General features: G+C 39.6%; 6 protein-coding genes across 10 annotated transcripts in view; 4 read left to right on the forward strand and 2 right to left on the reverse strand.

Moving 5' to 3' along the window:
* Positions 1-23056, forward strand: part of ano5b (anoctamin 5b) — a 30123-nt gene extending 7067 nt beyond the window's left edge. For both annotated transcript variants that reach the window (XM_086288715.1, XM_086288724.1), the window contains 19 exons: positions 3407-3465; positions 7200-7307; positions 10692-10760; positions 10937-11221; positions 11413-11532; positions 11608-11714; positions 11795-11929; positions 15391-15496; positions 15769-15829; positions 16148-16299; positions 16625-16699; positions 16785-17031; positions 17130-17308; positions 17434-17531; positions 18943-19073; positions 19179-19384; positions 19505-19683; positions 20437-20542; positions 20660-23056. In XM_086288715.1, the coding sequence (XP_086144841.1) occupies positions 3407-3465; positions 7200-7307; positions 10692-10760; positions 10937-11221; positions 11413-11532; positions 11608-11714; positions 11795-11929; positions 15391-15496; positions 15769-15829; positions 16148-16299; positions 16625-16699; positions 16785-17031; positions 17130-17308; positions 17434-17531; positions 18943-19073; positions 19179-19384; positions 19505-19683; positions 20437-20542; positions 20660-20887 (2651 nt within the window). In that variant the 3' untranslated portion in view covers positions 20888-23056. The remainder of the gene's footprint in view (positions 1-3406; positions 3466-7199; positions 7308-10691; positions 10761-10936; positions 11222-11412; positions 11533-11607; positions 11715-11794; positions 11930-15390; positions 15497-15768; positions 15830-16147; positions 16300-16624; positions 16700-16784; positions 17032-17129; positions 17309-17433; positions 17532-18942; positions 19074-19178; positions 19385-19504; positions 19684-20436; positions 20543-20659) is intronic.
* Positions 23057-24807: 1751 nt separating this feature from the next.
* On the forward strand, positions 24808-42142 carry slc17a6b (solute carrier family 17 member 6b). The gene is made up of 12 exons (XM_086288738.1): positions 24808-25747; positions 27774-28029; positions 28881-28999; positions 30675-30789; positions 31965-32052; positions 32166-32252; positions 32661-32803; positions 33000-33149; positions 34333-34465; positions 34820-34930; positions 37424-37551; positions 38290-42142. Exons 1-12 carry the CDS (start codon positions 25674-25676, stop codon positions 38629-38631), a joined length of 1746 nt encoding a protein of 581 aa, XP_086144864.1. The 5' UTR covers positions 24808-25673; the 3' UTR covers positions 38632-42142.
* A 23950-nt stretch (positions 42143-66092) lies between these two features.
* Positions 66093-77762, forward strand: gas2b (growth arrest-specific 2b). Its single transcript, XM_086288751.1, has 7 exons — positions 66093-66446; positions 67967-68076; positions 68625-68766; positions 70674-70737; positions 71150-71714; positions 71809-71916; positions 76827-77762. The coding sequence occupies exons 1-7, from the start codon at positions 66224-66226 to the stop codon at positions 77046-77048; spliced, it is 1434 nt and encodes a 477-aa protein (XP_086144877.1). The 5' UTR covers positions 66093-66223; the 3' UTR covers positions 77049-77762.
* Positions 77763-78572: 810 nt separating this feature from the next.
* Positions 78573-90775, reverse strand: tmem276b (transmembrane protein 276b). The gene is made up of 4 exons (XM_086288762.1): positions 90075-90775; positions 87144-87257; positions 82079-82216; positions 78573-81834 (listed from the first exon to the last, which is right to left on the reverse strand). Exons 1-4 carry the CDS (start codon positions 90469-90471, stop codon positions 81584-81586), a joined length of 900 nt encoding a protein of 299 aa, XP_086144888.1. The 5' UTR covers positions 90472-90775; the 3' UTR covers positions 78573-81583.
* A 2523-nt stretch (positions 90776-93298) lies between these two features.
* On the reverse strand, positions 93299-114470 carry slc39a13 (solute carrier family 39 member 13). Of its 2 annotated transcripts, none has more exons than XM_086288771.1 (10): positions 114201-114470; positions 109032-109413; positions 106620-106727; positions 106276-106418; positions 102252-102368; positions 97853-97942; positions 95755-95805; positions 95485-95617; positions 95280-95379; positions 93299-94222 (listed from the first exon to the last, which is right to left on the reverse strand). In XM_086288771.1, exons 1-10 carry the CDS (start codon positions 114240-114242, stop codon positions 94144-94146), a joined length of 1245 nt encoding a protein of 414 aa, XP_086144897.1. In that variant the 5' UTR covers positions 114243-114470; the 3' UTR covers positions 93299-94143. The 2 variants fall into 2 exon arrangements, with proteins under 2 accessions (XP_086144897.1, XP_086144905.1); XM_086288779.1 differs by having other exon boundaries at positions 109032-109397; positions 114201-114467.
* Positions 114471-127401: 12931 nt separating this feature from the next.
* spi1b (Spi-1 proto-oncogene b) lies at positions 127402-136638 on the forward strand. 3 transcript variants are annotated; one of them, XM_086288807.1, is made up of 5 exons: positions 127402-127843; positions 128356-128449; positions 129755-129909; positions 132558-132708; positions 135198-136638. In XM_086288807.1, the coding sequence occupies exons 1-5, from the start codon at positions 127802-127804 to the stop codon at positions 135509-135511; spliced, it is 756 nt and encodes a 251-aa protein (XP_086144933.1). In that variant the 5' UTR covers positions 127402-127801; the 3' UTR covers positions 135512-136638. The 3 variants fall into 3 exon arrangements, with proteins under 3 accessions (XP_086144933.1, XP_086144925.1, XP_086144916.1); XM_086288799.1 differs by having other exon boundaries at positions 127403-127843; positions 128359-128449; positions 129713-129909; XM_086288790.1 differs by having other exon boundaries at positions 127405-127843; positions 129713-129909.
* The last annotated feature ends 2156 nt before the right edge of the window (positions 136639-138794 follow it).

Consider the following 138794-nt stretch of genomic DNA (forward strand, 5'->3'; position numbering starts at 1 on the left):
CATATATCTTCATGAACACATATCCTTTGAGCAGGCTGCCTGCCTGCAAAGAGTGGAGCGAGCACAGAATCAAGTTTTGTCAGTTTACTGTAAATAGAAAGGCAGCACGGGCTTGTCTGTATTTTCATATCATTAGATTGTCTGGATAAAGATAGATTATTGTTAGACGATAGCAGTGACAGAAGTGTTATAGCCCCTGCTTTCTTTTCTTTCTATTCTGCAAGATCAGTGCTGTCTTTAGGGAACCGGTATCCTGGCACAAGGTCTCCTCTTCTCTTCCACTCATGTAATGTGAATTGATTTCTGATTTCTTTAATTATTTAGAGTAATGGAGATTTTCCAACTCTGATGCTGGTCACTCCTCACTGTTCTTAATCTTGCTGACGGAATAAGTTTGATGTGAAGCAGTAATTGAGGGGAGATATTTGTCTGGAACGCAGCGCCAAACCAGGACGGCGCCTCCACTGTGTTTTACAGATACAGATGTTGTATCAAACCAAAGGTCTGAAAATTGGATTCATTTAGTCCATTCCTTGTGTAATTTGGCATACCTCAGCCTCCTTTCCTGGTTCCTGTTCGTTAGAAATGGCTTATTGATATTTCTGATGTGGCTTCAGCAAACATTAGATGGATCAGTGGGTGCATCTCCCAGGTCCTGTGTCAGGTTCATCTCTTGAGTTGGTGATTTTTTTTTTTATTGTTGAACGATGATTAGGTCAGTTTTAAGTGGCTTATACAATAAAACAAATGTTCCTCTGAAAGTGGGGATTTGTAAAGAGTAGACTGAAAATAAGTGAAAAAACAGCTAATGACAAAAGAAAACTTTGAGAGACCTTTGGAAGGTCTGAAGAACTATTGCTGAAGCCCACTATTACAAGAATGAGGGGTGGCTCAAGACTTTCGCACAACACAGATAGACTTTATCTTAAAGATCTTAATGATTGTTATTTCCTAACACGATTCAAATTCCAATGATGCAGAAAGTAAAGATGCGAAAATAGTTTTTCGATTGTTCTTATGATAAAGCTCTGAAAGCTCAGTGCATACATCTGCTACAACCTTGTTCTGTTTACAGCTCATAACACCAGCAGATGCCTCTGCTTCGGCTACATGTGAATCTCTCGCCTTCCTCTGCTCCGTCTGAACATCAGTACAGCATCATGTCTCTGGATAGAATCAACTCATTTAGGAAAAGAGATTAGTTGATTCTGTTCTTGGCTGCATCGCACATGTATAAAGTCACTACCTCCTGGATGAGTTTGCACTGATCTACTTCCAGTTTTGGCCTTGTGGTGTGTCTTACAGGGCAGGACCTATGGGCATGAGGTATGCACAACTTTTTATGAACTGGAATCACTAAAAGCACATCTCTCAACTGCATCTCAGTCATGCAACAGGTTTTGAAATGCTGTTTGGCTATATCAGGGTCAATACTCAGAAATGGTGCTCTCATTTGTTTTGGAGATGGTTCAAAATGCCACTGTTCATTTCCCACGAAGTTAGTAACATGTTTTTTGACAATCATGCTGACGAGAGAGTATCTCAGCTCCTGTAAATAGATAGCAGGAGACGTGTAATTGGGTTAAATGGGTGGAAAGTGGGTAGTTAAAAGAGCGCATGGCACTTCTCACTTATTCAGTTTTGCCCAAATTAATAGCTGTCTCATTTTAATACGTGGTAGTAATTTCCAGTGAAGACTCATTTATGGCCATCTGTTCTAGTAAGTGTGTCTGTTGCCCTGTTTCACAGAGGGAACGCTACTTTGTGTTTTCCTTCAGTCTGTCTCTCTGTGGAAGTTGCTGGCCTTTTGCCTTTGTTTGCTCTAAGCCAGGTTGTGATAACTGTGGACGGCTTGGCACAGTTGGAGTTAGACCAAAACAAGTGGGATAAAAATGATAGGAGAGGAAAAAAGCAGCTCACACAGGGTTAATTGGAAAGACGGTGTAATATGCTACTTATATTTCCTGTGGATTCTTATAGTCTAACTGATATGCCATATTCTTACTCCAAGTGCCTCTTTAGGCCTCTCAGTGAAGTACTGCTGCTATTGGCTGTCACTGCTGTCTGTCAGACCCTCCTGCTTAACGAAAGGTCTCTGCCAGTGCAAGCTGAGGGAGACTGAAGCGCTTTGTGTTCTTTGTGTGCTGCGTGTGTGCTTCTTTTAGGAGGAGGCTGGACCCTTTGATACAACAGCAACCTCAACGGCCAGCTCCTCCCTCTCACTGATGTTTTTGTCATGCAGCCTCCCCCACAGGAAGTGCAGCTTTCCCACCATCCAGGAATAATAGGGAAGCAGGCGGCTAGCAGAGCAGTGCAACATGAGCACATTTCCTCTGCCAGAGTCTGCCACGCAGGGCCGGAGAGGCTCTGCTGGAATGTGGCGAGCCATTGCATAAGTGTGTATGTGCAATGTGGCCTTTGTGTTTTCATCTCTCTCAACTCAGTACTTACAAACATGGTGATAGTCAGTATCTCCTGATATTGCCTCCTGTAGTCTTTTTTTCATTGGCTCTTGTTATATTGATGCTGTCTACTATGCATTTGTAGCCATAACAGTAATTTGGCAGCTGATTCTTCTTAAAGGGATGTTTTTGTTATGAGTGAGCTTTAATTTATCCTGCGGTCCAAATTATTTGAACTAGTTTAACAGTTACTTACTGTCAATTTAGATGATATATATGCAACTATTGCTTTTGAGAAGTTAGAAAAATCAATCATGTTTAATTCATTAATCATGTTTTTTGCTTAAAGTCTGCAAATTTGTAAGTATGTGCATTTTAAGCTTAATTCACTTCAACCAGGTACCCGTCTCTGGGTTACCTGTTTAAGATTGGCTATGTTTGAGTTTATGTGCTGCTAATCCTTCAGCAACACAAACTAACATGAAAAAGACCACTAAGTCCTACGTGAGACAACCATTTACTGACATGAACAAATATATCATTTAATGATTCGACTTATTCGACTGGGCAGCAAAGTGGTGGAGTAGTTAGCATCTTGTTGCACCTCAGAGCAAGAAAGTCTGGAGTTCATGGGACCGTTCTGTGTGGAGTTTGCATGTTCTCCATGTGCCTGTGTGGTTTCTCTGCAGATATTCCTCACACTGAGTTGTGTGTCAAGTTAACTCCTGTCTAAGGTGTATGCCACTTTTAACCCTATGGCAGCTGGAGGAGGCTCCACCACCTCCGTGACCCTGAATTGGATTGGAAGCAAATGGATGGATGAATGGATGGAGTGTATTTAGACCAGTTCAATTACAATACAATAATACGATAATAACTAGATAATTACTATGCTATTACATACCAAAGACTGAATTCTAAAACATGAACAGCATTGTTACTGCACTCTTCTGTACAGCTGTATAATTCTCTTGATGTTATTCTTTTCTTCATTTATTTTGCAGATGAAAGCAGCGGAAATGGTTCTTTATCTGAAAGGGCACCACTGCCAGGAAATACAGAAGTGAGTGCTGGTGTATCTGTGAGCATTTCAACACATTCCCTTTCTATCTAGCTAGCTAAAAAAAATTAAGACATTTTGGGAATGACAGTTAAAGGTTTATCACTTTTTTGCTAGTTGTATGAGAGGAGCTGGTCAGCTCAGAGCAACTATTTTTCAAAAGTAAACCGATGTGCACACAAAGCACTGGTTAATGTGCTATGCCTCCTTTATTTAATACAATACATACTGGATGCATTGAAACGCTGCTAGTTGCTAACTTCATGATGATTCCTATCTCCCTACTAAATGTAAACAAGCATATATAAAAATATCTATTTCCATTAAGATTTCCATTAACAGTTAATTGAGCAGCCTTTTGTCTGTGTGTTATTTCCTTTGTAGTCAACTAAATTGTTTATGTCAGTGTTCACTGTATGTATGAGTAATTTTAAAATCTTAGATGACCCTTTGGTGACTCACCCCTCTGATTGATGACTCTGATGAGTCACAAGATAGCCATGTTATCACAGAGTGCCGCTCATTTCAGCAAGACTGAAATAAACTGTCTCTTTGGTTTTTCAGTGACATAATGAGGTCATTCCGCAGATGCACTATGTATCTTAATAATACAAATGATGGTATATTTCTGATATGTGTGCATGAGGTTTCAGTGCATAACCATTGAACACTGAATCGCTATATTTTTAAAATTTTCTCATTAGGTCAAAAGATGTTTTATTAACCGTCCAAACAGGGTGTAGTTGACCAAGCTGTATTCCTCTGCCTCTGGTCTATATGTCCCTGCTTCTGCCAAATTATTTTTACCGCCCCATCTGATTTTTAGCACTGCATCTGAAATGATCCACAGTGCAAACAACACTTAAATCAGATGCTGTCTTTCACTTTCAGCACTGTGATCCTGTGACAGGTATGACACAAAGTAGGGGAGGGGAATGATCTGGAGTGCTTCTATTCTATTTTTTTTTTATTAAACCACTAAGCACTGTTGTTTCAGAGTTAGCTAAATTACCTGGAGAAATCAACAGGAAACTCACAAGAAAATCCTAGAAATATTTCTACTTCGTGTGGAAAAAAATACTTGAAAAATACTGATTATCCCCGATTGTTAACATCTGAATTTCCTACAACTATGAGTTCTGCAATGCTGTATTTAAAATCGTTGAATTGCACTCAACAGGCCGCTGTCTATGAAGAAATGAAGTGCACTGCTTGCTGGCTTTGAAAGTAATGGTGCCGCTACTGTGATGGGCCGATAAAGAATAGCAGCCACACTCCTGAGTGAAAAGATCGAGCCTAACCTGAGAGTCATTCACATATGGTTCAGGATGCTGTAAAACACATAACTTGCATATATGTTAACTCTAAAAATCAGAAAACAGACTTTTTCTGCAGGATTGCAGAAAAAGTCTGTTTTCTAAGCCTAATATTGCTGCATTATTTTTAAACTGGCAGCATTTTGTGCAGTTGAAATTTAAGATTTTTTCATTTAAAACTGAGGTTAAATAGCAATAAGTGGAAATGTGATTTAATCTGGGATGTTAAACAGTTTGTCTCGACTGGGTCACCTGTGTTTAAAGCCATAATAAGACAGATAATGTCACAGAAAAATGTTGTAATATTATTTTAAAGGCTGTGGTTGTGTGATCTTGTTTAGCTGAAGTTATAATTAGTTTAGTTGTTATAAATGGGAAACTGACAGCAGTAATAAACACTAACAGGATTCAGACAATAAACCCTCTGTGGTTTTCTCCCCACAAATTGCACCCTGAATATAAGAAGCTGAGTCACACTCCTTTAGAGGAAAGTCTGTTAGTCAATGACAGCGTCTGATAAGAAAGAAAAAAAAAAAACCCTGGGTGGAGTGCAGCAAACTGCTCAGGCAACATGGCACTTCAAGTCCTAGTCAAGTCACTGTAATAGTATATAGTTCTTAAAGTATGTTTTGTTTTTTTTAAACATTTCAATTCAAATGTATGTTACCTTTTTTATTTTGTTATTCTTTCATTGCAAGACGGGTCATGCAATCAATGACAGACAAAAATGATTAAAATAAACAAAAATGGAAAAGCAGCAAAGATTTAATATCATAATAAGAAATGAAGCCATATAAATGTGAAACATACTAATAGAACAACAAAGCTAATCCACAAAATGACATCATTTAAACTCAAGTTTTCCATGTAGTGTGTTTTGGGCATTAAATTAATTAACATTATTTTTAGACTTTATCTATAAACATTAAAAATATATATACAGGCAGTTCACACTAACTAGCTCAAAGTGGAGTTAAGACATGCTATTTCTCACTATTTTTATTGAATATCAGCTCAAATATCTCGTTTTGCTACCTACCATGCAGCACCAATTATTTCGAGATCCCAAGCTAAATTATTTAATGTATAGTACAAACTCAGATTGCCTTTATATGCAGAGAAAACTAACATACATTCAATTTCTTTTTTTGTTTAATGATCGTGCGTGCATGGATGCATGATAGATGAAATTAGAGTAGCTGAAAATAATGGTTATTGTTTATTTAAGCGTAAAGGTTTCTTATATACGGAAACAGTAAAGATGAATTTCTACATTAATGGAAAAGTATTTAATGTTAGAATTCTAAATGCATTCAGGTAATCAAATACTGAAATTTAAGTAACGATACAGACACGACACATTTTTCCTCTACCGTCCGCTATTTTTGTGTAATGTTAGGCTTTGATTGTGTAGCGTTCAGGCTTTGCAGTTAAATCTGGTTTCTTTACAGTCATCATTGTTGCCCTCTAAATGTTTCTAGTCAGAGAAAGTGTTTTTTTAAAAATGCTTTTTGGCTGAAGAGCCAGAACGGGTTGATGTCTCTGTAATCAGTGGTCTAAACTGCATATATCATCCTCAGACCCAGCAATTAATTTTTTTCCTATGTTGGGGACATGAGTTTACGATCACTTTGTCAAGCAGCATTTATGGAATCTGCATGACTTCTCTGACTTCATTTCAAAATGATGGAAATTTCAGCTTCCATATTTTATGGCCACAAGAGAGGTTAAGTAACACTGTTTGTTTTGGGGACTTTTTGCAGATATTATAACTCATGGAGTGGGTGTGAGCTATTGTCAAGCACTGTCTTTATCTTGGACAACATCCACCTCTCCGACACCACCTTTAAAGAGTTCATTTCCACCCCTACAACATTACAGGCTTTACGGATGAGTTTATTGGGTCTGTTGGCATCCAGAATCCTCAACCTGCTGCCCCAGCATGCAACAGCATAGAGTATGGCACTGACCACAACAGATTCATAGAAAATCCTGAGTATTGTTTGGATAAAGAAAAAAAGAATAGAATAAAGCCCTCTGGAAAGTGAGAACTCTCTTAAACAAAGTGGAACAAGGCTGCCATGGAAAGATTATTTCCTTCAAACATCTATCATATACAATACTTCTTATCCATAATGGACTTTTGAAGTTGTCATTTTAGCCCCTTCTCCAAATTTTGACACAAGGTGTTATGTCATCTGTATGATCTTTAAGTATGATTTCAGCTTAATGTCAAAATATTTTTTTCTTTGTGACTCAGGAGGGTATATTTCCTCTGTGCTTTTTATGTATCCAGTTGTATGAGTGCAAGCCTGAGTCAGTTTAATTTGTTTCTGTCTGTATCTGTCAAGGGTGGACGTATGTTTGGCTTCCCAATGTTTCAAAGCTAAAAGCTCTACTTTGTGGTTGTTTCTCCTGCAGACAGACAAACTAGACCCAAGCAGAGACACTGTGTTCTTTAGGGACGGAGTACGAAGAATAGACTTTGTGTTGTCCTACGTAGATGACAAGGACGGAGAAAAGAAACAGGTAAGCGTAACAGAAAAGGGCCAAATTGTCATTACTTGCCTACTCAGCGTTTTAAAATGCTAGCAGACAATATTATTATGCAATTTCTAACTGGAACAGGAATCCATGCTGTAAAGAGGAAGTGAGAGTCAACCCCTTTTCTGTGAACATATGACATTTGTAAATGGAAACCCAGACTGTTAATCATGTGAGACATCCTATGAGCCAAGATACGAAGCAAGGCCAAGATGTGAAACCTCTATAAGACACTGTGCCTCCTCCTCATCATGTAACTTATTGAGATCATCTCAAGCAATGTGAGAATGGGGCTTTAAACATCCTAATAGCAGTGGGTCAACAACCCTCCAAAGAGAAGATCCTCTCAAGGGGTTAAATATCTTGAGTTCTCCCTCAGTTATTTAAGAAGTGAAGGTACACGAAATATCTTCGTGAGCCTTCATGAGTTGCCTTCCTTTCAAGCAGTGAAGAGGGAATAGTGTCATACAATTGCAAGCTATGACACATCCTTGATTTAGTGCTGACTGTGCATCAGCACTAAATCAAGATTTCAGACACTTAACTGGTCATCATCAACTTTGCATTATTCATCACAGTCATCGCTGCGGTTCCATTATGGGAAGAAACTATGTTTGCATAGTTTATGTTTGCAGAAACTAATATACAGGCCTTGGAAAACTACTATATGTTGCATTGTGGATTTGGTGGGTATTGTAGAAGAAACAGATTAAACAGAGAAAGATAACATTGTGGATTGTTATATCGTGCCCTCGAAAGGGGCTCTTTTGGACACAGAAGCTGGATGGTGAACATAGCGGATCCAAACAGCCAGATACATCCTTCAGGAGACTTTAAAGGCCCAAAAACAAACCTTTAAAGAAGTGAATACCTGCAATATTTCGCTGTGTGCTTCTTTTGTACTCAGAAATTTGTTTTTACTGTCCCCAAGTGGTCAAAAAATTGCTTGGGGAAAAAAGTAGACGTGCAAACATCACATAGATACAAAGCTATTAAAGAAACAACAAGGGAGTGGTCACCTGAGGAGTGGAACAAGTTTAACATTGCCAGGCTTTGCTGGCTAATGCCATCTAGCTCTGTTTATGTACAAAATTGGGTTTTTACTCCAGTCAGAGACAATATCAGAGGAACTGATGAGAGTAATTCTGTGGAAATTATCACAAGTGCACAGAGTGGTAAAATAGGCCTAAATATATTAATATATTTCTACTACATTGGCACTACTGCTTATTTCTAATGTGAAAACTGCACTTTAGAGCTCTGAAACTTAAAACTGCATGCACTTAAAGATTACAGGTTGCTCAGTGTGTTTAGCTTTTACACTTTTCCTTAGCCTCCTAAAGGAGAATTGCTTAAGTTTGTCGCCAGATCAAAGTGGAATTAATTTTGTTAATTGAATATCTTCAGTGGTTAATATGGTGCAAATATAAATGGACAGTTTTCTCATTTGTGTTCTAGAAGCTTCAAAACAAAGCAATGTTTAAAAAAAAGGCCAAATCTAAAAATGTACACGACCTTCTGAATATAAATGAAAGGAAATTACTGTGACAGTGTGACACAAGGCTAGGCTTTACTCAGTAGCGTTTAGTCAGCTCTACTGATTATATTCTGAGTAGTCTTTAGCTCAAGAGGTAGAACAGGTCATCTGAGTGGAAGGTTGGTGGTTCAATCCCTGGCTGCTTCAGTCTGCATGCCAGATACTGAACCCCAATGTGCATTTACCAGGATGTGAATGTTACATTAGCACTCAGGTGTAGAAAAAAGTGCACGTTGTATGAAATGCTTTGAGTGCTCCAGTAGAGTCAATTTACCGTTTATGGAGCATATTCAAAGTATCTATATTACACTTACAGGATACGGTGTCAGAGAAAATGCAGCTTACTGAAACCTACAGTAATCTGGTCTGGAGCAGGTTATCTAATAGTTACTATGCTGATTTTCTTTTATAGTACACCCCTCTGAACACTTATTATGTCATGCTTAAGTTTACCACATAAGAGATCTGATTCACTATTTAATGGCAAATTCCAGTATTTTCTTTTAACAACCTCCAAACTCGAGACAAATGGCAGTAGACTGAGTCTTATCCCTTTTAAAAATACTTTCCTTAATCCTCCAGGAGGGACTTATCAGTGGGGTGCATACTCTCAGAGTATCACATACACCCACTGGATAACAAGGAAAACCACAAAGAGACACATGCTCCCACAACAAGTGGCATCTGTCTCATCTAATGTCCACGTGGCCTAGCCATATATAAAAAAGACACAGAGCTCTAAGATCCAGGATAGCAGAGCACAGGAGCTGCGTCTGGATACAGGGCCAGTGCTGCTCAGTTGCATTTCAGGGAGAAAAATCACTGATGCAGTGACATAGAGCACACTAGATCCCCAAGGAAGTTTTATAAATACCCTTGCACTCCGAGGAGAAGATGTTTACATTTTCACTCTCACAGCCCTCACGGATAAGATTGTACGAGATCAAACATTCATATGTAGGTATGATCTTGGTAATACAGTTTTTTGTTAACTTTGCTGAAATGTATTCACTCAATCAAATGCAAATGTTTTGTCATTTGCTAGGGTACCCTCATGTTAACCACACCTGGCACCACAGGGCGTATAGGGGTGCGTGATGTATAAATATGGGCGTGTTCACCTCTGTTCTAAAAGTTTGATCTGACCAAGATGATGCTGGATGTTGAATAGCAAAACGACAACGTTCAAGCTCACGTGGGTTTTAGCAGACGTTAGAAAACCAGACATGGTACACTTTCATGATGGCATCTGAAATGTTCTGCATGAGTTTCCAAACATCCAACACAAACATGACACTTTTTGTCATTTGCTTTAAGAGGCTTGCCAAGATTTCAACTTTAACCACATTTTTGTATCTGTCATTTGAATACACTGAATATATACATAAGCTATTTTTTATAGCTCACTGTTGTCATGTTTTATTTTGATTCATTCAAAGTGTATCAAATAAAGGTACATTTTTATATTTTTAAATGTTTTGTTATGTGGCCATCCCTCCCTACATTAAGGAGTGAAGGTCACTTTTGTGCTTCTGTAGCAGACATGTGGGCAGTTGTGCTGTCAGTTACTGACATGCTCAGTGCCTGTTGTTGATTAAGATGTCAACTTTTCCCTGAATAAGTTGCTGGTGCTTTACCAGTTTTAATCCGAAACCCGTGCCTGTAGGCCTTCATACCTTCATTTGGGAAAACTGTAAAGGTTTGAGTCGTAAATACTCATAAATAAATAGGAAAAGGCTTTGGCTGAATGTCCCTGTCATGGATCCGTAAAAAGGAAAACAGGCATGAGTCTGTTGAGCGCCAATGTTTTTGGTTTGTGTGTTTATCCACAGGAGAGAAGGAGGGCGTTTGAAGCCAACCTGGAGAAAAGAGGACTGGAACTGGAGACAGAAGACAAATCGGTAAGAAATTCAACTGTGTAGTTCAAGCGCCACCTAGTGGACAGTGTGCTAAGGCACACCTGAGTCCAGATATAATTGTCTTAAAGGGATGGCTCAGTGTTTGACAATGCCATGATTATTGCCTCAAAAATCCTAACAAAGATGCTTCCTTTAAGTGTTCCTTATTTTTCCACCAGGACTCCAAGGACCAAAAGACCTATTTCCTAAAGATCCACGCTCCAAGGGATGTACTGGCCACCTACGCTGATGTCTTGAAGATTAAAGTTCCCTTCAAGAAGAGTGACATTCCTCAAAGTCAGGATGTCGCTCTGGAGTGGCTCACGCAGCCTTTTCGACTGCCGGGCAACATCATGCACCCAGAACCGGACTATTTCACCTACCACTTCGACAAGACCAAGACTGACTTCTTCCTCATCGGGGACAAAGACACTTTCTTCCCACCATCCACAAGAAATAGAATTGTTAGTATTTCAAAGATATATTTTAAATCTCTTAATGATTTTGTTTTTTATTAATTAAGATCCTTTTATGGGTTTTACCCCAATGACCACAAAAGTGTTTTGTATCAGTCAGGCAAAACGTAAAATGCATTTGGCTGAAAGGGTAAATCCAAATCCTTTAATCTTCTGTTAAACCTCCTTCTCGTTGGTAGGTGTTCTACATCCTGTCTCGTTGTGCGTACTACAAAGAGGGGCAGAAAGAAAGAGAAAAGACGGGAATCAAGCGATTACTCAGCAATGGGACCTACACGGCGGCCTTCCCCCTTCATGATGTAAGACACGTTGCCAACTTCAAAGTGTGTTTTGTTCAGCGGGTCCTGTTTTGACATTGTGTCTTTCGCTTTCAGTGTCGGTACTGGAAAAAGGGCAGAAATGCAGAGGAGCGTTACAACCTGTACAAGCACTGGGCCAGGTTTCTCTGCTTTTATAAAGAGCAGCCCCTCAACCTCATCAAGTAAACAAACACACGTCCCATATCATCTTACGTCTAAAATTTCCATTTGTCTTGATGTTAAACTCTTCATTTGCTTGCAGGAAGTACTACGGAGAAAAGATCGGGATCTACTTTGCCTGGTTGGGTTTCTACACAGAGATGCTCTTTTTGGCAGCTGTTGTGGGCCTTATATGTTTCATCTATGGAGTGCTCAGTTATGATGACAACATAACAAGGTTAGTGCCACCAGGGGGCATCGCAGCTGTTTGGACAAACCTAAGTAAACAATTTACTTCATCTACTTTATACAGGAAGAAGTCTTTTTATTACTGTAAGTACACCTGGCTAAAAATAAGCTTATCTGATGTTGCAGTAAATCCTGCTTCCTGTGAAGGTTATAGTTTTTTTTTCTTTTGTTTTGCTTAAATTATTTTAGAAAGAGACTAATTACACTTTGCAGTCAATTAAAGCAAAGTTATATTTTGTCTGTTATATGTAGTCTATATTGAGCAGAGTAGGCTAGTTAACATACACAGCGCTCTCTATAATGTAGAAGGTCATCAGCACCACAAACTGCAACCTTCCAAATAATAATAGCTCTCAGACTGTTTACTGTAAATCATAACAATAAAACTTTTCATGATCTGACATTTTAGCTGACTGCAATAGTTCAGGCTAGGGGAGACCATTAAACTGCCATTTAAGTGTATGTAATTGTTGACCACAGGCAGAGAGGTGGTACAGTGAAAAGGTCCTGGCTTCAAATCCATCCTTTCTCTGCGGGTATTCTGGCTTCCTCCCACAGTGCAAGGACATGCATTTAGTGGGGTTAGGTTAACTGGTGATTCTAAAATGCCAATAGGTATGATTGTGTGTGTGTTAACCCTGCGGAGCTGGTGAACTTTCCAAGGTGTACCCCGGCTCTCACCCTGTACTAGCTGGGATGGGCTCCAGCTGCCCTGCAACCCTGAACTGGATAAGAGGAGGAGAATAGATGGATAATTGCTGACCAGTGAAAACTAAAACCAGCAGGCATATTGTATAATAAGAACCTGTGCTCTTTAAGGAAGGCACACTGATATTTTTTCTCACATTGACCAACAAGGGGGCTGGTGGAGTCAGTGATGGACTACTTGTTTCACCTGTTTAACAGTCATAAAGTGTGTGCTGGGATTAATGTCAGGGCTCTGTGCAGGACTTTCAAACTGGTTAATTTCTATATAAACTATGTGGACAAAAGTATTGGGCCACACCGCTTCACCTGTGAATTCAAGCGTTTACAGTCCCATTACTATAAATATATACAGTGGGGCAAAAAAGTATTTAGTCAGCCACCGATTGTGCAAGTTCCCCCACCTAAAATGATGACAGAGGTCAGTAATTTGCACCAGAGGTACACTTTAACTGTGAGAGACAGAATGTGAAAAAAAAAATCCATGAATCCACATGGTAGGATTTGTAAAGAATTTATTCGTAAATCAGGGTGGAAAATAAGTATTTGGTCAATAACAAAAATACAACTCAATACTTTGTAACATAACCTTTGTTGGCAATAACAGAGGTCAAACGTTTACTATAGGTCTTTACCAGGTTTGCACACACAGTAGCTGGTATTTTGACCCATTCCTCCATGCAGATCTTCTCGAGAGCAGTGATGTTTTGGGGCTGTCGCCGAGCAACACGGACTTTCAACTCCGCCACAGATTTTCTATGGGGTTGAGGTCTGGAGACTGGCTAGGCCACTCCAGGACTTTCAAATGCTTCTTACGGAGCCACTCCTTTGTTGCCCGGGCGGTGTGTTTTGGATCATTGTCATGTTGGAAGACCCAGCCTCGTTTCATCTTCAAAGTTCCCACTGATGGAAGGAGGTTTTGGCTCAAAATCTCACGATACATGGCCCCATTCATTCTGTCCTTAACACGGATCAGTCGTCCTGTCCCCTTGGCAGAAAAACAGCCCCATAGCATGATGTTTCCACCCCCATGCTTCACAGTAGGTATGGTGTTCTTGGGATGCAACTCAGTATTCTTCTTCCTCCAAACACGACGAGTTGAGTTTATACCAAAAAGTTCTACTTTGGTTTCATCTGACCACATGACATTCTCCCAATCCTCTGCTGTATCATCCATGTGCTCTCTGGCAAACTTCAGACGGGCCTGGACATGCACTGGCTTCAGCAGCGGAACACGTCTGGCACTGCGGGATTTGATTCCCTGCCGTTGTAGTGTGTTACTGATGGTGACCTTTGTTACTTTGGTCCCAGCTCTCTGCAGGTCATTCACCAGGTCCCCCCGTGTGGTTCTGGGATCTTTGCTCACCGTTCTCATGATCATTTTGACCCCACGGGATGAGATCTTGCGTGGAGCCCCAGATCGAGGGAGATTATCAGTGGTCTTGTATGTCTTCCATTTTCTGATGATTGCTCCCACAGTTGATTTTTTCACACCAAGCTGCTTGCCTATTGTAGATTCACTCTTCCCAGTCTGGTGCAGGTCTACAATACTTTTCCTGGTGTCCTTCGAAAGCTCTTTGGTCTTGGCCATGGCGGAGTTTGGAGTCTGACTGTTTGAGGCTGTGGACAGGTGTCTTTTATACAGATGATGAGTTCAAACAGGTGCCATTCATACAGGTAACGAGTGGGGGACAGAAAAGCTTCTTACAGAAGACGTTACAGGTCTGTGAGAGCCAGAGATTTTCCTTGTTTGAGGTGACCAAATACTTATTTTCCACCCTGATTTACGAATAAATTCTTTACAAATCCTACCATGTGGATTCATGGATTTTTTTTTTCACATTCTGTCTCTCACAGTTGAAGTGTACCTCTGGTGCAAATTACTGACCTCTGTCATCATTTTAAGTGGGAGAACTTGCACAATTGGTGGCTGACTAAATACTTTTTTGCCCCACTGTATAATATATATAAATATAAAACCAAGCACCAAGCTATGCAGACTGTAGCTGTTGTGTTTGTGCTCTTTTCTTTGTCACCAGTGTTTACATCCTATCACACTCTTGTCACAGATAGAAAGACACTTTTTCAATCCATTTAAAAACCAAATAAAATATACAGGTTCTAGACTTCCTGCTCAGCCCTCTGCCTCACACCTCCTCCAGTGCACTTTGGGTCAGATTCAGGGTCTTCAGCTGGTAACCTGTCACTAATGTTTCACCCTGTACCCTGTACATCTCCAGGTGAGGCGGCAATTGGCTACATCAGGATATCCCTCTGCCACCCCCTGCATCTGACCCTCCTCTGTAGCCACAAACAGTAGCTCATTTCCTCCACTTCTTCGGCTAGTTCCTTGACAGACCTCTGCAGGCTTGCGCCTCTTGTCCCTGTAGTTGGTGGAGCTGGATCACCGAACTGTTCACAAAAAAACCCTGCACACCCAATTTTAAGTGGATAAATGGAGGCTGCCCAGCCTGCAGTTCACTGCCAGATCCGAGCACTTGAGCCACTTTAGGTCATGTGCCGCTACTATGCCCTCTAGGTCTAGAATGGACGAACAACACACGAGGCCAGAGGAAACCGTGAATGTGCTTTAGAGCGATGAAATGTCCCTTTAATGCTTATACTATGGCAAAATACCCTTTTTAGACAATATTATATACAGACACTTTGAATATTATTGAATTGCCTTCTACTGTGTGTACTGTATGTTCATCTGTGGGTTTCTTTATTTTGTTTTATTTTTAGCAAAGAAATATGTGACCCTAAAATAGGAGGCAGTATCATGATGTGTCCTCTTTGCGATAAAAACTGCACTTTCTGGAGGCTCGACTCAACGTGTCTCTCATCCTGGGTAATTATTCCATTTCATATATTAGCTGGTCGCGTTATTATAATTTCATTTACACATATGTTACATTGTATCAATTTATTTAAATCAATGCGGTTTATGTAATCAGTGAAAAAAGGTCAACTATTATTGCATAGACTAAAATGTTTTAGATTGACCACATTTAATCATACAGCTACATACTGAGTAACCAGCATGTTACCCTGTTTGTTCCCAGCATGTGATCTCTTGTGCTTGTCCGAGGAACCTATACTTTTCCATATTCTCTCTTCCAGCAATCCCATCTGTTTGATAATGAGGCAACCGTGTTCTTTGCCATGTTTATGGGGATCTGGGGTAAGTGTCAGTCTGTGCCGCTCTTGCTGTTTTTGACTTCTGTAGGAGATCCAACGAAACCCCCTCCTGTTGGCCAGATTTTCCCAGTTAAAGCCCTTTCACACGAAAAGAGCGTCCAACTTTGCCTAAACTGCTTCAGTCCGGGAAGATTTGCTGGCACAATTATGCTGTTATGCCAAAGCAGCGGGGCTGTTTGTAGGTAGCATAGCATAAAATGCAGCATAAAGCCAAATGGATGTGAGAGTTATGAGAGTTTTGATCGATCTTGACCAGTTATGGTTTTTAAAAAATGCCGTGTCTTTTTCTTGACTTTGACAGTAACTCTGTTTTTGGAGTTCTGGAAGCGGCGCCAGGCCCGGCTGGAGTACGAGTGGGACTTGGTGGACTTTGAAGAGGAACAGCAAGAGCTTCAAACTCGGCCTGAGTTTGAGATCAAATGCACTAACAGGAGACTCAACAAGATCACACAGGTGCTTTTCAAACTATTAAAGTTATAATAGGCAAAAAGCTTGGACCTAAAGGAAAAAATGGGAATTACACTGAGTACAAAGAGTGCTCCTCTCTCTGTTTTAAGGCTCCCCTTCCCAGGATTTAAACCTCATTCTCACAGGTTAAAGCCCTCATTGCATTTTGCACCCATTTCCCTCTTCCTGCTCCTTTACACTGCCAAACCTCCTGCCTCCCACTCGGCTTTCTAAAGCTGGAAAAACAGATATTGCAGTTAAATTTGCTGAAAAGGTTATTTGGTATTTTTCTTTCTGTCTGAGCTTTAAATAACAACAATTTATCTTTCAGGAAATGGAGCCATATCTCCCCCTCCACACCAGGTGTGCTCGCTACTGCCTCTCTGGAGCCACTGTTACATTCTGGGTAAGCGATTATTCAGCTGAAGTGCATGTGTGTGTGATTTTATAACTAGTCACAGCTTTATAAATCATGTGTGTTCTCTCCACAGATTTCTTTGATTCTGGCCTGTATTACTGGGGTCATAGCATATAGGTTGGCTGTCTATGCATCCTTCGCAAGTATCATTGGCAACCATAAAGGAGAGTCCGGCAACTATAAAAACAAGACCCTGCTAGTCGGCGGATTGATCACCCCACAGCTGGCGACTTCTGTCACCGCTTCCTGCATCAATTTTGTCATCATCATGATCCTTAACTTCTTTTATGAGAAGGTGGCCATCTGGATCACTGATATGGGTACTGGGATTTAATTGGGCAAACAGGATTTAGAAAATACAATAAAACTGATGATTTACTATCTGATCTGCTAACTGATGATGCTTTGCTTCCTGCAGAAATACCAAAAACTCACCTGGAATATGAGAACAGGTTGATTACGAAGATGTTCATGTTCCAGTTTGTCAACTACTACTCCTCCTGCTTCTATGTGGCCTTCTTCAAAGGCAAATTTGTGGGTTACCCGGGTAACTACACATACATGTTTGGCAAATGGAAGAAATTTAGGAATGAGGAGGTGAGTTTTAAAAGACAGCATTTAAGCATTGTTTCTTTTTTTCTAAACTGAGACGTATTTCTTTAAGCAGACATCCTCATAAATACAAGAAATGTGACAGAAAAGCCTGTCTCTTGCTGTCCTAGTGTGACCCCGGAGGCTGCCTGATAGAGCTGACCACACAGCTGTTGATCGTCATGGCGGGGAAACAGTTATGGGGGAACATTCAAGAAGCTCTGCTGCCGTGAGTACCGTCAAATGTTTGTCTTATTTGGCCGAACAATAAGCCACAATCTGTGAAACCATCATCAGCTCCAAAGTCTGGAAAAAAGTCAGAGATTTACATGAAACCACAAAGATAATACATTAACTATCTATGGCGTAAAGTTTAGTTAAAAATATTTTACCCTACCCTTAGAAAGAAATGTCCAAGAGTAAAAAATGTAACTTCAATTTCAGCAAATATGAAGTTAATTTTCATATAAACATTTAATCCAACAACCAAATAACTGTGTGTTAAAGTCCTCTCCAACCTCCTGACGCACACACACACACGTAGACACAGCATCATTTACATATACACACTATTGCTTACCCACACACATCACAGTTAAGTGTATGACACTTAACATGCCACATTCACACAAGCACTGACTCTAAACTGAGTGCTGTCTGAATGCTCTCTTCACACACATTCATACTCCGATGGATGCATCAGAGAGCAACTTGGGGTTAGTGTCTTGCCCAAGGATACTTGGCATGCAGACTAGAGGAGCCAGCGATTGAACCACCAACCTTCCGATCAGTAGGTGACCTGCTCTACCTCCTGAGCTACAGTCACCCCACTCCTAAGGACCCGAGTCCCTGCTTTAACACACCTAATTAAAGTGATTCGCGTATTAAACGCCTGATAACAAGATGATCACTTGAATTAAGTGTGCTGTAGCAGGAAAGCACCTAAAAACCTAAACAAGTATCCACAAGGATCGGCATCTAGAAGCACTAGCAAAAATTGTCAAACCAGGGCCTAACATTGGGGGTGGAGCCTATCCCAGCTGTCATAGGGCCAGGTACACCCAAACCCCTCCATTTAACGCACGGAGCCACCACATCCAGTTCCCATTGTGAATTTGACTGTATTGCTCTTTGTATTGCCTCACCTTACCTGATTAGGTAGAAAAATGCCTTGCTTGTTGACAGTCTTCCATCATACAGTAAATTTTCTAAAGCCTGAAAACAAAGCCCAGAGGCAGTTGGGAGAGTTTCCTCTCTTGAATTACATTAAACTGAAAAGCTGTCGTGCATTTTTTGTCCAGCCATGCTAAAAGAATTTCTGCCTATTGCAGCTTAAAAGTGTAAGTGAAGATCATTAGCTGGATTTTAAGTCCCTGGCGCATAAATGAAAGCGACTTAACAGAAAACAGTATTTATAAAAAACTAAAAAATATCACACTTTTTACATGAACCCATGACAAAATGAAACCTTCTTGAACCTTTGAAATTGCTACAAAACAAGCAGGGACTTTAGAGGTGCTGAGGTGGTGTCTTAAACTCCCAGAGGAGAACTGCATCTTAAAATCTGCAGCTTGACGTCACCATCTGAAAATCTCGTTGTGGAAAGCTCCACCATATTTTTTCCATATTTTTTTTGCTAGGTTGATGCGTAACTGGTGGAGCAGCAGAAAGGGACGTCACAACCCCGAGAACCATTACAGTCGATGGGAGCAGGATCATGTTCTGCAGAACTTCAGCCAGCTGGGCCTGTTCTACGAGTACCTAGAGATGGGTGAGATGCTTCACTAGTCTCTCTGATAAATTCAAATATCAATTAAAAAGTCACATTAAACAGGAAATGTTTAACTTGTCCTGACTGCTTTCCCTGTAATTCCAGTGATCCAGTTTGGCTTCATCACTCTCTTTGTGGCCTCTTTCCCCTTGGCCCCCCTTTTGGCCCTGTTCAACAACATCCTGGAAATCAGGGTGGACGCCTGGAAGTTCACCACCCAGTTTAGGCGACCAGTGGCATCCAAGGCTCGAAACATCGGAGCATGGCAGGAGATCCTAAATTCAGTGGCCATCTTGTCTGTTGTTACCAATGTGAGTTTTTTTTCCCCTTTCATCGCATTTAAAATGAGGTTAAACTTCATGAGATAGTGCTTACGTATCAGCCTGGAAATAAGCTTCAGAAACAACTTTTTGTGGTCCCTTTTCTTCCAGGCTTTCATCATGGCCTTCACCTCAGACATGATCCCCCGTATGGTGTACCTGTATGCCTACAGCAACAGTACCAGCATGAAGGGCTACATCAACAGCAGCCTGTCAGAATACAGAATACCGATACGACCACAAAATATGACTGAGGATAACTGGTTTCGTCACTTCAATACGACCTGCAGGTATTAGAGCTGAAAGAAGCTCTTTAGATATTTTCAGCATATTTAAAGCATTAATAAATATCCTTTACAAAATATTGGTAGAATGAGTTAACCAATGAAAGTCATTGCAAGACTCTGCAGTTCGTGCCTGTCAATGGAGTGTTTTAGGATCTTTCATCTGAGATTCAGGCTCACTAATCTTACAGTGTTGTTTCCAGCTGCTACATGCAGCAATTGGTGGTGAAAAGGCTTTCGTGAGGCAAAAATCAGAGTAAATATTTGGCATTCTCACTGACTGTAGATGAGTACTAATGTTGTGTTTACATGTTAGCAAACATAACTTTTATGAAAGGCATTTCATCAAACTTGTCAGTTAGGTTCAAATTACTGTTTGCATAGATCTACGTACTTTTCAGTTTATTCATGTTTCTGTCTGTTATGGGAGCCTTATTGTACACTCACTGGTAACTTCATTAGGCACACACTGCTAGCAGCATATTGAACCCTCTTTCGACTTAAGAATTGCCTTATTTCTTCATGGTTGGCTGGAAAAGTTCCTCAGAGATGTTGGTTCACATTGACATGACAGCTTCTGTAGCCCATTCACTTCAATTTATAAGGTTCTTCTGCAAGCATTGGTGGTGTATCGAGTGGTTATTTGAGTTAGTTTCCCCCAGAGATGTCAAACACTGGATATTTTCTCATTTTCAGACCATTCTCTGCAAACCCTTGAAATTTTTGCATGTGACGCCGCTCTCTTGTTGGTCTGTACAGATACCGTGACTACCGGCACCCTCCAGGCCACAAGAACGAGTACACTCACACCATGCAGTTCTGGCACATCCTGGCAGCCAAAATGGCCTTCATTATTATCATGGAAGTAAGACAAAATACACTTTTCCCTCACACGTTCCTCACTCGTAAAAATAAATAAATAAATAATAACCTGAATTAATGTTGCAAAGTGACGATATCTTTACCAACGCTCTCTTTGCAGCATGTGGTCTTTGTGGTGAAGTTCTTTATTGCGTGGATGATCCCAGACGTCCCGTCAGATGTGAAGGCGCGCATCAAGCGAGAACGATACCTGATTCAAGAACACCTGCATAACTACGAGGTGGAAAGGCTCAAACTGCAGCTGAGTGCCAGCTTCATCACAGAGCCGCAAACTTCGGAAACGTCGTTGACGCCAGACAAACACGAAGTGCTTTCTGAGTGCCTGTAGCACCTGCGTCGCACCTCCAGCTAACCAAGCCGAGGGCGGACATGTCTGTGTATTCTCTTCTCCCTGAGAACAGCCATATGCAAGGGCTTCTGTCTTTGAATTCAAAACGCTATTTGTTTCATTTTGGATGGACAATAAAGCCTTCCACATTATACTCCTATGTTAGGAAACGCATAGATACAGCATTTAAAATCCAGTGCAGTATAACATTTTATTTTCCTTAAAATCAGCTTCTTTTGCAGACGAAGCGTTCATTTTCCATAAAAACTGTATTTACATTCATCTTTCTTTGTCATAAAAGCATAATCTCTGTGTTTTCTGATACAGTTAAGGTTTGTTTTCTTGAATGTGTGACAGTGGGTTTGATTCCTCTTTAAAGAGCTGACTGTGACGTCAATTTAGTATTCTGCATGCTAGTCTTTGATGAGAATGAAGGACTGAATATTTAGTCAGTTGTGAATGTAGAAAACACTCATGCTTACAAATATTTAAAAACATATGCGAGATGAAACACAAGTCAACTGGCGGTGCTTCCTCGGACAGCTTCACCATGATTAGTTTTTTATTTTTATTTTAATAGGTAGCTACATAACAATATGTCTACTGATCTACAGCCGAGCTAGTAGACTATGAGTTTCATTGTTTGAGTGTTTATTATATGTAGAAAAAAGCTCTTTAAAACTGTGCATTTGAAAACCAAGTACCTCCATCACACTGCAGTAACACTGTAACAATCAGATGTGTGGTGTTTTTCCACTCACTCTGACCTGAGTTAGCGACAGAAATAATGCGTTAAGACAGCAGCTGCAGGCTCGTGTCTGATCTTCTGCTTGTATTACCAAGTTGCTGCGGGACCAATTGTAAAGTTTCTCTAAAAACAAACAAACAAACAAAATAGACTACATGAAGAACACGTTGTCAGGGCACTGGACAGATCATGTGTTGGTTTTACTTTTCCCCGTTTATACAATAAATGGCCAACTTTTAATTTTCAACTTTCACATTAGTTATGTCACCACATATTATTAATCGTCCAACCGCAAGCTGAGAACTATACAGGAAGCAGATCTTCTTGTAGCCTGGTGGGGATATGTATGAGTAACATGAAATGGTTTTAGTAACCAGCTCATTAACTATAGCTGACGTCTAAGTGCTGCTGTAGATATAAAGATGCTGTTTTTTTAAGGGGCTATAGTGCAATTAATTTATTGATCCATTTCTGCCCTGTGGCCTGAAGCATTTGTGTTTAGAGTTACTATTTTTATGCTTTTACATTTGCCTATAAAAGACCTTGCAGCATTTGGGTTCTTTCTTTTAGATCAGGGGTCCCCAATCTCAGTCCACGAGGGCCAGTGTCCCTGCAGGTTTTAGATGTCTTCTTGATCCATCACAGATTTAAATGGATAAATGACCTCCTCAACATGTCCTGAAGTTCTCCAGAGGCCTGGTAATGAACTAATCATGTGATTCAGGTGTGTTGACCCAGGGTGAGATCTAAAACCTGGAGGGACACCGGCCCTCGTGGACTGGGATTGGGGACCCCTGTTTTAGATTGTCCTCTTCATCACCTCGTAACTGGCCAAGAAGCAGTGTTAGCTCAGACAGCTCTTCCACCACACTAATGAAAAATAAGACTCCTGCTTTACATTTTACATTGTAGCAAGCGTCTGATTGATTATTTTTTTAATAAGTTGATCATTTGTCATATAGAGTGCGTATAAATCTGTTATGCTTTTTTAGGTTTCCGTGTTTGTGCTTTAACTTCTTACAGTAAAGCGGCTGATGCAATCAGCAGGATATATCTGACAGTCGACACTCACTCCAGTCTCAGGATTTAAAATCTTTCAGTGTCTGTTGAGCATGACTGTTTACTGAGGCGTGCAAAATCCCGCAACATCCATGATGGACTTCCCAACAAACGAATGCCTTAAACATCTGTCTTAATTTGTTTTTGTATGTTTTTTTTTAAAGAAAAAAAATTCCTATCTGTTTCTCAACATCTGTTGCATAGTATTTGTTACTGCTGCAAACTATGTGCAGTGTACCAGTTTTGTGCATGAACTGTGATCATGTAAATATTTTGTCAGTATCAATATGTAAGTTTTCTGTCGACTGTTGAACAGGAACTTATTAAAATTGTTAAAATTCCCAATAAATAAAGAAAAGTCATTTTTTGTTGGAGCTTTATTTTCAATTACAATAAGACACCCAGCGCATCTATGTTTTGCATCTTTCTCCAACATAAAGATCTCATCCAACTTTATTTTAAGATCACGTTTTTCTCCACAGAAAAACATCTGTACAATTTAAACAAGCTTAACAGTTAATATTTGGCACAACCACCTTTATTCTTCAACACAGCCTGAACTCTCTTAAGCTGCTTTTTAGTCATTTCTTTAAGTAGTCTTCAGGAATAGTTCTCCTGTTTTCTTGAAGGACATTCAAAGCTCTGCCTTTTTCTGTATTTTGTGTCAAGATAATCCAACACTGCTTCGGTAATGTTGATGTCCAGGCTCTGCAGAGGCTGATCTATGACTGACAGTGCTCCATTTTGTGTTTTTATATATTTGCTGAAAATACTTTGTCCTTAATGAGGCTCTACTGTGTTTTACAGACTGACCTGTAAATATTCAAGACAATTTGAACTAAAATTGTCAAATCTGGATTCATTGGTCCATCAGACCTCTCGCTGCTGATTTTCAGTCCAGTCCTTGTGTAATGTGGAATACCTCAGCCTTTCCTCTCTGTTTCCCTCTCTTATGGTTTTTACAGCCACCTTTCCATTAAAACCATGTCTGGTGAGGCTTCTGTGAACTGTGGATGAATCAACTGAAGGGCCGAATGCATCTCTCACGTCTGCTGATTTTTTTCCCTATATCTTAAAGACATAACTTTCAGATGCTGTTCATCAGTGGTTTTTAGTCCATTTCTCTTGTCCTCCCCTTGTCCAGTTTCTTGATTTTTTTTAAGGAAACTTTTTTCTAAGGTTTTTATAGCTCTTTGGGGAATCACCTTGTTGATAAATAAGTACAGTTTTATCCCTGTCAAACTGTGTTATTGTCAGCATTTTTCATATATTCAACTGAAGAAAGGGGAACAAATTCTGTGTTTTTGTGTCAGGCTACTTGTAACAAAGTGTCTCAAGATAGAATATATCTCTGGTTCTTTGCTGAGTTGTCTGTTATATGTAGACAACTCACTGGTTCATCACTTGGTTTAGGCGGCTTTTATGCTTGAATGTTAACAACAAAGAAACACTCGAACGAAAGTCTTGCTCCTTTGAAACGTGTGTGCACTTTCATCAGGTCAGTGTAAGAACTATGCACACTGTTGCTCCGGCACATCAGTGAAGACAAACCCAGTTTTTGAATAATGACTTCAGGAGAAGCCAAATATAAACTATTATACAAATGCAATATAAATACAAAAATCTAACAACAGACACACAAAATATGCACGAATAACCTCAAAGATTGTCACACAAAAGTTTCAGACTGCTATTTTCAACCACCAGGTGTCGCCCCATACCAACAAATAAAAAGAGCCTGGTCGCTTCCCCCAGGTTATTTGACTGTGAATAAAATAAGATCTTCGTATTAAAGCATATTATTATTATTATTATTATTATTATTATTATTATTATTATTATTATTATTATTATTATTCGACGTATGCTTTTGAGAAAGATTTCTTTTTAATTATTCTAAGATTTTCTTCATGCTTCTGTGGGAAGATGTGGTTGTCAAGGAGAGGAAAACCGGGGAGACGGCTAAATTATTGATGGATTCCTGCGTTGAGGAGCTTTTTGGAGGGCAGCACTGGGATGGGTGGGGGAGATCCACTCCTGTTCCATTGGTTTCCATAGCACCGCCCTCAGGAGATCTGCAGCTCTCATATGTACTGTTGCTGTTAATATTCGTTTTTTCTTCAAAGTGTTAAAAAAACACAAGTTGATATAAAATAGCTTCATTTAGTTTCACATTTCAGCTGATAAATAAAGAGACCGATTGAGCTATAAAGCAGTTCCTTTTCTTCCCCTCACTTTTTTTTTTTATTTGCTATTAGACACAGGCTCGTTTAGCCTTTATAGCGTCTATATATAAATATATAGACATGGCGTTTGTGGGCATGTTGTGTTTTGCGTGTGGCCTTTATTTGGGCTGAGCAGCTGGCCAGATGTTTGGACGCGGAGCGTTGCTGTCGCTGACCTCGGTGCTGAACGCGACGTCAGATGAACCTGCGCTCACCACAGGAGACACGATACAGCCTCACTCGCTCTTTGATTTATTGAAGCCACTCCAAACGCCCACTCCCGCTTTCTGAACTTTAACTTTTGTTTTGTTGGATTTTTTTTTTTATTATTTCATATCCATCATTCATTAGCTCTGTTTCTCCCCCCTCTCTCTTTCCTTTTTGGGTGCGAAGAGAGATCCATATCGCTCCACGACGCCGGCTATCAATTTTTTCGCTCGCTTTCGTCGTGATGGCACTTGGCTTGGCTACTGTACGCCAGGCAGGAGATGAGTTGGTGGTGGATGAAGGCGAACTGCTCGCTTGATCCCCCCTTTTTACACCAGGCTCTTTTCGCCTCTGCGCTTTCAGCCTAGCGCTGAGAATTATTCCCGGCTGTTGGATCGTCGCCTTCCTTGTGGGCTCATTTTTTTTCTCGTAATTTCGTTTGTTGTTTTCCTTGCAGCCGCTGCAGTCCAGCCATCCTGCGCTGTAACATGACGCCTGAACAGTAAAACAAATATTGAGAAAACAGGCCTGCATTCAGAAACTGGATATGGAGTCAGTAAAGACGAAAGCAACGGCGGGGGTGAAGGAATTTGCGGGGAAGACCCTGGGTCATATGTACAGGTAAGGACGGGCTCTTCTTTTTGTGGGTAAATCTGGACAACAGCGCGTTTGAAACCGTCTGAGCCCAAAATGCGATTATTTGTATGCTGGATTTTAACAAGGCACGACGTGTGGGTCCAGAGGGCACCCAGCACTGTCTCACAACTTACAGGGATGCTTAGTCACGCCTCTAGAAGAAAATAAGAAAATTCTCTCTCTCTCTCTCTCTCTCTCTCTCTCTCTGTGTGTGTGTGTGTGTGTGTGTGTGTGTGTGTGTGTGTGTGTGTGTGTGTGTGTGTGTGTGTGTGTGTGTGTGTGTGTGTGTGTGTGTGTGTGTTGCTGGCAAGGGTATGGATGCCACTAGATCCTGATGCAGGGGCCTGCACATGAATCTGATTGGCAGATTAGGTTAAAGAGGACGCGCAGGCCGCGCGAGAAATTTGTGGGACTCCACTCGTGATTTTTAAAGCATTTCACGATGTCGTTATAACCAAATAAAAGGAAATTCTATTCATTTGAATCATTTTAATCTACAGCTATCACTTTGATTAATTCAGCACCTCGATATGTGTGTGTGTCTTTTCTTTAATGTTGATGTTTGGTGATTTAAAAAACCCGTTTTATTTATTTTGTATTTATTTTTGAGTGTTCAGCAGAATAAATGCGTTTTTAGACTTCCCGCTATATTCACATCGGGCCTATTCCCTTGCGAATTCATCTTCTCCGCCTTACATACCCTTGCACCGAGTGCTTGCTCAAATCTGCAGGAGAAATGGAATTAAACCGACTTTCGTTAAACATCAGTGGCTCTCTGTATCCTCTCTGGCTTTACCCCCTGAACCAGGTCTTACGTTTCACCCCAAATACACGCATTTAATTCTAATATTCTGCTGTCCCTTTTATTTAACTTGGAATGTCTTCATTCGTTTGCAGAGACGGAGATTTACATGTTTTGATAACATTTTAGATTTAGACAATTAACTGATTGCGACAAACGCGATTTTCCTGGACAGAAAAAATTAATACATAAAAAAGAAAAGCACGAGGAGTTTGAGGAAAGCCCACAGACGGGTTGTCTGCAGGCTGGAGCTGTTGCTCGGTCCCTGAATGCTAATGAGTGTGAAAGCGAGCTGGGTGCTGCAATGCGGTACAGTCAGGGGCATATTCGACTTAATTCTGCTCTACAAGGGGAACCTTCATTCTCGTTTCCCATTAGAAGCTTTCCCCTCCTATTGGAGCAAATAAAAGCATCAAATTTATTTTTTTAATTCGTTGCAGGAGTCGTCTGACTAAAGCCTCACAGACATGCTGTCCTCAGTGTGAATAAATAAATGCTCTCCATAATGTAAATACATCACAGAGGCCTAAACCTCCCACTACCTCTCTCTCATTATGGTGATTCTACAGGAAATGCTTCCAGGATTTACTTGACTGTTTGACAAGACGTCTCAAACAGTATCCTGGTCACACACACACACACACACACACACACACACACACACACACACACACACACACACACACACACACACACACACACACACATACTCCCAAGCACCCAGCCCAGCCCCTACTAAAATATTCATGCTAAATGGAAATATTAATGGGCCTCCATGAAAGAAAGAAAAAAATCTGTTGTTTTTATAAATTTGAGAATCTTAATTTCATGTGGTGTTAGTTGGATCCGCAGACAGTGTTATTCTTAAGCGGTAGAAATCAAGATAACTGGACTTTTGTGGTTAGTGAAGAAGTTTCACCTCCCATCCAAGAGAGTCCCAGGTATTTACCCTGTGGACAAAGGGTGGGTTAGATCCTCCTCCAAAGGGACAACCCCATTAGACAATAAATACCTGGGACTCTCCATCAGTTTTCAGAACGAAAAAAACCCCCAAAACTCTTGGATGTGGATGAGGTATGAAATCTCTCCATGAACCTTAAGAAAGAAAGAAAGAATCCCAGTTGGCTTTATTTCAATCGCCTAAGACTGCCATGACCTGGATGAGTGAGGATCCACACAGACAGAGTTATCACCCCCTGGTTGTTGCAGGGTTATAGAAAGGAGGCAGAAAACCGGGGAAGTGATCGAGCTCACGGAGGATGGAAGGCCACGGGAGGCCGCTGAGAAGAAACCCCCGCTGTGCGACTGCAAGTGCTTCGGCCTGCCCCGCCGCTACATTATCGCCATCATGAGCGGCCTGGGCTTCTGCATCTCCTTCGGCATCCGATGCAACCTGGGCGTGGCCATAGTGGGCATGGTCAACAACAGCACGGTTCACCAGAACGGCAAGATCATCATCAAAGAGGTGTGGCAAAGCGAGCGAGCGAGTACATCGTGTACAGACGAGGCACATCATGGCACATGGTTATTAAAACGAGTTTCTCTGCACATGATAAATGAGAAACACATAAAGGCCTTCTATTGCTGGCACACTAGGCCGTGAAATAGCCCCCCTCTAAGTTTAAATGAACCACGGTAGTCATTTCTACAGAGCTTTAGTATACATACATCTGTGTGCAGGGAAAGTAAAAATGCGCCAGAGATGCTCCTGATTTAAATGGCACCAGGCCCCCACAGCTTACACAGGATATTCTTAGGATTAAATAGCATACATTGATGGTTCAATAAGATTTAAGATCAGTAGCGTCACTGTTTCCTGTGTATGGTGTAATAAATTACGTAGAACAGTGTCAGTGTCATGATGTAAAAGCCAGTCTTTTTCTTAAAGGGATATTACATACAAAAGGTGCATTAAAAATGTCTGAATATTTCGAACAATTTCTATAAAACATGTATTTAGTATTCATCCTGACCCCTATATTATACAACTGCATTATCTCAAATTTCGTCCAATATTCGTCTTTGCCAAGAAAGCCAAACTGTTACACATAACTAGCTTGCTTTATATTATTTTTTTACGGGAAAATTAGGTGCTTTAGTAATCGGATCAATGAAAATCCAGTCGAAATAAACACATGCAGGCCTTTATTAAAAAGGCCCCCGTTTAGATTTATTCTTCGATAGAGTAAATTCGTTCATTTCTTGGTTAATTAGCCACAATAGAGCTCACATGCAACACATGTACGTTTTCCCAAAGCGCATAGGCCACTTGTTCATTTTAACTCCACTGTTTTTGTTTTCCATATTATCTGCCAGAAAGCCAAGTTCAACTGGGATCCAGAGACGGTGGGAATGATTCACGGATCTTTTTTCTGGGGCTATATCGTGACACAAATCCCGGGAGGATATATATCCTCCAGGCTGGCAGCGAACAGGTAGGCGGCACCTCCCCTGAATTACCATAAATACGTCACAGCTATATTCAGTCGGCAGATTTTCGTGATTTGGTGTTGGGTATTAAAAGAATTGTTTGAACAATTGGCGTGACTTTCGTTTCCTCTTACTCCCTTTGTCTATTCATTTCTATATTTGCAATTTTTATCAACAGTGGGAAAACAAAAAACCCGTTCAGGCGGGGAGTGGAATAAAATCACCTCCGATTAAAAAGAATAGTAAAACCAAATACAGCCAAAAGCAGGCATAAAAATATCCGTGTCTGAACTGTGAAACGGATGAGCAGGTCACGGTTATATGCAGAGCATCTCTGCACAAAGGGAGCAGACAGTCTGCAGATCTGAAGTGATGCAGAGCTGCAGGGAGGGCACTGGGCTGGCAGGCCTGCAGCTCCTGGTGTCAGGGCTTTCTGCCACCTGTTAATGAGCTCCCTTGGGGGAGCCGGGTCTAATCTGTCGCTCTCTCAGGGCATGGATACCAGACCCGGTCCTGTCGCCAAAGGCTTTAATTCACATGAGCACTGCCAAATGCGTCAGTCATTATAATTACGTTAAACTGCAGAGACTGTATGCTGTCATATCAACAACACGGCACACATTTTAGTGGATGGACGTTGATATGGTACCAAACATTTCTCATCCAATCATTTTGCTCAAATAAAACGGAAAATTGTTTTTTTTAAATGATATTTTTGTGATATTTTTATTTAGGGCCCGCGACTTTTACAATCGTATCTCCCTGCAGTCCGTTTGTGTGATTGACACGAGGATGTAAGCGAATCAATCGGTCTCGTGCTCAACACTAGTCTCCACCGGATTAGGGCTTGTCCCCCCACGTGCGGAGGAGAGGGGCGGGGGAGTGTGGGACGTGACAAAAATGAGAAATAGCTGTGTGTTCGGCCTTGCTCTGCTTGCTCACCTGCTCCCTCCTAAAAATAAAGATGGAAAAATATGGCCTATCTATAAAATAAAAATAAAATAAAATAGCGATAATAAAAGCATTCCTGTTTCTACAACCTTCCATGTAAGCTTTCAGAATAAGCAGTGCTAGGGCTAAATTTAACAGCCTGATGAATAATTAGCCTGCATGAATCTTTTCTCCCCCGAGTTATAATGCAGAGCAGTCATCGGTTAATTGTCCTCTTCGCTCTCGGTCAGCGTCAAAACTAAAATTAAACGCCATTCTTCAGGAGAAACACGTCTCGAGCTGTACGAAAGCGAAAACGGTTGCTAAGCGACACGTGACGTGGTCATTTACGGGGTGTTGCTACTTCAAATATTCATTTACATGACGTCAAAGAGCGCGTGTAAGGCAGAGCCAATCAAATCCGAGGACCGGCGAACAGCCCTGCATCCTCCTCAGGTGCAGTGATGGTTTAAAGCTGAAATGGAAGGTTTCGGCTTTTTCCAGCAAAACAAAGTAAAAACAAAGAGATTTAAAATTACCATTGGAAGTAACACATACTATTTTTTGTTTGTTTTATGGATTTGCTTATGAGTGTCTGGAAAAAACCGGGCAATGTTCACCCAAAAAGCACGCTGTCGACTGTTGTGATACTTGATTAATAAAATGTGTTGCCATACGTTCAGCACAGTTAATAATGAGGCGATTTGCTATGATTGAAATTTAAAACGCTGGTCATTGTGATATTTTCAGGGTATTTGGTGCAGCCATCGTCCTCACCTCCACTCTCAACATGTTCATTCCCTCGGCTGCCCGAGTCCACTATGGGTGTGTCATATTTGTCAGGATATTACAAGGACTGGTGGAGGTAAGACACTGTCAGAGGTGCGTCACAGCAGTCTATGTTTTATTTTATGTTATTTTATTTTATTTTTATTGTGTGCATGAATAAAAAAATCAGCAATGAATTTATTCTCTCACTTTATTCGCTCACTGTATAATTTTAGTTCCCGAGAGAATAAAGAGTATGGCGTGCAGTTCAATAAAATGCGAGATGCACTGTATTGATCCAGTCCACTCCAACTGGTTCCATGGCTTTGTCCAGCTCATTTTTCTTTCCTTTATTGTGCCTTTTTGTGCCTGAATACAAACAACAGTAAAGTGATCCTGCAGAGATGGATAATGGGGAAAATGTTGATTTGCAGAGGGATATCAATCCTCCTGGCTTTGTAGTGAAATTAGACACTCATGTTGATGAAATATACCTATTGGAGTAAAAAACATGGAGGGCTTATAATGCAGTTCTCACATGGGCTATAAAGTCTGTTGCGATAGATATAAACATACAAAGATACAGCTTTTCCTGGACATATAAACACGTGGTAATGTACACAGTTAATTTCCTTAAAGACCAGCAGGCCCTACTGTAAGGAAGCCTGCAGACTGGATTTAAAATCAGTGAAGTTTGTTCAAATTAGAGGCTGATTAGCATTTAATGTCTGCAGGCCTGTTTTGCTTCTTGAACAGCTCATCAGGTCATCACGGTGCTGAGCTGTTTGTTCATGGTAATTACAAGGGCGAAAATGTTAATTTTGATTACTTATGACATGTCTATTGGTTCAGATTCAAGTCTAACTGGGTATTCCAGATGGACGTTTAACACATCCTAAACCTGAAAATATCTGTATTCATATACATATAATAATACATCTGTATAATAATTTAATTATGCTTTGGTCTAGAAATCCTGAAAGCCTTTCCTGTTATAATAGTATTCATACAGTAGCCTACAAAACAAGTGCAAGCTAATGAAAGTACATGCTCTGCAATTGTGCCATTGTTCAAATTTTGCAATATTTTTCACACAGACCATATAGATTGGCTACATTTATATAATCCCTCTGGCCTCTGGGAGACAAGAGTACATGCATCTCTATAACAACAATAGCTTAGAAGAACAGGCCAAAGTGCAGAGAGTTTCACTGATGATTATTGTTTTACTGTAACAAATGAAAACAGACTGTTCCTTGTGGTTGGCTTTAGGGAGTGACCTACCCAGCCTGTCATGGGATCTGGAGTAAATGGGCGCCGCCATTAGAAAGGAGTCGTCTGGCCACCCTCTCATTCTGTGGTAAATACTTTTGTTTCTGTTTCTCCTTCTAGATTCAGATATGATTTGTTAAACTTTACTTTACCTTGATGATGTCTGTCCTTGCAAGCACTGAATCGCTTTCTCCTTGCCAGGCTCCTATGCTGGTGCTGTGATTGCGATGCCTCTGGCTGGGGTCTTGGTTCAGTATACAGGATGGTCCTCAGTGTTCTATGTCTACGGTAAGACTGTAAGACTCAGTGAGGGACTGCATGGGATAGGCATGCATATTGATACAAAAAGAACTGGAGATAAATTTTTATATATGAAAAATACATGTAGGTTATAAATGTAACTGTTTTTAAGCTTGGCGAAAAACTAAGAGACTTCAGTGAAAGTCAAATGGATTTAGCCAGGCAGACTATGTATTGATTTTTCCCCCCCTGATGTTTTGGTGTGTCAATAAATAACCCCCATGTCTTTCTCTGTGGACTGGATACAGTTAGCTTTCCTGTCTGGCTTTTATTCTCTCAGGCATTTTAGAAAGATCAGGCTGCCAGAGTCTCTGCATGTGCTTACTGCTGAGGTCAAAATTAGTTGCAATGCTTCTTCTGTACACCTTCTGACTTGTAATTTGTCCATACAAACAGGATGCTTTGGCATCTTCTGGTATATGTTCTGGATCTTGGTGTCTTATGAGAGCCCTGCTGAACATCCAACCATCACTGATGAGGAACGCTGCTACATTGAGGAGAGCATTGGAGAGAGTGCCAAGCTAACGGGACCTGCAGAGGTGAGGGGACACCAAAAACGTCAAAAACCTGGGCTTAAGTAACCTCACAAAATACCCCGTTTTTAGCCCATTTTTATTTATTTATTTTTTGTAAGAAGCATTACAAAAATATGAACACAGTTCCAGAAACTGTCAGTCAGGCAAAGCTCTTTACCTTCATGTGAACACAACCATCATTTTTCTTAATCTTTTCCAGAAATTCAAGACACCCTGGAGGAAGTTCTTCACCTCTATGCCTGTCTATGCAATTATTGTGGCCAACTTCTGCAGGAGCTGGACATTTTACCTGCTGCTGATTAGCCAGCCTGCATATTTTGAAGAAGTGTTTGGTTTTGAGATAAGCAAGGTGAGCTTACAAAAAATGTCACAAGACAACCAAAAAAAGAAAAAAAAAAGAATAGAGACATGAAAGATTAAAGTCGTAAAGAAAACCCCTCACCACTCAGATTCAGTCTGTTTAAAGCTGAGAGTGACGCTTTGCTCTTGGACAGATTCATTGATTTATTATGAGAATCAGTGTGAGTGCAGCTGGTGGCCAATAGTTCTCTCTCATGAACTGATACACATCATAACAAAGTGATGCAATATACATTTCCACTATATATCCATGCTTATCTTTTAAGGCCTGTGTGAACTTTTTCAGATGATGGAATAAAAAAACACATCAAAGCAACTGTAACTTCAACAGGTTTAAATTTAAAAAACAAAATGCACTGTAGTTATTTTATATATTGCACAGAATCTCTTAGAGCAAGGATGTCAAGGTCATTTTACATTAAGGGCCACAAACAATCCACTTTAATCTTAAATGGGCCTGGTGAGTGAAACGTTTAATTATGTGGGGATTAAATTACATATTTAATCCCTGCGATATATTAATATGAGATAAAGAAGTGCAATTTCAACAGGATGTGTCAGTTTTTCTACATGATATTGTAGGTCAGTGCCGGGAATGTCCTGTAGTTTTAAAACATTGTTTTTTTGTCAATTGATGAAAATTTTACTTGTTTTTAACTGAAATTTCTATATTAGACAGTAAACAACTAGAACTTTTCAGTAATTTAATTGTTTATCTTTTAATTAACTACTTTGGTGTAGCATGAATGGCTGTGGGGAGGTCTTTATCAACAGAAAAAGGTGTAAAATGTAGAAATATACAGTAAAAATTCCAAAGATTTATGCCATTCATCTTATTTTAGTGACTTTCAAATCAGAAATTTGTTATTTGCTCTATAAGACCAATATATGCTCAAAGTGTGTTTGAGTTTGATCCTTATTAGCTGCTCATTCCCTCAAACATTCATTTGACAAAGTATGAAAATGCATTAAAAACAGGGATATTTTCTATTTTCTGCTCAGCTACTTTGAATAAGTGAGAAAATACGAATAATGAAAAATATAGAATGTCCTAAATTGTAGAGCCTTTTAAAAATTAATGGAGAAACATCTTCAAAAGTATAAATCTTCATCTATTATACTGGCATTCAGCTGTGCATCTAATTTTATTGATTTTCTGTATGGGACTTTAGGTCGGTGCACTTTCTGCCCTCCCCCACTTGGTGATGACCATCATTGTGCCCATTGGTGGCCAGCTGGCCGACTACCTGCGCAGCAAGAACATCCTGACAACTACCACTGTCAGGAAAATCATGAACTGCGGAGGTGAGAAGTCTGAACCGAGGATGAAATCAAAAATTTCCACACCTCTCTTTGCACGGCTGCAGGGTGTTATTTTGATGGTGTCAGATCCATAGTGTTGTTTTTAAGGTGCTCTTAACGGCCAGCTGGGCTGCAGAGATGGTTTTGTTTATATTTTTTGGTAAAAATCTATCTGCTCAATACTTCAGTACACGGGTTGACTCAATGATTGTGACTGTGCATTGATTTCATATCTGACACTTGTGTAATTGAGTGCAGATCATGTATCACGCTTAATTCAATTGGCACCACAATGACCAACTGCCCGTGGGCTTTGTCTGTGCTTGTGTGTGTGACACTACTGTCTCTCCCTGCCAGGATTTGGCATGGAGGCCACATTGCTACTGGTGGTAGGATATTCCCACAGCAAAGGGGTGGCGATCTCCTTCCTCGTGCTTGCAGTGGGCTTCAGTGGATTTGCTATATCAGGTTAGTAGGCGTAAAAAGATCAGAATATATGTGGTATGAAACAAGATGTAAATTAAAAGTGATTAAATAATGTCATCACTGTTTAGATTTAGCTTTATTTCATTTAATGTTTAATGATTTGGGGCTTCAGTGAAAAGGATAACAAGCTAGACAAAGAATAAATATACTTGTAAGCAACACTTGGTGCTACTGCACTGCTTTTTGAGACAATTTATAAAATGACCCAGAGCTTACAAAGAAAGTGTGCACTTTTTTAACATTAATACAGCAGCAATCAGCTGCCCTTTATGGACAAAGTATTGGGCCAAGCCTCTTAATCCTTCAATTCAGGTATTTTTATTTGTTTATCCTTTATGTAATCAGAAAGTCCTTTCAGATTAGCATCTCTTTTTTTTTAGGGGAGTCCTGCCCAAGAAGGCCCACCATTACAATGTTACACTGTTTCAAATTAATAATAAAACATAACATCAACATACATAAAACAAGTCATAGTCAAAATAATACAAGGACAAGCTGGAGAATGCTCTGAACTCACATAGGGCGACAAAATCATTCCACTTCAATGTGCTCTGACGGTCATTCTATGACCAAGGTGCAAAACAAGAGAGCGCTGTTCTACCCAGTTCAGACAAATGCAACCCAGTTACCACAGGAGTGGTCCTCTTCAGTCCTCTTTACAAGTGAACGACTGGGTCATTCTGAAGTGCTCAGTGCACAGTACTGTAATATAACGTTACCACAGCAAAAAGGCAGTTTATGAAATTTCTTCCCTCCTAGTTCTTCTATGAACAACTGTTAAGTGGGATTATTGCAAAGTGGAAGTATTTAGGAACCACAGCAACTGAGCCACAAAGTGTCAGACCACGTAAAGTTACAGAGTGGTGTTGACACTCTAGTAGGCGCTCTTTTGAGGCACATCATCAAGCCCAACCGATGTTCAAGGGGGTGTTAATTATATTAATAATAAAAGCCAATATTACGTATTTGCCACCTTGCCACCATATTGTATCAACATTTTTAACGGCAAATAAAAATAAAATCCTAAAGAAGAGATGAGAGAAAAACCCTTTGATCACTCAGCAAGGACACAACAAACACCTAACTCAAGCTTAATCGGGCAGAATGCAAAAGAGTGATTAATGACTTGCTTTGATAACAGACGGCATATATTTTAAAACTACATTGTTGGGTTATCTTAGTGAGGACTCATAAATAACTACACATAACAGTTGTTAGGAAACTCCTGTAACAAAAATAAATAGCAGCCGAACAAATATATATATGCCTAATATCAGTCTAGATACTGCTATGTATGATGTTAAAGGCAGCTCGGTACTTTTTGTCTATATAATATATGTACAGTAAGGATTTGATGGAGCCATTGCATGCTCAGCAGAGATCATAGTGACACTCCCTCTGTGCGTGTTGTATTACAATTTATGTGCCTTTGTTTCCATTCAGGTCAGTTTCAGAGTCTGCTCTTTGTTTCACCTCAATCTCAAATTTGAATTTTGTCCGAAATAATTGTCATTCACTTTGTTTTTAAGACTACCATAGGCTGGCAGTTGTGGCTTTGAGTTTTTCAGAATCAGAATCAGAATCCTCTATTGATCCCTAGGGGAAATAATTTTTGTTACAGTGCCTTTTGGACTTTATTTACAACTTCTTGGTTGAATGAGGCATAAAATAAGACGACGTGTGACAGATGTGCTGATTTGTTTTGGTATTAAATGCTGTTGCTCTGTGTTCTATATTTGATGCTAGAGCTAGAAGACTAGCATACCACAATGAGTAGAACCAGGAGAAACAGCGAGTGTGGCTTTCTCCAGCGTTTTAAAAATAAAACAAGCATTTATGAAGCTAATTAACACATCATATCGTGTCTATTTAATTCATAATAAATAAAAGTGTTTATTTATTATTTCTTAGCTAAGTACAGACTTCAAGTTGGATATTTGGACAAAAAGACTATAAAAATGACCTTTTTCCATGGAAATTATCCATAATTAGAAAGCTGTGGAGAGTAAAAGTAGAAATTTAATTTCATTAATGATCCTAAACCTTTAGGCCAGCTATTCATTCAACAGCTGTTGTCATGTTTATGCTCAGTTATAGAAGCTGCAGATATCTGTGACTACGTGCAAAATCAGTTTCTTGCTGGTGTTCTCCAGCTTTCTCCAAGAGTGTTTAATAATTCAGTGCTAGCTGTCTCGGGAGACTTGCCAGGCAGGCGGCGTGCAGCAGCTCACGAGGACACTTACTCATTCAGCTAGTCAGAGTGGGGGAGGAGGTCGTGTGGCGAGTTGGTGCCTATTTCTGCAACAAGATGGTCACCATTTGTGCTACTTTTATCTGTAACTGTGTCATGCATCAGTTGCCTTTTATACTTTACTCATAGCATTTGCCCTTTCTGTATCAAACTGGCCTTTAAATTATGTTAACCAGGCTTGTAGCTCACAAAGATAAAATCTTTTGTTGTTGTTTTGCTGTCAGGCTTCAATGTCAATCACCTGGATATTGCTCCGCGTTATGCCAGTATCCTAATGGGCATCTCTAATGGTGTGGGCACCTTATCTGGCATGGTGTGCCCGCTGATTGTTGGTGCTATGACAAAGCACAAGGTAAGGGCTTTTCCTCCAAATGTGACAGAATCATGAAAATCATACATTTCAAATGTGTGCAAAAATTAACAAATAACTCTGAAGTTTACTTTAATTTTCCCTGCTTGACATTAAAAAGCATACAGCATACCTTTCATTAATGGTTTCTGGCAACATTTGCATAAACAGTTAAAGAAATAACAGCATGTTATACATTTGCTGTAAAAGTACAGAGAAATTATACTTCACCCAGACATTTACAAATTCAATTCAATTCAGTTTTATTTATACATGAACAAAATCGCACTACAGTTACCTCGAGGCGTTTTGTCTTCTAAGGTAAAGACAATAACAATAAGAGAGAAATGGCCTAAATCTGCATGCAGTGACCTTGTAGTTTTTTTCACGTAGCTATATGAGTATACTATATATGTATTACTATATATGAGTAAACTCTAGAAATGTCTTGATTATCTATTATTTATTTAAATAAATAAGACTAAGACCATCCCTCTGGGAGCTAGCCCACAAAAGTATAACTTGCTTTTACTTGTACTTCTCGGTAGCAAGTATTGTTTTCTACATGGACTGATGTCATTTCTACACATAATTTGATGTGTGCAGCCACAGATTTACAAAGTAGACACCTTTTAAATATTTCTCCAATACTCTGCTCCAAGGTCACAAATAATAAACAGGCAAATTGTTGGTATGATCAGCGTATTTATGAAAACACTATTTTTTTTCTTCCCTCTTCAGACCAGAGAGGAGTGGCAGTATGTATTCCTCATAGCCTCCTTGGTGCATTATGGAGGCGTGATCTTCTACGGCCTTTTTGCATCAGGAGAAAAACAGCCGTGGGCTGACCCGGAACTGACCAGTGAGGAGAAGTGTGGCTTCATTGATGAGGACGAGCTGGCAGAAGAAACAGGTGACATCACTCAGAGCTACGGTGCTTTCGGAGGGCCAGCCAAGACATATGGTGCAACCACACAGGTGAATGGAGGCTGGGCTGCCAGCTGGGAGAAGACAGAGGAGTATGTCCAGGAAGAAGCACAGGGAGGAGGCTATGGATACAGGCAGGATGAGGGATACTCCTAAACCAAACACGCACTCACTGATATATGAGTAGGTTTATTTTCCTGAGTGTCAGATATAGTCTTAAAATGATCTACAAATGATAAACAAGAAAACCTACAATCCGTTGTCGTATTGATTGCACAAATTCTAAAGAAAACAAATAAAAAATGTAAAAAAAAAAAAAAAGATCAACTCAATGTTAAAATGAGATCATATAAATAACTAAAGCTATTTGATTAATAGAGGTGTAACACATATCAAATTGGCAGTCTGTTAACGTATTATTATGCATATTAATGATAGATATATTTATTTGGAGTCCAACTGTGTATAAACATGAACATTTTCATCCCATCAGCTAAGGTTTCCTGACCACACTGAAGCCTGTAGAAGTACATAGAAGCTGACCCTTATTAATCAAATGAACAAGTACAGTACAATGTCCTCCAAGCCAGCCATCTCAGTGTGTGAATATGTCACTGCACAATATTGTAAACAGAAACTAGACACTCTCTTGGTATAGATCGTACTCTCTCTCTCCTGAATGCACTCGCAGTCGTGTGTCCTTTTTAATGCACATTACTTTTGATTTCTCATCACCAGCCTCTGTGTGTCTTGAACATGGAAGCGACCTGGTGTGGAGGCTTGTAAAGCGGCATTGTAACTTGTGATGCTCATTTAGTTACACATGCAAACGATAAAAAAAGAAGTGTCCTATCTGTAATTCCTTTTGTGACCCTGTACTGCTGCAGTTGAGCGTTTTTTTGTGTGTGTTTGCAGCCCAACACATCTTAGCAGTGTAGTGAAGGAATTAAGCCGCTCCCATTGTAATACTCAGCATCACCGTCATGCCACTTAGAATGTAACTGTACCAATGCATTGTTTTAAAGATTTATCTAAAATAAAACATATATGAAAGAAATATTGTATGAATTCAGATATAGCTGGATCACAATAGTTATTGTCATATAAGACCTTATCAAGGGTTTGTGCAATGGAAAGTCTTTGGGGACCAACCAAAACAAGTATGAGAGCCTTACTATTATAGAACTGCAAAATTAATATTATTTAAAAAGAGAAGAATAAATAATAATAAGAGATATTTAGAAATTTTAACAAACGGATGCATGAGGACATTTGAATGCATCATATTAAAAACTCCTGAAAGATTCATGTTTCCTCACAGCATCTATTAAGATTTTAACACAGAGGTTTAATCAGATTTGACTGACAGTAACTAAGCAATCCTTCACTACATAAATGTTGTAATGTTGCCCTTTTGTTCCCCAGCTGAACCCCGCACACATAAATCCGTCATCTTACAAGAGTGAGAAAAATGCAGGTGTTCAAAGCAAGAGGTAAAAATTGTTTACAAACATTCCCCCCAAAAAGTATTTGTATGTTAACATACAGTATATTTTCACCTTTCATGAGATTCAGCAAAACGGGAGATTTCTATTTATATGGATGGAAAACCAAAAGCAGCACTACAGAAAGGAGGCAGTTTATGCACTGATAAACAGTGTGGACGTCTGACTTATCGAAAGTGTTTTAGAGTCAGAATTAGACAGAAATGCAAGACAACCCAGAACCATCTGTTTGTCCTCAGTCTGCACTCACACTGACGAGATCTGAAGGGGGTACATTTTCTTTATTTTGTCTCAAGTTGGCACTTCACAGTGTAGATGTGTGTGGCTGTGTATTTATGCATGGAACAAAGTGAAATGTGTAGTGTGTCCTTTTTTAACGTTTCTTTTTTCTTCCAAAGTTTTTCGTCTTCGTCTCTGAAACTGTTACTGTTGCTTCAATTTCTTTGCACAATTTACCAAAGGTGAAAAGCTGAGCTGGGTTTTAGCTGGAAGTCAAACATTTTTAAGGTAGTACAGACCATCAGCAGTGAGGTTCCAGCATATTGGACCTTCAGTGTGCAGGTGGCACCAAACATTACTCAGTGTACAAAGCAATAAATCCATAGTAACAGTTCTGGTCAGACATCATGAACACTCATTGTGTAACTGTTTTTTTTTTAAAAAAAAAGGCATTTGTTAAACATGTCGTGTTTTTTGTGATAACAAATGTAGAAAACAAACACTTGTAAAGAAAAATATGTAAAAAAAAATTACATTTATAAAATATTGTACTAGAGTCCAACGCAAACGTCTTTGACAACACGAAAAGTCTAAGGAGTTTGTGAAGGGGCTGCTCACCAGATGAGAATGATAAACTGAGCTCTGCCTGAGTGGCAAATGCTCTTCCTCTTCTTCTTCTTCATGTTTCTGATTTTGTTTTGCCGTGGTCCACACTGACTTTGTGCTGTCGTTGTTCTTTCACTCTCTTTCTCTCTTTCTTTTCTCAGCACTATGTTGGGTTAATGTGTTTCATTCAGTGGCCGGACCCCCGATGTCTTATTACCCTCCTCTCCTCTCCTGTACAACCACTAATTCAGTGTCACAATATTCATTGACATAAAGGTTGAAACGTAAACATGCGATTTTGAAAAATAGCAAATGTTGCAACCTGAAGTAGTAAGAAGTTTCCTGTTTTTGTGCCTCTGAAGTTAAAGTGTGAGTCTATGGCTTCTGTTGCTGTGTAAATTGAGAGGTTTGTTGATGTCAAAATGAAATACTCCATATCCTTTTTGATATAAAAAATGATGATAAACAAATCTGTTTGTGTCTCGAGTATTTGTACTGGCAACAAAGACGAATAAATAATGCAAAATAAAATTCAGGCAACACTGAATAACTTGTTACTTTTACCTCATGCTGATCTAGTGAAGTAGTTTGCAAAGAGTTTCTCTTTTACACATCCTGCAGGCAATGAAGCAACATCGCCTTTAACTGTAGTCATGTTTCCGGCCATCTGCGGCCAGTGTTTCACTTCTATGGAGTCATATAATACCACTGAATCGATTACTGTCAGTGATTAAAAAAAGCTACGGTCACATCAGAAGCAACAATTTGTAAAATGTAGATTACTTCTAGGGAAAAAAAATCTTGGATGATTGAATTTATTGCCAAACAAAAATTAAGCTTTTGACATAGCAACTCTAATAAATCCTACATTCTTTGTGAATTGTTGCTTTTTTTGTCTCCAATTATGAGTTTATATAGTTGATAAAGATTGGACGATAACAAATGTATATACACGTGTCTGTACTCAGTGTCCTGGTGGATAGCTTTGCATTTAAGCGCCTTGAGGCAACTGTTGTCATGGATTGGTGCTATATAAATAAAACTGAATTGAATTGAAAAATGTCATCCAGAGGTAAATGTGGAAGATTAGAGCTTCACTTCCTGTGCTGTGTGGTGTGATGATTAAGTTTAAACCTTGATGCTCTGTCAAACGAGCACTACGTCAGTCGTGCAATCAAACAGGGTTGAACTCTCAAATGCATATTTGTGAATGTATGTTTTGTTTTGCACTGATAAAAAAAAGGTTTGCAGTGAAGCAGGTCTGAGGACAGAAAACATTATGTGTTTCCCCCCTCGGTGATATTTTTTAACAGCAGAATATAAATAAAAGAAACATGTCACTGAGTTGGCTGTTTTGGATCTTTTGTTCTTTTTATTTAATCAACCAATTTAACATAATTGGATTCTTTCTCATCACAGCTTCCTGTATTAGAGTTCAGACAAACAAGGCCTCTGCATTTGTCATAGTGATGCAGCAGTATCATTCATGAGACCTGCCAAGTTGTATCTTATTGCTTTATTTCAAGTTTATATTCATAACATATGTCAGGTTTTTTGTGGACTTTGGTCCAAAAAACACAAAAGAAAAACAGGAATAATTAAAAGAATTTGCTTTATCCAGGCAATCGTAACTGTAAGGCTGAGATTTACTGTTCCACCAAGGCCACAGGAAGTACACAGTTAATGGCTGTCCTCCTTCCCCCTTCGGTGAAATCAATAGGGTCAGTCTCCAGTGTTCTGCGAGACCTATTGACTGTTCTAACCTCTTAATGGAGATGAGAGGGAGGAGGAGCACTTATTGAGCTATTTGGAAGTGTTACTTCGATTTAAGTGCTGACTCCTTCCTCCATTCTCAAATCTACAGCACATGGTTCTCACAGATGGTCGCACATATTCAACAAACTGAAACAGTGTGTCCCAGCCTGATAAAGGTCCCACTCAGAAAACTTAAACAATTATGAGCTCTTACCAAAAAATATTAGAAATGACCAGGAGGAAAGAAAGCTTTCTGAAAATGTCTACAGTTTACCCCTTAAATTTATTTGGCTTAAAATACTTGAATTAAGCACGAAATCATTCAGCCTTGATGGTTGTACATTGTCCTTCTGCTACTATTTGCTCTTTAAGGATGCTCTTTGACAATAAATACAAAAAAGCTTAAGTGAATTGTTATCACCCAACTGTGGTCAGTGATCTAAAAAAAATTAATACCGACACTCTGTTATAACAGAAGGCAGTTATTCCAGTTGTGAATGACTTTAATAAGTAAGGAATCTTTATATTTTGCTCATATCAGGGCTGCTGAATACACATATACAGGGAGTGCAGAATTATTAGGCAAGTTGTATTTTTGAGGAATAATGTTATTATTGAACAACAACCATGTTCTCAATGAACCCAAAAAACTCATTAATATCAAAGCTGAATGTTTTTGGAAGTAGTTTTTAGTTTGTTTTTAGTTTTAGCTATTTTAGGGGGATATCTGTGTGTGCAGGTGACTATTACTGTGCATAATTATTAGGCAACTTAACAAAAAACAAATATATACCCATTTCAATCATTTATTTTTACCAGTGAAACCAATATAACATCTCCACATTCACAAATATACATTTCTGACATTCAAAAACAAAACAAAAACAAATCAGCGACCAATATAGCCACCTTTCTTTGCAAGGACACTCAAAAGCCTGCCATCCATGGATTCTGTCAGTGTTTTGATCTGTTCACCATCAACATTGCGTGCAGCAGCAACCACAGCCTCCCAGACACTGTTCAGAGAGGTGTACTGTTTTCCCTCCTTGTAAATCTCACATTTGATGATGGACCACAGGTTCTCAATGGGGTTCAGATCAGGTGAACAAGGTGGCCATGTCATTAGTTTTTCTTCTTTTATACCCTTTCTTGCCAGCCACGCTGTGGAGTACTTGGACGCGTGTGATGGAGCATTGTCCTGCATTAAAATCATGTTTTTCTTGAAGGAGGCAGACTTCTTCCTGTACCACTGCTTGAAGAAGGTGTCTTCCAGAAACTGGCAGTAGGACTGGGAGTTGAGCTTGGCTCCATCCTCAACCCGAAAAGGCCCCACAAGCTCATCTTTAATGATACCAGCCCAAACCAGTACTCCACCTCCACCTTGCTGGCGTCTGAGTCGGACTGGAGCTCTCTGCCCTTTACCAATCCAGCCACGGGCCCATCCATCTGGCCCATCAAGACTCACTCTCATTTCATCAGTCCATAAAACCTTAGAAAAACCAGTCTTGAGATATTTCTTGGCCCAGTCTTGACGTTTCAGCTTGTGTGTCTTGTTCAGTGGTGGTCGTCTTTCAGCCTTTCTTACCTTGGCCATGTGTCTGAGTATTGCACACCTTGTGCTTTTGGGCACTCCAGTGATGTTGCAGCTCTGAAATATGGCCAAACTGGTGGCAAGTGGCATCTTGGCAGCTGCACGCTTGACTTTTCTCAGTTCATGGGCAGTTATTTTGCGCCTTGGTTTTTCCACACGCTTCTTGCGACCCTGTTGACTATTTTGAATGAAACGCTTGATTGTTCGATGATCACGCTTCAGAAGCTTTGCAATTTTGAGACTGCTGCATCCCTCTGCAAGATATCTCACTATTTTTGACTTTTCTGAGCCCGTCAAGTCCTTCTTTTGACCCATTTTGCCAAAGGAAAGGAAGTTGCCTAATAATTATGCAGGGTGTTGATGTCATTAGACCACACCCCTTCTCATTACAGAGTTGCACATCACCTAATATGCTTAATTGGTAGTAGGCTTTCGAGCCTATACAGCTTGGAGTAAGACAACATGCATGAAGAGGATGATGTGGACAAAATACTCATTTGCCTAATAATTCGGCACTCCCTGTATGCTGGAAATGTGGATCCTTTTTTGGGGTACTGCTGCTTCGCTCTGAGTGTTTGACCTTGACTGTAAAGAATGACGCACTTTGTGAAAAGTTTGGCTCCTGTTTTACATTCTCCTTCTGAAGATGGAAAGTTACACTGTGTTCACCCAAGTTTGCCTACTTACCTCAGAGTGTAGCACCACAAACTGGGCTGAAAGCCAATCGTCAAGCAACACGTAGTTTATAAAAGTGTGTGTAGAAACATGAGTCACACAAATAGTCATGGACCCAGAATTTATTAAATAAAGGAGTAGGTGTAGATTTGCTTAAGAAAATATGACCAATGTCTAAAGAGGACTTTTTTGCAGCAGATAATCACAGTCCGAGGACTCAAGGTCATGCTCAAGTTTCACCTTAATGTTGCATATATATCCACGCATCCATTTTCAATGTGTACTTTTTCTTCTTTTTTCTATGGATCCCCATCTGCAGAGCGGGATGGGTAAAATTCAGACCACACACTCTCCCAACAGCTCTGACGTCAAACAACTCTGCAGGCCTTCTGAAAAGCCCAAGGTGACACAGAGATCAGTGTTTGATTGATGCATTTCTGGATCAGGCGGATTCCCAAAACATGTCTCTGTCTCTATCCCCCCCCGTCTCTATCTGCGTGTGTGTTATTCTTGTCTTGGAGTCTTGTCTTGGCTCAGCTCATTGCTCCTGTTAATTTGACAGGCTCAATAAACGTGTCACCATTCACCCATAAATAGCATTTTCTCACAGTCAACCAGCCTGAACCGCCATCCTGCCCCCAGTACAAGCAAGGGAGCTGACCCGTAACCCTTTGTCATCGTCACACCAATCACAGGAAAAAAAGCCACAGCTACACCCTGCTGAAAAGGTAAAAAAAAGAAAGAAAAATCATCACGGGAAAAACCAAGCCAGCATACTCTGTCAGCATACTGATGCAAGTTCTGTGCAGAAACGCGTCATCCAGCAGCCCTTTTGAGATTTAACTTTTTCATTTGCATTGTGTGTTTAAATACAGCATGTGGGCACATGTGTCTGACAGCATGGATGCCAAACTGAGAGAATGAGTGTGCATATGTTCAGCATCTTAAGTTGCTGCTCAGACGTTGATGGGGGGCAGGTGCTGCTACAGCCTCAGGGGAGCTCGGGGGTGGGGGGGGGTGGGGGTTAGTGTCGGGGGATGAGAGGAGGATGCCAAAATCACTTTTTAATTACTCAGGGGCTGTGCTTGTGTCATGCTCGGGCCCCTGAGATCCTGTGTGGCTCATAAATAAGCTCTGGATTTGCACAATGTGCCTCCAGCACCTGTGAGCATCACACAGAATGATGAAAGACTATCATTTTTTTATATAATTCATGCAATTTTTGCATGAATGAATGAAGGTAGTTTTAAGCTGCAATAAGGAAGGGCTCATTAGTACTTCAAGAACTATAATTCCAAACAAAAATATCTTTGTTCAGTGTCACTTCTGCTATCTGCAGTCACATAGACCCACATGTGAGCCGTCCATGGTGCTCACTAAAGGATTGCTGCATAACACAATCATGTTTGTGTTCATCGAGGTGCACACATATGCACACAGCAGGCAAAACACAGCATAGAATCCTATCATGTTGTTTGATAAGTTGAAGTTCTACACAACAGACCAGGATCAGCAGCAATTGGTTTGGAAAGACACAGCGGGATCCTCCTCCTGCACGAGTCAGGAAGCACGATTGGTCCCACATGACAGCCCACAGCTGGTATATATTTAGCAGGCCACCCCATCCTCACGCACACCAACAACCCCTATTTCCTAACCACACCTACGTCTCCTCCCTTTTTATACCTCCTGCCACCTTGTCAGGAAGTGCGTCATCAGCTCGTCAAGGGGGAGCCTCTGGGGCGCGGCACTTTGATATTGTTCCTCCTGCATCATGAGTTCTTCAAGATCACACACACATATGGACGCACGTGCGCAGGCACACACTGAATACATGACGGTGAGATGCTGGGATATGTGCATGAGGCAGAGGGATGTGCAGGCACGTGCGTGGAGCGCACATAAGAACGCAGTCATTTTAAAGCAGTTCTACTGCGTAGCAAATTCTACCATTGTCCAGAATAAAATGTGGATTTAATGTCTCTTCTCAAAAAAGAATGAAAGAAAGAGATTGGAATTTGTTGTTGCTTCTCTCTTACTGACCATATTCTTATTGAATTTGCTGATAAGGGTTGATATTTGGACCCTTCCCAAGGAGGAACACTGGGAATTATGGAGTGAAAAGAGAAAGGAGGGGGTATTTTTTTTTCTGGACTAATGCAACTAAGGCACCTGGATTAGAGTGTGCATTTGTGTCTGTGCAGAGACATGCATGCACTTGTGTGCCAGTAGCTCCTTATTCAGACTGGCCTCTTAGTGCTCTATCACCAGATGGGAGCCAGCAGTAGAGATGTGTGTGTGTGTGTGTGTGTGTGTGTGTGTGTGTGTGTGTGTGTGTGTGTGTGTGTGTGTGGCAAGGGGTGGTGGTGGTGGGGGGCTTCTTTTGTCCTCCTGCCTGTCACCGATGGCTTCACAGTGGGGTGATGAACACACTCCAAATCTCATTAAAAGGTGAGAGAAGGGGGGAGAGGGCTTTTATGTCTGATGGGTTTGCAGGAAACACTGAACAGCAAGTCCAACTTAGTGCGCGCTTCGTTTAGCTTCAAATGGGTTTTTAAATCAGAATCATGTTTCATAGCTGCGAGATACGTTGCTCATGAAACACAATCAGATTATAAAGATAAATCACAAACACACATCCCTTGAAGCGTTATTGATTTCGTGCTGTCGCCACTTTTTGTTCATCTGATTTGATTGGGTACAGTGACGTGACACGTCCTGATAGAGAGGTCTCAAAGCAAAGTGATAAAACAAGCACAACACTATCACCATCTGCCCCTTTGTTCTGCATTTAGAGCCCGGGCAGAGTACACGCTCCTCACTACTAGAGCTGACTGTGGTGAATTCATTTTCTATTACAGTCATTTGTTAGATGATAACAACCCCCAAAATACATGGTAAGCAATCCTAATCTTCAAAACAGGCCTTTCATTATCAAAGTTAAACCACTCGCTGTAACTGCCAGTGCAAATGGCACAACACCAAGCCCCCTTTGTAAAACCTGCAATTTACCCATTAGGGCTAGAAATTGGTTTGAAATTGCAGGCGATTACTTCTCATCTACAGCAGAAATCTCACGCAGTTGATCCTCGACTGAAAAAACGCCCTCAATGCTCCTCACACTCTCTGCTCTCCGCTGTCGACTTCCTGCAGCCATTTTTAATGAGAGCCTACCGACACACATTTGCATTCATCTAATGGATTTTGTGCGTGTGTGTATGTGTGTGTCATTGCAGTGATAAAATATTGATGCCCGGCACCTTTAAGAGGCGAACCCGTGTGAGCAGACACCTTGGGACGAGTGTGTGGGAGGAAAGGGACAGACAATAAACAAATAGGATAAAACACACAGGAGACCCCGCCTCTGATGTTTGCTTCTGAAAGATCGCAGTAAAAATTGTGCAGCTCATACAAAGTAGGGAGCTAATACTACATCTCCCTTGGGTTTCATATAACAGCCCATAAACTCAGGCCAATTGTACTGCTAGATTGTGTGAGTGTGTGTGTGAGTGTGTGCTCTTTATTAAGTGATTGATTTATCAGTGATGACTGTCAATCACATAAATTCATAAAGAGGGCTCCTCATCAGTAAAGAAAAACAAACTAGTTCTTGATGTTCATGTAAGATATATAAATCAGTTCTCTGATTCTAAAATGACATCTTCCTTTGTCATTAACACCATCTCTTACAGAAATGTACAGCATCATTTTGGACAGATGCTGAGAGCCTTGTTAAAACATCCATTAAAAGCAACACCTGTGAGTTCTGCATTAACACAATATCAGTCAGACCACGAGACTAGACCTGTCAGACCAAAGTGGGCTAAGTGAAGGCTGCAGAAAAGAATCAGATGAAAAGGATAAGATAATGTCATGATCTTTCTTTCATCATATCAGCTTCCTTTGTTATCTGGTCTGCTTCTTTTGGCTCTCTCTCCCTCCCCTGTTCTCTTCCTCGCTCTGTCACTGCTGCATGGTGACTCAGACACTGCAGAGATGCTACATCTGAATGATATACCAGATGAGTCACACACTGATCGGCCGCTGTCCGACTTTCAATGTTTTATTTTATTCATTTATTTTTTCACGCATACAAGCACCCACCGGTGGGTTATAACCTCTGGACCACTGCACAGGTTCAAAGTGCAAAGACAGGGAGCTGTCATGATGGACGTACCTGAGAATGCTTGTTTTCAGGCTCTGCTCTGCACCTACGCTCCACACTAAACAAACAATCTGATTTTAATGGTGTTTCCTTCACACCGCCCTGACCGCTGCTGCAGGAGCAGCATGCGCATAGTTGGTAAATCTGTCAATCCTCTGCTCCACAGAGGGGCAAGATTTCTGTTCATCCCTCGCTCTCTCTGTCCATCTGTCAGTCTTTCTCCCGTCTGCTCAAACAGTGAGTCGGCAGACTTGGCATTTAGGGTTTTAAACCACATACAGACTTTATTCTGTGCTCTGACACATTAAAAATAAGAAAGAAGTTTTTCGCTTCAGCCAGTCAGTGAAGTTCAAAAAACTCCCAGGAATCTGTCATGCAAAGTAGGGACACTTACCTACTGCACTTCTACTGGTCTCTTTAAGGGTCACCACAGTAGGTCGTCTGCCTCCATCTCACCCCATCTCTAACATCCTCCTCTGTCACGCCAAACCTCTACATATCCTCCTTCACTACATCCATAAATGTCGTCTGTTGTCTCCTTTGTCCAATATATCCACCGTCCTTCATTCAAGCTCATCCAAGCCATGTCAGAATTTTTTTCTTTGTATTATTGTAGGGTGTTGCCTTACAAAACAAAGCACCTTTAGGCACCTGTTGTTGTGATTTGATGGTATATAAATCAAAGTGAATTAAACTAACTTTGTCTCCAAACTGCTCAATCTGTGCTGTCCCTCTGATGTACTCGTCGGTTAAGCACTAAAGCTTCCAGCTCAGCTTCCCGTCATTTTGTCAGTGCCACCATCTCCAAACCATCCTCCATCATAGCAGGTCTCACTAGAATCTTGTAAATCTTCCCTTTCACTGTTGCTGTTATCCTTCTGTTACTGCTACTGTGTTCAAATTGAAGGTGTTTAACTTGAGTTTTTCCACTGAATCGCCTTGTGACCACTTTTGATAGTAAGGTAGTTGCACAGGTCACCTGGTGGAATACATCCTGCCTCCAAAAAATCGGGGTCAAACTTAGACTGACTGGATTCACTCTCAGACAGACTGGCAACACGTTGCAATCAGTCGGACTCAGTGTGCACCGAACTTCAGTCACAATAATTTTGTTTGTTTTGCAGTCTCCAGAGATAATAATAATGGATTGGATTTATATAGCGCTTTTCAAGGCACCCAAAGCGCTTTACAATACCACTATTCATTCACACACTGGTGGAGGGAAGCTACGGTTGTAGCCACAGCTGCTCTGGGGCAGACTGACAGAAGCGAGGATGCCATATCACGCCATCGGCCCCTCTGGCCAACAGCCAACAGTAGGGTAAAGTGTCTTGCCCAAGGACACAACGACCAGGACAGAGAGCCCGGGGATCGAACCAGCGACCTTCCGGTTACAGATACGCTTCCTAACCCCCTGAGCCATGGTCGGGGATGTAGCATTGACCAAACAGTAAGTGAAATTCAAACTTAACAGCGCAGAAATAATACAAAAGTAGTTCCACTTGGGACTTTAACCCACGTCTCCTGGATCAAAATCCCTCACACCACAAATCGGAATGCAGGATTTAAATCATTGAGTAAACTTGTTAGATCACTGCTTGCACATAACCTCTGTTTGGGGCTAGCATCCACATCTACAAAAAAAGATCATATATTGTATCTGCTTCAGTGTAGCAAGTAATAAAGTAATATAGCAAGTAGTTCCTACTGCTGATAGAGACTGAAAGAGTTAAGTTGAAGAGTGATCACACTCTTCTGCAAGGGTGAACCTGGATGAATTCACAGAATTTAAGAGAAAGGCATGTTGAACTACTGAAATGGCTCATGGTCTTTTTTACAACAATAGAAGAAAATTCATTTTTTCAAGGCTAAGCTCCATAAGCCTCAAAGGCTGGAGTGATGTCCTACAGTGGGGCAAAAAAGTATTTAGTCAGCCACCGATTGTGCAAGTTCCCCCACTTAAAATGATGACAGAGGTCAGTAATTTGCACCAGAGGTACACTTCAACGGTGAGAGACAATGTGAAAAAAAAATCTATGAATTCACATGGTAGGATTTGTAAAGAATTTATTCGTAAATTAGGGTGGAAAATAAGTATTTGGTCACCTCAAACAAGGAAAATCTCTGGCTCTCACAGACCTGTAACGTCTTCTGTAAGAAGCTTTTCTGTCCCCCACTCGTTACCTGTATGAATGGCACCTGTTTGAACTCATCATCTGTATAAAAGACACCTGTCCACAGCCTCAAACAGTCAGACTCCAAACTCCGCCATGGCCAAGACCAAAGAGCTTTCGAAGGACACCAGGAAAAGTATTGTAGACCTGCACCAGACTGGGAAGAGTGAATCTACAATAGGCAAGCAGCTTTGTGTGAAAAAATCAACTGTGGGAGCAATCATCAGAAAATGGAAGACATACAAGACCACTGATAATCTCCCTCGATCTGGGGCTCCACGCAAGATCTCATCCCGTGGGGTCAAAATGATCATGAGAACGGTGAGCAAAGATCCCAGAACCACACGGGGGGACCTGGTGAATGACCTGCAGAGAGCTGGGACCAAAGTAACAAAGGTCACCATCAGTAACACACTACAACGGCAGGGAATCAAATCCCGCAGTGACAGACGTGTTCCGCTGCTGAAGCCAGTGCATGTCCAGGCCCGTCTGAAGTTTGCCAGAGAGCACATGGATGATACAGCAGAGGATTGGGAGAATGTCATGTGGTCAGATGAAACCAAAGTAGAACTTTTTGGTATAAACTCAACTCGTCGTGTTTGGAGGAAGAAGAATACTGAGTTGCATCCCAAGAACACCATACCTACTGTGAAGCATGGGGGTGGAAACATCATGCTATGGGGCTGTTTTTCTGCCAAGGGGACAGGACGACTGATCCGTGTTAAGGACAGAATGAATGGGGCCATGTATCGTGAGATTTTGAGCCAAAACCTCCTTCCATCAGTGAGAACTTTGAAGATGAAACGAGGCTGGGTCTTCCAACATGACAATGATCCAAAACACACCGCCCGGGCAACAAAGGAGTGGCTCCGTAAGAAGCATTTGAAAGTCCTGGAGTGGCCTAGCCAGTCTCCAGACCTCAACCCCATAGAAAATCTGTGGCGGGAGTTGAAAGTCCGTGTTGCTCGGCGACAGCCCCAAAACATCACTGCTCTCGAGAAGATCTGCATGGAGGAATGGGCCAAAATACCAGCTACTGTGTGTGCAAACCTGGTAAAGACCTATAGTAAACGTTTGACCTCTGTTATTGCCAACAAAGGTTATGTTACAAAGTATTGAGTTGTATTTTTGTTATTGACCAAATACTTATTTTCCACCCTGATTTACGAATAAATTCTTTACAAATCCTACCATGTGAATTCATGGATTTTTTTTTTCACATTCTGTCTCTCACAGTTGAAGTGTACCTCTGGTGCAAATTACTGACCTCTGTCATCATTTTAGGTGGGGGAACTTGCACAATCGGTGGCTCACTAAATACTTTTTTGCCCCACTGTATGTCAGTGACATACACGCCTCACTGATGCTGATATTAAATACGCTGGTGACAAAAGCATTGAATTATAATTTAAAGAAAAAACCCTGACACTGTGAAACTTTTTTTTTCTTATATCACAAAGAAACCATTTGTTAGAGCGGCTTTATGTTGGCTTTTGCAAAACCTGAATCATGTGGTGAAAAGCATCCTTGCATTTCTGTTCCTAGGTTGTATTGATTAGCGCGTCGCTACATGTATTATACCTGTATGTCCTTGCCTATTTTGATTTTTTTCCTTTCTGTTTCTTTTGTCCATGTTTCTAAAACTGAGATGAGTTGCTATGGAGACCAGGATACATGTGTAAAAGGGAAGAGGCAAAAAAGCGAAATGTAGTGTTCGGGAGACACTTGAAGGACCATTCAAACTGAAGCCGAAAGAGCAAGCGTACACTGTACGTCACTCACATTTCTTTTTCTTCTTTTTGACTCATTATGCTTCAAAAACACAAAGGCACAATTTCGTAAAGGTGCAAATGATAATGAACAAATCAGCATCTCTCCTCACGCACCTCTGAGTGTGAGTGACGGTCTGATCTTTCATGTGCTGACAGAGGTTAAGCGACTCGCCAGTGATAATACAGCCATTTCAGGCACTCCATCACTTGATAATTACATTACACCGGTACTCCATTGCTTCCACTCGCTTCCGGTAATCTTGTTAAGATCCCAGTGATTGGAATCGTGGTGACAGAGACAAATGACAGCGGGTTGGCCGCCAGTGGAGCCAAGCCCTCTCCATGTCTGACTGAAGGTTTTGAAGTGCATTAAGCCTTTGTCATGTAACTATGGAGCTGTAGAGGCACACAAGCACTGAAAAGCAAAGGCAGACTCTTTAAGTTCTCTATTAAAATAAGTCCATTTGCTAATTTGCACTTTTAGGAAGAACCATGTATCCGCATTTCTTAAATGCGGATACATGGGTTTCCTACACAATGGCTACAGACCATGTCATTAAAAGTAAACATGGCTTCCCCTTTTTTTCCTTTTCCCCCTACTAACAAGGGCTTGTGATTGAGTTGCTATGCTGCCCTCTGGTGTCCATTTGTTAACACTCCACTCAAACCACTGGTGTTTTAGGATCCTGTATGCTGGTTTGCTTCATATGGAGTACAGACCTGTAAAAATGTACAGCTCTTTTTTTTTTTTTAGGTTTCATTATTCCCCGCTGTAGACTCAGAGACAAAGTACAGTAATTTACCAGCCCTGCTTATAGACCTGCTTCACATTTAGATGCTCAGTGTGACAGGTAGCTTAATTAAAGTAAAGGTCTGCCCTGCAGCTATTGACCGCCTGGCCTGCCAGCCTGTGCTGAGTTAACCAGCATTCATCTGTCATCTGCAGCACTGGCTGACATATTTTTTATTAGTCCTTTAAATGAACGCCTCACAGCCTGATATCCACAGACAGGCTGTGACACTGAGACAGTATGAGGGTGATTGACATGATTTAAATCAGAGCAAATACCTGTGAGAGAGAAAAACAAGTGACAGACTTCAACATAAAACGTAACATTATGATGACACTAGATAAAAGGTGCATGGTCATTTAAAGGAGCTACATTTTCTTCTTAAAACATTTTATGACTTGACAGAGAGCAAATGAGGGGTTTAAAAATTAAACAAAGAAAAAAAAACAATAAGACAACAATAAAATTGATTTAAAGGCTACTTTAGTTTCAGGAGATTTTTAGGATTTATTTTTTTCAGGGGAATGTTAAGACCTCAAAACACAGCTATCCTTTAAATTATTCAAGGATGCAAATAACCACTATAAGGTGAATCCAACCATAGAAGACATCACAGAAATGCTTTCATTAGTTGAGAGTTTTACCACAACAAGTGTACTGACTCTCCTTTCTTTCAATTTAAATGGGCTATAAAAATATAAACAGGCAATGATTTGAATGGGAGGAAAACGGTGCATATGAAGTGAATAAAAAGCCAGTGTATTCTTCTCAAATCAGAACAGAAAAACACACACACACAGATGCATTGAGTTATATGAAGGAACCTCATTCCACCTTAAAATGAAATCTGCTTTAATCTGACAGAATGATAAAACACTTGTGAGTCTCTAATAAGTGTGGCCCCATCTGATGGACCCCAGGTCCTTTTGACCCAGGGGACCAATTTGAGTGGTACACAGCACATGGTGCCGGGCTGAATTGTCGACCCCCACCTCCACCACTAGCTCCACTAGCACCAAAATGGAGCAGGATTAGGGTTCAGTTGTCTTGGCAACCTAAGATGCCATCTGTCATGTGTGTGCTGATCCACGTCGTGTAGCTGAGACATTGTTTTAATTCAATCATTTTTTCATTGCCAGGCAGACTTGTGTCTGTGTGTATTTAACTAGGGCGGAGTTAAAAGACAGGGTCTGTGTGGAAATCTCAAATGTGAAGCTTTAAGAAAAGCAATCCAGCAAACGGCCAAGAAAACAAAGAAAGATGTAGAAGAACACGAGGCCAGTTTCGGTTAGGGGGTCTTAAGAGAGGAAACAAAAACATGCTGTGAGTAGCTATGTTGTCTGGCTTTGTTTAACAGTCCGGGCTGTGCTCCAGATGCTGATCAGGGGACTATTTATTAACTCTGTGGGTGCATCTGAGTCATTGTTAAATTGGCTTAACAGGTCTTTAAAATATCTCTACTATACAAGCCTCTGCAATTCACAGATTCACACAGCCTCTCTGAAAACAACTGTTGGCTGTTGTAAGAACTACAAAATGGTTTTATATCTAATCTCATATGGGTGTAGCATGAAGTGAGACTAATGCACACCGTACACACATTAAAATTCAATACAGCAAAGGTCAGCGAATGCTAACCAGTGCAAATGAGCAGGAGGGCAGCAGGGAGGTATACTTATCGAGGGAAGGGGGAGTGTCTGATAGACGTAGGAACATGAGGGGGTTGTCCCCCTTGGGGCAGACTGCAAATGAACCAGCAGCCACACCTGAGACACACACACACACACGCACGCACACACACACACACACGGACAGACACCAAACACACAAAGTGGTGTTAGCTTGTAGCTACCTCCGCCACCTACCTGACTGATTGACGCCCCGGAGCTACAACTATTAAAACAAAACATCATCATCTGAGGAAGTGTAATTAACATCCATGCTGTCTCGGCAGCGTTAATTAACATATTATAATGAGAAAAAAATGTGTTACCACTACAGAGTCCTTAGCAGAAACACTGCTGATGTTCATCTTCTTAACCCTGAAGGGGCACAGGTACAGAGCGGGAGGGAAAGAGAGAGAAAGAGAGCCAGGGACAACAACAAGAGACAACATCGTCACATTACAAAGGTATAGTAATCATCCACAACTATTTTCAGTTGCGGATGATACAAGTTTATTCATCCCGTGAATCCTATGTATGCAATTCAAAAGCAGGAAAACACTCTCCCAAAAAATCACCCCAGGCGTATATGACAGAGAATGTGCATCTGCTTTTTTGAAATGTAATTAGTTGCTTTTTGTATTTTATAATTTATTTATTACATTTTATGTGGAGTGAATAAATAAAAGTATATTTACGGTGGCCCCTAGAGACAAAGCACGTCCAAACTCTGAACATGTACAAACTCCAAAGCATGTACAGCATGGAGTTTGTACATGCTTCGGAGTTTGTACATGTTTTGTTAGTCCAAGGATCACTGGACTAAATGACTACAGACCTGTGGCTCTGACATCTGTGGTCATGAAGTAATTTGAACACCTGGTCCTCTCCTACCTCAAGACCCTCACGGCCCCCCTCCGAGACCCCCTGCAGTTTGCATACAGAGCCAACAGGTCTGTAGACGATGCTATCAACATGGCTCTACACTTCATCCTGCAGCATCTGGACTCCCCAGGAACCTACGCCAGGATCCTGTTTGTGGACTTCAGCACTGCCTTCAACACCATCCTTCCAGACCATCTCCAAGGCAAGCTTTCCCAGATGAATGTGCCTGATCCCATATGCCGGTGGATCACTGACTTCCTGACAGACAGGAAGCAGCACGTGGGGCTGGGAAAGACTCCCGGACCATCAGCACCGGGTCCCCCCAGGGCTGTGTTCTTTCTCCTCTGCTCTTCTTCCTGTACACTAACTGCTGCATCTCAGCTAATCAAGTTTGCAGATGACACCACCGTTATTGGACTCATCGTGGACGGGGATGAGTCTGCATACAGGAGGGAGGTTGAACGTCTGGTGTCCTGGTGCAGCCACAACAACCTGGTGCTGAATGCCCAGAAGACAGCGGAGATTATTGTGGACTTCAGGAAGCACACAGCCCCACTCCCCCCCATCATCCTGACTGACACCCATATCACCACTTCAGACTCATTCCACTTCCTGCGTACCGCCATCACCCAGGACCTCAAGTGGGAGCCCACCATCACCTCCGTCATAAAGAAGGCCCAGCAGAGGATGTACTTCCTGAGGCAGCTGAATTCAACCTGCCAACACGAACGATGATGCAGTTCTACACTGCAATCATCGAGTCCATCCTCACCTCCTCCATCACCGTGTGGTATGCTGGAGCTACTATCAGGGACAAACAGAGACTGCAGCGTGTTGTGCGCTTTGCTGAGAAGGTGGCTGGCTGCAGACTCCCATCTGTGCAGGACCTGTACAGGAGGCTCCGGTCCATTCGGACCAAAACCTCTCGCCATAAGAACAGTTTCTTCCCCTCTGCTGTTGGACTCATGAACAATAACCATATGACTATACTGTGTTCTCTGCATCTGTTCCATTTTTGCACCGATCATCAACTGCATTCATGTATATATCGATCTGCTTAGCACTTTTAATTTTAATTTTTATGTTTATTTAACTGTTGTATTACAGTGTGTTTTGCACTAAGTACCGCAGCAATTTCCCAATGTTGTAAACCTGCTCAACATTTGGCAATAGAACCCTTTCTGATTTCTGAATCTCCAAAACACATTTAAATTCCAAAACACATGAAACCTCCAAAACAAATACAAACTCCAAAACACAACGAAAGTGAAACAAGGTAATTGCAGTTTGTGTTTTGAAGTTTGTACGTGCCCAGCATTATGGACCATTCTGGGCATCCTCTGCATCCTCTGCACACGTCCATAAACAACCAGAGGAGCCTGTTCAGTGAGAGATTGCTTCTCCCAAAGTCAAGGACCACCAGACTTAAAAAGTCCTTTGTCCCACACGCCATTAAACTGTTTAACTCCTGGCTGGAGGGGAGAGGGAGGGGAAACGGGGACAAAGGAGGGGGGAACAAGTAAGCTGTAGTGCCTTTTCACTGTGGAATAGTTTTTGTTAATATCCAACGGTGTAATAGACTCACAATACTAGAAATGTGCGGTTCCCTTGTATTCTTATTCCTATTTATCCCTTTTGTATACTCTGTATTTATATATGTGTATATATGGTACACTTCTGTCGGTGCTGTGCTACTGGAAACCCACCCGAGGGATAAATAAAGTTTCATCTAATCTAATGTAATCTATAGGGCAGTACAGGGCTTTGTATCTACCACTCCACTGTGATATAACGAGCGGTCACAGTCACGTGGCTTTCCGTTGCCCTGGAGGTCCACCCATTTGTAGTTAGGGCAACAGAAGATGCCTGGGACAGTTCACCCATAACTTTAAACTTTTCCTGCTCATACATGCTTGGAACGATCTTGTCACACTGAAGTGGACACGCAACGAGATATCATAGCGTGGCTCATGCACGTTTATCACAGTTTAAACCCCTTGTTTTGCACAACGGAGTACGGCCTCCCGTCTGCAGCTAAACACCCCAGTAGCTTTTGTAATAGCTTTAGCCCGGTCGGATTGGGCAGCAAAGGGCTGCTTAAATGCCGCAAACTCCTCTGCTCCGCCACTTGGATCGCAAGCGCTGACCATAACTATCGCTTGACAGACCCACCACGCGCACCACACACATACTTTTTTTTTCTCTTTCAAATCTTCGGATCACGTGCGTGCCGAACCGTGGAGTGGGATCGGTTCGGATTTCGGATCAACCGTGATCCGTTGCACCACTAGTGACCACAGTGCACACGTCTAATGTTGCTCACAGTGGTTCAAGGGACCGCTCAGGGAGTTTGTGTGTTTGCTCAGACACATGAAAAATTAGAGGGAACATTGACCGTATGTATTTATATATAAACATATATAAATAAAACCACCGTTTTTTTACATTAGTAATTCCTTTTGTGCATAATTTTATATTGTTGTTGATAATAAATTAATTAAAGCAAGAAAACAACCTGAAGAGCCGGTTGAGGGCCGGTTAGGAGCTGAAAGAGCCGGCTCTTTTTAGTGAGCCGAGCCGAAAGAGCCGGTTCTCTAAAAAGAGCCCGAATTCCCATCACTACTCACCATGCTGATGGTATTTTATGGCTGTCAAATGGTATTGTATGGTTTTTGGTAAATTCAGCTAAAGAAATGGAAGGAAAGTATTTGTTTTTGCAACTGGCTTCTAGTAACAAAGTAAAATTGCTTCTTTGGTAATATTCTTGTTATGTGCACATATCACGAGAAAGTCTGGCTCCTTGGAAGAAAAATATAAAAAAAATGAAAGGTGGCTCAGACTTGTGCTGTACACATCTTTATTCATCTATTTCTGGGTTTTAATTTTTAAAAAAAACCTAAGTCCTGTTGATATACAAACCATTCAAAAGTACAAAAGGTGGACATTGTGATACCATGATATCTGAATGAAAGCGTGAATTTATCAGCTAATGTTAGCTAACTTAGTTAGCAAGCTGCTTTCCTAACTAGGTGTAAGATGCAATGCAAAAACACACATATAAGCTAAGTAGTGCTATTTAATGACTAATAAAACACTACAATTTCACTTACCAAATCCAAAGCGTAAAGTTCTTGAATTGTGAAATTTTCTTAGTGCAAAAGAAGATGCAAATATGTCTACAGTGTTGGGAAGGTTACTTTTAAAGTGTATTCCACTACAGATTACAGAATACAAAATGGCCCAAAATGTAGTTTGTAACGTATTCCATCACGTTACTCAATGTGACTAACGTATTCTGATTACTTTGGATTACTTGATATATTGTCATGCTTTTTACAACTACATGAATGTACTATTGCTGTGTGATTTATTACTATTAATGAAGGCTAGTCGCTACCAATCTAACATTGTTAGCTGGCGTTAGTTGAGGTTAGTTCATAGACTGCAGACTGTTAGACTTGATAGATAGCATTAACAACCTGCTAGCTGCAAATAATCATGTGCAGTTCTGAAAGCAATACCAACTAGATTTTTAAATCTTAATATAAAATGAGTAAGATTAGGGTGGACATTAGATAAGGCTGCACTTTTTGCAGCAATCTCTTATATAAAACTATTTCTGTATCAGTAATGTTTTTTTTCTGTCTGCTTTCAGAAACTGCACATGATTATTTGTAGCTAGTAGGTTGTAATGTAGCCTTCATTAATAGTAATAAAACAAACAGTAATAGTTCATCGAAGATACTGTAGTGGCACACAACCCAGATAGCTACCACAACTAAAACAAGGTAGTTGCAGTAGGCGAACTTTAGTTTTTAAAAAAGAACTTACTTCCAGATGTTTCTTTAGGTTGGAGGTGGAGTCTTTTGATGCTGAGAGCAGCTTGGTTGCTGGCAAACAGAGTTTACATTGCACATCAGATTTCACCCATCCCATTCTTCTTTAAATGTGAAGTGGTGTCAGAATTTCCAAGTAAGAAATGCATTCCTGCCCGTGCACTGCTGGCTCTGTTGTGCTGGCTCCGGGTCCATTGTGTAACTGACACCACCAATATTAACAGGATGCTTACATTAGCGCTTCTTATTCCGTGTTTTGTTTGGGTTTCCGGCAATGTGTGGAATTACCAAAATAGAGAAGGGATAGCCTAACATATGAAACAGGAAGAGACCACCCTGGAATCCATTTATGTCAACAAAGTAACTGTATTCTAATTATCACCTACTTAAGCGGTTACAATTACTCATATTTTGTATTTTAAATACGTAATGCCGTTACTCCCCAACACTGTATGTCTTTAACATACAGTTTTGTTTTGTTTTTTTTGTTTTTTTTTTCTGCTCATTCTGTTGGTTTTTGTCTTTTGCCCTTCTCCCCCGTCCATCTTCTCAGCTGTTTCTCTTTCCCTCTTTCTTTCTCCCCTTCTTTCCCCCAGTCAAGTCTGTCCCGTATTCAGTAAGTGAAAATAAAATAAACAACAAAAGGTGAATCAAATGGACCATTACGGCAAGGCTGGGATGGTCAATTTGGTAAAGTAAATCCGTTGGGCATCTTTCTTTGCCTTTAGACAACAATTCTGATGGCAAAAGAGCCAAACGGGACAGGCAAAGAAAAAACAACAAAAAAAACCAAACAAACAAAAAAAAAAAACAAAAAAACAAAGTAACTGTATTCTAATTATCACCTACTTAAGTGGTTACAGTTACTCATATTTTGTATTTTAAATACGTAATGCCGGTACATGTATTCCATTACTCCCCAACACTGTATGTCTTTAACAACAAACAGTTGATTGCTTGCAGAGTGATTGCATAGGCAAAAACTTTACCCTCATATGCCAGTCAGAGGTATTCTTTACGCCCCTTGGTATCACCTCCATGAAACTACTAAGATATTTTTATCTTATTAGTATCTAAGTATCATTGAGATTTTATGTTCCCTGGTTGCTCAATTGCTGCTAGTTGTGTTTGGATGCCTAATAAGAATAAATAATTTAATTAATTAATCTTTAATTAGTTAGCCAATGAACATACATGATCCTTTTCTGAAACACAGCATGACCAAAATTTACAAAATTACACATTTTTGTTGTGAATATGACCAAAAATGAGTGACTGAGTCCATAAAGTCAACAGGAAAGTATTTTCTGAGATGAGAAGACTTATCCATGGACTTATGGAAGCCTTTTTGCAAACACAGGGGACATTAAAAACACTACAGATTCAAGTCACTTCCTCACATGGCTCCACATTTAACATACCTGGAAGATACATCCATATTTTATACTGTAGGGGTGCCTAAAACTAGGACAGCTAACCATTTAGCTAACTTGCATCAGACCAGTCATAAGCAAACGTAAGACTGTCCTCAAACTACAGAGCAGTCTGTAATCTCCACTCAAGACATTTTTTAAAATTCCTTAATTTCACTGATTGTTTTAAGCATCCATATCTGCAAGCACACATAATTAAAACTAATAGAGAAAACAAAACTCCAAACTCTGAGGCATTGAAAGAACCATCTAAATGTAGATGGCAACTTCATGATTCCTTACCCATAGTGTCATTTTTTAAAAAGTTTTTGTTATATTAAAACACTGCAAACAGTCATGCAAACTAGATTTTTTTTAAAGGATCTTTGTTTTAAACATTTTTAATATTCAGTAGCTATTCGACTGTAATTGTAAATGTGTTGCTATGGGAACCAAGTTTACTTTCTATTAACAGCAGGAGAAGGAGAAAAATGTAATTTAATTAAGATATCCTGTTTAAATATATTTATTTAAATATGGAGGGGGGAAAAAATCCCCGACAAAAACGAGGGAACAACAGATATGTATTTCCTTCTTTTCTCCCACGGTCTAACCTGTCTTCAGCGGTTGTAAGCTGACACCACAAACTTGCAGGCATTTAAAAGTGACGGCCCCCTTTACATACTTTAGTGTACTCACATGTGGTGGACCTGAGGGCGCTGAACATCTGGTCGTGAGTGATGTGTGTACCAGACGAAAAACACGTAAGAAGAAGACTGTGAATAAGAGACATCTGTGGAAGAATCCTACAGTTACTGTGAGCGTTTTGTAAGTATATTTTATATTTATGTGGAATTATTATTATTATTATTATTATTGTTATTATTATTATTATCATTATTATTATTATCATAGCTGTGGTCATAACAATTTATTTCAAGAAATAGAAAATGTATCAAAATTTACTATTTCAGAGTTGCTTGTGTATTTTACAACAACTACCACTACATGTAGTTAACCATAACTAACCATAACTTACCTTTTTTCTGTCAGAAGAAAACGTGTCTTTAAATGTCAGCTTTGGAAACTTATTTTCACATAAGCACTCACAGAAGTTACTAAATGAAGAAACTGTTCTGAGGAGCTCATTGTTTGAACCAGTGGAAGATTGAAAAATGTATATCTTGGTACCAGAATTTGATTTGATAGGGTTTTACTGGAGCAAGAGCGTGTTTTATCGAAGGAGCATAAAGAGGTGCAGCAGGCGATAGACCTTCTCATCCTGTGTTGATATGGAGTTTATTTAGTCTAGAAGCATCGTAGGGTAGGTCGTGGAGTGAGAGCTGAAGCCTCTTCTTCATTCAGTAGTTTTACATTACCTCTTCTACTTTCCAACAAGTCAAATGAGACGGACTCAAAACTGATGGAGTAAGATGCTGCCAGCAGCGCTACTGCCGTCCAATATTTTATTGATAGTAATTTCAAATAGTTGCCACACAGAAAGCATCAGATTTTGTTGGAAGCTGAAGAAATGATTTCTACTTGTTTTAACCCCAAAGTAAACACCAAAGCTGTGCCTGCCATGTAGGAAAGGAATGTAGTTGTTTACCAGATGCTGCCAGGCTTTGATTTCATTTAATAGCAGAGCTGAGCCGAGGGTTGCAAGAATCCCATTCATAAATAACATCTTGTCTTACTTAGACACATTTAAATGAATGCTTTGGCTCAGGTCCGTAATAATTCAGGTAGTCAGGTGTGTAACTTTGCTAGTTTTCCTCTAATAGCTCATTTAGAAGTGAAGATTTAGGCTTTTATTTTGAAAACACATTAAAGGGTGTGAGATAACAGTGAAGCACATCTCTCTTTGGAAGCATTAAAGTTTGGGCAAAGTAAACAAGGTGTAAATCAGAGCTGCATGCACGGACCTGTGTGTTTGTTTATTCGGCATTGATGTGTGTGTCTTACAGCCTTTACACGCAGCTCTGCAGGAATATAAAGGCTGCTAGTGTCTGAGAGCTGGGCCAGTGGTTGACCTCTGCCTTCCCTTCCCAGCAGAGCTCTCCTGTAGCAGAGGTGTGAATATTGCACCTGGATGTTTTCTTAGAGACAGAGGCTCCCGTCTGTCAATCTGTAATCCAGCATCAGACTAGGCAGCCTGTGCCCTCCACATATAGCTTGCCTCCGTCCCACATCTGCATGAAATGTTTAAAAATGATATTTTACACTGTGTCTAGTCAGAGTGGTATTTTTACAAGTTTCCCACATTCATCTCACACAACCCAAGGCCAGAATTCAGTGCAGCTTTGCCTGACATCTTTTGTGAACATGCTACAAAGAGTTTGCTGCCAAGAGAAGTCAGCTTTACAGCAAACTACACCTGAACTTGTAGTGCTTATCTGCAACGAGGAGCTACATGTACTTTGATAGATAAAACGCAGGTGGTATCAAAAAGCCAGCTGCGATCCTGCTGATCTGGGTCCCTAACATCTATCTTCAGGTGTGCATTTACTTCACTATTCTACTAAAGGTAATAAATATTGGGAGTGGGATTTCCCAGAAACAGGATTTTTATCAGTTATGTTAGAAGCACAGCTCAAAGGACTCCAATATCATTTTGTTTTTGTCTGGTGTGAAACAAGAGTAAAATATTATTATTATTATTATTATTAAAAATCTGACACGTTGTCTAAGCAACACACCAATTTCCCTTGTTGGATGGCTACCACAGCATTTATGAGGGTCTCAGGATCACATACTGTATATAATAGATTGACATGGCCAATGTGACGTTACCTACCTACTAGTTGACTGGTTTTGAACTCTGCATTTTGAAGCTTCAATAGTACTGAAGCATAAATGTGTGAACAAGCGGATGGTTTGGTAAATTCTTAAAATGCCAGCAATCTTTGTCATCAAGCTCAAACCATTTAGGTGCAACACACAGAAATACATATTTGTCTAATATTGGCAGATAGCTGAATAATAAAATCCTAGCTTCAGTCATCATAAGCATGAGTACAAACTTCTTGAATGGGCTGCAACACACAGCAGGCATATTTGTAAGGTAACAATGGGAACCAATCTCTCATTTGGCTCCTGTGTGACTGGTTTTAGTGGAAGTGAAAACTAGCAGACAGCAATCAACTACAGCTCTAGGTAAAGTCTTGATGGTTGAGTCAGTCAAAATCACCCGCCCTACACTGGTTATGAAGAGCCACCGGGAGCAAAAAAAATTTTTTGTTAGGCTTTTAATCCTGTAAAACTGTCTACCTTTAATATACAGGCCTACTGTTAGCCTCAGATGGCCACCACATGAGCAGCAGTTTTTGGTATTTCGGCGTTGGCTTAATTTTGTTGCTGCTGTGTCGTGACTTGTAGACTACGCTCAGAGAACGCACACATAAGCATCAATGAGGCTTGTTTCCTGGTGCAGCTGAGGTTGCTGTAGGAATGTGTAGTAAAAAAGATTAAACTTGTCTCTGCTTTTAATTAATGGCAATATATCAGGTTCTGCATTGGGTCAAAGAACTACAAGAAGCATATCCTTATTCCAACTGTAATATTTCCACCCTCTGTGAAGTGTTTTGCCATTTGACAAGCCTTAAAATTAATTGATTTTTTTGCCTATGCTGGACTGCTCAGATCTTATTTTACATCTCACCGGTAGCTTAGAAAAACACCCCCAACATCCAGAATGTTTTCTTGCCTTGTTACTTTATAGTAACACATTAAAGTCAGTCAACTGGCTCGAAGTAATCATATCTCTACTATATATCAGTCAGCACACCCACTGACCCACTGTACATGTTGTCATCTTAATTCTAGCTGATTAGAGAGAGCAAGCCTTTGCATGGTGCTGAGCTTTACGATCGTGACTGCTCTGGGAACAGGACAAATGAGCCATGCAGCAGCACCAGGAGACTGGCTCGGGGCTGTGGCTGTACATCTTATTAAACACAAGCTGCCTGCAGTCAGTTTAATCCCTTTGATTAATGATTGTGTGGATTGTTTGGTTGTGAAAACAGGGTTTGCACATGAAAACCAGTGCTGCAGCTTTGGGAGAAGGTTTCAACATGTTTTGTTGTTTTTGTACATTCACTTTAAAGGACTTACAAATATTACCCTTGAAAAACCATTATATTTTAAATTATGTATTTGGCTTTAGATGTATTATAATCTAATTAGATGTAGATGCACCTTTACAACATTTAGCATATAGGTATATGAGTTATTTTAACTGCTATTCATAGTTTGAATATGTCTGATCTATTTTAACTTTCTTCATGGGTAACAGATATAAAATTAAGGCCCACAGTTATAGGAGGGATAGTGTACATATAGGACAAAGGATGGTGAATATGACAGGAGGGAAAGAGAAAGAATAAGATTCATTGATGTAGTGAAGGAGGACATGCAGAGGGTTGGTGTGACAGAAGAGGAGTGAGATGGAACTCATCCGTAAAGGGAGCAGAGGAAGTCAGGAGGTCAGCTGTGTGAATGTCATACCCTAATTTGAGACAACACTACTCTGCACATTACTGATGAAGAGCAGGTGTGCTTGAAATTACTTACTATTGAGATGCAATAAATGAATAAAAATTGGAGGACCGGAGTCATGTGCGGTCTTAAATGGTCTTCTTTTTAAATCCAGTTTCTCTGGACTAGTGGGATTCATCAAAGATCATTTGGTGCTGAAACATGGACAGTGAAGTTGGAGCAACGAAAGCCACTCTTGGCAGTCCCATCACCCCGAGGCAGTTGACTGGATTGGGGATGAATGGCTGTCTCTCACTAAGGTACAGACACTCTGGACCAGGCCTGGCCTGTCCCCAGGAGTACCACCAGTGGCTCCCCTACCGCCATGACTCCAGCCTTCTGCCCATGAAAGAAGACCTGGCCTTCTGGCTCAACACCATGATGGGTGAGACAACTTTTTATTTTGTAATAAACTGTATTGAATAATACTGTTTTTCGCCAATGATGATCAGATCTTGCGGACCTTAGAGGCCTACTAGGTTTTTATCCATTAAACACCTAAGTTATATATTTAGGCCCAAAGCTATTAAACAATTTCTAAACAATAACCAATACTTTTTATTCTGTATTTGATTGGAAGCCAAAACAAGTAGCTGAGGATTAGAGTAATATGCTCGTTTTCCCTGTTTCTTGCAGCAGAATTCTTAACTAACTGTAATAAAAAGCATTGCAAAAAAATATTGCAGTATTGCACTGCAGTACTCAACTGGATGATCCATAGATAACCTTTAGATTTTGCTGGGACTCAGTCTAGCTATAATACTATACTTTCAAAACAAAACATGGATTTTTTTTCTAATCCACACAGTCACACGCCCAATAAATGTTAAATGCAAGTTGCGCCTCAATCAGCCATCAACAAGCTTCTGGCTTAATTCTGGTTCAATATTTGATATTTGGTCGATATTACACAAATTTTCAATAAGACTGAGGTCTATTGATTTGAGGTGAAGTTGAAGAATTTGGAAGTCATCCTCCAGTCCTTGACAGCTGGTACAGTGTTCCAGAAGGTATTTGGCTTATCCAAATGTCAGACAAGCTTCAGTTCTGAGCAGATGCTTCTTTCTTGGTCTTTGCTCTCTTAGTCCATTTCAGTGTAAAACTTGCTTCACTGTGGAAAATAATTCTGGTGTTCCTGCAGTTCCCAGTTCATTGCAGGGTTGAACCTTGGTGTTCCTGAACATCCAAACCAATTTCCTTTCATCTGAAAGTGACAGTTTTGGCAGAGTGGTGACACATCTGAATAAATTTTACTTAAATGCATTGAAATGCAGTAGTTTAGAAATGTCTCCAAGAGACCTTCCTATTATGTGTAAATCCATAATCCTTTTAGCTCTTCGCTGAGTTTCTTGGACTTTCCAATTGCTCTGAGTCAATCCAATAAGTGCTGTCAAACAAATCCTTTTATGCTGACAACAAGAAACTGACGGTTGTAGTCAATCATGATAGCAAGGTGTTACTAGATCTTTGTGTTGCCAACTTAAAAGAAATGTGTGGATTAGAGAAAACTCAATCTGAATTCAAAGTATTAAAAGATATTATTAACACTATTTACAATGTGTGAATATATGAGTCATTATGTTTGGAATCAAACATAATGACTGAAAAAAATTGATGTAATCATGTCATTATTATTTCAAACTTTGGTTCACCCATGTTCACTTTCACTCAGCTACAGTATAATCCAGAATTACTGATTTCATATTGGATTATTCTGAGTGCATCTGATTGTTAAAGAATCCTTCTTATGAAAGCAAATGGATAAGATCCTCTTGGAAAAACCAATAGAGGAACATATTTGATCGACTTCTAAGATCTTTTTTTGAGTAAAGCAAAATGCAAAAAGCAAACAATCCTGAGTTACAGTTGTGACATTTCTGTGTGTCATGTGTGAATTCTGCCCAGGAGTGGACCTCACAGCAGATAATCTGATGGAGAGTTTGGATAATGGCGTTCTGCTCTGTGAGCTGGCTCAGCTGCTGCAGGACAAGATGATACACAACAACAATGGCAAGGTGATGTGACAACACAAAGTAATGTGCACAATTATTTGCACACCAAACGGAAAAGAAGATAAGGCTAATGTAAAAACACGTAATGTGAGTCATTTTAATAACAACAAAATAAAAACAAAACAAATGAAATCTAACTTAAGAACAGTCAGAGTTCAGGTAGAAACTAGGTCAGGTCCGACGTTGGCAGTGATAATGTCTGGCATTTCATTCAGTGCTTGTCTATGTCTTTTATGTCTATTCATGTTTTCTTTCAGTAAGCCTCTCCTTACTACAGTCGTGTTTTGTAAAGATCTTACCCCTGATATGCCCTCCTTGCACACCAAATGCTGGCATAATGCAATTGGAGAGGAAGTTGTCTCTTCCACTCAGTGTGTTTATGCTCAAACTCACTAAAGAAGGCTTTTCTATTGTTGATCATTGGACAGGATCCATTGTGTACCCTGAAACACTGATCCGGGATAAAGCCAGTCAGTGTGCTTCTTAGAAATGAGAGCTTATGTTTCCACTGCTTCTCTGTGAATGTGCTTGTTGAAAACAATCAATCACAGGTCTTCACAAGAAGAGTGATCCACTGGCGAGCTGATGCAACTTCTGGATCATTTTTCGCCAGGGACAACACGGCCAACTTCCTCTACTGGTGTCGAAAGATTGGTGTTGATGAGGCTTACCTTTTCGAGTCTGAGGATTTAGGTGAGTTAAGACCTAATGAAGCAGAGAAATTCAGACCTTTGTTTCTTTTAACAATACAAGGCTCAAGTGAATCATGCCTCACAGCACTTACAGCACATTACTGATTAACATGAACATGTTGTATCTCAGCATGGTGCGCAGTGTGTCCTTAAAGAAACTGGACAATTGGAGAACAAAAGAAGAAGCGGTAGGCCTAAAAAAACAAAACTGTACAGCAGATGAACAGTATCTGAAAGTCATGTCCTGACCTTGATCTGACACAGGACCTAAGAGATACATCTGGACCTTTAGTTCCATCTACTGTTCACTGAAGTCATTCTTAAGAAAGGGAAACAGAAGGAAAAGGCTGATGCATGCCAAATTACACAAGAACGGGACTGAAAATCAAGTATAACAGGTCCTACGGAATAACAAATCCAAATTTGAAATATTTAGCATTTGAGAGAGAGTTACGACACTGAGACATGATGGAGGCCCAGTGATACTTTGAGGCTTCATTTTAGCCAGCCATGTCAGAGATCTTGTCAAAATTGATAGAATTATAACCACAAAAAAGTCAAATCATCCATCCACTATGCACTGAAAAGGTGTCTGACTGGCAATGGCTTCATTTTTCGGTAGTGATCCAAAACACACTGCCAGTGCAGTAAAAGCATACCTCAATACAGGTGCACACAGTGGAACACTGTCAGCCATGGACTGGCCTCCTCAGAGCCCAGACGTCAACATTATTGAAGCAGCGTTTGATCAGCTTGACAGAGAACTGAACAAAAAGCTTCTATCATCCAAAGAAGAGCTTTGAATTTCCTTCAAGAAGCCAGGAGAACTATTCATGAAGACGACCTAAAGAAATTACAAAAAAGCTTGCTTGAGAGAGTTCAGGCTGTATTGAAGTGGTCATACCAAATATTGACTTTCAAACAAGTCCAAATCCTTTTTTGTCCTTATATACTGTGTTGCCGTGTATGTTTTCCCATGATAGGTGACTATAAACATTTGCACAATACTATAGTAACAGTTGCAAAACTACTACCAATTGTTTCAAATAAAACATTAACAGTCCAGTGAGTCGGTGATACAATGTTTGTGACTCAGAAAAAGTGAAGTATACATATCTCACATCTCACCCCAGTCAAGTCCAATTGAAGTACCGGTTTTAATCAAGTTAAATGCAGTAAGTAAGTCTAAGAAAGAACATTTTGCACTTCTTAGATGGGCATGTCTCTGCAAGGTGGCAGATGCGTAGGAATGATAATGTACAGGCTAATCCCCACCAGCAACAATGAGTCTCCCCTGCAGGCAAAGTTACCCACTTCACTTGATTAATTGAAGGAAGTGGGAAAATACAGTTACCACAATTTGACAGACTTAAGTTTACTTCATCAGTGACACAAAGGGGGATGATATAAACTTCTTTCTTTTGTCAAAACAGATGAGTCAATAGAAACGCAGCTGTTTGCTGATTGTATAACTTTTTTTTTTTTTGCCATAAGTGAATGCTGTGGCTAATGTGATGTCTTTGGACTCAAACGTTTGTCATCTTGACAAATAACAAATTAATAATAATGTTTTCTGACACAAACTGAGTTATTTTTATTTCATAAACCATAATGGACTGAAGTGGCTTACTTGTTGATGACTTCATGCCTTCATGCCATCAGCAGCACATCCAGGGCCCTGAGGAATTCCTGGTTCAAAGAGAGAGATGCACAATAGAGACAGAATACCTCCTGAAACATATCCTCTATGTTCAGGCTGCAGGCCCCGCTTTTTTTTTTCTTTTTTCTTTTTTTTACAAAAACAGAAGCTTATCTCTGGAAAGATCTTTCCTTTCAGATAAGTGACCTTTTTTTTATTTGTACCCCTGTATCCTCTTTGTCTGTACGTCACGCATGTGCTGCCTGAAGTCCTCCACAAGCAGCCTCGGGAGGTGTGCCTGTGCCTGATGGAGCTGGGACGGATTGCAGCCAGGTAACTAGGAATAACCAACTGTCCATCCACAGAGCAGCTCCAAAAATAAAACTGTGATTGCATTACACTTAAATGAAATGTATTCTTTTTATATCATTGTTTTCATTCTACTGCCAATAGCTGCATGTTTTCCTGTTTAATTTTCTTTTCTATATTTAATTTTCTTGTCATCTCATTTTCTGTTTATCCTTCATGATGATTTTCACTGCTATAGCAACTCATTCATTACTTTTCACCTCTTAAGTTTTCATTTCTAGCTGCATTAGGTGCTCACTTTAAAAAAAAAACTAAGTGATAACTGCTGAAGTATCTCCAAGAGTTTAAGCACCTTGATGTGAAAATCACTATGTTCTCTCTCCTGTGTTGATTTGTTTGTGCAAATGCAAATTTTTTTGTTAAATTTCACTTTCAGGTACGGCGTGGAGCCACCGGGGTTGGTTAAGTTGGAGAGCGAGATGCAGAGGGAGGAGGCAGGGAGCTTATCTCCATCATCCCCTATTTTCATTTTTCCTCCTCTCTCATTGTATTCACCATCCCAGCCATCCCTACCACCTGCCCCTTCTCCCCCTCTCCCTGCACCCGCTCCCCTCACTCCAAGGGCAACCAGTCCATCTGAACCCCTCGCTGCTTCGCTTGCCTCTGATCTTCCATCAGCCACAACAAACCCAGTAACTATGTTTTCATCCCCTCCTCAGTCCCCCCTCTCATCCTGTACTCCTTATACAACCACAGTCTCGACACAAACACCTTTGTTCCCTTCATCCTGCACCACTAACACATCTGCCTCAACTCCGCTGTCAGCGCCTTCACCAGGCCAAACCCTGGAATCCACCACCAAAGTCTGCCTTACCGCAATAAACGCCCGCTGTGCGACAGCTACACCTCCCACTAATTCCCCACCTGCAGCCTTGACTCCTCGCTCATCAAACAGGTCAACCATCAGGAGGAGCTCCTGCACCAGCATTTTGGATGACTTTGTGCGTATTTTGTTTCCAGTGAAATTAATCTCAGTGGTACACTGTTTAAAATACACTCTTTTTGAGTTTGTTTTCTCTGTGGAATCTGTAATAGGTAAGAAACATTATTGAAAATCCACCCTGCAGTTGTCCCATCACCTTCCTGGTTGAGAAACAACCAAAGGGCTGTTACCGTGTTGGGGACAAAGTTCTTTATATACGAGTAAGTATGTTTCCGTTATCCCTTTCTCCTAAAAATTACTTGTATTTTGCAGTAACTTTGAGATCCTCCATACAACTCTTTAGATAATTTAGCAACATAATAGAAGCAGTAAATACACTCTCTGACCCTTTGTTATGTACACTTTGCCAGTACTGAGTTGGACCCCCTTTAGCCTCCACAGTTATATTAATTATTCATGATATAGATTTAACAAGGTGCTGGAAACATTCCTGAAAAATTGTGGTCCAAATTGACGCGATAGCTTCATGCAGTTGCTGCAGATTTATCAGATCCATGATATGAATCTCCTGTTCCACGACATCTCAATGGATTGAGATCCAGTGGCTATGGAGGCCATTTGAGGACAGTGGTTTTTGGTGACCTTGTGCAAAATATAGCCGCAATTTCCTGTTCTTGGCTGACCACATAGCAGTGCCGTGGTACCCTATGTAGTTCCACTTCTGTACCTCATCTGCTTCAAGGTTCATTGTGTTGCTTGTTCAGAGATGTTCTTCTGCATACCTTGGTTGTAACAAGTGGCTGTTTGAGTTACTGCTGCATTCCTTTCAGGTCAAAGTCTGGTCATTCTCCTCTGACCTCTAACATTAACAAGACTTCTCTGACTTTCACCCAGAGAACTGCTGGTCTCTGAATATTTTGTCTTCTCTGTAAAGATTGTGTGGGAAAATTCTAGTAAATCAACAGTTCCTGAAACACCCAGAGCACCCAGTCTAGCACCAACAACAACACCACCTTCAAAATCACTTAAATCACCTTTCTATCTCATTCTGCTGCTCAGTGTGAACTCAGTAGGCTGTCTTGACCAAGTCTACATTCCTAAATACACTGAGTTTCTGCCATTTGATTGGCTGATATGTATTAGTGAGCAGGTGAATAGCTGGACCTAATAAAGTGGCTGGTAAGGGTATAAAAACATAATAAACAAATAAGTAGTATGTAAATATATATTTTTAATAGAAGTTCGGTTTACATTGCATTAGTTTGATGACAATGCTTTTAACTTGTTGTTTTTTAAAATAAAATATTAAAGTATGTTTGCTAATAGGACAGGAGGCTTTGTGATACCAAAAGACAAATAATAAACCACACCTAATGGGAGCATTTGTCACAGATAACACATAATCACATATGAGGTGTGAACGTTTAATCAAGAGTTGAGTCAGCAACAAGTGCAATGTGTCAGAGGGACTGATTTGCATCACTTGGGATGGAGACCCTGATGTCTTTCAGCCTCCCTGAAACATCCTCCATCTGTATGCATGTGTTATGAAGGCTCAAGGATGGGGAGGCAGGGTTGCTTGGCAACCAGTGGTCAGGATACGAATGGGCTCACAATGATTGTATTCAGTACATAGACCTTCAGTGAAGAGTTCAAACCTGGAAGAAAAATAAACATGTTTCTTTCAGGGTGATTCTGCAAAGATATGACCCTGGTGCGCATTTTAAATGGCAGCCCACTCGGGAGTGCATGTATGTGGGTACGGTTTTGAATACAAAGATGTACTTCAGTGTCTTTCATACATCCCTCCATCTATAAAAACTGAAAATGTGACCTTGATGCTTGCTGTATGTTCTGAGTACACGATATATCATTTTAACATAAAAATAATCACTGGGAATCTAAAAGGTGAGATCTTGATAAGGTTTCTCACAGGTTGGATCACAGTGTTTGTTCAGGAGATGAAATTTATTAGATGCATAAGTTCTGTTGCAACAGCTACATTATGACATTAGTGTCAGAATGCATATTTCTTACTTCCTATTTAGAGAATCATATCTGTCATATCATAACAGATATAACATATGTTGGAACACCACTTCTTAGAAACCTGAGGAAGTACAGATGCATGATAGCCAAATCATGGGCTGGCTAAATGCATATGCATAAGCAAGATTAAAGCTTTTCTATGCTATCAAAACTACCTTGTGTGCTCACATTCTTTATGCAGTCTTTCAGATATAACGTCTGTCCTTGAACCTGCATCACGTCTTCATCCCTAATTATTAGTTTGTAGATAAATTGCACTGCTTCCTTTTTTCCCGGTTGCTGAAAAGCAGACAAACATGAGCTGTTTGAATAGAGTGATCAGTAAGCCATCCATTACCTTGAAACCCACAGCTGCCTACACGTGAGTGGGGAAACACACCATAAACCTCCATTTCCATATACCGTGATAACCCCCGTGTCGCTCCTAGGGGAGTGTACCCTTCAGTGTGTACAGACCTTTTTAAAGAGCAGATACTATTGATTACAAAGACAAAGTCATTAGCGATGGGTTTAATCAGACAGCTTGTTAATGAGCGGCTGAGCATGACCGCCCCTCCTCACGTGTAAACTTTCTACCCCGCCTCTCTCTCCCCTTCTCTCTCTATTCCCTTTGGACTCTATTCAATCACGCTGGCCCTGGAGTGCTTTGCTATTCTTTGGTGTTAAAAAAGAGGAAGGCTTCTCTTTCTTCTCTCTGCCCAATTAGGCTCTCGTTCAGCTTTGTAGCAGAGACCCCGTCTGGCTGCGCTGATGGAAGGAAAAGAGATTTATAGCACCTCACAATATTAAGACACATCATGCTAATATAGTGATGAACCTAAAAAGCACTCTTTTTTTTCATGATCACATATAGCTGATTAAAATCGTTTTCATAGAAACACTTCTTCATCTTCCTTTCTCAAGTGCTCTCGAGAAAGACGTTGACTCAACAGAAGCCATGTGGTCTTTGTTCTATAGCCGACCTTTGACATAACAGTGGAACGTGAAGAAATGATGAACAAGGAATGTGTGAAATATTTATGAAACCTGTACTCGGACCAAATCTACTGCCTTTGTTGTCATCGTTTTACCTGTTAGTAAGCTCAGATTTAGTAAACATTACAATGTAGCTGAGGCTTATGTGAGCGACGTTAGCTTTGTAGAGGTAAATTTAAGATTATGCAAATCTTCATCACCACAACTGTCCTCCAAATCATGAACGTGTGTCCAATCTGATGAACATCTTTACTGTAGTGGATTTGGGGATAACTAAAGTCACTAAGCTTTATCTTCTGGCGAATGAGGAGTTATTTTTAGCAAGATATCTCAATTTGACCTTTTAGTGCCATTCAGAATCTGCAATGGTCTAATCAATGTGCTGTCTTATAGGGTTTCTGTTATACTGTCTGCACCTAGACATACACCCTGTATTCAATAAGGAGGTCTCGCTGATGTGAGATCTCTAGTAAAGGGGAAACCGAGTACAACAGGCGAAACAGATTAATGGCATTAGAACCGGTATGGCTCATCAATTTGTGTGTTTGCTGTCAAATTTAAGAACTGAGCGCGCTCACAGCATCAAAATCAGCGCTTGTGGCTAAAGCCTGCCTCCTACTGGCATGTGTATAGAGGACTCCTTTTCCCTGAGTACACTAATGCATCTTTCAGGAGGAGAGGGGGAGAGAGGGAATCGATGGAGGACACAAGGGAATCCAGACGTTAGTTTATGGGCTGCAGACATAGCAGGGAGGGGGAGGAGGGCGGGGGTTACAGAGACAGAAATAAAGGAGCCTGAAATAACAAAGAGGGCTTTGGTAGATCATCTCCTTCAGAAAGATGCTGACTTGTTTCATTTTTTGTATTTTCTTCTTAGATGATTAAGTTGGTCTCTTATTTGACAACATTAGTCCATGTTTGAAAAATTACACCCAGAAAATAGTAGACTGCAGAAGCTATTTATAGTCTACATCAAATAACAAATCTAAGTTTATCTTTCACTTTATTTAATACGTTTAAGCTTAGACAGTCCATTGTTAAGAATCTGGACTGAAACACGAGGTTTGCCAGTGACAGTAAATGAAGACAAAGAAAAAAACAACTGTGTTTAGACAGGTTTTTTTTTTAATTTGTATTGTGACTGATGTTTTGAGAATGATAACCAGTCACACTGATATTTCCTGGAAGTGTGACAGGAGAGTGGTTTATTCAGGATGTCAGACTTGACCCCTGTCAACCTCAACAGTTTAATCTGCAGGATAACAGCTGAGACGCACCACGTCTGGAGTTTCCTCTAAAGCCGCCCGTGTCTCCCGCCTGCGTGTGTGCGTGTGTCTGTGCTTGTACCATTGATTTCTTTTTCATCCCATACACGTGACACACACACACTTCCATACATAAAGCGAGGAGATGTGCTTGTATTATCGCATTCTTAATGGCCCTGTAATGAAGGCTTTATTGCTGATAAGGCAGGGGGTGGGTGGGGGGGTTGCTGGCGCTGACAGAACAACGGATGGCTTTGCAGGGCCTCTTGGGAATGTTAATGTCTGCTGGGAGTTGAGGGACTGAGCTGAACTCATCTCAATTTCTCCTTCCATTGCTTTTTTTTCTCCAAGGCTCTATATTGTGGCATTAGTTGCCATGGCAGCAGTTGGTTTTCAGCTGTAAGGACGGCTGTCTGTGTACGATTTGTTGATTCAGACACGACTGACCTCACTGTAACTACTGTTAACAGACAGACTGGTAACGCTGCAATTATTATCATTTAAAATAGTTCTGCTAGGTGGCTTGTGCTTCAGATCTGTGCGGGTGCGCCATTGTGCGTCACGGTGTGTGTGTGTGTGTGTGTGTGTGTGTGTGTGTGTGTGTGTGTGTGTGTGTGTGTGTGTGTGCGTGCTCAGCTGGTTCCACGAGGAGCTGTTTCATTTGGCTTAATGAGATTTTGACAAAGCTTTCCAAGACATCATTTGCCTTTCATAGCCAGTGCTACACACACTCACGTGTATGTGATTATGTGTGTGTGTGTGTGTGTGTGAAGCACTGCTTAACATATATTTGAGAGTTCAAAAACATCCTGGAAATGCATCAGCCAGAAACTATATGGAAAGTTTATTACCCAGCATTCCCTCCCATGTCACCTTTGCAGATGCTGAATGAGCGTCACGTGATGGTACGAGTGGGTGGAGGATGGGAGACCTTTATGAGTTACCTGAAGAAACATGACCCCTGCAGAGGAGGAGAAGGAGGAGCAGTGCTGGCAGGTAAATCTGAGGTCAGGCTCTGTAAGGACAAACCAAAGCCACCCAACTTGAACATCTCACCTGACAGTTACATGGTGGTCGGAGCCCATTATCGTGGCAAGAAGTAACTGCCTCCGGCTTCAGGTGGCAGCGGGAACTCTCACCTAATCAGAGCAAAGTGTTCAAGGTCAGTGATTCAACACAGCTGACGTCCATTTTACCTCAAGTTAAAATACAATCCAACCTTTTCTCCTTATACACAGATGTGACTGTTCTTATAGCTGTGTGAAGTACGCAACTGACTGTGATTACAAGCTTACTTAACTCTGCGTATGCCACAGTGCGTTAGGAGGCAAATAAATGGCAACAATTTTATCAATTCACTCGCTTTCACCGCTTCCTGCTGCTGCAATTTGTGCTTCAGCAGCTTTATTTTGAGCTGTAAGAAATTGCAGCGCAGATATTTTTGTCAGCGCACCATCTTTTGGATGTACATCATTACTTCCATATATACTTCATTGTGAAACACTCTTTCAGGAAAAGGTTTTTTTTGGTACTCTGCAATAATGTGTCTGGTGTAAAGTCATGTTTAGATTTGTGCAGTTTCTCAAGCTCACAATGTGTTTATGTTTGTTTGAACTTTTTTTATTTTAGACATCCACATTCCTTAATCATCTGTGTATTTGAGTTTCATTGGATGTTTGCCTGTAATTAAACCTTTTTTCTAAAAAATATGTGTTTAAAATAATTGTAACTTTTAAAAAAAATATAGACTTGATTGCTATTGCAAGAACTAAATAAAAGATTTCTTAATGCTGCTTCATATTTACTTACTTCTCACGTTATTTGTATGTTTTGGGCCTTTTAACACAGATTTACTCATCCTTTTAAAAAAAAAAAAAAAAGCAAAAAGCAAAGACACAAAATGTTAAGTTCTCCCTCTAGGTGGCACCATGTCCTCAGTGACAAAAGGCCAACTGCCGCCGTGGTGATTAGTTGGGGAAGTAATGTGTCAACACTGGCGCTATGATGGTGTCCTACCTTCCTGGACATTCATCTCTTAGCTGGACCGTCTGTTTTCAGTTCAGCTCCAGAAAGCACCTCTACCCTACAGATTTAACAGTACAAAACATCTTGCTGCCTCAGACAGACGAGGATCGTCACATATTAAAACTTTCAAGATAAAGGTGCTTTTTTTGTCTTGTTTTTTTTTTTAAAACAGAGTGATTCACATATAGCTCTGCAACTTTGGAGGGCAGAACTGCAGAGTCCCGGCACAAACACAAAGACAGAAAGCAACAACATGTTAATAATTACATGTTTTATTTCAGTAAAATAAACTAATTAAAAATGGACACACTTTTTCATATATTGAAAGAAACTAACTGTAATGAGATCATGCAAGGCTGTAATGTCTGGCTTTTGTTTTTTGTTTTTTTTTTATCCCCACGTAACATCTGCAGTGGATGGAACCAGTATAAATGTAGAAAATAATAGCTGTGCTACTGAAATGAGAGCCACTCTTAATGGTGGCATTTTCATGGGTCATCTCTCATTGCACAGAGTACTTCTCTAAGTTTCTCATGAAAGTTGGATTATACAACAATTTCCAGTATCTTGTTACACGGTGCTCATCCGTCCTCTAACGTTCGTTGTAATGCTTTGTAAATCTTGCTACTGTGTGCTACTGTTCTTTTGTTTTGAGTTGATGACAAAACTTCAGCTTCAAAACACAGACACTGCTTTGTGTTGGTGTTCATTGAAATTTACTATTTGAGACATGGGGGGCTGGGGGCTGGGGGGTAGCTGTGTGCTTTCAAAATGGATCATGTGTTATGTTTTGACTGCACACATGCAGTGGTGGCAAAAGTCTAATTCCTTCCCCACCCCCATAATACGCAAAAAAGAGTTGTGTGCAGTTGTGCTTCAGTCAGAACAACACATTGTACTTTCACCATGTACATATACATTACACTTCACTGCTTACAGTATATTACTGTGTTTCAGTTTAAGTGCAAACTTAAAACTTCATTAAAACACCACACAGCGTCGCATTCTGTCAGTTAGCAGTGTAGCGAGCATAGATATAAAAAATTTCCATATTTATAGTATGCCCTACTTTCAGGTGGAAACATTTCCACATTAAGAGCCTCGGCCGATTGACCCTGACCTCACAACACTGTATAAACGCGGACTCACAACAGGGTGCTTGTTACATGCTCTGATCATCTTTTGCTCCCTTGTGTGACCTTGCAAACAAATATAGTGCCACCAGCTTAAGACTTCAGGTTCACTAAATCATGAAACGCAGCAAAGTGCAAAGATTCAACAAGACACTGGCGATACAGTTTTCTATCATGCCTCAGTTCATTTCCTCATTGATGGTGATGGTGAAATGACCAAACGTCACACACAGTGTTGTTAAGACACTATAACACCTTTTTTTTTCTAAGAGAGTTAATTGACATAGCTGATAGAATATCTCATGATTCATCTCAGGCAATCAACACTTATAAAAACATCATGGCTGTAATATTCTTGTATCATGTAGTCATGGATCGTGGAGGTGGTGAGTTTTGTCCTTTTAAAATATATTACCTCTAGTGACTCGGGAACAAAAAATTACAGCGTTACAAAAAAACAAAACAAAAACCAAATGGCTTTTGTGGGTTATTCTCGCCCAGTAGTGTTAACAGGGTGATAGTTTTTCCTTTTATATTTAACAGCTTTAAGTCCTACACTTTATTTTCAGACATTTTTACATGGAATATGTCATTTTCCAACTTAATACAGAAAACCTGGTGTATTTCAAATCAAAAATAAGTTTCCAAGAACGCATTCCTTAAATTTGACTTATTATGGATACTTGTCATTTCAAGTTTTCTCAGTCTAGTTATTTTCGATGTGTAAATTAAATAATTCAAACTGAATGTGTATTTGCAGTACAGCTCGAGACACATGTCTAGGCATATGTTGCTGTAGGTGCTTTGTTTCGACCTCGGATTTGGAGGTGTAAGACAAAAATGAAGAATTCCTCTGTTCCTCTCACACACAACAATGTGTAGTGTACTGTTTTGTTAGCTAGTACACAGTACATTTGCATTTTACTGGTACAAAATATATTTTTACTAAAATGATCAGTCATTGTGTGAATTCCAAGCATCACAGCCTTCAACAGGATTTTTTCTACTTATAATTTTGTTCTTGTTGTTGTTTTCTAAAGATTAACATCCATATAAAAAAAATTGTAAACAACTCTTAAATTCACAATATGCATTTGATTGCTGGACAATGAGGTCCATCACAGAAATGATCTTTTATTGTGCTCCTTTCCTTATATTAAAACTAACATTGCAGGATATTAAATGATGATAGTTTGGCCTTCCACTAATGTTTGATATAGTCTGTTATTGTACTTAGTACAGATGAGAATTCTGTGTGCAGATTGTGCTTGTATTTTTAGTGGCATCACTGAAGTTGCATTTCTTTCTCTTCTAAAATTGCTTAATTCGCTTCTATTCAGAGAAAAGAAGGACTGGCCAATATGAGGTTAAACAGCGGAGCAATCAAATACCTCCTCCATAGTTTGGTTTAATTTTTCTTGCTGTCAGGTTATGATTCAGCCTTCAGCAAACACACCGGTCTGTCAGATCCATGACAGTGCAGCAGATGCTGTGTTTCTTTTACTCAGATTTACCTGCTTACTTGCATTACTTTCACTTGGTAATCGACTGAACTCTGCCGGCCATCACTGCCTCTGAGCAAACAGAAAACAAATATTCAAAATCTACTTTACACAAACAATGATCTGGATCTACACTGAGATGCATTTGTACATATATAATTGTCAAAGAAGCGTCAAACAATTTGCTCTGGAAGGCAAAAATTTTACTTCTGTGTATTTTATCATACTGACCGCACTGCTAGACCCAGTATAGGCTGTAGACGTGTGCCCTGGGGCTCATGTTTGATATCAGTTAGTGTGCTATACTAAAGATAGGCAATGGGCAGTCAGTGCCAAATTTTTTTCTTCTTCTTTTTTTTTTTCCATTACGAACAGTAACACAGCACACTTCACTCGACTGACAGAGGAATGCTGACAGGATGTTCTGGCCTGATGTTTGTTCCTTTTGCTGGATATCTCTCATGATTCATCCATAGTAATTGAGCATGTGTGGAAAGGCTGGTGTGTGTCTGTGTTTGTGTGTGTGTGTGTGTATGTGTGTGTTTGTGTGTAAATGTGTCTCTTGTGTGGGATTGTGTGTGGCTTTATGTATTTAAGAGAGCACCATTTTATGACAATTTCTCTTCAGAGAAAACAGTCACCATTAGATCATCATAAAGTCAGCATTTCAAAAATCAAAACCAAAAGAAAAAAAGTCTTATTTGTGCTATTAGAGCCATGTCCCAGTCAAACATTGCTGTGGGTGTCACTCTTGGCCTTTACGGAGGTCCCTCGGGGATTTTCAAGATTAGGTGTGTGAAATTTGCCGTTACTTTGTTCCTTCTGTCACAACTCAGGCACACTGAACACTGAAGGGGGATGGCGATGCTGAGGGTGTTGTGAGATGGTGATCAGACAAAAACTGTTTCAGAGTTAAACATCAAGGTTGGAAGGGTGTGTTTGTGCGTTCGGTGGTTCAATCGCTTCACAACGCCCCTGTCACACGGTTCCGTTCTCCTGCCTCGGCTTGTGGATGGTTGTGCGAGTGGCAGGCGTACTCAGGGATGGAGCCAAGGTGCAGAGGAAGCCAGCCAGCAATGTGAGACCGAGGCCCCCCCAGGCACAAAACATGGACCAGCCATAGCCATGGCTAATGTCTTCAGGGAGGCCATACATGTAGCGAGGATAGCGGGATAACTCGAAGTTGATTCCTGCCACACATGTGCACAATGAGATGATGCAGCATGTTCCTGTGTGAGTGGAAGAGAACAGGACTGGTTTACATGGTTTTCAATCGATTATTGAATTTTTACATGTACTCTGCATCTTACTGCAGGATGAGAATCATGTTACTGCGGGACATTGAACTGTTATCTCATGTTAACACAAAGGTGCTCTCAGCTGTCATCAAATAAATAAATAAAGTGAATAAAATTGGATTTTGCATGCATGCATTCGTGTGTGTGGATGTGGGCATATGTGCTCTCACAGTACCTCCCATGAGAAAGAGTAGCCCAGCTACATATTGCATGAGGTCATGCTGCTGGCAGCATCCCAGCACTCCAATGATCCACCCGAAAAGAATGATGGACACAGCCATGCCCACAAAGCCAGCTGTCATTCTTCTTAGATCTGCAAGCAGAAACGAAAACTTCACCGAGGGAATCGTAACTTACAGACACTGAATACTAAAGCTAAAGGCTAAAGTATTATTATTACTATTATTGAATTCCTTATGTAAACACGTTGCATCACTGAGAACAAGATCTCTTTTTCATGACACACCTGTGTGCAATAACATAAGTGTAGACAGACTGCTAGACAGGCAGAAACCTAATACAAAGAGACATTATACATGGTCATAAATTATGAAAAGTATTTCCCAGGGTAGATATAGACATGTAATGTTTTAAAATCATCCAATTAAATAAAAAAAACAACAACATTGCTTTAATTGTTTGGTTGTTGTTGATGGGGTTTTCCCTTTTTTAGTCTTTCAGTTTTTCCAAACTGTGTGAACAGGAAGTACAGCTAATATTAAAATGTCATCAGACATCGTGCAGTAGAGCCTTGTAAATAAACTTTATACATTGCTGCTCTATTTGCGAGGCAGGAAAATCGCACTGTGTTTCACAGTTAGAACAAAGATACAAGAAACACAGGAGAGTAGGACAGTAACAACTACTCTGTGATAATAGTTAAGATAAGCATGAGTCAAGAGGCAGGCATAGAAACAATATCACCATGATAGTGTAGACAAAACTATAGATTGTACAATGATGTTACTGGGAATACAAAAGTCAAATCCCTGGAGTTCCACAGCAGCCTTAAAAGTGAGGCTAGCACCTATCCAATCAACAATTTCATGTAAACTAGGCTACATGCTAACTTAGAAATAAAGTTACCAATGAATGTTTACTTCTAATTGTATTATCAATAGCAAAGTTGTGACGGAACCAACTGGCTGTCCAGTTTCGTCTTTCAGAGGAACTAATATTGTAGTATGCTATGATATACTTACTCGTGTGTCAAGGATTTAACTAATGCCAATAAAACAACTTAATATAGATCAATATAATATTCAAAAATCAGAAATCAGTGAATTCAAAGCTCTAACTGAACTTTATTTCGTGCTAAACTATCTGCTTTTAGACAGCTTTTTCTGCTTTTTCGTGTTGAAACAACCTGCTGTGTTAGAAGAGGAAGTGTTTTAAGACATCATTACGTAGTTTCAATACACAGTTCTTTCTAGGAAATAGTCTTATTTTCCTCATCTTCTAGATAGATCCACACAGTGAAATCAAATGAGGATCCCACTGTATACACAAATAAAACTAATTCAATCTGTTAGTAAAAATAATTACATATATAATTAAACAATTCAAAAAAACTGTAATGCATTAAAATGATATCACTTTTACAGAAAACCTTTTTAAGCCAGAACCATGAAACAGTTGCCAGAAAATTCTAAACTTTGATAAATGAAGTGTTCAGTGAGCCTTCTAATAGCTAATGTAAAAATTTAGTACTCGTGCAACAAAATACAACGAGAATAAAAATGGAAAAATATAGCAAGAACACAAATAACAAGAATAAATGCAAGGATGTATTTTTAACTCATCTTAACTGAACATCTCTGCATTACCAACGCACTGTATCACCCGTACTGAATATAAAACAACACACCTACAGGCAATAAGATAAAAGTAGTGGAACATGATACTGGAAATCACTACTGATGGAATCTAAGGTCTGGCAACTCACTATCTCATATTAACCTAAAGGTGCTCTCGGCTGTCATGAAGAACAGAAACTGAATAAAATTGTATTTCATCTGCAGACTCATGTGAGGATGTGCTTTTCACAGTACCGTGATACAAGGATGCCAAGAAGTACAGGTCTACTCAAGGGTTTAAAGGGGAGGTTTAAGAAAAGAAGCCCCTGTGTTAATAACCCTGATAACCGTGAGGTCAGTATAAGGTCAGCAACACATTTACTATTGATAGGCAGCTATGTGTTAAAAGTGGTAAATATAGGTATTTTAATTATTCAGAAATGGATAAGTATCCACTGCGACGAAGCGAGCGTCTTGCTAAGGCTTATAGGTTTATAAAAGACTGCAGGGAATGACAGCACAAGGAGATTATTTCACATAAACGTTTCCAGCAAGACTGAAAAAAGACGTGGCTTTTGCAAATGCATTTGAAATAGTGAGGGGGAAAAAGACAAAAAAAACATATTTATGTTTAATATTTCCACACTTATATCATCATATCTGTACTGTAAGGCAGCGGTCCCCAACCCCTGGGCCTCGGACCGGTACCGGTCCGTGAGTCGTTTGGTACCGGGCCGCGAGAGTTGAGGCTCAGGTGTGAAATGTATGGTTTTCAGGGTTTTTATTGGTTTTCAGCGTTATTTTGTTATCGTTTTTATCGTTAACTCGGTTTTCCTGGGTCTTTTCACGTGTTATGAATAAATCTTCTTTTTTTCGGTACCGGTACTAGTTTTATTTTGTTGTATTTATCCGCAACACCTTAAAGGCCGGTCTGTGAAAATATTGTCGGGCATAAACCGGTCCGTGGCGCAAAAAAGGTTGAGGACCGCTGCTGTAAGGTATAAGAACAGTATTTTGATTTTGGTGTTATACGCAGTTGTACATTTTTGCCATTATTTAAATTGCATTTATACAGTATGGGTACTTGTATGTATAGTTGTATCTTTTAATATTTGATGACATCTAGAAGGCAAATAAAAATCACAATAAAATGTATTGACAGAAACAAAAATGTCTATTTGAATTTGTTGTTGAATGTGTTTTCACATAATTTTTTAATAAAAAATCAGCAATCCATCCATGCGCTTCCGCTTATCCTTTTCAGTGTCACGGGGGGCGCTGGAGTCTATTAAAATCAGCAATGATTTAATAAAAGTTTATAAATAAAATTCACATTAGCCTCTGGAAGTGCTCAAGTTACCTTCATTTGCTAAAACTAATTAATTTTGTCACTGCCTCTCACATGAAAATAGTTTCGGACATGTTTGAGGCTGACAAGAACTGACAGGATGAAAACACTGTTATGTGAACATGGCATCTTTCATCTAGTGCATAGGTGTCAAACTCTGGCCCGCGGGCCAAATTTGGCCCGCAGCCTAATTACATTTGGCCCGCGAAGCCATACCAAATTACTATTAGAGCTGGCCTACTGGTATTATACAGCTAATGTATATATTGTTTAGTATTAAGCTTTGCTTGTTCCATATTCAGTTTTTCAGCAAAACGTGTTTGAGTCAATAAGAAAAGATTCATTCTTATATCTGAAGGAATAAATATATTTCAATAAATATATTTCAATAAATATTAACGTTAGCCCGCGACTTTGTTCCAGTTTTGAATTTTGGCCCACTGTGTATTTGAGTTTGACACCCCTGATCTAGTGGATCAATTTTAGTTTAACAAGCAGAGCTAATGGTAGTTACAGTAAAACTGTCTGTCGGTACAAAGAATAAATAAGAGCACAATACAAAATGTGTTTGTCTGTGTCCACCTGCCAAACTTATGTTCAACTTTTACTTCTGGTTTGGGTCTCCTCCACCTCCAGAGGGAAATATCTAGCTGATAAGCTGCTATATGTTCCACTGCCTGTTCCTATTTTTGTCTGCTATTCAGTGCTGTGCAAGCAAGTCTAAAGTGAGTTCCTTTTTCTCTGAAAACAGTGACACTAAATAAGAGAAGAAATGTGTGTTGATTCAAGTAGCAAAACAACGACTAAAACAGGGATAACTTTCATAACTAGCGTGGTTAGTGGTAGCAGGTGTGCTGCTGTTTCTCTTTTTTTGATTAAATGTGCAAACATCCTTTACTTTCTCATGCAGCTCTGATTTTTCATTGGTGTTTCACAGGTCAACAGTTTCAGGACTTAGTAATAAATATTGCATGCTTAAGCTGTTTTTATGGATTGTATGATTAAGAGCCTGTATGTGATAGTTATGTAGATGCTAAGAGCAGTATGATAAATCCAGAGCACTAATAGTAAGACTAAAGCAATCCTGTTGTACAAACAATAAAAAAAAACACCACTTTCCCTTCGACTACACATCATGTTGAGTATTGATATTCATTAAACAGAAGCAAATGTGATTTAATGTGAGAAAAAAGTGAGAAAGACTTCCAGCAGTTCTTTAGCTGGCAACATGGTGTTATTTTGATTTGGTAATAATAGAGACATTTGTTTGACGAAAAAAAGACATAGGACCCAACACAGTGCCTTGGTGCACACCAATGTCACTCAAAAACAAAGCCCATTACTAAAAAAAGATTGTTATTTAATTTTCTCTTTTTATTTTTTAAATTATCATTAAGCTAGTCTAGTAATGCTATGATCACACTAGGAAAAACAGTGGCTGGAAACTGTGTGAAATAAACTTCTAATCTTCATGCTTCAAAGATGTAGATTACATGAGCAAACCACTTGCAGTCACTTGCTGTGTGACTTTGACTTTGAACAGCAGTACGATGGAATTAGCCTGCTATCAGATTGTGATTGAATGGGTTCAAACTGGCAACGACATGCAATCTGTTTGTGATAATGCAGCAAATAATTGTGATAAATCAGTTAAAATAACAAATCTGTTCGCATCTACATAAACAGAAATCCACATTAACTTCAGAGTCCAGCCAGAACCTCAGAGATTTAAAACAGAAATTTAGATTCCCTCCAAATAGTGAAATTGTTGCTGTAGATCAGCAATTTCAAGATAATATCAAGAATGCCACCAAATGACAACCAGCTGAGTCGAGTATCCAATACAAAAAGAAACGTCACAGATGAGATGCACTTATCAGACTTGCTGAGTTAGACTGTAATGTTTTGGCAATCAGTCTGCTTGTATTGATCAGACAGCAATTATTTACAATGCCAAACCCTTTCGAGTCTGACCGAAATTCTTTGTAGAAAAAATACATGTGTATTAATGAATAACTCCAAAAACCAGATAGTCAATCACCAAACACAAACACAGCCAACACCAGCTCCATAAAGACAAAAACTTTAATACTTACGGAGTGCATGCCACTCATCCTGCCGTATAGTCTTTGTGATGTTGATGGGTAAATTTCGCGGTAAGATGGACGAAGAATAGTGATACTTGACTGGGATACATCTCTGAATTATGCCTGGCAGAAGAAAATGGAAACAGTTGTAACTGGAGGACAAATTCCTTTAATTCAAGTAAGTAAGAGGGTAACAAGCAAGAAAATTAAGTAAGAATTGCATTCTGAACCTTCGCCCTACTTCTGGGATTGTAAGATAATGTGTGTATGCAAACATGGTAGAAAAGCTTCTTATTTATTTTCCACCCTCACTGGGTTTTAATTTTCTGAGCTGGCCTTATTAACCTTGTTTTCCCAACCACTCCTACATTGTTATTAAGGGAGGGGATTAGGGAAACAATATGGAATATGGATTATTCCACCGACAGCCACAACTGTTAACTGTTCTGCCTTTAAAGTGAATCTATTTTGATTTTTGCATTTGGTTTTGGGAACCAAAGTCTATAATCCAGATCCTGCTTTTCATATCAGATCTCATATTAAGGAAAATTGTGGATACTTGGCAAGCCATTAAATGTCCCACACACCTATTGAAGATTAACATAAATTAATTTAGCTTCATGACTGGAGCTGTGATCAGTGAACCGACTGACGCCTCCCTGAGTCTCCTTTTTGCTTTGTTGTGAGTTCAAATGGGACAAATCAGACATTTATCACAGCTACGGTACAATGAGTTTGATTATTACTCGTAAGCATATCGGTGCCCAGCTTTAATCTGATAACGCAAGTGAAGGAATCTTTGAAGGTGTCACATATTGTGAAAGTCTAAGTCCAAACATCTATATAGGGTAAACTCTGTTCCACATATGCTGAAAAACTATGTGAACAAATTAAAATTTTGAACTCCTAATACTCTGTATAGATCTGGAAATGCATTCAGAAATGTTTGCATTAATTAAGAAAATAATCTCCCAGATGAGACACAATCAACTATTAAAATGCTTTGCAGCTTTGACCTTTCTTTTCATCTGATTCCGAGTGCAGTTCTGTAAACTGTCTCACTTAAAATTTGTGTTATTATCATTTATTGTTTGCCTTCAAGCAGGATGACAGAGTTTAATTAAGGTCACTTTAAATCTGACAGACTGGTTGACGTCTGATTGCACAGTAATCACATTTTGGCTGCTTGAGCAGGAAGTAACAACGTTAGCACAATTCTGATGTTCAATTACATACATTTGTGAGATCTAAATGTAATAACAGCGGACGAATCTGCGTAATGCTTCTGGTGTATATTCATTGTCACTGTAGTGAACATGCCAATGGCAAAGCAGAGCTACTGCAGCGAAGAAAGATATAGTTTGGTTTACATGTTATTATTCTCCACATAATGCTGGTGCTTTATAGCCAGTGACCATTATAAATAATCAGTTTTCTTCTATGCCATCTGTACCACTCTTTGCACAAAACATGATAAATGAATGTGAAGCTATAAAACCTGAAGTTAAAGATGATCCTAAGACTCAGGCAGGGCTATCTAAATCGAGTAATAAAATCTATTTACTTAGACTGCATACAGTATTTACTTCTGCAGGCACTTATAGTAAATACTGTAAGTTCTATTATGCTTGAAATTGAGCCAATTCTAATCTGCACCTCCGTTCTTGCTGATAAGAGCTCAGTATGGTAAATATCCCAAAGGCATGGAGGCTAGTAGCAGCAAGAACTTTTAACATAAGTTAAATGTGTTGTAGTCTGTCAACACGCATAGTGCAAGATGTGGACATGGTCTCATGAACACAGCTCATAACCAACATAGTAGTGCTCGTTTAAAACTCAAATGTTTTAAAAAGAAACACAGTCCAGTTAAATAATAATACAAAGTACAGCCTGAAATAACCAGAACTCTGAATCACAACCATTCAGAGACAACATCTGAATAAGCTTCATCAGAGTTACTTGCTGCTGCAAAAACTACATCGCACTAATGTGTTTATGCCATAAAGTCAGCCTTTACAGGCCAATGGGGCAATCAGTGAAACATTAACAGAACACTGAAATGATGTAAGTGCACTGCTCTTACAATATGATGATTTTTGAGAGCAGAAAAGAAAATGCACTGTAAATTATTCATTGGAGAGCCTGAAATCTTGTGTTATTCGTGCAATTAAATGGTTTTTAATTGTAAAATGAGTGGCAGTAGTTATAGTAGTTGGGGGGGAGGAAAGTGGGAAGTATTATGTAACAGAATTACTGCAAGGTATCTAAAAGGCTGCTAGATTTGGTGTGAATTGGTTTCAGTACAGCATGCTGTGGCTAAATGAATGTTATTTACTGGTCTGTTTTAGCCATGCTGATCTACACTAACCAACAACAACAACAAGGACCACAAAAAGTCCCCCAGTTTCAGGACCTTACTCTTTTCCAGGTATGACATCAGGCCTGATACAAAGGTTTTCATTGTTGTTCACTGAAGGATGGCTGTGCACTGAGTTGTCTCTACTGTAGCCTAACATTTAAAGCACTTGCATTAAAGATTCAGCTTCTGGTGCACACTGAAATTGTTTTATTTATCATATTGACTATTACTAGACCGCTTAGGCTCTTATAGACAAGACTATCCTCTTGTTATAATAATATTATAGAGAGAGAGAGAAAGAGAGAGACTTAGCACCATGGACAGCGAAATTACCCGCTAAATTAAAAGACACAATAGATTCCAAAAGGCCATCCTCATGTTTTATAAAATGTCAAAGCAGAGACATGCTGATGTGAGAGGCCTCTGGATGAGTGTGTGTGTGTGTGTGTGTGTGTGTGTGTGTGTGTGTGTGTGTGTGTGTGTGTGTGTGTGTGTGTGTCAGGCTAGGTGAGCTCATCGCTGAGCATCACGGCCTGGTGGTGCACACAAGAAAAGCCAGGCTCCAGACTGCTCGTGTTTACCTTTGTAAATGAGGTCCTCGGTCTCCGGGTCGAATCCTTCCCGGTGACATTTCCTCCAGAGACCAGAGATGGTGGAGTTAAACTGCCGGCTACAGTGAGACTCCATGGCAGACGCCCCGGCCAGAAAGTGCCGCTTCCTCCTGAAGACAGGAGCAGCATCTGGGCCGTTACCTTCCCTCTCCAGGCTCTTTGGAGGCATCTGGAGGGGGAGGTTGTGGCTCGAAATGTAGATGTAACCCGGGTCGTTTCGCTTACTGGCATAGTTTTTACACCTCTCTCGATGTCTCCTCGCGTCCGTCTCGTACCAATAATCGGTGCAAATCGCCATGGCGAGCAGCCCCAGCGCGCAGAGAGCCAAGAAGAGCCCCGTGCCCGTTAATATTTTCATAGCGGCCATCTTCCCCACTCGACGGAGAGCCCAAACAGTCGCAAGAAGGTTCCTCCGTGGCCGTGGTGATACCGCGTGAAATAAATCACGACGGCACTCACAACCTCGCGCAGTCCCGCGCTGGGAGCATGGTGCTGAAAGGCCAGTGATGTCCGGACTAGATGCTGCGGTCTATTGTTGTGGTACCCGGTGAATGCAATGTTGTTCCCACCATCTGTTATGGTACAGGAGGAGAGGGGATGGATGGCGACCAACGCTGTGAGGAGGAGGCAGGGGCAGTGATGTAGTTGCGCTCTCTCTCCTCCAGGTTGTTGCGGGATGGGGGAGCAGACAGAAAGCAGCTCTGTTGTGGGGGAGTGCTGGTTTTTAATGCTCGGATAGTCACCTTTTGCACTAAACGTGTAAAAGACAGGTGCTGTGGAGTCACAGCTGAGCAGTGTGCAACCGATCCTTCAGATTAAGAATCATCTACTTTTTTTTTTTATGTGTGTATTTATTGTTATTTATCTCCCACAACTGCGTTCCTGCACAGCAGCAGAAACGATGCACAGTGTAGAAATGATGTGACATGCTTTAAGTGATAATTGTTCTATACTGGGCTTCATAACTCAGCCATCCAGGCAATGTTCACGAGATGGCTGCCAGCTGATACACAATCACATGTGTTTCAGAAGCGAGTTCCAACACAATTAAATTTGTTTCAATAAAGGCACAAATAGAGCTATATATATTCGTGTGTCTGTGTGTGTGTATATATATATATATATATATATATATATATATATATATATATATATATATATATATATATACATACACTTGTGTGTATTGCACGTATGTATTAGATAATGTTTGTTACGGAATAGTTTACAATCCCAAAACATTACTTTCCAGGACAAGCACATATTTTAATCTGGGCACCCCAGGAGAAAACATGTCTTGATGACATGATGACTTTAGTAGATTGAACATAGACTGAATTCCCTTAAGGCCTTTATGAATTAATATATATAATTTAAGTTGTAAGGCTCATTTTTTTTCCCCGTAAGCAGAAACGTCACTTTACATTTTACTACCCAACTACCTATAATGTCGCATGTGCATGCCTCTTTTCCCTTCAGAATTCTCTTAATACTTCATGACATAGATTCAGCAAGATGTTGGATGCATACCTCAGAAAGTTTGGCCCACATCAACATGATAGTATGACCCAGTTGCTGCACATCCACGGGGCGAATCTCCAGTTCCACCAGGAGGCCATTTGAGTAAAGTCATTGTGTTCAAGAAGCTAGTTTGAGATGATTTGAGCTTTGTGACATGTGACTGGAAGCAACCATCAGAAGATGGATGTGGTCATAAAGGCATGGACATGATCAGCAACAGTATTCAAGTAGGCTGTGGAGTTACTCAGTTGGTACCAAGGGGCCGAAAGCGCGCCATGAAATTATCCCCGACACCATTACATCCCCAACGACCTGAATTAGGCAGGATGGATTAGTGCTTCCACGTTGTTTACACTAAATTAAATTCTAAACCTGATTTCTAAATGTCACAGCACAGAAATTGGGACTTACCATCATCACCATCAACATTGTCCAATTTGGCGAACCTGTGTGAACTTCCTGTTCTTAGCTGACAGGTGTGGAATCTGCAATGGGTTTCTGCTGCTCTAGCTCATCTGCCTCAAGGTTTGATGTGCATTCACAGATGCTCTCACACATGAAACCCTTGGTTCACTGGTTATTTCAGTTACTGCTGCCTTCCCATCACTTCGAGGAAGCCTTGACCATTCTCATCTGACCTCTGACATCAACAAGGCATTTTCACACAGAGAAACTGCTGCTCACTGGATATTTTCTCTTTTTCAGAGATGTCCCCAGAGACGTTCATGTGGGAAAATTCAAGCAGATCAGCAGTTTATGAAACACTCGGACCAGCCCCTCTGTCACTACCAAACATGCCAAGTTCAAAGTCACTTCATTCATTCCTCTGATGCTCATCTTGAACTTAAGCAGGGCATCCTGACCATGTCTTTTCCTAAATTCTTTGAGTTGCTGCCATGTGACTGTCTAACTGGATACTGCATTAACAAGTAGAACAAGTGTGGCAAAGTGGCGGGTGAGTGGATGCAGAAAAAAAAATTTCAGTGTAAAGTTATGAAACACAAAAGCTTTTGCAAAGCTTCATGTTTTGATTTGTTTTTTGTTGTTGTTTTTTTAACACTAAACAGTTAAATCCACTCTGAAAAGTGAAGTTATTAAGAGGACGGTGTAAACATCATCAAAATATTATGATTAACATCCATCTGTCACATATTCCAACCCCCCGACTCCAGGAAATAAACTCTTGGGCTAAACTACGCAAGGATGAGAATAAGAATGAAAGATTTGTTTGTACCATTTGCCAGTGAAACCTCTTCCACTACAGAGTAAATAGTGGTTGCTGGTTGTCCTTCTGTGCTGTGACTTAGGAAGGCTCCCACAGACAATAAGCTGCTCACAGGCTGATGACTAAGGAAGGCAACCCGTGGAGGAGTCGTTATGGCAACAGAAGCTTGCCAAATAGACTGTGTTGAAATTGGACAAGTGTGAACACACAATCAATACCCCCCCCACACTGCCATATGACATTTTAGGCAAAGGACCTTTTGCAGTAAAATTATGCTCACGGTGGACAACAAGGTCAGCTGAACACGTCGCACTGTCTCAGCACCCGCGCACAACTCTATCAGTCAAAATATCCCCAAATCCACTGAATCATGTGTCCCAGTGCTTCCTCTTGTCTGCTAAAGCATGGTGCTTAAAGTTAAAAATAAAATGGCTTCTTTAAACAGAGATGCTGGAAATTTACTGGTGATTTTATTCAGTGGTGGAAACTTTATATTAACAACATGACATGAACATCTGCATGGTTAACTTTCTAAAAATGTGTCTTAAGCATTACAAAACTGTTAGTGAAAACTAAATATGAAACCATACCAATCATCTTCTTCCTCGTGAACTAATTTCAACTTTGTCAGAGTCAAGTATACGGCGCCGGCACAGCTTTGTAACGAGCCCCGACTTCTGCTCGACAAAAGGTGCAGCCTGTGTTATGTTAGGGAGATAAAAGCATATCGAGTGTACTTTGGTGAGGAGCCGACTCTAAAGCGTTAAACCGTCCTGATTTCTTGGCACTTATTTCTGAACAAGGCAAAATGACAATGTGGTGCACGTCTGATGAATCCGTTTTCTCGTTTTCAATAAATACGCAGCAGCTACATGAGAAACAGAAGATGGGCAGCAGTAACAACACACAAAACATTTAAACAATGTAGCTCTGAATACACTATAAAGAGGGAGGTCCTTGTACAGGGCCGGTAATACTTGTTCTGACCAGGTACGTCAGGCGTACCCGTGTAAAGATACATGTGCAAAACATCATGATTATCTGTTCAACAAAAGACAACTTGGTAACAGAACTCCAAACGATCCAAGTTTGGCACATTTTGAAGTGTCCACATCATTTGTTCCGTCGACAGTCGTCCATCCGTAAGGTGCCAATGCTCTGTCAGACGTTTTTTTAAGCATCACACAAAAGTTTCTATGAACATATATGACGGGTAAAAGATATGAGGAGAACAGGATGTTGCTCCGCTATTAAGTTTTAGTTTTTGGTAAGGCAAAAAGGGTGTTTCCGCCATTAGCAGTCGAGAATGGCAGAGAGCAGAGCCATGACAGCCACGCCACAGAAAATGAGCAGTACCTGCATCAGGGAGTGTCTGGAAAAGCAAACAAAAAGATAATAAAACTTTAGACATTGAGACTAATTTGAGCACATTAAAGGAAACCATCTGCCCTTTTTGAAACCACAGAGCCAGTTTTCCATTCCTTGCTAAGTTTTATTCTACTAAACGATCGGTCACAAACTACACACTGGCTCTTTCAGCCATCTCCAATGTCTCCCCCTGTGGCCTCGAGCAAAAACTAGATTAATATGGAGCATGGGAATAAAAAAATGGCCATTTGTTTTAAGGGTGTGCAACCAAAGGACTGATAAGCTCATGCCATGGCAAGGAGTCCATTACCCATCATAAGAATGACTACCACTCCTACAATCCTCTATTCTGATTCCTTTGCACAAACACAGGTAGGACTGAAACTGTCCTGCAGAGCTTTAAATAGCTGCTTTGTTACAAAGCTAGCCTAACCCCCCTCCCATAAAAAGGCTAATATATGCTTTCCTTTTACTTCACACTTATAAAAAAAATAAAGTAATTTGTTATTTCAGTTCTATAATTTCATATACGCATCAAAATCAAGATGTTGCTATAATAAAATGCTACTGCAACTAAAAGCAGTTAGGTGTGTCAAAAGATTTCAATATTTAAACCTATTTGTGATGTTGATAGGCTTCTTTATATTAGGCTGAAGCATGTTTTCCATGCAGATTTATTTTAGGTTAAACAACAAATAAACAAACAAAACCCCACTCTGGCTGTTTTGATAGTAAATGCTGGTGTCCCATGTATTAATCCATCTTGGCTCACATTATTGCCAAAGAACACATAAAGATGTGTATAAATATACATGTGGTGTGAGTCAAAGCCGGACGTTCGGTTTCCGGCAATACCAATCACAGATGAACATCTGTTTGTGAAAACATGCAAATTATTAAAACAGATAAAAACAAACAAACAAACATGTGATTTAAAATAATTCTTCTTGTTTGAAATCCATTCGACATGCTGGTTAGACCCCGAGAATAATGCTGTTGATTTCCTCAGTAGCAGTAAAAGCACTTTAATAAAGGACTTCTTTAATAAACATCCATCATACCTGAAACTGGATTCCTCGAGAAGGTCGGGCACTACATTCACCAGGGCTATATAGAGGAAGCCTCCAGAAGTGAAAGGCAATATCCAGCTACTGGCATTTTCTAGGCACAATATGAAAGTCTTCTTACTGAACATGGCAACTGTAAAATGCACTCCAGTTATTAATAATGTGTTTGCTTGTGTGTTGTGTATTGGCCCCATCCTACCTGTGCCTTTTGGTGACTGAGCGCACAGAGCGAAGAAAGCTCCGAGGACCCCAACCAGTGCTGTAGACAGCTGCATGCGAGCAGCACTCCATCTGTCAAACCCGGCCCTCAGCAGAATGGCAAAGTCCCCCACCTGCAGATGATGATGTTAACCACATAAAAAAAATGGGTAAACATTCAGCGTGTTTACAAACACTAGAGCACTTCCATTCTTCCGATACGCCTTAAGCAAAGTAAACTGTACAATTTAGCAGCAACTCTGATCCTCACCTCGTGTGGGATTTCATGGAGCAGGATTGCGAAGGTGGTGAGGAACCCAACCTGCAAGAAATGTATCATTAGTGCTGCTTTGTCCTACACAAAGAGCCTAAAGAAAACCACAACTGAGTCAGGTATGCGTCAATTATTTCTTGTTTTGTTTTTAGCATGAATTAGGGAAGACAAAATCTCAGCAGATCACTATAAGTGAGCTTAAATTTTTTTAGCCACAGTCAAGGAAAAATGAAAATCTCATGAAACAAAAAATGTAGTTCATACATCAGTAAGGTCAAGTGACAGTGAAGGTAACTTAAGCTGGTTTAGGCTTTAAAAAGCTAGAGTAATAGCAGCAATGACCACCTGCTTTTGAAACAAGACCTCATTGATCTGAGGGAAGTTGACAAATTTATAAAGTCCTGATTATTTCATTCTCAAAATAAATATGTTGAAAGCACGATCATAGACCAGTGTGAATGAAAAAAATTGCTAATTTTACACTGTGCTAAATGCACAACGAGTAAACAGAAGACACTGGTGAGATGTCTTGTATGTGCATGTTTGAGACATTGAGTTAACTTCCTCTCTGGCACACGGATCCATAGTTCACGCTGCTTGCCTTATGTCTCTCCAGCTGGACTCCCATCCCACTGCTACAAATATACAATAACTTACTGAAGCGATACAAATTCATGTTACTGCAGTTTGGAGTGCAGATTTTTTCAATAAGACCGTAATGCACCAACTCAAAGGCTGCTCCCACAAGCCGAGGCCGTATATTTCTTCAATTTCAGACACTGTTTCGTCGTTTGGAATAATTATTATTGTATTTTGTATTAAAGTATTTATTATTCAACCTTTTGAAGTGCAAACAACCAACTTTGTATTCACACTTACCCACACTCAGTGGACATTATGTTACTGAGTCTGATGTTTCCTCCTCTGAGGTTCCAATAACAAACCACTGACATGTATTTATAACGCTGTGAAAAAGTATTTGCCCCTTTCTGACTTCTTTTTTTTTGGTGCATTTTTGTCACACTTACACGTTTGACATCAGATAACCTGAGTAAAAACAAAACACTTTTTAGACGATGATTTTATTTATGCAAGTGGGGGAAAAAGCTACGAGGTGGTTGAATTATTTGTGATTAACCACTCAGTTTCACTTGCCATACCTGCAAAGTGAAGCAGGTTAAAAGATCACCAAAAGTAACATATCATACCTCAATCATGTAAGCGTGACAAATTAAGAAATCGTGAAGGGGAAAATATTTCGGTGCATTGTATAGTTTGTATAGTATACATTATACTTGTATAGTGTAAAACATAAGGCCCGAGGGCCAGAATCAGCCCAACAAAGGCTCCAATCTGGCCCACTGGAAGGAGTGAATAGACTATGATGTTTAAGCTTTTCCCCCCTACTTATATTAAAATCACTCAGGAATTAAATGTTTAGTTAAATGTTTTTACACTGACAGAAACGGCACTTTCACTTGTCAGGGCCAGTTCGATGAAAACAGAGTAAAATGTGTGTCTTCAGACAAATATTGCTTCTTGTTCAAGAAACAGAATTTGAGGGGCTGCTACTCGACAGTCAACATTCAAATACAGTATCTGAAAAGCTTCCATTATAATTATAAAAGAGTCCAGCATCAGCTACTGCACTGTATTTACAGTAACCAACTGTCAGTATGTGACTGCAACTTCAGGGAACATCGGCAATTATATTGTAAAACCAGGAGACTAATTGTGAATAATCACATTCTCACAAAACTACTTTGCTGAATCAGTGTGGTTTTGAATTTGCATATTTTCAGCACAAAACTATCCAGATAAACTAAAACAAGGCGCCGCCACTGTTTTAAAGCACACTTTCGAGACTGTCACAGCTCTGTTGCCATATTGGTTAGCTGGCATAAAGCACACATAGAGCTTGAGTTATTGCTGGACCCAAAATAATAACTGCACCTGAAACCAAGAGCAAAATAAAGAGCAAGCACCTGAGCTTGAAAAAGCAAAGCTGCTAATATTACATGCAGAGTACTTTAGATGTAGGACAAGCTGTTGGCTTTTGTGTGTAAACTACAAAAGAGGTGTCACCTTATCTTACCTTTTTGCTAACCAGGAAGCTCCCAGATACTGCCAGCCCATGGGTGAAGTTGTCAATGCAATTGGCGAGTAGGTTTAGGTATCCACTCATCTGTGACACAGAACACATGACACATATGTCACTGTTAGTCACATTACTGCATATTAGTCAGAACTGAGAAAACAGCAGGAATGGATCACTTCTGTTACAGCACAGCCTCGGCAGAACTCCACTGCAACATTACATCCATGACGTAAAGTGTAGATGTTTACAAAGTTTACTTTGTGGACCACATACAACTAAAAAAAAACTATTCTGGAAAATAAAAATAGTTTCTAGTTGACTAAATGCTCGAGACATCTAGAAAATAATTAGCGCAATTTCAGTGTCTTTAGTGTCTCAGTGTTTTTCCACATTTAGTCAGTCTAATCTCACCATAAACAAACACATGAACAGGCCTTGGGTTATGTCCAGATGTCTCCAAATCTGACTTTGGTGAAATTTTTCCATGATGTGACTTATTCTTGCAACACATTTTTTTTAATGGTGCAATAAAGCAGATTTTTTTTGTTTTTTAAATTTCTTCTCTGGAGCTCTGGCCGACCAAAGTTCAGTCTTATCTAACACATGTTTGACACCCACGCCACTGCGAACGAATAAACTAAACATAATAACACATAAAAAGATTTTGGTGATTAACTCTTGACTTTCTCTGCCAACTTTCTTGTTACCGTCTCCAAAAATAAATTGTTTATTATGCTGTCACTAAACACTCCCTGGTTCAAAAAACTCAGTGGTCCAAGCATGATATGTGGGGAAAGTGAAACAGCTTTGTTTTTCAGTAAGCTCCTGCTTTGTCTTTTCAAGGATCCCAGTATTTATTTGCACATACACAAATTGCATGTAAATGCAAAAGCAATGTGGTCCAATTCCCGGCTTGTATACCGCCACCAAACAAACTTTATACACAAAATGGAAAACAAAATTTAAAAAAAAATTAGTTACAAAAAGTTATGACTTTATACTTTTAGCTCAGTTGTGATCTACCCATTTTCACAAATCAAGGTAGGTTAAATATACACACAAAAACACATAAAGACAGACAGACACCTCCCCAGTGTATTCATCAGACTGGTCATATACTGGTGGAAACCCTTATGTATGGGATCACATTTGATCAGATATTAAATTGGTATCACTAACCTTTAAAATCTTTAATACATACGCTATATGTGTAAACAGCAGCACAATCTGTTTGGTGCAAGTATACAAGCTGCGAATGGCACCCCATTGCTTTTGCATTTACGCACGATTTAAGTATGTGCAAATAAATATTTACATACTTGAAAAAGGTAAAGAAGAAGCTTATTGAAAAGGGAAAGAAAAAAAAGAAAACTGGTCCACTTTCACTACATATCATTCTTGTTGCAGTCAGTTTTTAAACGACAGAATTGGATAGGGTGCACCATGTCCAATACAGGGTTGTGACTGAGGGTGAAGTCATATCCCAGCTGTCACAGGATAGGGCAAGGTACACTCTAGGTACACATAGTAGGGCTGCTCAATTAATCGAATTTTAATCACGATTACGATCTGGGCTTTCAACGATCATTAAAAATGACAGAGCCGATTATTAGCCCCTCCCTCATTTATCCGCGACACCTTAAAGGCCGGTCCGTGAAAATATTGTCGGGCATAAACCGTCCGTGGCGCAAAAAAGGTTGGAGACCGCTGATTAAGAGGACCCGAGGGAAGCTCGGAAAGCTAAGCAGAAGTTATTTGGAGAGGAGAGTGACTGCTGTTGGTTGAAAAGAGAGGTAAAAAAAAAAAAACTTCAGTGGTGTTGCACACTATTTTATATTATTTTCTAAAGTCATTGTTAACCCTTTAAAGCCGGTCAGAGCAGCACGCTCCGTTTTGTGTAACTATTTTTAAATCCCTGTAGAACCTGAACCGCGTAAGCTAGCGCAATAATTTGTTTTGCATATGAAACCGGAGGAGTTGTACTTACATCTTATGCCATCAGCTTGTCCTCGGTCACGGTTTCGTTCCACATAAAGCTTTGCAAAAATTGCATAAAAAGCGCTTGCAGGAACAAAAACATAATATTCCAGAAACACGCTTTGCCGATCCGATCAGCTGTTCGTAACACTTCCCACAGTGAAACAGACGTCAGCGCGAACTGTCGCATGTCCGCCATTTCCTGGCCGAAACCAGAAGTGACGTCATTTTCGCGGAAATGTAGTTTTTTACTTGTAGGCCTTAAAAGCCTATACTGGTCATGTTTGACTTTTCTGAATAGTTTCTGGGATGCTTAGAACTCAAATTGCACTGCTGGAAATAGTTTATTTTGATGCACCTGCTGTTTTCTTTGCAAATTTGCATCATAGGATTGTTTTTTTTGTTTTTCCTGCAGTATATAAAAATTGGTGTATCTCCAAAATAAAACTATGAAGACACTCAAACTAAATTTCCTGTTGTTGTAAACTATTTTTTGCAACTTTTTTGTATTTAAAGTTTTGAGGGATAAACCTCTTAAATTTCTCCAAGTAGAAATATATGTAAAAAAACAAAACAAAAACGATATAAATTTTTTTGTAGTTTATTGCACTTTTTTGCAATTAATGTAGTTACTATGGACTTAATGCATACATATTATTAAAATATGGGCTATAACAGTTATTTAGCAACTTGAAATGCTCCCACAAATGGCACTACAACATGTAAAAAAAATAATATAAGCTCTGGCGGACTTGGTTCTATAGTAGGTCTTAAAGGGTTAAATAAATATCGTCAAATAATCGCGATCTCAATTTCAGTGAAAATAATCGTGATTATCATTTTTGCCATAATCGAGCAGCCCTAACACATAGGTCACCTGTCTATCACAAAGCTAACAAAGAAAGACTGACAACCTTGCACACTCCACCTACAGCCAATTTAGAATCATCACCTGGCTGAATATTAGTAGTTATACCTAAATTATTACAATTAGCAAATTAATAAGAAAACATAGCCCAAGCCATCCTAAGAATTCCTCTATAGACACCTCGTGAGGTGAGGACAACCATGCAATTTAAGACACTTTCACTGCAATTTCAATAGGTGTTACAAGGGGCCATAACACCCCCTTAAAAGGGTTTATTTAGGAGAAAAATACATTTTGTAATAATTATACCTGTTATAATAGTTGCTGCTGGTGCATTACTGAGGACCAGCTTTGAGGCAACTATGAATGCTATAGCCATGAGCAGGGATATGGTCCACTCAGCAAACCCCAGCTGGGAAACCCACCCAAAACTAACTTGTATTAGCTACACTTCATTGCCCCCTTCTTAAATAAGGATCTGAAACCTAAATAACCAAGTCCCATCATACTTCACACACCTCAAAGTAGGGCAGGGCAATATGGCCAAAAATATTTATCACAATATATATTTGAAAATTTGCGATAATGATATAACTGATGTGAGACAAAATACTTCACAACTCCACAACTTTATAAGTGCAAAAAATCCCCATCACTTTATTTTCACTTAAACAAACAGCTGTTTTTAACAGTGCAAATGCAAATTTTTCGCTGACAGCTTAACCAAAAGGCACTTTTGGTTAAACATGCAAGCGGACCGGAAATAACGACGGTCTGCTTGCATGTTCTACAAAAAAAAGAAAAAAAATTGCTTTGGTTGCCATCTGACAGACAAAAACGAAACCAGTTCCACATCACTGAAGTGCACGTTTTTAAAAAACAATTCTGGTTAATCTGTTTCATTCAACGATCCGCTTTTGCCCTTCTCATTCTCCTTCGCCGCTATGCTTTTTCCGCCATGTGTGTATGAAAACAAAGGCACTGCGCAGATAAGACTGTGAACTTTCCTTTGTGTCCTCTCTCACCCTTAGAATGACCCTCACTCAGCCTGGCTCTGGCTGAGATCTCAAAAAAGGAGTTCTTCATCCCCACTGTCGCCATGTGTTTTGCTCATAAGGAATTGTTGTACGCTTGAGGTTGTGCATCTTTACAATCCATTGCACGATGAGATAACTATTGTTGTGAACGGGCACTATATGAACATTTTTATATTGAATTAACCCATTATTTATGTTACCAACCAGCTTATGAGACATTTTAAAATGTAGCTTATACCCTAAAAAATAAAATTGTTAGAGAAAAAGGCATTGCAAAGGACCCACAACAGAGTCGTTCTACAGCAGAACTGATTATGCAAGTCTCTCTTCCTGGTTTCACTGAACCAACTACGTTGCTATTTATTACTCAGTTGGAGAAAGTAAATTTTTTTTTCTTTAAATGTATTTCTTACATAAGCAAACCATGTCAAATTCTTACCCCAAGTGATGCCCCCATCTTTCATCATTTTCTGTCTTTTTGTTAACCGGGATATGTTTTGGTTGTCAGCCTTACCTTGATTTTCTCTGATCCTTCCTGCAAACTCTGCTTGGAGGATTTCCATGACTCAGCATGGTGCCTGTTACTGAGTGATACCACTGCTTTTCCACTGAAAACTGAATTAGGCTGTGTCTGTGGAGGAAAAAAACGGAAGGGGGGGAGAAGGCACAAATGAACACATCTTCTCAACAAGAACTTTAAAAAAAAACAAAAAAAAAAACCTCATTTAAAATACAGTTATGGTCAAAACAGTAAGGAAATGGTAATGCCTGAATCCCACAGTGCAGTAAACAGTCATGTTACTGCTGCTCCTGCCGTGTGTCAAACAGTTCACCCACAGGCAGCTTAACAGCTGGTAAAACATTCTCATTATATTTTGACCTTCTTACATTTGCGCTAATAAGCAGTCGTTTGTACTTTTCATTTGTTTTCTCAGAAACAACGAAATCTCCTTTAAATTCGACTGCCGCTCCATCATGTTTACATTTTCATATTATAAACAAAACAGAACGAGAGCGCGAGAACCATTCATCTTAGGCTATAGGGTTTGTTTTCCGAGAACAGCCAGCTTCCTTGTCCCATTATTCAGAAACCACTTACGCTGCCATTTAAACTGATAGTCAAATTAAATGAGAGGGAAATAGGCTGCTGACTGCTGGTCGCCGAAAGGAAATTTTTGCTCCATGTGTACGATTGAAGCATGAGGAAGTAATAAAGCGTGATGAATTTTGGGGGGTTATCAATCTCCTCCAACAGATTGGAGCTAAACTGTCGGTGCCAAATAGTCTGAGTTTTGCCTAATGAGAAATTCAAAATGACCTAAGAAGCCAGAAAGTGATAAAAATCCTATCTTGACATTTTCCATTTGACTCTGAGGCTCTCCACGCGTTTGTTCGTTCTTCTTAAACACTGACCCAATTAGAGTAAAGAAATTTAGTTCAGCTTGTTATACTTTTTGCTTCCTATGGAAAGATTTGCCACACAATATTATCAGAGAAAACACCTATAACCACCTTCTCGTTCTCTCATTTCCCGTCTCTTGCTGCCTGTGTCTATAAGTTGAGTATTATCCTTTGGACACTCAAATGGCTAAAGCAGCTGCTACACCCCAGCGCTATAAATAGACACCAGTGGAGGAGCTGAGCCATGGACTCCAATCTTCTCCCTCAATAGCAATAGAAAGATAAGAAAGGGAATGAGGCTGCCTTTACAAACGTACTGCTAACAGCCAGTGTGTTTGTCACTTTATATTATCTCCATCAACCCCTAAACAATAAACTTAAACAACTAAGAATGCTACAGTATTTAAAGTTAATAGTTCATTTATAGATATTTAAATAATAACTATAAATAGTTGTTTTTTAAACCAGTGCACATAAATGCCACGTCTCATGTAGGTGAGGTTGTTCATGAGTAAACATATATGTTTACCTACAGGGGATGGTAAAGGCAGAATTCAGATGAATACACATATAAGGTGTTGTGAAAATGTGTTTGCCTCCTTCCTGATTTCCTATTTTGTTGTATATTTGTCACACTTAAATGTTTTAGATCATCAAAAAAATGTAAATATTAGACAAAGATAACACAAGTAAACACAAAGTGCAGTTTCTAAATAATGTTGTTTACTATAAAAGGGGAAAAAAATCCAAAGCTACCTTTTCCCCCCACAAAGACAGAGCAGACACTCACTTTGCTTTCATGCACATATGCCCAAATTTATCACCCCAGATACATCGGTATCTGTATTGTCTGATTTCTGCAAATGATTTCTGATTTCTGATGAGATGACTCAGGAGGGGTGGGTTATTTTTATCCTCCCATGAGGCTCTGTGGAATCACCAACGGCCAACAGTGTTGTGGAAAAAGTATTTGCCCCTTCCTCATTTCTTGTTTTTGCACATTTGTCATGCTTACATATTTAAGATCATTACATTACAATAATGCGGTTTTAAAATTACTATTTCATTTATTAGGGGAAAAAGCTATCCAAACCTGATCTCCCTTGTTAAATTATTAATTCTGACTAACCACATTTTGTGGAAAATTGATTTCAACTCCACTAGGCCCCACCCAGCCCAGATTAATGCCAGAACTGTTGAATCACTTGTATAGATGCTGTGTGACAAAATAGCTCAGAAAGCAGCTTAGAAAGAAAATCATTGACATCTTTCAGTCTGGAAAGAGTTACAAAGCCACAATAACTAGAGAACTGCAGTTAAGATCAGAGGTCATGACTGAACAATAAGAAAGAGACTGAGCAAAAATGGCATCCACAGGAAAGTTCTAAGCCAAAAAAAACCCTGCTGGGCAAAAAGAACACAAAGGCTCGTGTCACATTTGAAGCTGGAATAACTTTGGAATAACCTGGATGACTTGTCATAAATGCTGGAACCATGAATTCTGCTCTCCACCTGAACATCCTGAAGGAGACTCTCCGAACATCAGTTCATCCCCTGAAGCTCAAGCACTTGGGTTATGCTGCAGTACAATGATCTGAAACACACTAGCAAGTTTACCTCTGTATAGTTAAAAAAAAGTGACCTAGTCAAAATCTTGGACTTAAATCCAATTGAGATGCTTTGGTGTGACCTTAAAAATGCCGTTCATGGTCGAATACCCTCCAGTGTGGCTGAAATAAAACAATTCTGTAGAGTGAGCTACAATTCCTCATTGCTATTTACCACAAACACTTGATTGCAGTTCTTGTTGCCAAGGGTGGCACAACCAGTTATCAGGAGCACATACTTTTTCACAGCACTGTTTGGCATTGCAGCCAGACACCAGAGGAACGTATCATTATAGTAGTGCTATCCAACCTCTGAAAAAATGTGCGGCCCAGACGTGCAAATAAAGAAGTGCACGGATGAAAAAGGGACGCACACACAACGGGAGTTTATTTCTCACGTCCAGCGTGAAGAAATGTTTGCACACTGATATAAGCTGAGGGATTTACCCAACCATAATAATAAATGCTAATTAGTGAACATAAGTAGCTGGATATCAGATAAAGAGCTACAACGTTGAGTCACGATATTTTTCGGCTCTTTAATTAGGGGTCCAGATACACAAGTGTATGTGCAAGTACAACCTTATGCTCTAATTTTAAAATCAGTCCAAAAGTCAGTTTTATCCTCCTGTTGTCTCTCATTTGATGATAGGTATGAGGGATCAGTGTAGCTGCACCACATACACACCAATTTCAAAGTGCGCAGAAGTCCAGACCCAGTCACATCTGCTGGGAGCGTCACTTACATGTAAAAGTGCAGCACGAAAGCATAGCTTGGCAGATTAAATTGATCATGAATCTCAGAATAATCACAATATTAATATGAAGCATCAATTTGGAAATGAGATAAAAATTGACCTGACTGTCAAGCTACCCCAAATCACTTTGATCATCATAACCCTATTACTCAGCTGTACGACACGTAGCTGTCCTCCCCTCTGTGCTGATAGTAGTGCGGACATGAGCAGTGTTTGTGTAATTTGTTAGCCTGTTAAATACAACGCTGGAAAACTGGCAACAATGACCCTGTCCAATATACAAATCCTTACAAATGAGCAAATTAAAGAGAAGACATAAAAATCCATCTCTGACAGCACAGTGATGCTGTTAGCATCGTTAGCTTTCTGTGTGGACTTTGCTTGCTCTTTCTGTGCCTATTGGGGTTCTTCCCAGATCCTCCAGGGTGAACTGATGCTTCTAAATTGGCTATAGATGTGAATTTGAATTCTGTCCAGTATCTGTCCCCGATTTGGTCAAATAGCTCACAAAATGGATAGATGGCTATTTCTCTCTCACTGAACAAGAATGCCGATGTGCATATTTCCCAAAATCTCAAGCTGTTGGTGAAAGCGTCATGTGATGTTTCAGTCATAGAAAAAAACTGGCAGAATTATGCTGACTGAACACAAATGCATTCTGCACCAAGCATACCAATGAAAAGATAAATATGTGAAGGCTTGTATTGACATGTGTGTGCGCAGCACTGAGCATATTCTTCTGAAAACGCAGCATTTCAGCAGAAATACTTACAGTCGAGTTAAAATTCAGGTCAGAAACTGAAGTGGAGTTCTTGGGGCTGTCTTGGTCTGGGAACATTTTCTCCAGGAGCAGGAAGGCCAGCAGACCGATGATTACCCACAAGCCTTGTGTCATGTAGTGGTTTTGTTTACCAGCTGGAAGGGTAGCAAACAGACTGCAAATAAGGCTGAGAGAGCAAATACACTTCATAAGATGCTTCAGGAGAAGCAGACTGTTAACAGTGAAAGCAAGCTGGTGTCTAAATATTACAATGATAGTAAACATTATTAGCAATTATAGAAGAATAGGTCAAATTGAATAGAGGTGGTGAAGGCACTGGTGGAAAGGAGACCCACCTGAAGAGCCAGAGAGCTCCCAAGCCTCGGGAAGTAGGTGGAGGAATACATCACCCAGGAGACCACCAATAGCAAAGCTCAAGAGCTGTTTCAGCTTATGGCATCCAGCTGACAAAACACACACACACAAAATATCAAGGTAACAATTATTTTGCAGAGTAAAAGTTATAAATAATTTTATACAATTTTCATGTTTTTGGTTTACAATTACAAGCACAAACTGATTCCACTTTCCACTCATCAACTAATCATTTTGTCACAAGAGACATTAATACACAAGAGAATCTCTGGCTCACCTTACTAATATTAACCATGCTTACTCACGCGCCCTGTTTTTATTCCTGAGGAGTTTCCTTGGTAATGACTAATGTCTCACAGCCTAAAATACACATTTGGCCTGCCACGTTCTTTAGGGTGGGGCACCTGAAAGAGGCCTCAGACTGACCTACAATAACATGTCTAGTTACTGAAGCTCAACAGTAAAAACCTCTCTCACTCTTCAACCATATGTTAACTGGTTAAAATTACAGGCAGGTATTGTAAGGGTACATTACTGCCTGCCAGGGATGGGTACTAATGCCTGGTACTAAACAGGCAATGGGGTGAAATGTTAAATAATGAATAAGCTCTGACGTAATTGGTTCTGCTCTCAGGACTGGGGGAGGATGTAATGCATTTTCACCATTTCCAATCTAGAAACTTCTCTTGTAGACTGCGTGCGAGGCCCACTGGCACAATGCTGCACATGTATCGAGACCCTTCGTTTAATAACAACCACAAACGAGAATGCAACATACAAAAATGTGTCTAGAATTCAACACCACTCACTGCCACAAGCGCTGCAAGTCTTTTCTTGTCAAGGCAGAAATGACTAATATCTTGAAATATCTAGCGGACATCACTTACTGATAATGTCGTTTTCCACTGCCATGTCCAAAACAAGGAAAATACTGCATGTGACTGCACAACTCAGTATTTCTCATTGAAAATCCACTGCACAAGTAGTGCCAGATCTATTAGTCTCAGATGTACAAAATTTTGGTTCCAATTAGAAAATGTCGGTACGTGAATAAGTTACGACTAAGGTGCTAAACATCACAGTGCCTCAGTACAGCCTCACAGAGCTGTTGGTCCGGCTTCCATTTTCCCGCCTATCGGGCATTTCTCTTTTCATTTTTATTTGGTGTGGACCTGGGTGACCTTTAGACTGACAGTTTGAGAGTCTTTCTGTTCAGTATGGTATTTTAATGCCTCGTGGCAGGGGGGTGGAATCATTATCATGAGGTCACCACAGGAGACGATCTGTTTACCAGGAAGCAGCAGTTTTCCAAAAGGTTTGAGTACCCTTCACATTAAACCATGAGGAATGTGCAGCTGGGTTTAGGAGAGGCTGACCAGAACTACTTGTTGATCATACCGGGATTTATTATTCAACAGCTGGAAATCTGGAGATTTTAGCTATATCGTTGTAAGAAGCTTTGAGAATCAGCGATGCCAGGTCAGACTTCTGTAACTGTAACATACTTCCTTGATTCACTACAAGCATTTGAAGTCTGAACTCTTGTCCTTTAAAACACTGCCATCTCGGTTTATGTTGACTATTGACTATACTATTGTCAAATGTATTTTTGAGCAAGTAAAAAGGATTATAAATCTAAAAGTTTTGGCCAATTGGTGACAACTAGGGACAAATAACCCTCTAGGGAATGCCCAGACTGGTCGGCGAACTTTTATGAGAATACACATATTTTTGGTTGGCAGATGGTCACCAAGCAGTCTCTACACCCATGTGACTGAGGTCTTCCATATTTACATCACCAAGTAACAATGCAATGCCATAAAGCCCCGCAGAGCAATTATTTAGTGTGCCCTCAAAGAAAGAATGATAAAACGAAATGTTCTCTTGTTGGCTGCAAGACCAAACACAAGACTGCTCATGCATTCCTCGACATCAGAGCAACTGAAGACTCAGTGGGCGACCTTTACTGTAATAGCTATGTTAGCTCAAGAGAAATCTTTTTATGTTTAAGGTTAACAACATCCAGCGTGACAAGGGTTACCATCTGTTGTCTTCATTCTGTGTGCATGTTGATTATATTTAATACAATTACAGTCCCGCCAACTGTGTTATTGTTTACATGTGTTTTGTTTGTTTTCACTGTCAGATGCATGAACATGAAACAGTGACACAAACGCAGCCCATTAAAACAGGTGCACCCTAGCTTTTGTTATGCCAAATGACCCTCACAGCATTGTCTATTGTTTCACCTACACAAATATGTGTGATCGGCTTCTCTTGCATAGCGTCACATATGGTAAATGTCTATGCAGGTTTATCATTGCAGTTATAAAATACATGTTATAATATAAATAATGCACAGGCATACTGATGTTGCACATCGTCTCTCTCACCTTCTGTTTTGAGGGCTGCTCCAGCTTCAATGGGAATGACAAGAAGGGGGAAAATCCCACTGAGGCCTACAGCAACAGAGCCCACGAGAGACAGGAGCCAAATATGAGCACGCTCACTGGCTAAGAAGTCTGCTACTGCCTGGAGGCCTGGGAGGTCATCTGTCAGGCTGGGGCCTGGTCCTGCAGCTGTGGCCATCGCATGAGCCATAACTGTTTGTGTCATCTTCTGGTTGCTCGATGCCCCCCTGGAGGTCAGCATCAGCAGGGCAACCGGGATAAACAGAGCCGCTACAGCCCAGCTGGGCCTCCAGTAACGTCCACCTTTCATCCGTTCCAAGGTCCGAAAAATACTTGCAACCAGTAATTCTGTAAAGGAAGGAAACTATAACAAAAACAGGTCTTCTCTGTAGCTTATAAATGTACTTTTAAAAAAACAACAACAAAAAAAACATATAATTAAACTGAAAACTTCTAAAACCTTTCAAAACGGTTAATCTTTGCAGCTGAGTAGATGGAATTGGTGTTTCTGCTGCAGTTTTTTTTAATTTTTATAATAAAATAAAATGAAAAATGAACAGAAAGATTGAAACACAATCTACAAACATCCTTCTGAAGAACAGCGATTATTTCCATGGAACAATTTCTTAAAAGTTATAAATCACACACAGTACTGTGAAAAAAATCTTGAGTCACCCCTCATTTCTTTTTATTTCGCTCAAAGGAAGCCAGGCTCTCTCAAGCTATTTCAAAATGTGTCCACTCATTTTTTCAGCCCAGTTCTTGACCCTTAACATTTTCATAGGACTTTTTTTTTGGAGCCAATTAACACTGACCTATGAAGCATAAAAAGAGATTAACAAGTGTTCTGTTTACACATATCGGACAACTTTTAACCAGAAGTAATTTCAAATTATGTCTTTAGTCAGTTCCAAAAAAACTAAATTTTATTCCAGTTTCTTTAACAGAATCTAAAAACAACAAAGATTTCACAGTTTGCCAAGCATAAAAAGTTTGTTTGGTTTTTTTTGCACTAGGAAGGTGATTCCCACAGACCTAATACCGTAAAACTTCACATATCTCAGTATGGTATGAAGAGAATCCTTAACAATTTGAGAAAACTGGACAAGTGGAGGACAAAAGAAGAAGTGGGAGGCCTAAAAACTGTCTATAACGGATGGAACAGTATCTAAAAATCATGTCCTCAAAAAAAGAAAGAAAGAAAGAAAGAAAGAAAGAAAGAAAGAAAGAAAGAAAGAAAGAAAGAAAGAAAGAAAGAAAGAAAGAAAGAAAGAAATTATTCCCAAAGAGTAATGTCTTTAAGACATATATAAAAAAAAAGAAAGAAAAAAAAACACACACACCAAAGACCTGACACAGGACCTAAGATGATCTCGGTACTGTTCACTGAAGGCTCACCAGAAATGACCTCAGTGTAAAGGAAACGGAAAAGCTGAAGTATGTAATTACACATTAACTGGCTGGACAAGTAGTGACAGTAAAATATAGCGATGAATCCAGATATTTAAGTTTTGGTTCAAATCCTCATCAGAACAGAGTGTGACACTAAACAGAGAGTGTCTATATCCAGCTGTAAAACACTGTCATGGTTTGGAACTGCGTTTCAGTGGTGTTGGGAGTCAAAATTGATGGGATTATGAACGCAGAGAAGTACCATCTGATTTTGATCCATCACGCAATGTAGGGCTGCTCGATTATGGCAAAAATGATAATCACGATTATTTTCACTGAAATTGAGATCTCGATTATTTGACGATATTTATTTAACCCTTTAAGACCTACTATAGAACCAAGTCCGCCAGAGCTTATATTATTTTTTTACATGTTGTAGTGCCATTTGTGGGAGCATTTCAAGTTGCTATACAACTATTATAGCCCATATTTTAATAATATGTATGCATTAAGTCCATAGTAACTACATTAATTGCAAAAAAGTGCAATAAACTACAAAAAAAATTGAAAATCATTTTTGTTTTTTTTTACATATATTTCTACTTGGAGAAATTTAAGAGGCTTATCCCTCAAAACTTTAAATACAAAAAAGTTGCAAAAAATAGTTTACAACAACAGGAAATTTATTTTGAGTGTCTTCATAGTTTTATTTTGGAGATACACCAATTTTTATATACTGCAGGAAAAACAAAAAAACAATCCTATGATGCAAATTTGCAAAGAAAACAGCATGTGCATCAAAATAAACTATTTCCAGCAGTGCAATTTGAGTTCTAAGCATCCCAGAAACTATTCAGAAAAGTCACACATGACCAGTAGAGGTTTTTAAGGCCTACAAGTAAAAAACTACAATTTCCGCGAAAATGACGTCACTTCCGGTTTCGGCCAGGAAATGGCGGACATGCGACAGTTATATTATACTGAATATTATACTGCAAATTTGCAAAAAAGCAGCATATGCATCAAAATAAACTATTTCCAGCAGTGCAATATGAGTCCTAAGCATCCCAGAAACGACACAGAAAGTCATAAAGTCAAAGATAACTTTTAAAAAGACGAGTATAGGCCCTGAGGCCCTGATAGTAAAAAAGACTACATTTTATGTATGTATGTATGGCAAACTACATACACAAAAGACTACAAATGCAAAAGTTCGCGCTGACGTCTATTCCAACGTAGGAAGTGTTATGAACAGCTGATCGGATCGGTAAAGCGTGTTTCTGGAATATTATGTTTTTGTTCCTGCAAGCGCTTTTTATGCAGTTTTTGCAAAGCTTTATGTGGAAGGAAACCGTGACCGAGGACAAGCTGATGACATCAGATGTAAGTACAACTCCTCCGGTTTCATATGCAAAACAAATTATTGCGCTAGCTTACGCGGTTCAGGTTCTACAGGGATTTAAAAATAGTTACACAAAACGGAGCGTGCTGCTCTGACCGGCTTTAAAGGGTTAACAATGACTTTAAAAAATAATATAAAATAGTGTGCAACACCACTGAAGTTTTTTTAACCTCTCTTTTCAACCAACGGCAGTCACTCTCCTCTCCAAATAACTTCTGCTTAGTTTTCCGAGCTTCCTTCGGGTCCTCTTAATCAGCGGTCTCCAACCTTTTTTGCGCCACGGACGGTTTATGCCCGACAATATTTTCACGGACCGGCCTTTAAGGGGTCGCGGATAAATGAGGGAGGGGCTAATAATCGGCTCAGTCATTTTTAATGATCGTTGAAAGCCCAGATCGTAATCGTGATTAAAATTCGATTAATTGAGCAGCCCTAACGCAATGCCACCTGGAAAGTGTCTGTTTTGCAACACCTTCCATTTCTTTCAGCATGACAATGATGTCAAACACACTGCCAATGAAGTAACAGCATACCTGGATAGAAAAAAAGCAGACAAACACAAACAGAACAAATAGCAGCAACATTCAAAGAAGAGCTTTGAATGTCTTTCAGGAAGCCTGGAGAACTATTCCTATATTTCCATTTGTGTTAGTATTTAAGTGGAAAAATATTTAGAAATGAAAGGTGACTTTAGACATTTGCCCAGCACTGTAAACCAGGACCAGTATACACTATATACTGTGTATGTAAGTACTGGGGGATGACACAGTTTTATTACTGGCGCTGTACGCCACCACAAGAGATCTGAAATTAGACATGTCAAGACGAAACTCAAGTGCAGGTTTTCAGAGTTAAATCCACGGTTTCATGAAAACTATCATACTAACTATAGATATTAAGATATTACTGCCATTTTTTATTGCCTCAAAAAAAAAAAACTTAAATAAAATCATTCTAAATAATACAAGCTGCTTTTACCTCTTGTTGTTGGTTTACTAGAACTGGGAGCACTGATCCAAATATCAATAGTATCAATAGCAATGGTGGTTAACACCTCAAACATGCACTATGAAAAATGTCTGAAACTTTTTGTGTTGACTGCCACGTCCATTGTATTTATAACCTATTGAACTTTTAAACACAAGAAGCTGACCTGCTTTAGAGCATTTACAAAAAAACTCCACTTTTAATATGCATGAAAAGATGAAAGGTGTGTTTTGTTACCAAATTATTGTGAAAAGTGAGAAAAAAAATCAAGTGCTTCAATTTGCTATGATGATACTTAACTCATAAGTCATAACACACTGAGGTCCACTCCATAAGCTGCCTTGTAGGCTAAAAATATCAGTATTGATATTGATATTTCCAATACCTGCACTGTATTTACTTGATATTTGATTGATACCAAAATTTGCAATCTGGCCGAGCACTACTATTTACAGCATTTACAGCCTGTATCTGTCCACAGCTTTTGTCCACTAACAAAAACGAGACTATAAATTATAGAGCTGTAATTCATAAACCCTTCCTATAATTTGTATATACAAGAATACTCTCAAACATAAGCCACGAGTATCCCTGTATTTATTAGGATAAACTGTAACTTAAATACGGTGTTAGGTAACAGTAGCACTACACATACTGGTCCCATTAAAACATCTGTGGATTTGATTTTTACTCAACTTCCATCAATAAATAGAAACTTTTTAAACTCTCGGTAAACACTGGAGGCATTAAAAAGACTTTGGCATACATGTGACAAAAGTTCAGCTATGCTGGAGGAAGAAAGTTCCAGAAATAGCAGACAGACTTCCTCCTGGCAGGAGCCTATTGATATTTTTGTACAAGCCTTTTTTTTAACAGTGACTGCGAAAAGTTTAAGTGCCTTTAATTTATTATCGATTTATCACATTTTTGCAAGGGGGAAATGTATAACACGTTTACGTCGCTGTTAAACATCCAGTTTGACACTTCCCTGCTTGGGATTTCCCTGGAATTGCAGATTTAAGCAGCACGGAACATACGCAGTTGCGCTGTGATATTAACCGCAGAGAAGACGCAAGGACGGTGGTGAAAAAAGTCGCAAGCAGTGCGGCAACTTAAAAAAAAGCGGTTAACTCAAAGTTGTGTCAGCCAAGTTTACACTTGGGGTCTGGTTAGCAGGCTAACGTTAGCCCGTAAACGTGCAGACGGGCACAGCTACAGAGATTAGCCTCGCTGACACGCAGCCACTTCACATTAAAGCTAACCCTGCTATAGCTAGCACCAATTTCACAAACTTACAGATGGCGTCAGTGGTCAGGAAACCAAAACAAATAGTAGTCAGCATGTGGCTTTTTTTTTTTTATCTCTAATACCTTGTGATTTCGGCAATCTTTGCACCAGTGTGTCCCTGCCATCCAGGCCGGCTTGATAAAATGCAGGCTGAGTTCCTCCAGACTCCAGCTGCTGCTGCTCCTGCAGACAGGGATCCGTTAGCTGCAGCGCACCAGAGACTGCGGGTCACCGCGGCTTCCCCAGTCTCCGAACCATACGCTGCTCCAGACAGCCACGTATCAGGATCATGGAGGGGAAACATAAACAACAGAGGAGAGGCACAGCATGGATCCCGCCCCACCAAAACGCTCCAGGAAGTAACTTTATTGCCCCCCTCCCTTCTTTCACTCGGGACCCTTAAGCTCTCTAAATCAAGGCCAAATATCAGCATACTTTTCTTGCTCGGGTAATTTTTATTTTTACTTCAGTGAAATGGCGGGATGTAACTAGATACCACTAGCACAAAAAAATCAAATCCTAACCCAAAAGAATTGTATAATTGGTAAGAGTGTTTGAAACAGATTTCAGAATCGACTGATCCGATTAGTCGAACAAAAAAAAGATTATTTGCATCAAATATAAAAAAAAACATGCCTCCCATGTTTTTCTTTTTTTAATGAGAGTAAACTGAATAAGCATTTGTTTGTTCTGCAAAGTAAGACAAATAACTATTATTGTGCTTTAACAGTTTACACTTTAAGTATATATAATAATAATTTTAATTAGCCTATAACAGAACAGATAATTCATGTTATCTATAAAGAAAAGTTTGGCTACCATCAGTATAGTCCATCACAGGTGTAAAATGTAGAAGAAACAGCTATATACAGTTGTGGTCAAAAATTTACATACACTTGTAAAGAATATAATATAATGGCTCTACCAAGTGTCCTGTTATTTCTAAAACTCTGATTTTTCTCTGATAGAGTGATTGGAACAGATGCTTCGTTGTCACAAAAAACATTCATGAAGTTTGGTTCTTTAATGACTTTATTATGGGTTAACAGAAAAAAGTGATCACATCTGCTGGGTCAGAAATATACATACAGCAGTGCTAATATTTGGTTACATGTCCCTTAGCCATTTTCACTTCAATTAGGCGCTTTTGGTAGCCATCCACAAGCTTCTTGTTGAATCTTTGACCACTCCTCTTGACAGAATTGGTGCAGTTCAGTTAAATTTGATGGCTTTCTGACGTGGACTTGTTTCTTCAGCATTGTCCACATGTTTTCAATGGGGTTTAAGTCAGGACTTTGGGAAGGCCATTCTAAAACCCTTATTCTAGCCTGACTTAGCCATTCCTTTACCACTTTTGATGTGTGTTTGGGGTCATTGTCCTGTTGGAACACCCAACTGCGCCCAAGACCCAACCTTCATGTTGATGATTTTAGGTTATGTTGAAGAATGTGAAGGTAATCCTCCTTCTTCATTGTCCCATTTACTCTCTGTAAAGCACCAGTTCCATTGGCAGCAAAACAGCCCCACAGCATAATACTCCCACCACCATGCTTGATTGTAGGCATGGTATTCTTGGGGTCAAAGGCCTCACCTTTTCTCCTCCAAACATATTGCTGGGCATTGTGGCCAAAAAACTCGATTTTTGTTTTGTCTGACCACAGAACTTTCCTCCAGAAGGTCTTATCTTTGTCCATGTGATCAGCAGCAAACTTCAGTCGAGCCTTAAGGTGCCGCTTTTGGAGCAAGGGCTTCCTTCTTACACGGCAGCCTCTCAGTCCATGGAGATGCAAAACACGTATGACTGTGGACAATGACACCTGTGTTCCAGCAGCTTCTAATTCTTGGCAGATCTGCTTTTTGGTGATTCTTGGTTGACTCTTCACCCTCCTGACCAATTTTCTCTCAGCAGCAGGTGATAGCTTGCGTTTTCTTCCTGATCTTGGCAGTGACGAAACAGTGCCATGCACTTTATACTTACAAACAATTGTTTGCACTGTTGCTCTTGGGACATGCAGCTGCTTTGCCCCAAGTGACTTTCCTGACTTGTTCAAGTCAATAATTCGCTTTTTCAGATCCATGCTGAGCTCCTTTGACTTTCCCATTGTAGCGTTTGTGGGCGTTTGTATCCAATGAGCCCTATTTAACTGGCCTAAGAGAAGTCACCAGCTGTCGTCACTCATAATCACTCACAAGCAGTTAAGAGGCTATGCTATGAAGCTCAGTTCACTGACAACTTTCTAAGTCACCAAAATTGCTAATTCATGTTGCTGTATGTATATTTTTGACCCAGAAAATGTGATCACCTTTTTCTGTTAACCCATAATAAAGTCATTGAACAACCAAACTCCATGAATGTTTTTTGTGACAAAGAAGTATCTGTTCCAATCACTCTATCAGAGAAAAATCAGAGTTTTAGAAATAACGGGACGCTCGGTAGAGCCATTATATTATATTCTTTACAAGTGTATGTAAACTTTTGACCACAACTGTATATAGTCATTGTGGCTTACGATAATTAGATATATGGATTAATCTTACTGCCTTCATGTGGAATATTTTTAGTATCTGAGGGATTTTTTGGCCTAATATCACTGCAAAACTAAACAAACCAGAGTGTGAAAACCCCCCCCAAAACAAAATAGAATAATGGTCAAAAAGAGAGATGCATACTGTCATTATCATCCTCATCGGTCCCATTATTGTTGCTGTTAGATACAGTATGACTGTAAGTGTCATTACACAATGCAGGTCTTATTGCAGACAGTGTTACTTAATATAAATAAGGAAGAGAGTGTAAACTACAAGCAAGTTACTCCTTTGCTGCTTTCGTTGTATTTATTTACAGGAATCAAAAACACTTAAGTTCTGGCTTGTCTTCATATTTAAAAGCTGGTACAATTTTATCTTTAAATTCAGTTAATAAAAGTTTTAGAAAATGAACGTGGTATACTGTTAACCTTTATGTCCATTATGTGTTTTATTATGAAATCAAAGCTAAGTAGGCAAACAGGTCTTATTATCACTATTACAGGTTCCCTGTGCAGTTTCCTGCTTCTATTAATGCAATAGAGGAACATTTTAATGTGTGGGTTCCTGTTTTGTTTGTTCATGGACACATCTAGGTGGTCATGACTTATCAGCAACTGTGGGTAGGCCTATGTTTTTACTTTTGTCCACTATAATAAGGGAGGAACTAAAGTTTTTAATTGCAGTGGGTCACAAATGAATAAGTTACTTGTTGTTGTTCTGGATATTATTAAAACTTAAAACCAGTTTGAGAAGATTATAAAATATGTTGTTAACAATTAAATGGTAAAATGGTAAATGGCCTGTATTTATATAGCGCTTTTCTAGTCCCTAAGGACCCCAAAGCGCTTTACATATCCAGTCATCCACCCATTCACACACACATTCACACACTGCAAAGCATTAAACCAATGCTTTGCAATTTTCTAGCTTTATGACCTCTTAAAAAATAACTGGTCAAGTTTCAGAAGTTTTGCAGTAGCCAGCAGCTCCTGAAAGACAGAGTTCCCCTATGATGTTTAAATAATATGTGATTCAGTTAACTGTCTGAGAACTAAAGAGGTAAAATTGGGCTTCACAATATCACACACAAAAGGCAAAGATAATAGAAAAGTGAGTGTTTGAAAGAAGACCTGACAGACCTGAGTTTGGGAGACACTGAGCTACATCTCTGTAACGAAATATATATAGTTAAAACTGGATGCAGCTCAATCAGTAGCTAAAACAAAATTCGGCTTAACGAGGTTTGGTGTCTTCTTTATGTTTTTTAGTGTTTCGTTTATTTTAAATGTGCACATTAGAGTTGTTTCTACCATATATGGATCTGTAAGAGGGTCCACTTCCTCATCTTTCCTTCAGTGGAGCTGTTCAAGAAGTGCTCTTTATAAACTGCCTGACCACCAGGTGGTGCATGTGACAGGAGTTTACTTTTTAAATTACAGTGTGACATTTGCCCTGACAGTCAAGAAAATGGCCATTGTATGCCGACAAGATTTTAACTTAAGACTGGACGCATGTGGAAACTACTTTTAAAAAACTATAAGAAGTCCTCATTCCCCCCCAACTTTAGCATTTTTGCAATGCAGCATCATTGATTCATTCTTAAATCTTTTGATTCTGTAGGATTAGAAAATGTGGAAGAAGCCAGTCTCATGAGTAATGCGTACTATTTATGACAAATCAGTCTTATGAGACATACAATCCATAAAACACCTTGAACATAAACACATGCTTTTCTTTTCCTATTTATTTTTGTGTGCAATGACTTTACACTTGTTTTTCAAAGGTAAAAACATTTCAGTGGGCCAGCTTATCCACCACTATTTCCCACATTCTTTGTTTCGATCAATTCCTAAAAAAGTAAGACTTTTTTAGTCCTTTAAAAGCAGAATATGGACAAGCTGCAGAATGAGCGCTAATATACGTAAATAAAAGGATTGCGCAAACAGTCTTAGCCCCTCTCAAGGGCATGTTGTTGAAGTCAAATTGACAACATGCTCTGAGGTTGTTTTTAACATTTGAAGTCTAACCAGAGTTTAAGTTCTCAGATTTTTAAAAATAACTGTGGCTCTGACAGGCGGACTTAGCAGAGTGAGATGTGAAGATAACAAAAAAAAAACATGATTAATGTCCGCACTGAGTCATCCTTGTCTGACTTGAGCAATACATTAAGAAAGAGGAACTTGGTTTTTTGGTGGGATAGAGGACCACAACCTTATATGGTTATCTATGGGTTTCTGTGCTTGTATAGCAATGAAGAGTTTCAAAAAGAAGTTAAATTTAAAAGCTGTTAAACTGACCGTGATGATAGATTATTCTTGTTGTGCTAAATAGAAAAAGGGCGAAACAGGGGAAAAAAGTAACTTTCCACTGTGAACGGTTGCGTGTGTTCGTTTGCGTGCATCTGGGTGCGTGTGCGCATGTCCGCTTGCCTTGTGATGCCTTGTCTAATAATACCCACAGCCAAGTCTAATAGCTGATGCTTGTGGAGTCCAGAGAAAATGAGGAATCAGGAATAAGAAGTGAGAGGGCTGGATGTCCCCTTACACGCTTGTCAAGCGACCGTTCCATGTCATTGTGAAACACATGATGGCCACTGAAACCTCTGGGGACTGTCAGCCAGGAAATGTAGGCCTTCGTTGTGGAGTGTCCACCCACAGAACTGAAATATTCTGTGTGTGTTTTTCCACAATTCTTGAGAAAATTGCAAGTGAAACAGAATGCATTTTGTCCAAAACCCACCCGCTGACACGAATCACAAACCGGGGGGCCCAGTTTTCTGTAGGCTAATACAACCCTTGCACATAAATGCTGGATTGCTTGCCACTCAGTGATGATGTTTTGTCGGGTGTGGGCTCAGATCACATTGTGCAAAACTGCATTGCACGACAAAGTGACAGTATCTGATCGTAAATTGTGGCTGTAATTAGCCCTGCAAGAGTGTCAGTATACAAAAAAAATGTCTCACGCGTATATTTCTATTCTTGTAAATAAATATACTTTGCTGTTTTTGCAGATAGCAGGCCATGATGCATGTGCATACACGATAGATCTTTACACGTTGTCACACCATTAATCGAATTTTGCCAAATTTAACATGCATGCAACAAACACACTTCAGTGTTTAAAAAGTTGCTTTGTCTTGTTTACATGGTGACTTCTTCATTGCAATTTGTTTTATGTTAGACATGTGAAATAATGTGTTTAGCCCTTGGTATAACCTGGCAACAGCCTGGTAACAGATGCTTTAAATGCTTCTTGCAATCATTCTGTGAGAACAAGTACAAATCAAAATGCATCTATCTAACTTCACGCTGTCTTTTTTCCTCCTGCCACCCTGCTTTGCCACTGATTTAATTCAAAGGGGAAGCATCTATTGTTTTAGCCATGCCGATTACCATTCAGTTCATATTGTCACAACACTTCTGTTTAAGCTGTTTTTGTGCTTACATGTATTGCAACCCTTGTCACAGAAGTGTAGTGGATAAAATAGACTAAGCTTAAAGCAAAATTGCTTAAAACGCCAATCAAAGGTCACTTCTCTTGTGCCACCTTTCTTTCATTCTTTGCAACAAATGCGCATCAAACTGATAAGAAATAATAATAAGAGGTTTGAAACTAGACTGCTGATGTGGCCGAATGAGTTGAACTCATCAACATTAGGAGTTCACGCTGGATTCACAGCTGTAACAACTTGTCTTGTAGGAAGTTTGTCACCTTCTTGTTTTAATAGGGAAGAAGAAGAAGGAGAAGAAGAAGAAGCCTTATGGTACCAACCTAAATTGGTAGATTTAAGGAAGTTTTTAGTTCCCCTGCTAATTCAGAGATATATAGAAAGCCTGCATTTTTCAGCCACCTTTGGCAATTTGCTTCCAGTAGTTCAGCAACTCCCGTGTAGAGAATTTACAGCTGGATGCTGTACATCAAGTGATGGTAAGACCCAAGCAGTATTTTTTTTTTTTTTTGTTCTCTCTGAGCGAGAATGTGGGCGTTTCTTAACTGATACGAGTTCGCTGTTAGTAATACTTTGTGTTTTTGTACAGGTTTTTAAAAGTGCAGTTTAGAACCAAATATATTCAAGCATTTAACCAACATAGTTCACATCTTTTATTTCAGTAATTTGGTTTTCTTTATTTGGATGTGTTTAATTTTCAGAAGATTTTAATTTGTTTTGTTAACATTAAATATAAGTGCAGATAGATATTCGTCTGTTTTACTGTTTGCCTTTTTGCATGTAACGTCACTGTATTTACTCAGAATGCACAATTTTGTGCAAGAAATGCATGTGACTGAGTTTGCTTATTTATTTTTATTTATTTTCTTTTTTTTGTAAGTTGGTTAGTGTTAGAGTGTTAATCTTTAATAAAAGCCCGCAGAATATGTTTATATACAAATATTTGTGCTTTACTTTCATAGCTTTAATATTTTCTGCTGCACAGAGTTAACCAAAGTTTATATCTACAAGCATCTGCTGTGAAGAAAGTGTAGTCTGCCTGGGGACTTTCTTTTAAGGGTGGGGGTTATAACCTTTTTTTTTTAACTGAATTACTCAACTCTCTCAGAGAAATGGTGAGCGAAGACGATTACGAAATTCGAATACTGCCACAGGAGTTACAGAGTGTGGACATCAACCTGCAGTCATTCTGGTCAAACTGATGTTCTGTGCAGGGGGAGTGCAACACTTCCTGTTGCGACGTACCCTGTATCCTGTTTTCCACAGTCAGTGGTCATGCATGTCATTCCCCTCAGCAAGGCTGTGTGGGCACAACCTCGTGACCATGCGTTGTGAATTTTCTGAGACTGAATCAAGGGAGACTCCACATGTCTGAGAAAAACTCTAAATGTCAGCAGAAAAAAAAATCTGCAGGCCTACGACGGCACGAAGAATTTATGCACGTCTGTTAAGAAAAGACTAAAAGTCTAAAATGTGTTTGACTTCAGTGAAGGACTGTATAATCCCTGTGTTTTGCAGTGTTAAGTAAGCTATAACAGTACCATTTGATAAGCAGCAGATTACTTCCCTCAAAATATTAGTAATACCTTAAAATAAGCACATACAGGCAGTGATGAGAACACTAACACCTCCACACTGCTGGCCTTGACAAGACATGAGGGGCCACGCTACGCGACCGTGAATTAAGAGGTGGCAATTTAACTGTTTGCCTACATGTGTGGACTTGCAGATATGTATCTTGTGACTGTATTCAGACTGAAAACTGTGAAGTGCTCAGTTACACCCTGTATTGCGGCCAAACCAGAATGCAGTCCTTGGTCTGAGCTGCTGCATGTCACAAGTATGTAATTTCACAGTGTGTCACTTACACTTACACTTAAATTTATCAACGCTGAGAGCCTTATTTTATATCTCACTGGACCTGTTTGCCTTAGAATAAGCAGCCTCTATTTAGGTACAAGACATCTCATGCTGCATGCCCTGTTAGTGGGTGTACATTTTTAATGTGCAGCAGCAGGGACAGTGCAGGTATGTTAGCAGATGTCCTGCTGTTGTGTATGTTGGTTAACGACTGTGGCTTATTGGGGCATGTTATGGAAGTTAATATCTATGGAACTTATTCAATCCACCTCCACTTTTTACTCTTTGATGTTATTGTTGATGAAATCGGGCAGCTAAAGATTTGCAGTTGGTTTGCTGCCATTGGTTATTCTTATTAATAATAAAATATTATTATTGTTAGCTGACTCAACGCCCAGGAAATCAACGAACAAAAGAAAAGTAGGTCAAGTCCCTAGAAAACATGGACACTCCCAACAAAGGTGGTTCTGTTGACAAAATCTTTTACCGCGAGCTTTTCCTTTTTTTTGGATTGAATTGTACAAGAAAATAAAGCAGAAACTCATTGTGCTATGCTAACCATCCACTGACTGCAGCTTTCAATTTACCCTAATTAAGGAAATAATATTGATTTGTGTAATTCTCGTTGAACAAGTGGTAGTAAAACACCCAGAAGCAAAACAGGATTTAAAAGTATTCAAGCAGTGATATGGGACTTTTTAACAAAGCCACTAAAGGAAGAAGGACTATTAGGAATGAAATTGCCATGAATGGACCAGCCTCTTTAATATTTACATTCAAAATATTAATTGATGCTGAGTCGAGGTTAATGCCTTGCTCAGTAACCCTTAAATGTCATTAAGAGTGGGTACAAAATGTACAAACACGTACATTGCAGCAGATGGAAGATTAAATATGGAGCCCTCTGAGTACCTTTAATTTATACTATTCCAGTCTGCTTAGATTTTTTCATGGTCGTTATTTTTTTTCACATCTGCAATGTGGGAGTATCTCTGCCAACGGAGATAAGTACAAACAACTTTGGCACAGCGATCACGCTGAAACTGGACATTAGGAGCACCTGTTTTAAGAGCAGCTGTGCTGAGCCTCGTCATGTTTTAGCAAAATGTCTTCCAGTGGTATAACAGAGCCCTAAGAAATAAACGCATGCACACAGTGTTAAGTAAAGGGATACTTTTCCAAAGGTTGCAAAGAAGTTTTTAGATTGTATTACAGTTCACAGATGTACCTAATAAAGTGACCTCTGACTGTATTTCAGCAAGAGGTTAGTCAAAGTCACTGTAAAATCATACACACATGACAAATGGAAGGCTTTCAGAGAAACACTGTGTTGCATGTGATGTGTTGTGGCAATGGTTTTTATGTTGTGTTTTTGATGTTGCAACCTATCTGTATGATGTTGGAGTAAAAATAAAAATAAAGGTTTTACTGAACACTGAATAAGTTGTCAGTATTTCTTTCTTAAAGCAATATGACTACTGAGTTTGTGACTGTACTTGCAATAAGTTTCAAAGCTGTGTGGAAACTAGTTTGTTTTCAGCCATCTGTTTACTGCAGATGTTTCTGTTACTGCAGTTTCTGTTATGTTGCACAATGCGAATTACGTGTCAACGGTCAGCTTTGTTTTGTTATTTACGTCGGCATTGCCACTCTTTTAATAATACCTTTATATGCCTGATGCCTGTCTGTTTATAAACTGCATAGAAGGGCCTCATCTGGAGCTGGCCTGCATTAAACCTGCTGAACCGACCAGAAAATAGCACGCAAATTAAAATAAAAATGCAGCAGAGAGGTGACCCGCTCTTATCGAGACCTGGACAATCCGGACTGTATGACACGTAAAAGGATTCATTTAAAGTCAGCCTTCAAGGAACTGAATCTGAAACAAGAGTTCCCAGTTCCTCATTTAATAGTATAATACTGCTGTTGTGCATGTAATGTACTTCATCACTCAGGCCACAAGGAAAACAAACTAACACTATAAAACCAAAAAGAAGAGACGATTAAAACACTGACGTCGAGTGCAGTTTTAAAAACTTTGACTGTATGCTCATGTATAAAAACATTAAATGTTAATCTGTTTTTTCTGTCTTTACCTACTTTGGACACAGTGTTGATGCAATTGTTACGACAGAAATGAAACCACAGACTGAAAATGCAGTTTTATGTTACACTTAAGCAAGTTCAACAGGGATAGTTTGACTTATTTTTTTAGTCAGCATGTTCACACTCACTCGGCACAGTACTGCATTTTATTTACTGCATTACATATATTAGAGTGCTGATAAAATCAGAGACAAGCATGACACATTTTAATTCCTTTTAAGATTCCTAAGTATCAGGTCATTTTATCTGTGAGGATTGTTAGGTTTATTTTAATTGGTCACCAAAACATTTAACATGGCTCTCTGATTCAAGATGGTGTTGCTAAAACAAAACAAAACAACAAAAAAAACCCATAATGTAGTACAATTACTCACAGTATTTGAGTATTTCAATCTTTTGCAATATTGTACTTCTCTGTAGCAGTTCAGAGGAAAATACTGTAAACCTTTATTAAAGCTCAAGTCACTGATTATGCCTGTAGTACAAACTACTACAAATAAACTTGCCTCTTTGCCAGTTACAGCATTAAAATGAAGAACAATTTTGCATTAATAATTATCGTGAAATAATATAATAAATATGATCTAGAAATGTGTTATTGTGCATAATGAGCACTCTTACGATAATAATAATAATAATGGATTGGATTTATATAGCGCTTTTCGGGGCCCTCAAAGCGCTTTACAATGCCACTATTCATTCACTCTCACATTCACACACTGGTGGAGGCAGCTACAGTTGTAGCCACAGCTGCCCTGGGGCAGACTGACAGAGGCGAGGCTGCCATATCGCGCCATTGGCCCCTGTGGCCAACACCAGTAGGCGGCAGGTGAAGCGTCTTGCCCAAGGACACAACGACCGAGACTGTACGACCTTCCGGTTACAAGACGAACTCCCAACTCTGGAGCCACGATCGCCCAATCCCATCGCCCACGATGGGATTTTTAAATACACATTGATGGTGAATCTACAAATACAACAGTTCTTTGGTATTTGTTCTGTGTACCAAAACTACTTTTACAAAAGTAACACATTAAAGTATTTCTCTCACCTCTGAAAATGATAACACATAACTTCTGTTATGAAATGCTGTATTAATTTTAATATATTTTTTATGATATGGAGCACATAACGGAGTAATCTAAATCGTATCCTATATTTAAATGATCATATTTGAGTTAGCTTAAATGGACGTTGAATGTTATGCCAAAAATGGTCATTATGTTGCTTAGTGAGGGGGGGGGGAAAGAACCAAACATTATCTTTTGGCGTCACTGAAAATAGTTGTGATAGAAATAGTTCCGGTCTTGCTGCAGCTCACTCTGTGTATTAATACTCCTGGAAAATGCTACTGTACATATGGTTGGTTCAGCTCAGGCAGCTGTGATTCAGAGGGGGGCTGGTTTGGGGGTAGGCCTCCGTCTGTGTGTTTTTAACAGCTCCCTAAAGTGAGACAATTATGATCCCTCATCAGTTCAAGGGGAAAGCAGGTCACAAGGATTAAAAGCATTTAAATTTACAAAAGACCCTGAGGTGGCACTATTTCTGTGACGGACTGTAACATGACAGCTTCCATAAAGAGATAAATGCATATGTGCACTCCGTATGACTAATAGTGTGCATTTGCTATGATGTCTATGTGCATGTGTGTCGCATGTGTGTTATTTTAAAATGAAGTTTGACCGACTGATCGATGTATAGCTGAAATCTCTGAATCTGTGTGACCGTGATCTGTGTTCGAAGATAAAGATAAACTCGGTGTTTTGATCCTATGCCGGACTTTATTTTCAGCACAATGCCTTATCACAATACTGCATTCTTCCTCTTAAGCAGGCAGGTCTAACAATATGCACTCAGATTTATGCTACACTGTTACTGTATTATTTATCAGTTATTTCAACATCTGGGAAATACGCATTTATTTTCAGATGTTACAGTTGACATGATATGTTTCGAAACTGGCAACCAATGCAGCTACAACACTCAGCCACAACATTAAAACCACTGATAGGTGAGGTGAATAAAATCATCCTGTTACATCTCAATATTTTTGGGCCCTTGGAATCATGAGGATGAGACTCTGACATGTACCATCCACCTAAAGGTAAAGAAAAGGCAGACCATTGCCATGACAGACCTGGGAGGCAGCGGCGATAAGCCTGCCATACTGCAAAAAACATGCTCTACAACTTCAGAGAATACTCCAGATTGATATCTAGATAGGAATCTGTGGGATGTGCTGGAACAAACCTGATTCACTGAGGACCCACACCTCAATGCTCACGACCGAGAGGATCCACCGTCATCTCACTGCACTCCAAGAGAAGAGGTCAAAGCTGTTCTGTTAGGGTGAAAGCGGGCTAAACATTAATAATCAGGTGTTTTTATATATATATATATATATATATATATATATATATATATATGGTCGATCATCTAACATCTAAATTTGATGGCAGCCCGATGTCTTCCTAAACATTGAACATGTTGGCCAAAAGAATTAGTTTAATATATGGCATAACAATGCATTACTGAATTAAAAACAAACAGGTGTTTTCTCAGTTTCATAGACTGTCATTACTGTTTGGCAACAGAGGTACTCACTTCCCCCTCAGGAATTATTCCAACCGTATCTTCTCTGTGTGATAATCACAATCTCCATTTGCCTCGGTGAGGTTACAGCACAGACACTGTACCTTCATCTTATCTCACAGCTGTGCATTGCATGCGTGTGTGTTGTGTGTAGGGGCCACATTTTCCTCAGCAAGCCACTGTTTACATGACCAAAACAAATGTAGTAGTCATTTTGCTACAAAGCACTCCTTCAGTCTCTCGGTTTCAGGTCCGCAGTCAGGATCCAGGCACATGGTTGCCATTTACATACTAAACATAGCAAGGTTGGTAAAATAGCATGGAATTTTTACTTGAGCCCTTGAGACAAAGCAGCTGAGCATTTATAAGCACCATATAGCCATGTAATACATGCTTTATAACATGTTGTTGTCTATTTGTAAACTGCAAGGGATAGTTGACATCATTTCAAGGGTTGATTTTAAAGCTTAAAAACAAAACATGATGTAGCAATTGTGAAAAAAATAGCAATGTTTATTTTAAATCTACATGATTTAAAAATGCATTATAATGTGCAGAAATAATTTTAAAACATAAATGTTTATATATACTAGTCCATCTGCTTAAATATGACACGTTGTAAAAGCGCAGACATTGACAAAGAGCACAAACAACAACACGTTAAACGCTTGCAAACACTGTTGCCCACATTTATCACCTCACACTTGATGGGGGGAGAAACTGACAGTGAGGAAAGCCCTCGATGATGATTGGCTACCAAGGCATGGGACAGCATATAGACCCTGATAAATGTGAAGTTTCATGGTCTCCCCTGACAAATCATCAAATGGCCAGGAACCTTTTGCAGACACACTCTATTGCTCCCACCCACACTAAATTTACAGAAGTCAAAAGTTCCTTTTTCATTTTACAGTTAAACAGTGGGCCTTGTTTATTTAATTTTATCTGATGCAGTTGAAAGGCCTGTTTGAGCAGTAAGTGTTATAAGCTTGTGCTATACAATAAGAGAGGGAGACATTTTTTGGTTTTCGTTGACTGAGAGGAAATTTTGAAACATTGTGCAATGGTGCCGCAAAAGTTTTGAAAGGTTGAGAGAGCATTTTACCAGCAAAGCATCTGAGAGTCGGTCCTGGATAAGAGGTATCCATGTTCCATCCATACAGAATGGAGAGCTATCTCATTCAGCCTGTAAGTATAATTTCTTTTATTACAAATATCTAAACTCCGAGGAGACTTTCTAGACTTTGAAACTTAAACAGAGCTGACAGACTAGTCCTTTTTTACCGCAGGACTAAACAGAGAAACACTCTTAAGAATGGATGACATACATTTTTTTTAAAAATTAGATGAGTTAATGTGGTTTCTACTACAATTTGAATACAGGGCTTACAAACTCTAAGAGTGTATTATACGATGAGGTACATGAAATTGAAACTCAAAAGTTCTGAGAGTTTCAGAACTGTAGGACAAAGAAGAGAAAAGAAATCGTCATTATTGTAGCAACACTTGAAGCTAATTTAAATGTGTATACATTTACAGGCGACTTAAACGGGTGTTTAAAATGTTACAAATAATTTACAAATCCATTGGATAAAATGCAGATAAGGAATATATTTTCTGCATAGTCCACATACACCATTGACTTAACGCTTTTCATTAATGATATATACATTTTGTTGTTGTTGCTTTTGTTGTTCCAGCAGCACACAGATGAAATTTACGACCCTGAGATCTACAGACATCAAATTCCAGAATATTCATATCCTTATGTCCTAGATCCAGAAAGCCAGGCAGGTGAGTTTTACTTCAACGTTGATTTTTTCTAATCTTTTACTGTTTAAAGAAATTTAATGTAAATTAATGATGAAAAAAAGTTTGGACTGTGAAAATCCACTCGGTGATATTTAAATGTAAATAATTTTAAAATAAAAAACAATGCATGGAGATTGTATTTAAAGATACTGATGTCATTAACTAAACTGTATTTTTAAATATATAAAAAGATTGATATTAAACATATTTTAGTCATCCTTCAAAAAAAAACTTTGGCCATGGCTTAATGTGGTAACGCAGACTTTTCTGGTTTGTTGTACATAAAAAGACTGCAGTGTGTGCAGCTGGAGCACACTGGAACACAGGAAACAGATGCCATTTCTTTTTTGCCGCTATAACTACAGACATAGAACAACTTTCGCCCCATGGGGTTTTGTTAATATAAGAAAGGTGCTTTACTTTCTCTTGTAATCAACTGTTTTGAATGTTGCACTAAAACAAGTTGACACTGGGCTGGCTGTGAAGGCATCACTTGTCATTTTGATGTGCTCTAACCTGGCGTCGAAAGATGTCAAATCTTTATCTACACCCAGAAATGTTTAAATTCATATATACCGATCAAGGTAATAGATATTAATTACTGTTGTAGTGCTAGAGTTGACATGGGACATGCTTTTTTAACTATTTTTGTTTATTAGTGATAAGACTGCACTTTGCATTTAAAATATTTGCATATTTGCAGTGTTAACACTTAAAAAAAAAACTTGTACTTTTCAAGCTAGCTTATCTATCTTTTGTTTTTTTTTTCTAAACAACTAAATAAGTTTTAAAAATAAAACAACTAGGGAAAATTTGTAAAAAAGAAAATTGCAAATTAAAGACAGTCAGTGGCTGTGGTAATAATGCTAGTGTGGCAACAAACAGGAAAGAGCTTCATGCTGAATTCTCTTTTATTCATTTCACACTGTTGATGCAAACTCAGGCACTTTCAGAAAGCCAGTTTTCCACTTGTTGTTTGTTTAAATTCTTTAAATATCTCCAAATATGGATTTTCACAGAAATACATTGTGGCTTTTATTATGTCTCCACTGTCATTTGTGCATTTGTACAGACTTTTTTCCGAGTTTAGATTTGTCTAAAAATCAGTCTGAATGGGTTTAATTTCTTTCCATTTTTTCTAATTTCACATGTTACAAATTCTGCGGTAGCAAAAATAGTTATTACTGTACAAAAAGAAGAGAAAAGGTTGTGGCCATTATGCTGTTTTTCACCATCTCTATTTAGAACACTGGGACTACCATGCTCACCCTCATGTGCACCCTGCAGAGTTTGAAAACCTCCAAGAGAGCAACTTCACAGAGCTCCAGAATGTGCAGGCTCTCCACCCATCTGGGCTCTTACGACACGACACTCTACGATACGAAGCTGAAAACCTGCTTGATCCAAATCTAGCGGCTCATTCCCATGTGTTACAGCAACCAGTAAGTCCTCAAACCCACAAAACACAAGCAGTCATTAGTAGTCAGAGGCTAAAATGACAGTGATGCTGACTACTAAAGGGAATAATTAAGTGCAAATGAAACTGTTAAAAAGAACAAGTGCTGCCAGCAAGCTTTAAACTGTTGGTCTGCAGTGTGCATTCTTTAAACTAAGGCTTTCAGTGCATCATCATCAACTACTCGAAATGAGTTATTTGAAATCAAACATTTACCCACCAGTGAGTATGATAACACATTAAACTACTTTGATGTTATTTTTTTTTAATCTATTTAAAGCCACTGACATTTACACTATTCAACTGTGCAAGTATGAAGCATAACTATACTCTGCTCTCTGTGGTGGAGTGGAAAAAGCATTCACTAGAAACTGATATCTGTCAGCTGATTAAGCCGATTTTGCTACAGTGCACCATATATTTTTAGTTCTATGCAGACATCTTCAGAATCTACATAATTCGAGGCTGTTATTGAAATCACAGAGAGGATTTCGGGACCTTGAGGCCCTTTAAGGTCCTGTTACAAAAATCAGGAAGTGAATCTTTTGAGTTACAAGAAACACTTTTATTTTAGTGCTTTTTTCTTCTTTCTTCCCAGTGTTAAAGGAAAAATTACTTTGAATAGGCTCTGTAGACTCAGCTAAACTCAAAGTCACATCTGCATGCTTCAAACCTCCAGTTATGAACCAGTGAACTAGAACAGAGATCTCTGGTTTTGGAAAACAGTACGTCTAACCGCTTCAGCGTCGTCAGTTTCAAACCCCATACATTTTGTTGCCTACCTCAGTATGAACTTGTGTTATGCAAGCGTGTGCATGTGTGCCTGTTTTCTTGTATATTCACATGTTTCAAAGGAGAAAAAAACCCACAAAAATTCTACATTCAATCTTCAGCACATGTGAGATCATGTGCATCACAATAAAAAGGACTTGTTTTGATGAAGATCAGAGACTTTCCCCAAATCTTACCATGTATAGTGACATTTATGGCTACATGCAAAGTTCATGTTCCCTATTTTAGGTGATGTTAAGTCCAGAGATGTTATAACAATAAACATTTCACTCAGTAGTGTGAAGACGTAAAGTCCTGAAACAAGCAGATACAGCTGACGTGTAGCATAAAAGCATAAGGGATTTTTCATGTTGTAAAACATCTTTTGATTAACCTTAAACTTCACCAAAATACTCACCTCATAAAGAGCAACTTGTGCTTTTGCTGTTAGCAATCACACAAAAAAAACCCTCACAGAGCATGTGTGCCTATAGGTCACATGACGGTTTTCACTTGTTAGCGAGTGAAATTTCCCTTTTAAAAAAACATCTGCCATTTTTTACGAGAGGAAAATGTTTGTGTGCTTGGAAAAAAAAGAGACAGAGCGAGATAAGGTGTTGATACAGAAATTTAAGTGTAACAGGAAAGTACAATGTGAAAACCACTGTTCGCACATGGAAATTCACATTTAGGTATCCGTACCGACCGTTGCCTCAAAAGATGTTATGAATACATTGACAGCTATTGCCTGTCACACGCACAGGGAGCATCCACACATCACAGCTCATGCAGAGAGAAACTTTGTTTTACGCTTTCACTTGCAGTGAGAACATCTTAGTGGAAACCCACACTTCACTGTACGTGTTTGATATAGAGTACAGTACAACAGTACCCAACGACCATAGCGAATAGCTGTGCAATGAATTATACTTTTGCCAAGCTTATGCATCGGCATTGTGAAGATGACAATTCTAATGTTGCAGTGAAATGCTATACCGTTAAAAGTGTAATATATTGTGGTCTTGCAGCACTACCCACTCAGGACCTCAGTTTTCATACTTATGGTAGAGCTGTCGGATGGCTTTAGATTTCACGGGCGTTTCTGATAAAGTGGTCACAGAGTGCATTTGAGAGTGGCACCATCATCTCTGTCTGCACTTTATATTAGTAACGTAGTTTAAAACTTTCCAAAAGTCTTTAGCTGTCAAACATGCGGCTTAAAAATGATATTAGAACTAAACCCATGCACACATACATACATGAAATAGATAAATAGATGCATACATACTTAAATAAATAAAACGTGTGAAACTGTGTCTGAAAAAACCAGATAAAGGCTAAATACCATACTTGAAAAAATGTTACATTGCAAGGAAAATTTCTTTTCTCAATTAAAACGGCAGACCTCTTAGGAAATTAAGTACAGCTACAAATACAAATTAAAAGATGGATTACATCATTAAGTTCTGTAGCCCTTGGTAGTTGGATTGGACGACTCTGAACATGGCAGTATCTAAATGTCACATTTAGTTACAGCAGAGTTTAGTTGAACTGCTTTACAAACTGCTCTTTATTGCATCAGCTTGTAGAAAGTACTGTACTGTATACTTTTTTTTTTTTTACCAATAAATGCTAAGTGCAATTTTGCATTCTTTAGCCATCTTTGGTGCTAAACATTATTTAAAATCATTCGCAAGAAGAAGCTCTTTTCTATGAAATGATACATCATTATTTCATTATTATTATTATTGTTTCACTTCAACTCAGGGGAAACCTGGAGATGAAAATAATTTAATAGATAGTCTACAAGTTAAATCATTGCAAACATTTTATTTAAAACTAACTTTGATTTGTATGCTACAGGTAACGTTCTTCCCTCGGACCTTGTATCCACCGCATATATCCCAGCGCAGCTCTGATGAAGAGGACCATGGGGCACGAAGTCCGCCACTGGAGGTGTCTGATGAGGAGTGCTTGAGAGATCGAGTTTCTTATATCCCAACAGGAGAGCTGGGTAAGGAACTAGATTTGCTGTACTCAGTCTGTGGCAGTTAGCATGGATACTTTAGGAAGCACCAACTGTTCTGACCGTGTTCACATTCATAGTCTCACTCTTAAGATTCTCAGGTCGTTGTATATCTAGAAGTTCTACGTCAATACTCTTTCTTTAGGTTCTTGAGTCCTGGAAACTAAAGGAACTTTCTATAATATCTGATCGTGGCTCAAGAGTTGGGAGTTTGCCTTGTAATCGGAAGGTTGCCAGTTCGAGCCCCGGCTTGGACAGTCTCGGTCGTTGTGTCCTTGGGCAAGACACTTCACCCGTTGCCTACTGGTGGTGGTCAGAGGGCCCGGTGGCGCCAGTGTCCGGCAGCCTCGCCTCTGTCAGTGCGCCCCAGGGTGGCTGTGGCTACAATGTAGCTTGCCATCACCAGTGTGTGAATGTGTGCGTGAATGGGTGGATGACTGGATATGTGAAGCGCTTTGGGGTCCTTAGGGACTAGTAAAGCGCTATATAAATACAGGCCATTTACCATTTACCATCTGTATAAACACCATGTGGACGTGGTCCAAGTTCCTCTATGAATGCGTTGACCAAGACAAGGGGCATGTTTATTTGTTGCGTTTTAGGTCATGCATGAATCAGAGGTGCTTCAAGAGTCTCTGTCTGACTTACGGATGAGTTTTGCTTTCTGTGCACTTGGATAGTGGACATTTGTCAATAAGACATGTCAGCTTTGTGTTCTGCTGACAAATTAAATTGCGCTTTTAGGATCAGCTACACGTTGCACAACAACTGCTGGTCTTGCATCTTCTCCGGAAATTGGCCACAAAAAGACAGTGAGGTTTTCTTTTCTGTTATGAATTATCATGAATTTGGTCTCCAAGAATGGAATTCAGTTCAACTCATTCATCCGTCCACCAAGCCTATCACAGCTGTCACTAAGCAAGAGGTGGGGTACTCTGAAAACAGGTCAATTCAGTTCAGTTCGGTTAAAAGTTTCTGTCTCTCTACACTGGATTTTGGAAAACATGCAGTGTGTAGAGTGGGAAAGCTTGCTACCTCGCTTGCCTTCTAATGAGGTATCTACAGAGATCTGTCAGTCTTTGGGGCATTTTTTTCTGCTGTGACCAAGTTCTGTATAAAAGTGGTAGACAGCAGCATGTTTGTTGAATAGGCATTTTTTCCAACACAGCAGGATTGACTCACACACCAGAGTCAGAGTCTCAGTGTCAGTGGACGTTCTGGATCATGTCCAAATCCTTTCACAGTTGACCATTGTTCTCTGGCTTAACCAAAAGTAGTGTGCACTTCCTCTTTTATATTATTTAGGATGTGACAGAACCTGAGTAGTGTCTGGTGCCCAGTGTCAGTAGTACCTGTAGTCAAGTGGCTTATGCTTTATGCAGTGTTTTGTTTTGTTTGGGGGAATTTTTTTCTTTTAAACCAAGCACCGAGGTGAGGATTTCAGTGGAAGTGAATGTGCGTCATACTAAACTGGTACCATGTAAAATGCCCCCCCCCCATCGGCTTTACAGAGTTCCTTTAGTTTTGGATTGTGTATGAGTGGAAGTGAAAGGAGAAAAAAAACCAAAAACGCCATATTTCTCTGACTATAGAGACATTTTGTCCAAGGAGTAAATAGTTTGGTCGCATGTGTAATTGTCACCTACACTCCCGATCAGGTGGCTGTAAAAATAACTCTTTTAAACTATAAATTAGATTTTTATTTAATTATTTTGTTAACAAATTAGTCACAATAATCTTAGAGTGCAAACGAATGATTTTTAAATGTCTCAAAAAACTACAGTATGATGATATTAGAAAAAGATATGTGTTGTGTTCCCATATAACATACAGCATGAACAGTGTCTTTATCTTGCTTTTGATGTGTACAGAAGTCAATTGTCCTCAGTTTTGTTGTATGGCTACAGGCAGCCATGTGTAAAGTGATATAAATTAACGAACGACCTCCTGCATCGTTAATGTGACATCTAAGCATTGGTTAACCTACTTCAGATACAGTTAACTGTGCGTCAAGCTAGGTTCATTTCATTACAACAGAATGATTGTGTAAAAAATATGATGAATCATGGACGGCTATATCTGCAGGAAAAACATTTTCCATTGCTTCTAAGAACTTAAAAGCGTTTTCGTGCAAAGTCATTGCAGTGTTGCACTGTACGCCGTGTAACGTTGACACACATAAAACAGATATTGTAAAATCAACTACTGCTCTGCTGAAACAATTTTAGTTCTAATTTTCTCAGTGACCGATCTTTGACTTTGTGTAATTTGTATAAAGTTATACATTTCTTTATTTAATCTTTTATGATTTATATTCACACACACACACACATATACATATATATATATATATATATATATATATATATATATATATATATATATATATATATATATATAAGATTTTCTAATCTGTAAGTAAAACAAAAAAATTATAATATGTCACTTCTAATGATGTAACTCTCTTGTTTCCAAAGGTAATAAAAAGAAGATCCGCTTGTACCAGTTTCTGTTGGACCTTTTAAGGAACGGCGACATGAAGGACAGTATCTGGTGGGTGGACAGAGATAAAGGGACATTCCAGTTTTCTTCCAAACACAAGGAGGCTCTCGCACACCGCTGGGGAATCCAGAAGGGAAACCGCAAGAAAATGACCTACCAGAAGATGGCTCGTGCTCTGCGCAACTATGGCAAAACCGGAGAGGTGAAAAAGATCAAAAAGAAGCTGACGTACCAGTTTAGTGATGAGGTGCTGGGCAAGAGTCATCTAGACAGAAAAGCATACATATAGGCAGGAGGAATGCTCAAATACTAGCACTGAATAATGAAAAGTATAGATTTAATCAGTCTTCCTGATGAGTACTGCTGCACAGTGTGACCGGGTCTTTGAAGGTACTAGTAAATGCAGCATAAAGCTATGGACCACAATCTTCCTTCTAAGACATGCTGGGGGACCGTTTAATAAGTACAGAAGAATCACCATAGAAAGCTCAGTTTGGCTTGTCTGTCTGAAATATTTGGAAGACAAAATACTCCAAATGATCACAATGAAAATAAAGTCAGGGCCGAACACGGTTATGTGTAACACGCTGTTTGTAAATGTGTATAGATATTTGTGAATGAGTACTTTTGAAAAGGTGTTATTGCTGGTGTTCCTTGTTGAGGTGGCCAGAGTTGGAAGTGAAAGTCATGTGATACCATGGTTTAGAGAGACCTTTGATACACACACCTAACAGACAAAGTCAATATCAGGAACTAGAAAGAATTCCTAATTACAACTACCCTTGGGCCATTTTAGTCAAAATAGCTTTAAAGTGTGCAGTTTATTACAGATTAAAGTTTATTTCAGGCTTAAAGTAATACAGTTTAATGACTTTAGCTCAGTCTCTCAAAAACTGCAGGCAACTCTTGTCTGACGCCTAACTCTTGTGAATGAAATACAGACAAACAACATGTACAAAACAACCATAAAGTTGAACTTCACCTCTTAAACCACAAAAACCACTACCAGCCACGGGGAACAATCATCTACGATCATCAAACTCTACAACATCATTTTCAAACACATTCATAAATCTTTGTTCTTAATTTTTCTTGTAGAATTTCTTTTTTGTCATTTTGGTTTATTGTGTCTTTTTGATAGAAAGTATAATAGTTTTCCTGTGTACGCAACAGAAATGTGAAAAAAAATACATGGCTTTTACATTAAGACTTTAAATCCATGGGTAAACAGATTGAGTGCTTCTTTTCAAAGGTACTAAAGTCAGTCAGATGAACTTTCTGATAAACATTGCATCTCTGAAATGTAAAAGCAAGCTGGGATTATTGTTTTTCAGCTATTTGGAATCTGGAGCAATGAGTTCCAGCAGGTTACGTCTGCTTTTGTTTTGTAGCTTCATATTAAATGTACAAGCAGCAGCTATATGACTCTTTTCTTCGAACTCCTAGTATGAGAGGGATTTGACTTGTTCGCTGCCTGTTTAAAAGCATTAAGGAAAAGAAACAGAGCCCTCTCTTGGGTGGGGTGGATGTAGGCATGTTGACATCCCCCTATGCAGTTTTAAGTGGGGGTGCACACATAGACGTTCATATTCTGTTTGGAAATATCTGATATATTTTCAAAACTAAATTCTGCTTCATGTCATTCAACCACAGCAATGACATTCAACTTCTTTGTCATGTTGAACATGTACAAGTTCTCTTGTAATGTTTTTACTACTGTTTGTATATATTTAAACTGGATTTTTAAAAAATATATTTAAAACAGAATATTAGGTTTCATATCATGGTTTAGAAGACCGTATATGAAACGCTGTATGTTACAATTACAAATCGCATGTACAAAGTTAATAAATTGTCCGTCACCTTATCTGTATTGTGCTTCTTGCAAAGATAATTGTGATGTGATTTGGGCAAACACTGGAGATAAAACACAAAGAAGAAGAAACACAAAGTCTATATAAAGTTGAATTGTGTTAGACACACAGATTAAGTGACATCTCTCATTACAACTGAAAAGATAATCGTTCAACTATGAGGAACTATGAGGTTAATATGGGGCTGGGGAGGTGAAGTCACTTGTCACCAAGTACTTATATCTGCCTGTGTGTACTGACACACCGCAGCCACCAGTTCCCCTGTTCATAGAGGGTATAAAGAACCCACTATGTTGAAAGTTACACAACTACAATTTTTATGTTATATCACTGAGTGGGCAATGTAGTCCTCTGTTCATTTGTTCTCTATTTGCTTTTCATTTTCATAAAACATTTTTTAGCAAACTGTCTAAAGAAGACCTATGAAATGCTCACTGACTTCTCCGTTTCCACAAACTTCCTTTTTTAACTGAGAAAATAGGAACGAAATTTATTTATCATGTCAGAATCAAGTATGTCAAAGGCAAATTTTGTCATAGATAGATGCTCCTGTATGTGAAATATTAACATATGTAATGTGTTACTGAGGGTAGCAGATTTAAATATGTATAATGTGTGAAATTAGATATTTAGAAACTGTGTTTTATGGTATATTGTATTGACCTTGTACTGTTGAAGCTTCATCGTGGGCCAGAGAAAAACACTTTGAGAGTTATTTTTCATTTAAAGTGCTCAGCGTCTGTGTGTTGGTCTCACAGTTGCATTCTAGTTACGATGGCCATTGGCATTATGGGAGTAGCCAAACTGCAACATTTACTACTGTAATCTGCAATATGTAAATATAAAGTTACCACAGCACCTGGTGTCTCAAGAGCCAACAGCTCCCCACAATGGCTGAGCTATAATTAATATCAATAACATGTAGGCGTTAAAATGTCCTTCAGTCAAATACAGTAATTTAGAGCTCATGCAAGAGAAGAGAACTGTGTACATGAGATGCATAAAAGCACCAGATTAGAGTATAGTACAATATAGTTAGTGTAATATAGTATAAACCTTTTGTAGACACAAATCCCTTTGGGGTGCATCAGGAAGGGCATCTGGTGTGAAAACGTTGCCAAATCAAACATGCATAGCTACACGATGTGGCAACCCTTGTGAATAAACGAGCCGCTGATGGCAGCTTTAGTATAGCATAGACAAAAAAGGTCTGTTAGGAGGTAACAAGAGAGAACGAAAGGCAGAAGTGTGGAGTAACATTTAATTTCAGGACTGTGGCTGTCAAAGAGAGAGCTGGCTGATTCACAAAATCATGGGTTTGAGGCATGCCACACAGGCTGGATGTCAGTAAGAAGAGAAAGAGGACTTCTGGAGTAAGCTGGATGAAGCGGTAGAGAGTGTCCCCGGGGGGAGAGAGTGGTGATTGGAGCAGTCTCCAAAGTTCATGAAAGTGAAGATAACAGAAAGGATTAGGAAGTGTTAGGTTGGTATGATACTGAAGAGACAAATGCAGAACGATAGATAGTAGTGGATTTCGTGAAAAGGATGGAAAAGGCTGTGGTGAAAAGTCTAAGGAGCTTGGAAAGCTTGGTGAAAATGTGCTTCAAGAAGAGGAGCACGGAGTAACATATAAGAATGGAGGTGAAAAGAACAAGTACATGAAACTATTCAAAGGAGGATGTTAACAAAGAAAAAGTG

The sequence above is a fragment of the Aulonocara sp. 'chitande type north' Nkhata Bay genome, linkage group LG1, assembly GCF_057382095.1.
Source record: "Aulonocara sp. 'chitande type north' Nkhata Bay isolate Kocher_YH1m ecotype deep benthic linkage group LG1, A_spYH_male_GT1.1, whole genome shotgun sequence".
In the NCBI taxonomy this organism is placed as follows: Eukaryota; Metazoa; Chordata; class Actinopteri; order Cichliformes; family Cichlidae; genus Aulonocara; species Aulonocara sp. 'chitande type north' Nkhata Bay.

What these genes read in the sequence shown, in the direction of transcription:
- slc17a6b (XM_086288738.1), top strand. Translation starts at nt 25,674, where the DNA reads ATGGAGTCAGTAAAGACGAAAGCAACGGCGGGGGTGAAGGAATTTGCG. An exon ending in CTCAGTGTTCTATGTCTACG is followed by an intron (nt 32,253 to 32,660) that starts GTAAGACTGTAA and finishes CCATACAAACAG; the next exon opens with GATGCTTTGGCATCTTCTGG. An exon ending in GAAAATCATGAACTGCGGAG is followed by an intron (nt 34,466 to 34,819) that starts GTGAGAAGTCTG and finishes TCTCCCTGCCAG; the next exon opens with GATTTGGCATGGAGGCCACA.
- gas2b (XM_086288751.1), top strand. Translation starts at nt 66,224, where the DNA reads ATGGACAGTGAAGTTGGAGCAACGAAAGCCACTCTTGGCAGTCCCATC. An exon ending in TTTCGAGTCTGAGGATTTAG is followed by an intron (nt 68,767 to 70,673) that starts GTGAGTTAAGAC and finishes TGCTGCCTGAAG; the next exon opens with TCCTCCACAAGCAGCCTCGG. An exon ending in ACAAAGTTCTTTATATACGA is followed by an intron (nt 71,917 to 76,826) that starts GTAAGTATGTTT and finishes TCACCTTTGCAG; the next exon opens with ATGCTGAATGAGCGTCACGT.
- tmem276b (XM_086288762.1), bottom strand. Translation starts at nt 90,471, where the DNA reads ATGGCCGCTATGAAAATATTAACGGGCACGGGGCTCTTCTTGGCTCTC. An exon ending in CGAGGACCTCATTTACAAAG is followed by an intron (nt 87,258 to 90,074) that starts GTAAACACGAGC and finishes TTCTTCTGCCAG; the next exon opens with GCATAATTCAGAGATGTATC. An exon ending in GCTACTCTTTCTCATGGGAG is followed by an intron (nt 81,835 to 82,078) that starts GTACTGTGAGAG and finishes CCACTCACACAG; the next exon opens with GAACATGCTGCATCATCTCA.
- slc39a13 (XM_086288771.1), bottom strand. Translation starts at nt 114,242, where the DNA reads ATGGCAGGGACACACTGGTGCAAAGATTGCCGAAATCACAAG. An exon ending in AGCAGCCCTCAAAACAGAAG is followed by an intron (nt 106,728 to 109,031) that starts GTGAGAGAGACG and finishes GTGTTTTGTCAG; the next exon opens with CTGGATGCCATAAGCTGAAA. An exon ending in ACCTGAATTTTAACTCGACT is followed by an intron (nt 102,369 to 106,275) that starts GTAAGTATTTCT and finishes TTTCCTCCACAG; the next exon opens with ACACAGCCTAATTCAGTTTT.
- spi1b (XM_086288790.1), top strand. Translation starts at nt 127,802, where the DNA reads ATGTTCCATCCATACAGAATGGAGAGCTATCTCATTCAGCCT. An exon ending in AGAGCTATCTCATTCAGCCT is followed by an intron (nt 127,844 to 128,355) that starts GTAAGTATAATT and finishes TTGTTGTTCCAG; the next exon opens with CAGCACACAGATGAAATTTA. An exon ending in AGATCCAGAAAGCCAGGCAG is followed by an intron (nt 128,450 to 129,712) that starts GTGAGTTTTACT and finishes ATCTCTATTTAG; the next exon opens with AACACTGGGACTACCATGCT.